Source organism: Vicugna pacos, chromosome 2, assembly GCF_048564905.1.
Source record: "Vicugna pacos chromosome 2, VicPac4, whole genome shotgun sequence".
Taxonomy (NCBI): Eukaryota; Metazoa; Chordata; class Mammalia; order Artiodactyla; family Camelidae; genus Vicugna; species Vicugna pacos.
The window spans coordinates 18,869,835-19,014,013 of NC_132988.1; the positions used below are offsets into that span (position 1 = coordinate 18,869,835).

The 144,179-nt window shown below is 38.9% G+C and overlaps 1 protein-coding gene and 2 long non-coding RNA genes across 3 annotated transcripts; 2 read left to right on the forward strand and 1 right to left on the reverse strand.

Annotated features, from left to right (window-relative positions):
* Positions 1 to 3,994: 3,994 nt before the first annotated feature.
* On the reverse strand, positions 3,995 to 89,842 carry HHIP (hedgehog interacting protein). The gene is made up of 13 exons (XM_006209918.3): positions 88,911 to 89,842; positions 83,011 to 83,203; positions 76,932 to 77,088; positions 75,871 to 76,072; positions 34,400 to 34,551; positions 33,844 to 34,017; positions 33,125 to 33,268; positions 29,004 to 29,125; positions 26,300 to 26,423; positions 24,959 to 25,089; positions 21,765 to 21,846; positions 6,751 to 6,899; positions 3,995 to 4,271 (listed from the first exon to the last, which is right to left on the reverse strand). The coding sequence occupies exons 1-13, from the start codon at positions 89,187 to 89,189 to the stop codon at positions 4,078 to 4,080; spliced, it is 2,103 nt and encodes a 700-aa protein (XP_006209980.1). The 5' UTR covers positions 89,190 to 89,842; the 3' UTR covers positions 3,995 to 4,077.
* On the forward strand, positions 33,653 to 39,545 carry LOC140701155 (uncharacterized). Its single transcript, XR_012080062.1, has 3 exons — positions 33,653 to 33,743; positions 33,876 to 33,995; positions 39,424 to 39,545. It is a non-coding gene; the product is annotated as an uncharacterized lncRNA (long non-coding RNA).
* A 65-nt stretch (positions 89,843 to 89,907) lies between the features above and the next one.
* Positions 89,908 to 93,377, forward strand: LOC107034126 (uncharacterized). The gene is made up of 4 exons (XR_012078197.1): positions 89,908 to 90,140; positions 90,382 to 90,471; positions 92,055 to 92,251; positions 93,099 to 93,377. It is a non-coding gene; the product is annotated as an uncharacterized lncRNA (long non-coding RNA).
* Positions 93,378 to 144,179: the final 50,802 nt, after the last annotated feature.

The following is a 144,179-nucleotide window of genomic DNA, read 5'->3' on the forward strand; positions in this document are numbered from 1 at the left end:
CCTACTGTTAGTTCGTGCTCTTGACTAAGGGTCTTTCCTGGATCCAAGATGGAACCCCAGCTGGGCTGGAACTCCCAGGCTGGTAGTCATTTATGCTTTTTGTTAGTTCTCTCAGTGATTATAATAGGTCAGTCTAGTATGTTCCTCTTTGTCTACTGTTCTTTATGACATACAGACCGAGCCAATGGGATAAAAGAGAGGGTATTTTTCAGGAAAATAAAAAATCATAACCAGCAAAATCAATAGCGACCTACTGGAGGACATGTTCATTATGAGTATACTGAGGACAGGTCTGTTTAGTCAAAACCAGTAGAAACAAAGGAGAAGACAGAGGTTAAAAGGAAGAGGGATATATGGGGGTGGGGAAAGAGGAGAGGGAGGGACAAAGAGAGGAAGATAGATGTCATGGATAACGTTCTACAGAGACATTCAGAAACTTTGATTTCTCTATCAGCCAACTGCAAATGGGTATGATAGACCTTGTTTTATTTCTTAAAAATTTAGGCGTGGTTTCTCTTCTATATTTCAAAGCTTAAAATATTAGACTAATAAAAGTTCAAATGAACGTGTGCTTTGAAAGACACTAGAGGTAGCATCTAACCGTAGGTTCTATACTTAGTATGGTTTGGTTTATGATTTAGATAAAAACAATATTTTTAAAAGGTTAAAAATTGTTAGCACATTATTGTGTAATTACATTCAAAGAAAGAAAGAAAGAAGATGTGCTGGCCTGAAGTCTATAAATGGAAGAGAGACTGGTTTTCTCTTTAGGTTGTATGTATATGTTGTATGTGTAGGATTCTTGGCTCTCTCTTTATCAGGCGGTCCACTAATCTGAGAAAACTTTGGAGTAGTCTTTGTGATAAAATAAAAGAGCATTTTACAAGAGCCACACTGAAGCAAAATTCCAAGACGAAAAAGTATGGATGGAAGCACTGTTTATCATCACTCAAGTTTCTTAAAACTTCCCTTCTTTCTGCTTTAATGATGTGCCAATTCAGCTGTCTCCTCATTACCTTAAATAACTGGCAAGAAAACGAAGTTCTGTTAACCAGAACAAGAATTTGGCAGAATCAGTGGCAGAAAGGTTTTCCCCCTGGCTTTTTATGACTACCATGACAGCATTTCACATTAAATTGACCCCCAAAGATAAAGCTCTAGGATGGACAAAGGGATGCTGATCTACATTTTCCTTTGCCTTGGTTTGATCTTTATCTCACACACCAGCATCCCTAGAAGGACATTTCTCTTCCAGTTTGATTGTATACTTTTCACAGCAACTAGAAGTTGCCACTGGTGTGATGAAACAGTACTTTTTCCTTAGCTCATACTTTTTAACTGATTCCTGCTTGCCTCTCCTCATGAATTATTTAAGATAATTCTTCAGTCCCATGTTTTAAAAAATCTACTTGAAAGAAAAGTCAAAGGAGTTTTGGAAATGATCATTGAGTTAAAAATATCGAGCAAATTAACTAGCCACCTCTATTTACTTCTCTGCTAAGAACAGAAAGAAATGACTCCAGTGCCTTGCTTTGCTGGGGTTTAATATCCACAGAACTTGCCATCTCCTTTTTAGAAGATTTTGATCTTTTAGTCTAATGACTCACGACAGAAAAGGCAATGATAACTGGGGTACCTCTGCTTTTCTAAGTCATCTGAAACTCTTTCACTTGGGAAAGGGCCGTATAAAGCAATCTGGGTCTCATTGATTGAATATAGATATTTTTCAGCAGGAGAACTACTGGCAACAGAACACCTTTTCTTTTGGAAATCTTCTTTAGGGAGCTATGGAAAGATTAAAGATGTAAGAAGAAATGCTGGCTTTTTCAGATTTTGCTGACTCTCTAGCAGGGTCCTTATTGTTTTCAATGAAACTATGAAACGGGGGGATGTGTAATAAAACTGCACAATTTGACAGACTTAGACAGCTGGCTCCCTCACAAGAAGTTCACATTTTGTTAATGTCGCCCACGTTGAATAAGAGACGATTCGATGGTTAAGGTCCATTTACAAAAATGGTTGTCAGGACATTTTTTTTTTTTAATTGTAAAACTTTCTGTGATGGAATTCAGTCAAAGGGCTATGAAGAGAAAGCAAAGGGGACAAAAGACGGCTATTAACCTACAGATGCAGGCTACCGCAGGGTTCACTGCAAGATCTGTCACGCTGTTGGGCCAATGAAGTGTGAGTGTGACTAGAAAGGACCACCCCTTTTCTGGGGTAAGAGGGCAATTTGGTCTCCATGCTCATTTAATCCTGAGACGTCTTTGAATAGACTGTCCATTGAATCTAAATTGTGCAAAATTATGCATGCACTTTTTAATGCGGGCTATTGTTCCCTCAGCACTGCACCAAGATTTGTCCACCCATTTCTATTTGGCATGAGGTCACTTGAAACTTAGTAATCATATATGGAAGACAAGCGCAGTGGACTTAACCAACCTTTCTATATCGTGGTTTCTCACTGTGCTTTAATTGCAAATCTCTCACTTTGAAACATGAGAAAAATACTGGTTACAAGATTTGCTTTGATTTTTTTTTTTTAATTGAGGCTCCTATTCCTAAAGGTAAGGAGCAGGTTTGGGAAGTGGGGCTGTGCTGCAATGATCTGTCCTACTCTACAATTTAGATTCTGGAGGAACAGATGTTTAGAGAAGGACCACCTAGAGTGAGTGTGCACGTGTCACGAGGAGATCCTTTTCCAGTAGAGCAAAGGGGCCTGATATTTTTGTTATAATCCAAACGTGGCAGGCTGGCCTCAAAAAACCAGGAAGAAAAGTATCTACCAGACTTTTTTTTGCAGTTTTAAGTTAGAACATGGCATTTCTTTAAAAACCTGAACAGAACATTGACAGAACATTTATTCATACATGAACCAAAGAGGATTTTCCTTGCGTTCTGAAGGAACATATACATTAAAAGTCATATTTGGCAAGAATGATCATATTCAAAATGTGCACAAGTGACAGCTTACAGAGCCAAGATCCGTTAAAAATGAGTGAACTCTTCTCCAGTGAGGTTTGATTCAGTGTGAAATCTGCAACATTCTAATCACATATACTCTTGACAGTCTTGCTATGGTGAAAAGCACTTTACAAATGTTTAATGCTGGAATTTTATAAGGATTGGCTGTTTTCTTGCTTTTTCATCCGTCGTTAATGATTACATGTTGGCACAGGGACACATTGCTAGATTAGAGCCACAGCACATTAAAGGCTGTTTGCTTTCTCACGCCCCTTCTTTCCAATTAAGTTGGTGACAAATGTAACCTTAGTATTTTACAGGACAGGGCATAGGTGTTTCATCTAGGTGACGTCTATATTATAAAAATAAAATACAAAATATAAATATGTAACACAAACCCAGTGCCTCTTGTTAAATACACTATACAATAAAAGCAGACCTTTTAGGAGGGCTGATTTTAGAATATGCTGTTCTGATTTAATTATAAAACACTTGAAAACAATCTTGAAATTAAGCTGGGGGAACCAGATTTCTCCACCAATAGAAAAGTAAGTGCGTAACATTCTGCAATTGGATATAATAACAAAAATGAAGATTACAATTTTATATCGTTGCCCACTCAGAAGTTCCTCAGGGAGTTCTGAAACATTCTCTTATATCATAGTCCTTTAATATAAAAATATGGCCTTTTTTAAATTAAATCCATCAGATTGCACAGTAATGTTTTAAAACTCCGTCGAAGTTGACTTTAGTGATTACAGACAGAAAATTCCTGGGAAGTCATGTAATCTCTTCTAGTGACATAAAAATTCCGTTATCAATTTACAATGGAATTTCCGGATAAATTACTCCACACAGGGCAATATATATTTTTAAAACCCATCTGTTATGCAACCACACGCCTAGGGGTTGTGAGTGTGTGTGTGTACGTGCATATGTGAACAAACGTGCCAATATACACACACGGGATCTGCACATTTCTGGAAATGACTTTTAAATTAATCAAAGAAAATGAAATCACAGGAGTGTGTAGCAGGATAACAGTCGTTCTTTTTAATGACAGGATAAAAAATAAATGCCCATTGGAAAGGAATATTCAAACAGCCCCAGAAACTATACAATGTAACTTGTTAGATCCAGCAAATAAGATGTCATGTCAATGATCTGATCAAGAATACCTGCCCTGGTCACTCTGCGGAGGTTTCTGTCCACTTGTTCACACTGAGGGCCAAGATATCCTTTTTTACAGAGGCACTTGTTGGGTCTAACACAGACACCGCCATGGCGACACGCTGGCTCACATTTCGCTAGGGAAAAAAGAGCAATAAAATCACACTCCATTCTGGAAGTCAGAAACAGCACTGAGTATGAGGTCAATAAATATCTGACGAGGAAGGGAAGGGGCGGGAGGGGAGGGAGCCGGTCCCAAAATGATCCAAAAGATAATAAATGCGAAGAAATAAGGCTCTCACGCCTTCAGTCATTGGGAAGCCAGAACTCAGAAGCTAATGGGAGACGTTTGTAGACAAATGGATCATCCAGAGAAGCAGAGATCAGGAAGGAATGTCAATCGCTCGTAGAACTGACTCTGCTTAAAATGAGGATTTTAGTTCCTTCAAAGCTCTGCTCCGTTAGGGTATCTCCAACAGAGGGCCTTCCAAGTATCTCTATGTTCCCATTCCCTTCCCCCAGGATCTCCCAGTGGGAAGGGCGTGGCCAGAGAGGAAGGCCCAGTGCCTGGAGTATCACCAAGGCAATGTTAAGAAATGGTCAGTTTCCGATTTTGGTTCGAGGGAGGATCCACCACGTGGATTCCCTTGGCTTCCTCCCCTTCCCTGCTCCCAGGTGGTGCACGAAATATGCCTCATCTCTGATTACACCTTGAAGCCCCTTCTTGGGGTCAGTGCGGTTGGCCCATGAAAGATGTTCAAAGCCATCCTTTTCAGGGAACAGGATGTCTTCCTAACAGAATGTTTACCATTATAATATAGGTAGAGAATGTAAAGATTTACTGCTAAAAGGAGATGGAGACATTAAATTCAGTATATAACTTAATTGTCCCTAAATGGATCTGAGATGTGCAGCCACTGTAGACAGAATCAAATTCCTTGAATATATGTCTTTATACTTTTAGGGCACAGGGTTATTTTAACCTTTTCCAGTGCATTCATCAAAATTCAGGGGTCCATGGCAGACATACGGGAAAGAAAGAACAAGGAGAAAATAGACTAATACAGTCTTTTAAATTCATGGGTGATGAGTAAAAGTTTTTGCTTGGGTCAAAAATACTACAAATATGTTACTTTCATAAAATGGTTCTGGTTTATCTTATATGTTCAAATTATTTAAATTGACTTAGTGGAAAGATTAAAGCACCTTATTGAAAGAAAAGTGCATATTAATTGAAAGAATGTCTATTTTCATTTATATCATGTTATTAATAACTATTATGGTATGTATCATACCACCTATATTGAAAATTATTTGTTTACCTTCAGCTTAACATACTGCTATTAGAAGGCACTGAATAATATTTACTATCTGATGACTTGAGGTGACTTAAGAGGTTAGCCAAAATGTAAGTAAGGACTAAAACAGCAGAGATACTAACCACATAAGGGAAGCAGAGGGAAGATACATTATCAGGGATTAGAATATTGTTGCATTTGAACACTGATTCTCATTTTTTGGCCAGCGAATGAAAAGGAAGACAGAATGGTCATAGAATGTAAGCATTTGTTTTAAATATTGTAATTACTTAATTCCTGTTGAGTTTTCATTAGGATAGTTCTTTCTGAGATACATAACCATAGTATCAATCAATCACGTAAAATATTAGTGCTGAAGCAATTTAAGCTTAAAATGTATACTGCATATGTGACTTGAAATGTTGTGTCCTTTTTAAAGACAACATATAAAGTAAACAAGTGATGGTTATAATATTTTTGAAACAAATACATGTTTCGAATAAAGATGGCCTTTATGAATTAAGGATAACATTAAATATTAACTTGGGACTTTTAATTTTCATTAGCTTTAATATTTGAAGTAGTAGAGATCAAAATCTTTTGTAAGTAATATGTGCATGCTGGTTGTTGAAAATGTACTTGCAGCAGAACACCTCTTGAACTCCAGGTATAAATTCATCTAATTTTCTCACTTCACACCAAGTAGAATTTAAACATGATTGCATGTGATTGCGGAAGTCTCAAATTAAAGGAATAAACCTCCTTTGCTCTCTCTGAGCAGCTGCACACTTAGTTGATGATTCACAAGGGAGTGGCAAAAAGAATTAAAAAATCTCATAATATGCCTCTAGATAAGTGCATTTTCCCCGTTTATATAAAAACACCCATTGAAAACCCCTGTTTTCAGTGCGCTGCAGCAAGAGAGCAAGCAGTAAATTCAGTGAGGGCATTTATGGAGTGTCCGGAAAATGCTGGCATCTAGAAAGGGACTTTGCAAACACCAGGTCATTGGCTGGTGTGAAATCTCAAACTCAGGACTGAGAGCCCACAGCGATGATCTAAGTTGTGCTGCTTTCATTTTCTACTTTGGGAATGAACTCAATCATGTTTACAATGAACTTATATAAGTGAATTGTTTACATTAGGAAAATGGCAAAGACTTCATGTACAAGTTCAGAAATCGATTAAGCATTACTATGATTGGAAATGCCAATTTTGAACGCTAGATAATTTTAAAGGAAATAACTGATGTTAAATCCCTGCATTCCCGGGGGTTGTCCCTTGCCCACGCCTTCCCGGGGACAACAGCGGCACTGACCGATTCTACAGAAGTCGCCTTCCCATCCGGGGCTGCAGCAGCACCTGCCGGTGGGGGTGCAGTGGCCGTTCCGACACAGCCGGGGGCACTCCGACGTCAGGGTCTGGGCGGGCTGCACCGTGGCTCTGCACTCCTCAGGCATCAGAGGTCTGTGTTAAAACACAACCGTTGAAAGAGCATTTTGGTTGGGATGAAGTGTAGTGATTTGGTAGCTTACGCAGCGTGCCTCTTGCTTTCTAAAGAGACCTTCCTTTGAAGCGACTCAGACAGGAAGGTTGAGAACTTTCTAAGAATAGAAAACACACACTGCCTGTGAGGAAACAAACCAACCAGTTTTGAACCAAAGGGAACATTTTAAACATTGTAAGAAACTTTATCATGATCAAAATTCGTTGACTAATAAGGTAACTAGGTTACACTGATATTTTGGTAGCTAAGAATTTTTGCAATTACAATTTTAAAAACAAAGATGAACAGGTATTTTAAAACTCCTTTTTTCCCCCTCCCAGAACTCCAAATATTTTTAGGACCAGTATCTGAGATAGGTTTCACAAGTCATTGGCATATTTGGCAATATCACAGTTGAAGGCAGCCACCAAAATGAGCACTTGTAGACTAAAAAGCTTAGGAATCTTCTTTTGTTTCACTCTTACATTTCTTTTGAGATGCTTTGCCTAGAATGATTGTTCTTGAAAGGACAAGGATAATATATGTATGTGTTTACAACTGATTCAAAGTTTAAACTCTTTATGCAAAGAATGAGATATATAAAGATTTTACATACGTATATGTATTTACGTATTTTTATAATTTGATTTTGTCCCACTATAAAGAAAAAGAATGCTAATAGTAGCAAACAAAAACATCTCACCTCTCATGTAAAAAGTCATAGACTTTGTTTTAATTGCTCTACGGCTGTCATTATTTAGAGAGGGACCGAGATGCCTTCAGAAGAACATTTTCACAGTTCTTACTGTTTTTGAATGAGATGCTATCTTTCAAGCTGGTTCAGGCTGAAATCATGCTCACAACTGCTCATTACCTAATCTTTGGGAAAAAATGTCGTGGTACTTGTCTACGAGTCACTGAGACCTGTGCCACAGTTGTGGTGAGAAAGCTCTTTCCAGCGAAAGAATGTAGACTGACAGCTTCCTCACCAGTCACATCACCACCATTAGGATAGTCAAAGCAGCTGGAGTCCTTAAACACCCTCTCAAAGAAGATGATAATTATAGGTCAAAACCACCGCAAGAGGTAAGTGATACAGCTTTCCGAGAGAAGCAAATAATTAAGCCTTGAGAATCAGATTTCTTGAGACAGGTTCTCTTGTTATGCCCCTAAGGCAAGATGAACAGTGATAATTTGGAGCCTGACCTCAGGTTGTTTCTACAATGGCTCAAAACCATATTAAAATATATATAATGACTTCTTTAGCGCCTCTCTCCAATAAAATCCCACTCTACATTGAAGGTGTTGCGTTTTGCAACTAACCTGACAATTCAGAAAACTCCCTTAAATCTCTTTGACCTCTCTTTAAATTTAGAAATGGTCGATTCATGTGAAAGGTACTTAAGGCATTCCACATGTTCCTTCAGAACACATTACCAGATATTTTCCATGTGCTCCCAATGGAGTCCTTCTGGGAGTAAGGAAAGAGTGTGATAGGTGGAGAAAATGTTAAATGGTCATGCCAAGGAAAGTGAGGGCATCATCTGTGCTTGCTTATTGTTGAACAGCCCATGTCTGCTCTATTTCTTTCTCGTTTTGTTTGTGAGATGATGGTCGCATTTTTGACCATCAGAAGAGCAGTTTTCAGGAGTCATAAACTTCTTCTGATTCCCAAGCCACCATCATTTACTGAGTGATATTCAGTGAACAGGTATTGTTCCAGTTTTACTGGTGACTGAAATTCTGTTTTTCCAGTTCTATTTGTTACTCACTCATTCATTCTTTTTCTGACTCATTCAAAAGAAGGGACCCAGAGGTAGAATGTGTCAGGAATGTTACATGTTCTATGTGATGCAAAATATGCAGGCACATAGCTCATGTGACGATATGGTTTAAGCCTGAGTAGATGAAGCTAAAGAGAAGACAACGTGGAGATCAATAATGAAAAAGAATACGAAAAGGAATATATATATATATATGTATAACTGAATCACTATGCTGTACACCAGAAATTAACACAACACTGTAAGTCAACTGTAGTTCAATAATAAAAAAAAATTATACCCACAAAGCTATATAGCTGCTCAAAAAAAGAAAAAAGAAGAATGCAGGTGACTTTGATTAAACAACAGCCAGAAGATGCTGTCTGTCTGAGACAAAGGGTAGGGACACTGACGCAAGTGCACTGGGAAAACATAAGGGGATGTGATGCCTATGGATTTATTACTGAAACGCACTTCTTCAGGGCAGGGTATCTGATCCTTGTTTCCTAGCTGATCCTCCAATTAAATACTTTGACTATTTTTCACCAAACATTCAAATATGTGGACACTGAGATTGTGGAGGGAGTTCTAAGTTGTTTTTTACCTGAGACTGAGCAAATGCTTATCTATCTGTGGTTGGGATTACTTCATCCTTGGGCTTACTTAGCTTATCTAAGACTGTGTGGTTGTCATTTATAAACATGATGGTTCCCTTACATTTTTATTTAATTAGCTAGGAAAATGATCTTTATTTCTCCTTTATGAAGTTGATAACTAATATTCCTCACTTAGCATGTTAAATAAATCCCCCCTCCTTTTAGACTGTTATTCTATTGGGGAATCCTTTAATATGAAAAGTTACATAAAACATAGCTCATCACTTACAGGACTTCACCTCTCTGAAGGAACGAGTTGTCCTATTTCCCCTTCCCCATTGACATGAAAGCTTCCTGGGGGCACAAACTACATATTCAACCCTCTTCAAGTCTAGTCATTTACTCTGCAAGGGACTGTGCTCTTCGTGGGGATAAGACAGAAACAAAACAGGGTTCTGATCCTCATGGAGACCACCATGGGGGAAGACAGACAGGCAAACACAAAAGTATTTAGTATTAATTTGGGATTGAGGGATGTTGTAGAAAGATAATATTTAAGCTACTGAAGTATCTTATCTCCTTCAACTACTTATAATCATAGGAGCTAGGAAAATACCATATAAGCATTTGATAAACGTTTATCAAACTAAATTAAATGTATATAGTAGAAATTTTTTCAAATACATTTTCTGGACTATAAACTCCATGAAGACAAATATTTCCCTCTCTTCTCTCGTGTCTTTTCTGGACCTAGAAGACTATACAGCACATGGAAGATGCTTCTTAAAAATCTGTTGAATGAGTAAATGAGATTAATGGGATTTTAAAAGGATGTTTGTTTCTTTAAAATGCTATTGAGTGACAATATTCAGGATATGTGGACTATTTAGGGGAGGGATAACATTAAACTCAAATCCCTGTACTTCTATATCATAAGCATAAAACTAAAAACACTCACTGTATTTCTCTCTATTGTCTAAGTTAACTCAAATGTTACAAAATTCTTCTAAGGCATGATTAAACTCATTTTAAATAAAGCATTTTTACACTAATTATAATCATAATAAATAAACAACAGGCTAAGAAGTAAGCATGACATAAAGAGAGATGATTGTTTTCTCCTCCAGCTGGGAATTAAGTCAGCATATGAAAATTTATTTTTCTAGTAATATATTTGGGAAAGTCTGACAAAGGTTTTTGGTGATGCCAACCATCCGTCTCCTCTCCACCCACTCTTTGTTCTAGTGACATTTCTTCCTTCCATTGAAAAGAATGGGGTTCCTTTACATGGAATGAGGAGAAGGAAAGGGAATAAAACACGTTCATTTGAAATTTACTATTATTGTCACCTTGAAACAGACCATCTTGTGTATTCATAATTTCCACATCTATACACCTAGACCTGCACAAAAATCTGGAGTATATACCTATGATAGATTAACTCATTTTTCATTCTTATTTTTACTGGACTAGGAAATTGGGTGTTTTAATGCAGGCCTAATAAGAATTGCTTAGTCTTGTTCTTCTTTGAAACAATTACTTTCTAAACTTTTGGATCCTTAGCTCTACTGAATGAAGTCTGAGGTAGCTTTCAAACTAGAAAATTTACCCAAAAGGATACGTAGGTTTGAAATACACAATATATGGTGCCCATTTTTTGACAGTTATCCCCAAAGTTCTCAAACTTAATGTAGATCAGAAGAACACATTTCCCAGTCCTTTACACATGACAAATAATGAAACACTAAAGGGCTAGAGCAGAAAATTGTCCGACATTTTTTAACGTATAAAGCATTGTTTTCAGAAATGTAAGACATCTTCTCAGAAACGTACTTTGGCTGGTTTTGTGTTGTAGCGTAAAGCTTCAGATACTTTCTTGAAATAAAGGAGGAAGTTGAAAAGCCTGAGTAATTTATAACACACATCATATGTGATGACTTTGTGAACAGCTAAGGCCAACTGTGAATGTCTCCCGGGCAGTGGGATGAAGGATGGTTTTAATTTTATGATTTTAATTTAATAAATGAATGAACCAATCAATTATAAGAAGTCTTCTGTGCATTTGTATAGAAACACAGGGGTAAATTCTGTCTTGGCAGCCCTGCTCTTCGGAGTGAGTGATGCAGAAATCTATCTACTGTGTCTTTTACAAAAAGTAAAGGGACTCATTCTGAAATTTTTGTTAGGGGTCTGGATTTTTAATTTGTGTTACTATAAAACAAGGCACATAGCTCATGAGTCATACTCATTTATAAAATCCTAACTCATTGGAAGTTTCAGAAGGTGTAATAATTCCATAGCTTCTCTCAGTCAATCTGCTTGAGGTGATGAAGGAGGTGCTGTTAGAACTGTCTTATTCTTTTATCCATATTCACTTTGGGGCGCATGGAAAAGTGTTCCCTTGTGACTGTAACCTTGGCAAAACTGTTTTTCTCCCGTGCTTTTTCCCATTCTCGTGAGGCAGGAAAAAACTGCTAAGTCTAAATCCTCAGTACTCAGTGTGGTCCCAGAGCAGTAGCCCCAGTGTCACCTGGGAGTTTGTTAGAAATGCAGACTCTCAAGGACCCCAGCTCTTAGACCTACAGAATCAGAATCTGCACTTCAGCCAGCCTGTCAGGTGATTCACATGCATATTCCAGCCTGAGGGGCACTTTCCTAAATCAGGACCATTCCCGGCCAGTAGCGATTAACGGGGCCATGAAATGAGTATGGTCAGGGCTTCCGAAATCTTATGACTGGATGGAATTTCGCCTCTGCACAAGGAGGCAGTTTTTGTATGCCACCATAGATTCTGTGGTTTAATGGATTTCCTCACTCTGTAAGCATTCTGATATACAGCAATAACCCATAACCACTCATTGTTCCTAAAACCATTACTCAGCACTTTTACCTAAAAAAAGTAAGGAAGCAGAAAATTTTTCATGATGGGATAGATTTTACTGTTTTCCATTTACATAGCTTGAGGCATAGGAATGAGCACTTGTGTGTTAGTGCTGTGTCTTATTTATTTATTGCATAGGCACATGTGATGTTTTATTCAGGGGTAGGAAGCTGTTGGCTGGCTTTAAGTTGTGGCATTATTCTACCGACTTTTTTTTTTTAATTGAAGTATAGTTGATTTACAATGTTGTGATGTTATGTTAGTTTCTGGCATGCAGCATAGGGATTAAGTTATACATATATATTCTTTTTTTACATCTTTTTCTATTATAGGTTATTACAAGATAGTGAATGTAGTTCCCTGTGCTATACAGTAGGTCCTTGTTGTTTATCTGTTTTATATAGAGTAGCTTGTATCTGTTAATCCCAAACTCCTAATTTATCCCTCCCCTCTCCTCACCGTGTCATCTCTTAAATATTTATTTTAGTGCATTTCTTGAAGGTCAACATACAAACTAATTTTTTTTTTAAGTCTAGATGATTTTCTTTCATCTGGATGTTCACTAAATTCTTCTCTCATGTTGACATTTCTCTTTGCAGTGTCAGTTTACCCATGAGAGGTAGAATTTTGGGTTTTGTTGGACTTAGCATGTCCTGTGACTACACATAACCATTTTGTAGCAGTTCATAAAACAACAATACATCATAGAAGTTCAGTTTGGTTGTGAGGAATCTCATACATTCCTGATGCAATCGTATTCCAAGTAGGAGAACAGAGAAAATAGAATGTGTTTCTGTGTAACCAGGCAATATTGGTCTCATTGAGACTTCATGGCTGTGCAGATGGTAATACATCTTTCCTAAGAATATTTTTCAAGTGTTTTTTTGAGATATACCAAAACACTGAATGTTTTAGGAGCCACCTGCTTTCATTCATTCTTAAAGAATGCCTTCCTTGACCTTATATCATGTGTAGGCTGCTTAGAAAAATCTTTTTATATATGTCTCGAGCAACCTTGATATTAGGGTAAAGGGAAAAGAAACTGAAATTCAATAATCACTCTGAACTTATGAACATTAAGTATCATATTAAATATATTTTAAATTTGTACTGTATATTTCTAGAATTCAAATTTGGAATGGGAAAACCAGTGTTCTGTCTTATTTCTCAAACTACTGCATGTCTCTGTTTTGAAATGAGCTGAACAAGGGGGGCTCGGCCTTGGCTCTCTTCTCCATGTCCAAGATGCCTTCATTTTGAGATCTCTGACTTCAATGCTGAGTACGTGCTAGTGTTGGCTGGCTTTAATACAGCAGTTTGGGATCGAGTGGGTGCTAAACTCAAAGAGGACAGAGGTAGCAGCAATTTGGTGGAGCCGTGGGTTTGGGCTGCAACTTTCACAACTACTTGCTCAATTTTGTTCTGGGGTTAAACATACGACCACAATGAAAGCAAATAATGAAGCCCCTTAAACACTTTCCAATAATTTCATATTCAACTTCATCCTCATGAGACAGGGCTGGTCTTCTTTTTCCCAAATTCAGATGATCAGAATGTGGACGAGGGGATTAAATAGCATTCACACAGCTAATTACAGATCATCTGGAACTCTTTCCTAGCACAGCTTCCTACTCAACTGGCCCTCTTCAGGAAAGAGGGAGCCAGGCACCTGTATTTCAGGCCCTATTCATCTTCCTATCCAAACACCACCACCTCGATACACAAGTATCTAAAAGGGTGTGTGGATTGCCGTCATTCAACCTTATCAGCTCAACTCAATGTATATGTTTCCCAGGGAAAACTAAGGAATGGAAAGTTATGCATTTCCTTAAAAGGAAGACCTAGGAGAAATGACTAATGAAACTAGATAATAAGGTCATCTGCTTTTACGGAAAAAAAAGACAAAGTACAATTTTATTAAATTGCCTTACGTGTTTCTTGTATTATGTTTTCCAGGACCTAAATTCAGAAACTGGTCTACTATAATTGTTAGTGGTAAATGTAGAAAAATAGGCATTTCCACTTTAATTCAGTGGACTTGTTCCTGAAAAATCTTATAGTCTACAAAATCACGTACTGAAAATAATAAGGCTTATGGGAAAAATTAAGTTGGGGCAGACCCCTTGAAGATCTACGCAACTTTGAAACTAAAGCACTAAGAGAAACAAAACTTGGTACCTCAGGAGGGGGCAACCCAGGAGCAGGTCAGCCGTAGCTCAGGGGAGATTAGAAACACACAAAACCAACATGGCGATGGAAGTGAAGCTTTGAACTCAGGAGGAAGGGAACCCCGTGGAGAGCCAAGCAAGGCTGACGGAGTGCCTCCTGGGGGAGGGGAACCCAGTGTAGGCACTTACTTATCACTTTAACACTCAGCTAAGAAGGTTCCTTCTGCCTGTGCAATGACAGGACTCAGAACACGTCCCTTTTCTTGTCATTCTGACTCTACTTGCTTGAAAAGCTATAGAATTTCCAAGCTCTGCAGTCATCATTCTCTTTTATAGGTGGGCTAATCAGTGTGAAAGGCAATCACATCATAGCAGAACAGACCAGACCAGGAAGCCAAATCATGGTGAGTTCTACCCACCTGAGTACCCAGAACCTCTGGGCCGTTTATTTGGCAATTTATAATACACAATGTTCTGGCATAATTTTGTGGTCCCAGAGGGACAACATTTATCTTAGATAATATTAAATAATATTACATTTTTGACAATCTGTGCAATCTCCAGATTTAAGGTACAAATAAACTGGAAGAAGGGGCTTAATTCTTATTTATAGTCTCCTTCCATAGCACATAATACAGGATCTTGAACACAGTAGACAAGCAAAAGATACCTGTAGGCTGATTAAATCCCATGATTAATCCTGGAGTATAATTGTACTTATTCCGATGTGGTACAAAATTAAAACCTGAAAAATTAGGGTATAATAAAAAGCTAATGGCATTGTTTCCTAATATGAAGAAGGAGCTGTATTCTGTTCATAAATTTATATCCAAAATCAATTTTTTAAATTAAAAACTTAATTCATAAGCCATAATTGATAAAAATGTTAGACATTAAATAAGAAATGTTTGTAATTGGGAAAATAGGTATTTTAAATAACACCTTGATTACAACATGATTCAAAAGACTTAAAGCCTATTTTCCTTTTAGAAGTAGTCTAAAAAACAAATCTTTTTCCCACTTAAAAAACTGCAGATCCGCTAGTGTTTCAATTTTACATCATGTAAAGGCAGACATTTTAAATATCACTAAATGCTTTTAAATGGAGGTAAAAATTTGCAATGAGTTCTTGTCCTTAAAAATAGCACAAAAATGTCAGTTTAAATTCTCTTTGAAGACTATTAGGATGACAAATTCCCAAATTTTGATGTTAATACTTTTTGATTCATTTGTCTATGTTGACAAAAATGAATCTTTAAGCAACAAATTTTTTAACTCAACTAAAATGAATTAGTAAAAAAATAATGCTAGTGAAATTTTTTTCTTTAAAAAGAGCATCTTCCTCTAGAAAACATCATTTTACAAATTCATGTAGCTGTTTTATGCAAGACTAAATCTGCCGTTATCTCAAGTACTGCAATATCTGATGATACATTATGTCATAATAAAAGCATAAGATATTCAGAAGGTCTAGATTTGTAGATACTACTATATATAAAGTAGATTAATAATAAGGTCTGCTGTACAGCACAGGGAAATATATTCAATGCCTTGTAATGGCCTATAATGAAAAAGAATATGAAAAGAAATGTATATATAACTGAATCACTATGCTGTACCCCAGAAATTGACACAACACTGTAAATTGACTATAGTTCAATTAAAAAAAAATAGAAGTTGCAATAATATCAGATTTCTACCACTGTCCCAGGCAGGGAAGAAACATGGGTATTAAAAAGAAACGCTTTTAAGAGTTTTTGACTCTTAACAAATGAGTCCCTTTCTGAAGAATATATTTTTAATTATTCGTAATCTCCATATTAGGTATTTTTAACAAATGCCACTTATAAGTGGCAATTCAATCATGTTTTCATAGCAATTCGTACAATTACTCTAGAAACTGATTTTCCAATATTCAAAATGGATAGTTTAAGAAAGACTACAATCAGTATAAAGCAGAAAATTCCCTTGAATGCTGTGGTCCCATGTCACATCTTCAGAAAATAAGATATAACTATAGGAAGCCTTAGAGTATAAGCTTTTAAAATAACATGGTCATTTAGATAAATCTTTTTTATAAATTATGATATAATATTTTCTATATGTTTTTAAGTAAGTGATGGCTCTACATAGCCTTGTGTGGAATACCTGAGTATGTTTAAGTGTGTTTGTGTACCTATGGACGCATACACAAATCTTGGGAAAGCATGAATAAAACTCCAGTTACACTTAAGCCACTACCGTATATTACGTATAGGTGCTCATCTATTCATTAGAAATGTTCACTTTGATCTTGTCCCGTTCTCTTATAATAGATCTTTAAAATTTCAGAAGTTGGGGGAGGGTATAGCTTAGTGGAAGAGTGAGTGGTTAGCATGCACAAGGTCCTGGGTTCACTCCCCAGTACCTCCCAAAACTTAAAAAATAAATAACATAAAAAAAAATTTCAGAAACTATCTGACAGCTTAAGAAGTATTGTGCACCACAACCTAAGATGTTGCACACTGAGAATAAAACATAAGCTGGTGAGATAAGCGTATACCATTTTTAGTTATTGGACGTGTAGGAAAATAAAGAGCAAAAATGTGGAACATGCTTCCCTGTCTTTTAGACTTCAAATCCACCATGCTGAATGGATTTTTATAGGGCATATACTTGTTCATGACCTCTAGTGTTAAGAAATTCTGTCATGTTTGAAAACTAGTCCCTCGTTGAGCCTATGTCCCTGTTAATAGCTGAAAGGTCAATGGAGCTGCTAAACAGTTTGTATTACTGTCAGGGTGGCCATGAAAACACCGCCTGCAGCAAGAGGACTTGGCAGCTGGGTCAACAGGCACTGGGGGGATTTATCAACCCAGGGAGGCCACTTGCATAAAACTTTGACTGATGAATTGGGACCAGACTGGCTTATTGGGCTAAACCCTCTCCATTATGCATGGCTTTCTTTAGGATGGCAGAGCTGCCTGCCGGCTCCCTGAGACATATGTGAAGGATAAACAGAACCGATTTCCTCTCACGAAGTGATTTTTGTGAGAAAAAAGAAAAAGCCCTCTTCAGCGTCCAGTATAAGGTGTAGGATGAAGATATTAAGAAAAAAATAAACAAAGAGCAGTAAGTGGGGCCATCGAGGGGAGGAGCGGGGAGGAGGCAGGAGGCACAGTTCCTGATATGGTCACACGGGAGTCAGCGACATGACATTTCTATAAAATGACCTCTGAAGCTGGGAATCTGCATTGTTAATTTATAGACCTCTTCGGGGAATGGGCTGTGTGACTTGGGTGGGGAACAGATAAGCAACAGTTAAAATACATAAGACTAGGTGCACGGTAATTCAATCAACATATTTAAGAATAATTTTGTTCTACAAGTTCCTGGAGAAATAATCCTGGAAACATTTCCAAATCAAAAAAGATCATTTAGTTTAAGTCCATCTGAAACAAAACGTCAAAGGATTTTTGTCAATCGTGTGAAAAAAAATTGTGTTCTCACAAAAATAAAGCTGGGAAAGTTCATAACTCTGTCAGGATTCTTTAATTTCCATCCTCCAGGAGCATCTGTTTGATTCTGAAAAGATTTATCAAAGAGCAAGCATCCAAGGGGGGAGGGTATAGCTCAGTGGTTAGAGTGCTTGCTTAGCATGCCTGAGGTCCTGGGTTCAATCCCCAGCACCTCCACTTAAATAAATAAATACTCCCCCCAATTAAATAAATAAATAAAATATTTAAAAAAGAGCAAGCATCCAAGACATGACTTGGGCATTTGAAAACTAGGTATTCAGAGCTATTTAAAATTCCAGGGACACCCTGGCCCCAGTTTTGGAACTAAGACCCCACCTCAAAAGTTAAGCAATCGCCTGAAAATAACTCTTGAATTCACAGGATGAACACCAATGATACTAAAGAGTTGAATATGCTTTAAATATATGATTTAATTATCTTCACAGCGCTCTGCAGAAATGAGGCGGGGGCAGAATGCTCACCTGCCCTTTATTGACAGGCAAAGGGGCCCCGTATGGTGACATACATTAATGCGATGTCCCACACTAAGGAAGATCCAGGGGCAAGACCATTTGATCCCCTGTCCTGCCAGGATAGACTTGCTCCTCGTCTTGACTAGCCTCAGATGCGCTATTAAGTGAAACTAAAATTACCGCCCAGCTCCTGTGCTCAGTGGACTGAAATCTGCTGGCTGAGGGAGCGTCCCAGACCAGGGCAGGCAGCACCCAGTACTCAAGACTTCACGGGACACGATGAGTTGGCCCAGCAAGCTGGGGGGTTGACGGGTACTGACTTCACCCCAACTCCACTCTGCCATCAGATGCAGCCGTTCCACCTCTGATGACATTTCTGAAGTGTGGTCACGGTTCTAACATGGAGGCAGAACCCATCCCTCCTCTGCTTGTTCCTTCAGTGACTCCTGAGTTCTAGCTGAGCCTTAGAGAAAGCTCGCTGTATTCTCACTGAATTGTCATCTCTTTCATTATAAAGAATGGTCTTTGTGTTTTTATAACAAGTTATCTTGCTATCCTTTTCCGAGAAGGCCCACTGTAAATGATTGTAAACTTATGTATGTGACTTGGGTGGGGAACAGATAAGCAACAGTTACATAAAACCTTAGACCAAACTGGCCTTACAGACTGAGGTGGTAATTCTGGAACCTTGTCCAGTCTTGAAAATGACTCAAGAATATTTGCATATGGTTTCTAAACTCTTTCTTTATCTTTCTTGTGTGTGTATGTGTGTGTGTGTGTGTGTGTGTGTGTGTGTGTGTGTGTGTAGGGAAAAAGAAAAATATAAATCCTATGTTTGATCATAAGAATGTAACTTCCATGACACATAATACAGGATATAAAAAATTTATAATTGGTAGTTATTCTCTTCCAGAGCCTTGAGTCAATTGATGTTTGAAGTTTATTCTGAAAACATTATTCTAACAAGTCTGGAACTCTTCCACAAGAATTCAGTTAATCTAAAATTTTAACTGGAGTTAGATTTTTGATGTAGCAAGAAATGTCCAGGTATTGGTTTTTCAGTTGATGCAGCTCTTTCTTCAAATTCTCCCTGAAACGTTTTAGAAAAACAGTTTTCCTCTGAAGCACACATCCTGAACACTGCTAGGCTTGTAATTAGCTCGTATTTCCAAAATAATCCCGTTGACATGCACGAAAGTGTCTGCTTATACAGAACTTCAGCTCATCGAGAGAGAGCCACTAGAATAACAAACGTCGGCGTCCAAATCGAAACAGCATGAGGCTCCCAACAAATGTTTATGAAAACACATGTTTTCTTACAGTCAGTTTAATTTTGAAATGTATGCCTATGCCTGTGTACAAGGACGGTGTCTTTGGGACCCTGTTACACCCCCCACCTTCTGAAAACCAAACACACATCTTAACCCCGGCCCCACACATGACACGACTCACCAGAAACAGGCACCATAATGAGAAGTTGGGCCTTTCAGGTATGTCACTCGGAGACCACCCTATGAGTGGAGGCCCCTAGATCACAAAGCCAAGGTCCCTCATGGCAACCCCGGTAATTAGACACTAATAATGGATTGAAGGTGTAAAATTCACCTCAACTCACCACCAACAGACTAAACAATCCAGATGAAGAGAGAAACATTTTTTTTGTGAAGGTCAGGGAGAATTAGTAACACTCCCAGAAAGCTTGCAAAAGCGTAGTAACTTTGACAAACATAATGGAATAACAATGACTATTTTGAAGAGAATGGCGTTAGATCTGAGTGAAGTCCCTAGACCTCATTATGAATCATTAGAATGCTGCTATTTTATGAATTAACATTAGCTTGATGTTTGTTCTTAATATTGCCAACTTCGACAATCATCTAAGTTTCTGATTTTTTTTTTTTCATTCATTACTTTAGTTCTCACGGGACACTGGTTTCAAACTCAAAGAGGGCAAAAACCCTTACAATGTATAGATGGGTACTTCCCTTGCTGTGAAAGAAGACGTGTACTGTTAAATAGAGGAGGACGCCTACACCTATCACTGTGTGACAGATGGGGCTATGTGATACTCTATCACAGAGAGACCATTTAGTGTTGATTATTCCTCTTTCTGTTCTGCAGTACCAATGTCAGCCTATATTTTTCATAGGAAAGATAGTGTTTTATGGGATGGAAAAAGGACAAGAATCTCCGTGTGTTAGTGATTTTTTTTCAGAAAAACATACACAATTTATAACCTACAAGTGGAATTAAATGAAGGCTTTCAGTAAATTTTTCAGATTGTTGAAATTTATTCTCCTAAAAGGGGACTTTGAATTTGCAAACAGGTTCATGAAGCTAAGTTAGCCTGGAAAGAATCAGAAATTCCCAGCACGGCAGAGCTAGAGTCTGACCACCACTGGTGTTCACCGGTAGTTGTATCTGTGAGGATACTGAGATCCTGTGATAGCTGTTTCTAAACTTATGACTAATCTCTATTTGCCAGTATATACTTTTAGCAGCTTCTCATAGTTTCGATTTTATCCACAAAATTAACAGCTGACTAATAATGAGTCCAGATCATTCGAAAGGTGTGTGTGTGTTGAAGCTGGGTGGCTGGAGAAGAGCAGGGGAGGGAAAATTATATTCTTTACAGGATTAAAACAGTCCCATCTTCCTTTTGCTGAAATAAACAACAAAATACTTCCATAGTTTTCATTTGTTTGTCACGGAGGCTGTGAGCTTCCAGATAGCCGTGAAACGAGGCTCCAGTGCTAAACTGTTAACTTAGCCCAATGACCTAACAAAAATCACACAAGCAGCTGGAACGTCTGCCAGTATGTTCCTAGTTTTCCCGAAAGGAAAGGAGGGTTTAATCGCTTCCAACATGAGAGCGGAAGCCACTGCCTCATATATCAGGGTCCTCCTCTGACGTTTTCCTGAGGACCCTGAGGCCACAAAAATAACGCTGCTCCCTGTTGATAACGAGAATGACACGATCATGACCCCAGTCAGGCTTTAAAGTTCAGGATATTCAGGTCTGGCCTCAGAGGCTAGAACTGAGGATCCTTGCAGGACAGCACTCAGCAGATGGACACAGCAGAAATGTTTATCTGTTAATTGCTAATTGCAACTCTATCACTAATTTTTTTTTTTTTAGGTTTCTGTTGGTACTTGTAATTAGATTCAAGTACCACATCCTAATTCTATGTATGCGACAGTCAGATGAAAAGAAAAATGTGTTTTATCTCTTTATATTTTTAAACAGAAGTATTTATTTATTTATTGTGGAAGGAAGAGGTAATTAGGTAATTTATTTATTTTTTACAGAGGTACGGAGGATTGAACCCAGGACCTTGTGCATGTGAAGCACACACTCTACCACTGAGCTATCCCCTCCCCTCTATCACTAATTTGAATGCACTAAAATAACTTGGAGAAGAGTATTCTTTGATATAAAGGAACAGTAAAAAAAAAAAAGAAACTCACCTTTTGGGATCCACAATTTTGTAGAGTTTTCCATTGTGAGTCTGGGTCATACTTTTGCTACTAGATAGGACGTAAACTTCACCTATGAAGAGAGAAGTAGAGTGAGTTAATCTGCCATATTACAGGGCCTTACTTTCTATTGCCTAGTAGACATTTTATATATATATATAAAACATACGTGTAAATGTACGTGTATGTCTATATATGCTATATTCATACATCCTCAGGAAGATCACTTGCCTGAAGATGGTGGGAGTTTCACAAGTCCATCCTCACAGCGCATCCAGATGCTGGTCATTTCTCCCCACATCCTCCTACTACTCCAGAGCAAGCAGATATTAATCTCTCACCTGGATTACGGCCACAGCCTCCTGACGGAGCTCCCTGCTTCTGCTCTTACTCGCCTCTGTTTACTCTCAACATACCAGCCACAGAGATTCCTTAAAAGGCAAGTTAGCTCATAGAAACTGGATCACATTCCTGTTTCAATGCCCTCTGATGCCTTCTTACCTCTCTCTGAGCAAAGGTAAGTCCTGACCATAGGCCTTTACCTATGGTGTCCATCCTAACCGTTCTGACCCCATCTGCAATGTTTTGCCCCCCTCGGTCACCTCTTTCTGACCTCGCTGGCTTCTTGACTTTGAACCTAGAGGGAGGTTCCTGCCCCAGGCTCCTGTGTGTCAGTGGACTGCCACTAGCTGCATTTTTTTCCCTCTTTCAAGTCTGTGCTGAAATATCATTTTTCCTGACCATACTATTTAAAAGTGCATTTTCCCCAATTCCAAGCAACCTCTGCCTCTCTTTACAACTTGGTTTTCCTCCTAAGCACTTTAGTACGAACTAACATACAACATATTTTTTAAAAAAATATTTGTATTGTCCTCCTTTAGGATAGAAATTTCATGACCACTGTTTAAATTTTTTTTAGTCTTATTTGCTACCGCAGCCTCAACTCCTAGAACAGAGCTATGCACAGAACAGGTGCTCAATAAATATCGGTAGAATGAGTGTGCAATGGTGAGTTTTATTGTGATTTATTCTACCCAAGATTGAAAAGTTTTGTTGCCAAGTTGTCACTATTAATTGATCATTTGATACCAGAGGGCGTTGGGCACTCCTCTTTAATTGTTAAATTTTTGAACAAAATATATTAAAATAAATATCTGGAGAGAGAGACAGAGAGACCCTGGTACTCAGTCTCAACCCCACGCCTCTAGATCTTGGTGTTACGCTGTGTTCCCCATGATGAACCACCACAGACAGAGCACGCTCTCAGGAGAGAACCGCTCTTGTTTATTACCATTACTTCCACATAATTCACTGTATAGAACGGATCACATGAATAGGGAATTAGAAGCTGTATTTGTGATTATATGTTTACAAGGCTTTAAAACTTATATTTGGTTCTCATCCATGAAACAGTCCTTGAGTTAGTCTATATTTCTCTATTCCACTCTATTGCTGTGTATTAAGCAAACCCTACTGCTTTCTTACTTCTGGAAAGGATGTCATGGAATTTACATTAAAAATACAGATACAACCAAAAAAATAAAAATGAAGTTAAAAAGCGAAGGAATGTAAGCAAAAAATTCATATTTATTTCATCAAGTATTTTATGTAGTTCACTGCATTTAACCCTTATAGCAAACCCATCCTCATTTTATAATTAAAAATACACCCCCATATGCATAGAAAAAAAGATTCTCAATGCCTTTTATTTTAAAAAAATGCAAAATCTAACTCATTTTCTTATATGGCTCTTAATTAAAGCCAAAGAGTTTCACATTAAAGAGTAATTCAGTGGAGGTATATTTATTTTAAATTATGAAGTATACATGATGCTGTTGCTTTTGGATAGTAAGAATTGTGTATGCTTTATTTCTTGGTTCTCCTCCCAACATTGTATTAAGTGTGGGTTGACGTTTGGTTATTTTAACCAGTCAGGGTGATGCTAACAGGATGAATGATGGCAAAAATCTGTAGTAAGTTCTGGGGAAATCAAAATGTTTCAGTCAGAACATCTAAATACTCATCTCTAACTCTGCTACAATTTGATCTTAACATATATTTTAAAATCAGAGTTTGCTAATGACATTTAAATTACATTATAGAGGATTGACGTGAGAAAGGGCATCTTTCTGGTTCCTCTGAATAGCGTAGGAGAATTTCAAGGGAAAATTAATTGCAAGGTGCTTTCAGTTCTAGAACAAGGAAGAGACAGGTTGGACTTCTCTGAATCATTATATTCCTGTGGCTGTTAAATCTGTGTTTTGTGTTTCAGGAACCTTGTCTGAGACCCTTGGTAACCTAAGTGAATGTCATAGGGCATTTCCAACAAATTCTCTGTTTGATATCGGAAGCCAAATCTGCAGGTTTAGAGAAAATATTCTGATTTAGGTGGGAAATACAGCTATACAGCTATTCTCCCTTAATATCTAGAAATTTATCTCCGAGGCTAAAGGAGCATGATAACCATAGTTTGTTTGGATATTGTTCTTTAAAAGAAGTCATTTCATAAGCCACATTTATCTCTGAAATTTAAAATTGGTAGCATTTCCACTCTTTGGTGGATAACATTCCAACATCAACTTCTTTTTGCTTGTTAAGCTGCAGAGATTTTGATAATATACCAACAAATAAATTGTATGTTATCCTGTAAGATCATCAATGAGAAGATAATTTCCATTCTCTTGGAAAGCAGACCTACACACTCAGATTATCTTGCACAAATTTCATGCCCTAATGGGCAGAAAAAAAAATTAGAAAATAAAGGATAAAGTGAGATTCAAATTGTAACAAATTTTTAATTTATTCCAAGAGACACAGATAAGTGCAAAGGTTTTCAGGTGGAGAATATCAACATATGACCCAGCTGCATCAAAATATCCAGACATTTAAAATTTTCTCTCTCTTCAGGACTCAAAAATTCTCTTTTGTTCCTGCCTCTCATTTTCCCGCTTTGTTACTTTCATATTTCTGGAGTGGAGATAAGATTTTAAGACTCCCCAGAGAAAGTTCATTGGAAGAGAATACTGAACTAAACCATCTCGAATCTCCCCAGTAGGTCACTTTCGCTGTAGGTGACATTTCCAGCAAATGGAGGATGAGAGTGTTATATTTATTCCTCAGAGCAGAACAAAGCCTCTTGGGCAAGTTTTGAAAATGGAACTTAACAGAAAGAGTTTGTACAGTACCTAATTCGTCTTCTCCAAATCCCAGGATGTGACCTGAAAAGTAACCTCGACAGGAACCACCGTTGCCAAGACAGAGTGGTTTTTCTTGCCACTGCTTGCTCACAGGACTTTGCTGGAGAGTTAAGAAATTCCTATAACAAAAACATACCATATACCTACGATGAAAACATGCTTTTGCCTGAAAAAACACAATGAAGTGTTTGAAATAAAACTCATCATAAATAACTGTTGTGTCACAGACCTGGCTTCCAAAGGGAAAATTAATACAGCCCAGAATGTGGGTGACTACTCTGAAATCCTCATGTGAGGAGAAAGTACTTAAAGACAGTATTTGTTTGGAGAGGGGTACTAAAAAGTATCTGAGCATGAAAAAAAAAACCCCACCTTCATCCAGAGAATGATAGAATGATACTTCCCCTCCAGGACTAGACTCGGTGCTGGGAGAGAGGGACAGAGGGAAGACCATGGGGTCAGTACACTTTTCTAGCTCCTTTTAGTGACCAAGTATATTAGTTCTGCCATATGCCTGAATGCCAGTGATCTGGGAAACAAGATTCCTTTTTTGTTGCTGTTACAATTTTTTTTTAAACAAAATGAATGTATGTATGTATGTATGTATGTATGTATGTATGTATGTATTTATTTTAATGGAGGTACTAGGGATTGGACCCAGGACCCCGTGGGTGCTAAGCATGCACTCTGCTATTCCCACCCCTTGAAACAAGATTCTTATTTTGGGGTTCATCACAGAGTTTCTTATTATCCACACTGTGACCTCCAAACTTCAGGCTAAAATTTAATCGTGTAGTATTCCTATCAGTGGAGACAAATTACAGTCTGGTGCCTAAAGTCCTGAAACTTTAGCAAAAACAAAACTTCTTAGCCTTCCAGATAATTTTTAAAATCTTTATACAACTCATGTAAAACAATAGTTTTCAAATTGCTTGTGATCGTTGTAAATTTATGTTAAAGATGAAGGGAAGAGTTTAATTAATATGAAATGTTCATCTCAAGATTTTTTTGCTCTCAAAAGTCATTTTATGGATTTGATCAAGTTTGCTTAAGAAGCATCTTTTACCAGTGCCTGACATACAGCGGGTACTCAATAAATATGTTTACAACGAAGGTCTGAATAAATGAATGAATGAAAAAGACCAAAAAAAAAAGTATCTTTTAGGAAGCTCTTTAATTATACTATCATACTTAGTGGAACTAAAAATAAATAATAACGTTTGTGTGTGTCCCAGACCTGACCTCCAAAGGGAGACAATCATTTGAATATCTTATGGCAGTTTGTCCAGGCATCAATGGATATGCCGTTCGTGGTATCAGGAAACGTACCCATTTCGGTCTCCAAACACGTAGCTGCCATACAGCCTTTCAGACTGGCAGCCTCGGTAAACAAATCCGCCCACCAAAGGACCATTACTGAACGGCTTGAATTCTAAAAGTGATGGCTCACTTTCTGGAAATAAATAAACATAACATTAGATCAAATGAAACACATTTTTCATAAATGAAAAGCAATGTTAGGCCACACAACAATTATTACAGTAATTTACTTTAACTCAGAAATGTGTTCCTTGCTCCATAAGATGGATCCTTGTTACAAATATTTAGTGAAAATAATTACTCCTTTTGCTTAAATATAACATTTAAAGGGCCTTCCATGTATAGTGGAATGAAATAGGACTGCACTGTCAATTCTTGTTATTATAACTGCCAAGACATACCAAATTTTCAATGAAATTAGAATCGGGATATTTTTGGAAATCATGGTTATTTACTTTAGAATTAAAATATACAAAAATAATACTTAATTTTACTAATATTTAATTTTTTGTAGAAATGCATCTGCATATACCTAGCAAACTGAGCCAGACCTCTTGTCAAGCTATATAAAACTGTTTAAATGTTCACACCACAATGAAAATAAAGGTATGGTAAATAAAAGATTTTCAAAGTGACATTTGTTCCATACTTTAAAACACTGTCACTTAGTCAAGTAATATCTTCACTTACAATGTTTTAAAAGTTTTGTTTATCAAGTCTTGTGGTTAACAGAATCTATTCCAGTAGAGCCATGTAACTCAGTCTTTCCATGCATGTCACTATGGACTTGAATACAAATATGCCAATTGCAATGGAAAAGATATAAAGCCAGCTGCAAATTAACCTGAAAATTACTTACTACATACTTGAATAAGTTGCTATCAACAGGAAGTATTTTAGGCAAAAGCTCTTGTGGACAGACAGTCATTTTAAAGTCCTTCCCCCTCCCCATGTGATTACGGTGAATATGATATTATAAAAAGTAGAAAAGATAAGTTTTAAACAACCAGTATACTGAGAGGCAGCATAATTGAATGAGTAAGATCATGAACTCTGGAGTCAGGCTGCCTGGGTTCAAATCCAGGTCCTGTCACTCTATGTTGTGGGACAGTTAACTTTTCTGTGTCTCAGTTTCCTCATCTGTACAATGTGGGCAATAACCGTGCCTATCACATAGGGTTTTCCTGTAAATGAAATGAGTGAAATTTATAAAGTGCTTACTACAGGGGCTGGCATGTAGTAAGCGCTGTGGATGTGGTTATTTGGTTTTGGGATTTTTTTCAGCTTTACTGAGGTATAATTAACAAATAAAATTGTAAGATATTTAAAGTGTACATCATGGCAATTTGATATACATATACATTGTAAAAGGATTCTGTGGCTATATTTTTAATACATAAATGTAGGGCTGGCAATATTGTAACCAGTTTCAGCTGCACCCCAATTAATGTGATTGTAGAATTTAGTTTAATCTACAAATATAGCCAAAATTCCATCAAGCTAGTGACTCATTAGATTTTTTTTCTAACCACATTATTCTTTGCTTTGGCTTTTATAAGATGCACACACACATACATGAATACCTGAAAAAAAAATAGAGTAAAATAACTGAATACCACATGAACCAACACAGCTGCTTCATTCCTGGTACTAAATAAATATCTGTATTGAATGAATAAATAGAAGAAGCAATCAATTTAATAATCTTAATCTACAATGTTCCCTGAATCATCATATTTGATTTACTGTGTCCTCCAAAAAGAGTAAATACAAAAACACTAAAAAATATTAACTTTATATATATTTAAATTTTTTCTTGTATATATATTTTTATTGAAGTATAGTCAGTTGACAATGTTGTGTCAATTTCTGGTGTACAGCACAATGCTTCAGTCACACATGAATGTATATATATTCATTTTCACATTCTTCTTCACCATAAGTTACTACAAGACATTGAACACGGTTCCCTGTGCTATACAGTATGAACTTGTAATTTATCTATTTTATACATATTAGTTAGTATGTGCAGATTTCTAACTCCCAATTTGTCCCTTCCCACGTTGTTTCCCTCCGGGAGCCATAAGTGTGTTTTCTGTCTGTGAGTTAACTTTATATTTTAATATGTATGGCTAAATACTCTAGTAATCATGTTATTAAAAATAAGGTCTAAACATTCCATCTTCATGACTTGGGTAAATAACGTGTTTTTACAAGTCTATTACTTTGTTTTCTCTAAAATAAACACCTTTAAAAATTACTTTCTTATTTGAAACGCATGATTTTCCTAATTGCTGAGACTAGCACGTTGGGTATTGAGAAATTTCTTACCTTTAACACTTCTTTTTTCCTCTGTGTATAAGATGTTAAGACAAGTTCTCCCTTATATGTTAAATAAATAGAAGGTATTCATCTTGATTTTCAGATGAGCAAAATATAAACTGCTAACTTCTGAAGGTCCATTAAATTTTTTGGACCCACAGAGCACCATTCAATCCATGGGAAAGGTAATTACCCCAATGGAACCCCTAGGGCTTGTAAGAGTCACTGGACCTTTAAGAGGGGAGCAGTTGACTACCGCACCACTGTAAGGCTAGTGTTTTGAGGCCTTCCCAAATGCCCATTTTGCAGAAATCCCTTTCTCTTCAATTAATACACTAAAATAAAACAAAGACGGAACTAAAGCCAAATCAACAAATTATGCTCTACTTACCATAATCTTTCCCCTTTATTATCTGTAGGATTCTGGCTATTGATCTGTTCTTCCCATTGGAGTCTGAGCAAAGTATTGTTAAATTGATGTTTATATCAGTGGGATGTCGATCTACAGCACATCTGCAAGAAAAGAGGGGACACCCGTGAATTCCTCCCAGGGTATCTTTCAAGCTCAGACTAGAGATTCCTGACACAGGAACCCCCTGTGGGCTTGGCAAGGCTCCTATGGGCTATTTAGTTTGGATCCTGTAGAAACCGCCGAAGGAAACATCCTGATGTGTTTGTTTACTCTGCTGCAGTTTAATGATCTCTGGAGTATATTTCTTAATTTCTCTTGGTATCTCTCTCCATGATGAATGTGCACACTGACTTAAAACATTTGCTAGTCTGTTGTTAAGGAATACCCCATGTATAATAGTCTGGCAAGTGTAAGAATCAGTGGCATCATTGACTCACATCTGCAACACACACTGTAGGACATGTGGTCCCCAACTTATGATGATTCAGCACTAGGATGGTGTGAAAGAAACACATGCTGTAGGAACTGTATGTCCAGTTTTGAACTTTGATTTTCCCCCGGGCTAGCGACATGCGTGCAGTACATTGCTCTCTCATGATGCTGGGCAGCTCCCGGTCAGCAGTATGATCACAAGGGTAAACAACCAATACACTGACAACCATTCTGTATCCCTACAGCTATCCTGTTTTCCACTTTCAGTACAGTATTCAATAAATGACATGAGATAGTCAACATCGAATACGCTCTGTGTTAGAAGATTTTGCACCTCTCTAGGCTAATGTAAGTGCTCTGAGCACATTTACGGTGGGCTAGGCTAAGGTATGATGCTCGGTAGGTGAGGTGCATTAAGTGTATTTTTGACTTAAGGTATCTTCAGCTTATTCTGATTTCATTGGGACAGAACTCCATTGTAAGTCAAGGAAGATCTGTGTTAGTTATAGCATTAGTTTTATATTTCTTACATAGAATCACTACATTCTGAAGCTCAGGCTGCTCTAACAAAGGAAAGCATGCACTCCAATTCAAGGAATAAAATTAAGCTGGTCCCCACAACCACTGAGTTCTTCATGTGAACTCTGACTTCATGTTTACCTGTAATCTGGGGCCAGAATATGTCTGTGGCTTAAGCCACTGAATGTAAATTCCATGAGGAAGGGAACCACTTCCAACTTCTTTCTCACTGTATTATATAATATTAGAGGGGCTCAATATTTGTTGATTCTTTAAATCAGTGAGGGAGTAGGCATGGGGAGTTTGGGTTGGGCAAAGAATGAGGTTGAATATTTTTGTGTTCTCACAAATTTGGAAAAGTCTTGCATTGTTGTTTAGGTTTCTTAAGCTTGGCGTTATAGACATTTTGGGCCAGGTACTTCTTTCTTTTGGGCAGAAGGGGGCGCTGTTCTGAGCACTGTAGGATGTTGAGCAGCATCTCTGGCCTCCACCCTCTAGATGTGAGTAGCGTGATCTCCTTCCAATTTAGGAAAACCCAGAATGCTTCTAAGACATTGCTAAGTGTCCTCTGGGGGAAAATCATCATTGAGAATCACTGTTTCAGGCCAACAGAATACATGAATGACAAAAACAAAATCATTGGGACTATTAAATAAATTTAAAAATTAAAATCAAAATCTGAGAGTAGGTTATGGGGCTTAAGAGACATGTAAGTCATATGCAGCAATTATTTAAGCAAGAGCAACAATGAGAGAAATCCTTTTGGTGCTGGATGCTCCCATTCATATTAGGGAAACTATAAGCCTGATCTGTGAAAGGTGGGTTATTTGTTCTGTGGCCACAGTCCCTTTACTGTCTCATTAATTCAAAAATTCACAGAATACAGTGTCTGGCAGGGATCAAGACACAGACCGGCTGTGACTTAAGGCGGAACTAAGTCCATCCAAGGTGAGAAATTTTTTCTGTATTTCCCTTCTTTTGAAGATGGAGAAAGTATGACCAAAAAGGTTTGACCTGTTTCTAACAAGAAAGAGCAAATCTGAGAGAAAAGGCCAGGTCTCCTAGAGGTGGAGCTGCTGGAGGCCATGAGGTCTAGCTCTGGCTGAATACCAAATCCACTAAGAACCACTTGGCCCTCTTAACCTTTAATTTCTTCTATAAAAAAGAGCCCAGGCAGCAAAACTTCTCTGTATGATACTATGATGGTGGATCCATGTCATTACACGTGTCCAAACCCATAGGCCGTCCGACACCAAGAAGGAACCCTACTATAAACTATGGTCTTTGGGGGGTAATGACGTGTCAGTGTAGGGTCCACAATTGTAACAAATGTTTCACTCGGGGAGCCTAGGTATTGATAATGGGGAAGGCTATGCATGTGTGGGGACAAGGGGTACACAGTAAATCTCTGTACTTTCTGCTCAGTTTTGCTGTGAACTTCAAACTGATCTAAAAATTAAAGTCTTTGAAAAAAAGGAGGGGGGGTGACTGATGCCAGCTACCTTAGAATGCTGCTGAAAGATATCAGTAAATTGTCGTGCATGACACACTCGGTTAACTACTCTGCACCAAGGTGCTTAATACAAGCCAGCTTTGCTTTTAGCCAATAATGATTTTTGTTTCTTTTCTGCTTTATTAAATCCTCCTCTGCTTGAAATACTCTTGGAGGGAGGCAGGCTGTTCCGTCAGCTCTCCACCGCCCGAGGAGGTAAGACTCCACAGCTCAGGCATCTCACCACACGAAAGGGCTGTAAAGCACCTCACCCTGTGTTTTTACACTGAGGGCCCGGGACCCCCCGGGAAGGTGGCATGAAGGCTGCAGTGGGATTGTGGTGACTCAGGCTGCTCGACTTCAAAGTGCTGCTTTGTGGTGGTATCCGCGCGTTCTGAGCTATAGGAATGGAATGTGACAGTTTCCTCCACATCCTGAACCCACCTTAAGTATTCCCTGTCGCACAGATTTTAAGGTCTGCCGAGATGCCAAAAAGGAAATGAACTGTAGACTTGGACTTTGATGGAGGGGAGATGAAGGGCAGGAGGGATTATAAAAATAAAAAGTTTGAGAAATACTCACCTTGCACGTAGTGAACACGCAATAAACATTAAATAGCAATAATAACTTAACTAGTAAATGAATAAATGTGGCCAGTATGAATAACAGACCACAGATTGGATGAAATTTTCATCACAGAATTGCTGTACTATATACTTCCTAGCATTTTTCAAGTGTATACCAAATTTCTCACTCTACCTACTTCTTTTTGTTAACTTTTTAAAAATTGAAGTATAGTTGATTTACAATGTGGTGTTCATTTCTGGTGTACAAGGTAGTGATTCAGTTATACATATATGTTCTTTTTCAAATTCTTTTCCATTATAGGTTATTATAAAATATTGAATATAGTTCCCTGTGCTGTACAGTAGGTCACTGTCTATCGATTCTGTATATAGTGGTTTGTATCTGTTAATCCCAAACTCCCCACCCCACCCCTGCACATACTTCTCAGTGGTCCTTTCTTTGTGATTCATTGTGGTAAACAGTCAATTTGAATTCCTCTGGTATTCGTAATTTTTTTTCAAGAAAACAAGGTTAACATTTAGCTCAACTCCTTACAAATGACACTGAGAAATACATTAAGTGAAGCTATGATAATAAGAACTATAATTTATTCTACCAGGTATGTCAGACACTCTACTTGGTGCTTCACTTACAGATTTGTATTTAATCATTACAGCATCCTTGCCAGGTGGCTATTAATAGCCCCATTTCATGTATAAGAAAATTAACATTTAGAAGGATTGAAGGAGACAAATTCAAGGTTCATTATCTCTCAGAATTGTTTCGATTTGTCTTAATCATGACATTGGTCCAACAGTGTTTATCTAATAACAGCCCTCCAAAATGCTAAGGCGATTTTTGTCTCCATGAAATTGTCCTCTTCCCTGTCTGATCTGCCTTCTCAATCTGCTTCACACATTACTAGCAGACAGAGGGCAAAATACTGGGTGAGATAATGACCTGGTGTGTTTTAGAGACACAACCTTGGACACCACTCTCGGCTGCTGTGGGCTCAGAAACCCTCTCCCTCCCCCCACCCCACCCCTTTCCGAATCCCTGTTGGGAAGGAGAGAGGACAGGCTCGTCTCACCTGCCGGGGTCGTGGAGGCCGTGGGCAAACACTTCGGGGGGCTGGTTGGTGCTGTTGAAATGCGGGTTGCTCCTGGGGATGGAATAAGGCACGTGGCACACGTCTGCGTCCACGTCCAGCCGCAGCACAGAACCCGTGAAGTCACTGAGGAATCGGAGGACCACGTAAGTGCTTTCCGTTTCTGTTGTATTGCTCTACGGATGAAAGAACTCCCCCTCCCCACCATTCGAGACAAAATTACTGAAGTTCCAAATTCCATATCGTGGGAAATGAAACCGAGGGAAGTTGGTTTCAGACAAGGCTCAAGGGTGCCCAGAGGCTGCAGCATCAGTGGCGCCCTGTTTCTGCATCCGTCCTCTAAATTTTTTTGGCCAGTCCACGAGTTTAATGCCCCGCAAAAGCTCGGCTGGACGGTGCTGTCCGTCACACGCGGTGTTGAAGGCAGCGTGGCCGCGCGGGGCGGCCGAGCCGCAGCTGCTGACCAGACTAGGCAGCGGGAGCTCGTTATAGGACATCTCGGTACAGCGACTTTCAAAAATATTACATCAGCATGTTTACTGAATTCCCCTTCACCTTATAAATGCAGGCGCTGATAGTAAAAGTGAAATATTTAACCAAGGTGATACAACTCAAAGACAGTTCTCAGCTCACTGATTCTGACTCTTTTTCCTGGCACTTAAAACATTTTAACATCAAGGGGGACTTTTTTTTTTTTTTACCTTAACCCATCCATTTCTTCCATATCATCCAGTGTGATCATCCCATCACCAAGGATGATGTACAAAAAGCCGTCGGGACCGAAGAGCAGCTGGCCTCCCAGGTGTTTTCTGTGAAGCTCTGCAACTTCAAGAAACACTCTGGCTGTTCTCAGGTCAGCTTGATGGGGGTTTTTCCTACATGGTGAGGAGGGAGCAAACCATGATTGTTAAAGACATAAGGTGGATCCGCAGAAAGTAAGTAGCACACAAACAGGGACGCAAACACCTGGCCCATAAATAAGCAAACATATACTTAAAATGCAGCAAATGAAAATGACTGAGAAATCACATTATTTTCTAGGTTGCTTCTGAAGTGGCATTAGGTGGCAAGAGAATCGCAGGGCAGGTGCCAAAGCTACCATTGTCCACAATTTTCCTGAAAGATCCATATGGGGTTTTAAGCAAGATGGAGATGGCGGTTTAATTATTGCCACCTTACGGTTAATTATTTGTAACATCGAACAAAAAATTAGGAAGGGCAGATGAGAAAATAAGGCTAAACGACTTTCAGTGATACCTGGATACTGTGTATTCCACGACTCTCAGTATATGGTCATGAGGCCCCATAGCCCACCGTTCTTGGTTGGTGGTATAAGACACGTAGAGCTTTCCATTTTTCTTGTAATTGGGATGGAATGCAAGGCTCAGCAGTCCTCTTTCATCTCCTCCCTGCAGTCAAATGAAAAACACAAAGAATTGTGAAGTTAATTATGTTCTTTATTGTGTTTCAACTGGAACCCCCAAAAGAGTCTCTTTCTTTCTTCTGGATAATCTTTGCCCAAACTCTTTTCTTTTCTTCCTTGCCTACTGCACAAAAAGGATTATAAAACATTTCACTTTGCGGAACTCTTTAAGGGTTGGAAGGAGACAATTGCGTCGCACGGTTATCTATGCGTACACCACTTTTGTCGAGTGATTTGTGTATGCAATCTGGGGAAGCTCGGAAGACAAGTTTAAGTGCTGTGAAGAATTCTTTGCTGGGTTACTAGGTTGCTTGTAGTTCACAGAAGACAAATAAAAAGGTTCATAATCAGCAGTCACTTCTAATCCAAGTCTCCAAAACCTAAAACACAGTGTGGGCTGCCAACTCCCACTGTCTTGGCAATATGTTTAGAAAACAGTTAAATTGCTTGTGTAATATGTAAACCTTTGTTTTACCCTGGAGGCAGCTACATCAGTTGTCACAACCATGGTGGTCTGCTTGTCATAGCAAGGTAATAAGCAGCCTTGGCCCTATCTACATAGAAATGAGGTATTTTTACATGTCTCCCTTCCCTGGATAGAGTTTTTCTTTACAGAAAGAGGGAGAAATGAGAAGTGAGCTAAAAGCCAGGGCTGGGGTGGGGGTGGGAGAAATACTCGAAAGGAAAGGGGACACTTGGAAATAAAAGAAAAATCCCAAACAAATTTCTTTTGTTATTATATGAATGTCAAGAATTGTATACATTAGGCATGCCAAATGCTGTAACAATTAAAACATCATCATGTTTCTTAAATAGAAAGGCATTTTATCTTTATTTTCTGCTAATTCAGCTTGAGGAAACTCAATATGGTCTCGGCATTTGTTTTATCCCACAAGTAGTCTAGGAATTTCTATAATGAAATCAAAGTATCTAAAATTATCTAGATCAGAGACTTCAAGTTCATATGCTGGTAAGCCAGGGAGCCCTTTCTCTGTAGCCTGACGAGCTATGCACAGTGGAGAAAAATGTGACAGAAACTGAATGTTACAATTGTCACTAGGACATCACCTTCCACACGCTATTCCACTAAACATCACAACATCTCCTATGGTGAACAGCTGTCAGTCACTCCTCGGAAGAGTTAGAGGACAAAATAAATCTCTAATACTGTAACTTTTTTACAAGGTCATGCTCGATCATGGACGCACTCTCCGGCCTTTGTCCCCTGGAAGAGCATGTGTTACTAGCAAAGCACAGAACTGTTTGTAGTTTGTGTGCTACATGGATTTGTGAATTTACAGTTTTAGGCATAAAATCGGGCTTTTAATAAACATTGTTTTAATTCCTGGATTAGAGAAAAACTCCTTCAAGTGCATGCCATCCAAAGCAGAAACATTCAGACTTTAAGAGAGTATAAATAATAAAGTGGATGCAAAGATCCCAGAACTACCAAATGATTCTTCATACTAATCTAAAAAGTCAGCCTCTTCATTTGCAGTATCACCATATGCTTAATTTTAATTTTAGGCAAAGGAACAATCTCACTGAAGGGTAAGGCTCTCTGACTGTGATTTATGAATAAGCCTCTGTTTTTTGGATTGTCTTGCTACGACGATTTTAACATTGGCTCGACGTTGCTGTTTTTCTTCTATCTTCATTAAACAAATATCTCTTGCCTTTCTGATGAGACGTAGAAAGCAGGGATGTGTAAGTAAGATTCGGTCGTAGAAAAGCCCCTGCACGTCTAAACCTCCTTGATGGATGTATAAGGAGGCCCTGGGGGGTTCGGGTAGGGATTTAGTTCGTGATTAATTCTCCTTCCGCACATATTTCCCCCTAAATCTGTGAATGCAGGATAAGTACAGCACGCCCACTTCACAAAAGTTTGTGTTCCCTTATAAGAAGCTTTTGTTGAAAGTAGGTCTTTTGTAACTTTTAATCAAATCATCTGAAAGACAGTTTGAGCTGGAAAGCAACATGGTTTAAAACTGTGCTGGCTGGTTTTTCGGGAATTAGGAATGTAGGATTCATGCACAAGAGAAAGATGGACGGGCAAAGGGATTTAAACAAATCCCCAAGTGATGGAAGTTCACCTTAGAGATGTCCTTATTGTGTGAATGTATCGGGGGGGGGGGCAACACTGACTTCTAATAAAGTGCCAAATATAGAAAGAGAGTGAGACATTTGAATGACAAGAAAATAAATCAAGAAAGCCATTTAAAAAATGTCAATAATCCTGAATTTTTCAGGTTATAGGATTTACATTTGTTTAATCATTACATATGATTTCATGTTTTTAAAGTCAACTTCTAGGTGCAAAGTAGTGTTGTGGGGGGTTTAGACACATGACTAATTACTTTTAAGTCATTTCAGAGAAATACTCTCATAACTGTATTGTGGACAAAATTTAATGTATTATGTAAATATCCTAGAGTGTCTCTCGAAACTAGCTTTTAAAATTATCTAGGATAACACAACTCTTAAATGTTCAGAGACTGGGAAAGAGGCATGTATGACTGCTGTCAGGAGATTAAAATATTAGTAGGTTCACATAGCTTGAATTAGCCTTCAGAGTTACGCTGTCCATTCAAAGTATGTTACTGACAAATCACAAGCATGGAGAATACGTCGATTGGGTGTTTAAGCCTTAACTTTGGAGCAGGGTCAGAGGCCACACTGCCAGAAACACCACCAGACATCTGAGGCTTCCAGGTCCTCTATGGTTGCTTCAAGCATTGTCTTCATTGGCATCAGAGCCAGGGTGTTGGCCCCTGGAGGCAGGATGGAAGCCAGCAGCCCAGCTCTCCCAGGCTCAGCAAAAAACCCTTGTGTCGATGTTACTGACTTTCCCCTTCCTCCTTCCCCTCATTATGTGTAGCCTGATGGAATTAAAACCATGCAGCCTTCCAGAAATGTCAAATTATTGAACTGTTTCTGGTGAGCATCTGGGAAGAAGGAACCTCTAGTGATTAATTAGTTCAGCCAAGCTGGTTAAAAAGGGAGAAAAACACATTCATAGAATGGCAAAGGAAGCCCTGTGGTGCGGGGAGCCACGCCTTTCAAAACGACAGTGACTTCTAACAGCATAGTTTTGAAAACTGTTAACTCAGTGTCCAAAATATTTTATCCTTCCCCATGTGAAAAGCAGCAATGTGTCCAAACTATTCACATTATACTTTGTACTTCATTACTGATAAGAAACCCTTTGTGTATACCTTATGCTTCTAGGAGCACACATCACTACTGAACCAATTGGGCAACAAGTAATTTATAAGCGAGATGTCAGGGTTTCCTCTGTTTGGGTAATTTTTTTTTCCCCCAGCTCACTGATTGAACTCTCATCTGAGCATCTTCAGAGGCTACAATGAGCTTCTCCCTTTGTCCCTTCCCCTTGCTCAGTCCTCCCGGTACCACATCAACTTCTGGACAGACCCTCACCAAGCACCAATGACTCCTCAAAATCAGGTAGTCGAATGATTTGAAGATAATATCTCTATACACTTTGGAGCCTTGAGATTAACCCATGTTTCAGAATAAATCATAAAACCCTCCTTAGGGACTTTGAATAAGTAGTTCACTGCCATTCTAATTATCATTCAGCTCTCAGGAACAATTTCACACGGTCAGCAGAAAAGAGACAAAACCCCCAAACAAAGAGGATCAATGACTTTCGTGTAAGTCCTAGATCAGATCTAGTCCTATAGTTTTGAGGTAAACTCCTCCCCAGTGAGAACCGCAAAGTTCTAACCAACTGACTAAGGAAGACTCTTTGAAGGAAATTAAGCATCTGTTGAAAAAGACAGGTAGTCATAAAATGATTGTGACAGAAAGAATTCTTTTTCTTTTTTAAGAGAACTTGTGGGGCATGGTCTTTCATGATGGTATTTTAAAGAAAACATTAACTTCATACTTTCAATGTGGTTAAAGTTAATTTTTTCTGATTTCCAACTTCTTTAAAATTTGTTTTAACATTTTATATTTGACAATTGACTTGTGCATTTTAGGAAACAGGACTGGACAGCACTGAACTGGAAGCACTGTTTCTCATTTTTGCATAGTTTTCTTGGTGACCCTTTGGCAAGTGACTAGGTTCAAGTTCAGCAATGTACCCAACGGGCCTATGGCAATGAAACAGAAAGCCAGGGAGGGAATGTAAATTAAACAATACACTGCTGAGTTCAAGATATTCCTTGATACTGCCTTGCCAAAAATTTTTGTATTTAACATTTATTCGACAAATATTTATTGAATGCCTACTATGCATGAGGCCTTGTACTTGACACCAAGGATAAGATAATCAATAAAAATGAATTCCTGCCCTCCAGGAATTTATGCACGGAAGCAGATAACAAAGTGAGTTTTTAGTTGTTTCACCCCCCTCCCACTTTCTTATGATGCTGATTTGGGGTTTTGGGGAGGGGGAACTTAAACAGTGCTATGCTATTAGAAATACGCAGGGCCCAAAATACAAGTATTAAAGAGAATAAACACATGTTCTGGGTAACTTCCAACACAAAGGTTAATTAGTATATTATCACTGAGCTTTCTCTACTGTAAAACATGATGGGAAAAAGAAAAAAAGCTTGATTTTATAACAGATAAATTACATGAAAATTAGGCAGAGTTTCTGCCAACACAAGACCACCTTCTAACTTAACTGACATACACGCCCCAGGCACACAGGTGTGAAGGCCTCCAGCAGAACTGTTGTTCTCTTAATAATGAAAGAGCTTCTAAGGATTAACATAAGAACAGAAGGGGGGTATTTTTAATTCTCTATAAAGTCTATACTTTTATTATAAGGCAGGTCATGACATTTTCTTTGTTAATTGTGATCCAAATGTCTATGTTTTGCTAGCACGTGTCAGGAGAGGAACAAGAGGACTTGGAGACCAATGTGGACCACTCGTCATGCAAACCTGTGCTTCTGAGACCAGAACCTTTCGCTGTTCAGACACAAGAAATAAATTTGTTTGAGAATTGTTAATTCAAATACAATATCAGGTGTCTTCGTTTTCTATTGCTGCTGTAAAAAAAAATCACCACAAACAGAGTGGCTTGAAACAACACAAATCTATTATCTTAAAATCTATAGGTTAGACTACAGCATGGGTCTCACCTGGCTGAAATAAATGTGTCTGCAGAGCTGGGCTGCTTTCTGGAGGCTCTAGGGCATAATCCACTTCCTTTCCCTTTTCAGTTTCTAGAAGCCATGTGGCATCCTTGGTTGGTGCCCTCCACCCTCCATCTTCAAAGCTGGTTATGGTAGGCTGAATCCTCATAATCTCATCGCTCTGAACTTCTCTGCTCCCTCTTCCACTTTTAAGACTGTGTGATGACACTGAACTCACCTAGATAATCCAGTGTAATTTGAATTTCCCTTTGCCAGGTAAAGTAACATAATCACAGGTTCTGGAGATTAGGCTGAGGACATCTTGTGGGAAAGAGCATTACTCTTTTTTGGTCTACTACATGTCTACTTTAATCTGTGTTTTAAAAGGATCCAAAGCACTGATGCCTTGAACCATCTTGGCCATGCCTTACTGTGAGTGCCCTGAAAGAGGAGACTGGTGAAGTTCACCCACAAATTCATAAAGAGATACTTAGGGAAAGCTCTCCCACAGCAAGCACTCTCTCTTAGCTGTCCGTGTTGCAAGATCAACCAACACCCTTCGGAGTGAAGTGAAAGCACTTTTCAGAACTGAAGAGAAGGTGGAGACCATTAGATAACACGTGGGCATATATGAATTCAGTCAAGAGCAAAACTGTGTTAATCCCAGGATGCAAAGAAGGAAAAATTTCAACATGGGCAAACTGTTTCTACTAACTGGAGGATTTTAATATCGCTAAAACTGTTATTTTGCTTAGTTCATAAGTTTCAAAACACACTGTATAGTATTAATCTCTTCACAACTCCTGGAAAAGACAGGAAGCAGTGCTTTTCAATAGTTCCAAAAGTCTAATTTGGTCTCAGAAGAAGAGTCAATCCCCCTAGGACCCTGAGTTAGCTTATGGGAGGGGCTGCATGGGGAGTGCTATAATGAAAAATAGACTTGGTCTGTGTCCCTGGTTTTTGGCACAGAGCTCCTAAAACCACTGGAACTTCCTGAATGACAGGAGTGTCTTTTGTCCTTGCTAATGGTCAACCTCACCTGAGTTTATGGTAAAGAAGTGATTCTTGATGGACCCCCAGATAACTTCAGGAAGGGGGCTGATGCCAGCGGAACCAACAAAGGTAATTGAAGGATGAGTGCTTTCAGTCCCACCCTCCAACCTCCAGGGAGGAGAGAGGGACTGGAGGTTGAGTTCAATCACCAATGGCTATGATGGAATCAATCATACCTACCTAATGAAGCCTCCATGAAACCTTAAATGATGGCGTTTGGAGAGCTTCCAGGTTGGCCAACACACTGAGGTGCTGGAGGGTGGGATGTCCAGAGAGGGCATGGAAGCTCCACGTCCCCCAGCCCCATGCCTTTCCCTATGTGTCTCTTCCGCCCTCTGACTGCTCCTGAGCTGGAGCTTTCATAATAAACCAGTAATGGTAAGTAAAGCAGCTTCCTGAGTTCTGTGAGCCGTTCTATGAGTGACTAAGTCTGCGGGGGAGCTGATAAGAACCCCTGAATTTGTAGTCATTTGGGCAGAAATGTGCGAAGCCAGTGCTTGGAACAGAGATAGTCTTGTGGGACTGAGCTCTTAATCCATGGGGTCAAGGTTAACTCCAGGGAGTTAGTGTCAGAATGGAACTGAATTTTTGAACACCCGCTTGGTGTTGGAGAATTGGTTGCTGTGAGAAAAAACAAAACAAAACAAAACAAAAAAAAAACCAACCCTGTCATCTGGTATCAGAAGACATTCCAGAAAAAATCTGAGAGGTTCTTTAGCTCATCCTCCTCTCTAGGGAGAAGGTCATGGTCAACTCTATCGAAGAAGTTGAAGTTATACATGGAATAATTTGGTACTCACACAAATTTTACTTTGGAAATCAACATTTTAATAAAATATCTTGTGCCATTTTATTACTCACTCTTTCGGCTTCCCTTCACTGTACTCTGAGCATGAAAGCAGCCACAATACACTGAGACCCTATCACATATGGTACTAATTCTCCCCGTTTCTTTAAAATTTCCTCTATTTTTCCAGATTTGGTTTTTTGTTTAGAGAAGTCTTTAACTTCCTTCAACTACTCTCTTGGTTTCCTGATGACTGAATGCTCTTCCAGGCACTGTCTTGTCCTTTCAAGGCCTTACTTCTGCCTAATAGTACTTCCCACTGCTCCTGTTCTCGAAGAAAGTATTTACAGCCTTCATGTGCTGGCAGGAGCCATGCCTACCCCGAGCACACTCCCCCAACAGAGAGGTCTGTCCTTCGAATGAAGTTGGAGAGACGCTAGAAGATACTCTGCAATTCAGAGTTTTTAGGATGTGTCTCATGGGGAATATGATTTCTGCCGTGGGCCAATTGGTCCATGTCAAATCTACGTTTAGGATTGCACATTTTATTTTCTGAAGGTATAGCAAATGCAAAAACAGACTAGAAAAGTACACATGAGAGGATGAAAGATAATCTAGATGCAGACCAGCTATCTCCAAGTCACAGTACCTTCTTCAACAATTCTCCTCCTCACTCTTTTCAAACATAAACAAAATAAATCAGTCACACTGGATTTAAGCTCCAACCAACACAGAGGGAAGATACTAGAGGTGATTCTTTTCTAGAATTTACAGCTTCCCAGCTGCTTCTCATTCCATATACTAATGTTCTTTTGACATCTCCTGCCTTCAGGGAAAAAAGTACACACGTATTCAGTTATGTATGTAAAAACTGTTACGATCGCACTATTTTATGTGTGGGTGTACACGATTTATTTTACACAAATTTTATGTTTGTCAAATGGAATCAACTTCCAGATTTCTGTTTTTCCCTAAGCATTTACCAATTTGAACTGTGACCTCTAATCCAGTGTGGCACATTACATGGTGGATTGGCTTGTCCCTTTTACACTGTCCATGCAGCAGTTAGCTGCAGTGGAACCTTTACACGTGCTGCCCAAGGAATCCCATATGCTCTCAGGGACTGGCCTGAGCACTAGGGACTATCTGACTCAGTGTGTGTCAAGAGTTAATAATACCTGTGACATCCCAAAGTTCAGCTCTCCAAAACATCTACTCTAATAGAAAAGATGCTTCAAATTAAACTTAAAAATATTAAAACCAAAATGCATGAAACATCTATTTGAAATAATAATAAAATAGTAAAGCTACAAAAAGTGTAAATTCCTCTTAGAAACAAAATTCTAAGAATTCTTTTCTATTTCTTACTTTTGTATCTATAAGAAATGATAGATGTTCACTAAACTTACTGTGGTCATCATTGCATGATGCTGTAACTTTAAACTTATACATGCTGTATGTCAATTACATCTCAATAAAACCAGAAGAAAAAACACCCCCAAATCCTAGCACTCAACACTTTTTTGAAGAAGGAAATGTACAGGGGTGTTGGCAACACTTAGAGAAAGCAAACCTCTTATGCTGTATGTTTAGGGTACGTGAAAATAAATGAACAATAGTTTGACAAAAAACCAAGAGTATTCATGGAGTTAAAAATGAATAAAAATAATAATTAAAAAAGACTATGACTATACTAAACTCTTCTGTTACAAGCTACAGGTTTAATACTTGTTGGACCTTAGATTTTAAAAAGTATCTATTTCCTGTATAACACAGGATATTCGCTTTCTTGTAATAACCTATAGTGGAAAATAATCTGAAAAAAATTATATGTATATATATATATATATCTTGCTGTATACCTGAAACTAACACACTATTATAAATCATCTATACTTCAACTAAAGAAAGAATGAAAGGAGACAGAAAAGAAAGAAAGAAAGAAAACAAAAGAAAGAAAGAAAACACATTTCTAGACTGAACTGTAAATGAGTGAAGTATTGGCCAGCTACATTGTTAGGCACAGCAAAATGTATGTAATTTACGTAATATGTAAATTAGGAACTAAACCAATTCTCCTCTAGACTATGAGCTTCTTCTTTTTTTTTTAAATAGCATTATTCTTTTTTGTTGTATTATTTATTTTACTTTGGTGGAGGGGGATAATTAAGGTTTGTTTATTTTTAGGAAGTACTAGGGATTGAACCCAGGATCTCATGCATGCTAAGGATGAGCTCTACTACTTGAGCTATACCCTCCCCAACTGTGAGCTTTTTAAGGGCAGGGACCTTATCTTGGCATTTCTAGTGTCTTAGAAAGTATCTCGTCTATGCCAGTGGAAGCCTTATCATAAAAGGTAACATGTATTGAGCTCTTACTTTGTATCAGAGACCATGCTAAGTAATTTGCAAGCATTATATTGTTTAAACTGTATACCTCTATAAAGCTTAATACTATTTTATTATTATCTTTATTTTCTGCATTAGAGACACAGAGGCATCGAGGATTTGAGTAACCTGCCCAAAATGTACAACCGGAAGTCACAAAAGATCATCTGATTGGAGGAAAAATAACGTCAACAATAATGTTCCACTGCCGCCCTCCAAATAGTTCTGAAAGACATGAACAAACACAAAACTGATTGTATTCCCTCATCAGCACCCATTGTTCATGGACTGAGGCAGTACTGAAACAGTCCTGCTTAAGTTTACAAAGCTCTGCAGGAGAATAAAATGAAGCTTATACATCAGTTATTTTAACACAAAGGTTAATTTAGGCTTTAGGGCCATTGATAAACCGACTATCTGAAAAATAAAAATCCTGGCTTGTGTACATTTCCGCGGTGTAAATACTCTCACCATGGCCGATTTCAAACTGGCAACTTAATATCTCTGACTTCAGTGTGAGAAGGAGGAGCCCAGTTAGCGCTGGCAAACCCGGGACCACCACTGTGGAGCACTTCCACTCTCCTTCACATCTCTTTTATCACACCTCCCTCCCGCAGTGTGGCGCTCTTATCTTTTCTCGCTTGCTTTACAATTCTATCAGACCTGTTCCTTTCAATGTAAAGCACCCAAATCTTTTGGTGAATTAGGCAGGGGTTCAAATAATTAAATAAATCATTAATTAAAGAGAGGAAAGAGGTTTTGTTTTTTTTTTTAAACTGGATTTTAGATGAAACAATACATGAAAACTAGTATACCACCAAAAAACAGAGTAGCACACTCAACAATCCTTTCGAGGCGTTTACCTGGTTATTTAAAGCGATAGAGAGAGGCAAATGAAAACTCCTCGATAATATTTTTTCTCCCTCTAATAAAGCCCCTCAGATAATCAAAGAAGACAACGAATGTAAAACCACTTTGTAAATTCCAACGTGCCATGTGAATAGAAGACATAGCTACTACAATGGACAGAGAGGCAAGAGCCAGCCTCAAATCTATCTGATCCATAAAATAGTAAGATTTGGGAAGGGAATGTGATTTTTGAAGTAGAGAATGTGTAGCCCTACATTTGAATCAGATGAGGAATGCATTTAAATTAAGTAGAGGAAGTATTATCTTGCCTGCTACCATCCGAAGAACTTTTGGACTTCAGACAATTGCAGGCATGGAAAGGCACATTTATACTTATATTTAGCACCAGGCTTACCACATAGTTTTGATAAAGATCTGTCTATATCTTTTCAGCAGATTTAGATGGTATGTGTTACCAGTGGCTCCTTAATGAATGATTTCCAAGACGGGGTAATCTGAATTTTTATTCCAGGATTGAAACATACATACTTGGCCACTGCAGAAATCTTTTTCTTTTTTAGTTAAAAAATATATGTATTTAGTGCTCATAGGCTCTAAAGTTAAAGTAATTTCTTTAGTAAACAAATAAAAGGAATGGGAGAAACAAATTCACCCAACATTTCTGTGATCTCCAATAATACTGATGACAAATCACAATATTTCCTCCCCACAAAAAACAAACTTTATATGAAAACACACTTCCAAGATTTGTGATAGAAAAATACGCATCTTTGATATTGCCAAACAGCTGTGAAAATTACCTCAGAGCAATATGGACTGATATAACAGATACTTATATAAATTTTAAAAAGACACAGAGTTTAGAGTCAAATTTGAATATCCAGTTATGAACTAAGCAAAAATATAAGATTATCCAGAACGTGTGAGAGTATATACATTCATTAAAAAAATATACATATCCCCAAAGATTTGACGACACTGCAGAACAAAGGAAATATTTGTTTATGTTTAGGGGATTTCAGTTTTCCATTCTCTCACTCTCTCAAGGATTTTCTTAGGATCATTCTTAAAGTATAAATATTTTTTAAAAAATTGTTAGATTGACAAATATTGGGCAAACCTTGTTAGGAAGTAACTGATTCCTTTGGAAGAAAGACGATTTAGAAAGTACCTTAACGCCTTCAAATTCCCAGAATGTATTTTACTTAATGGGTAAGAAGTGTCCCTCATTTGACTCACAGTTTGGAAATCTCTTTCTTAGAATGACTTGGTCTATAATAAAGAAAAATAATTTTTCATAGTTTATTGATAAAGGTCTAACAAAGTTAGGGACTATTAACTTTTATAAGAATAAAAGTAAATTTTTAAATAAAATTATTAGAAATATTAAATTTTCATACTGAAACGAAAGAAAATGGCCTCATAAGATTTCATTTACCATCTTTAAAGCTAAAATCTTTGAGGCACTAAGTCTGACACTTTATTTAAAACATTAAGCCCAGGAATATAAAGAATGCTTCCCTGATATTTTCATCTGGCTTCTACCTTTGTAGTTTGAAAAATCTTTTTTCTCCTGCTGGAAAATGGAAGATTCAAGGTCCTTTCAATGACAGAAAAAAAATCACAATATTAAGGATTAATGCTTAACTCTAGCTAAGGGTAAAAAATTGTCTTAAATGAATTTGACCTGTTACTTTTATAAAGTTTGTTTTTTATGATGTGTGGCTAATATGGTGGTCATGCAGCTAAAAGCATTATCTTCACATCATTACATAGAAATATAACACTAGGATACTTGAGTATTTTAGTCATGTTTCACTGCTCTTTGTCATTATATATTTCCTATTGTTACTCTAAAGAAGAACTCAAACTGACTTATATGAGAACAAACATTAAACAATTAAGTAAGATTATTGCCTTGAAGAGAAACCTTGAAAAAAATCCCAACTGTTTAGACCACCAAGGAACACTAATAAATTTAAGAAAATATGAGGTTTCCTCTCTGTGACTTCTCTTGAAAAGTTATGCAATAGATTGCTGCAACTTCAAGGTCATGTAAAAACTACGGTACTTTTGAAATTATTTTCTGAGTGCAGTTTGTATGTGCAGGATTTAGATGTCAATTAAACTTTGCCATCGACCAAGATCACAAAACCAAATCTTTGAATCTCTGATATTTTCATGAATCACTACTTCACAAAATGATCAGATGCAGAATGCTAGCAACACAGCAACACTAAAAAATGTTCAATCTAAATTTTCGTTTTTACATTAACAAATCATTCTTATTCCAAAATGTCATTAGTTACAAATCAACACTGAGAAAACAAATGTTTGCTATGCCTCAGATATCCAAAGTAAGCAACTCTTTTTGAAATTTGATATAGTACATATTTATACTACTTCTGACTAAAAGCAATTAATATATATTTCTGGGAAGTGCATCTTTAAATTAAACTATGTGACAGTTTAAAATATAAATTTCTTCAGTTTCATATTTTCTGTAATCAGGAAAGTATGATATTATTGCATTGAGATAGAATAAGTGTGGGAACTATATATTATAGATATCTGAAAAAACCTGAAGTCCAGATTAAAGATGTGAAAGTAATTATAAAATAGGATTTATCAAAAAACACTAAAGGGAGGGCTTGGATTTCTTAATTTCAAAAAAAAAAATCTGAGAGCACATAACTTGCTTCAAATACATGAAGATTAGTTCTAAGGACAGTGTCTGTCTGTTCACCTTTTCCATAGAAGTTTCACCAGTAGGACAGTTTTCAGTGCAAAGGAAGCTCTGTTCCCTATAATTCTTAATATAGTGGAAAGCATACTTTACGTATTTCTGGATAATATAATTTTGGACCAAAAGGCAGAATTTGAGGAAACTTCTGACATTCAAATTGCCTAAGATTGTATTCTTAGTTAACTTTGGGAAGAGCCAAACAAGAACAGAGTTTTCTAATACGATTATAATTCAACATTTGTAGCAATGTGGACAAAACTGATGGAACGTTCATCGTCCCATTTTAATTCACAAAATCTCCAGGTAGAGATAAGTTCCTAGTTGTAAATCATAGGGCAAATGAGGTGTTTATAAAGGTTCCACTTTCTCGACCGCCAGTACCCACTCTCATCATCTATAACGTCGTCAGCATCTATCCTCCCTCACTGCACAGCTCCCGCCCTCAGATTCCAGCATCCACTCCATCTTCAAGGGGTAAATATGGCAGGCCAGCTGCTCCCGTGTCATGATGCATCACATTACTATTCATTCGTGTCAAGAGGATGGGCCCAGGGATTTAGACTGCCTAGATTTGCAACCTGGCTCCTCCACTTGCTAGCTTCTTGACATGAGAAAGTTACTTAGCTTCTCTTGTCCCATTTGAACCACCTTCAAAATAGGGACATTTCCTGTCTCATAAGTTGTTGGGAGGTAGTGAACAGAGTGCAGAGTGGGCGCCGATGCACGACTGATGCTCAACAAAAGTTGGCCAGTTGCTCTATATCATGGCTGGGCTACCATGGTCTAGTTGGGGAAAGGAACTTTGGACAAGTAAGCCTCCAAACAAATACATAATTGCATTTTGGGAAAGCATATTGGGAAAATCTAATTTAGACCAGGGGGTCAGGGAAAGCCTCTCTGAAGATGGACATTCAAGCTGAGACTTCGGGGGCCAGACAATGAGAAGACAGAAAAATCCAAGGAAAGAAAGAGCAGCATCTCCCAGAGAGACACTTTATTAATATCGGGTATGATTCTTTGGGAGAAGAGAAATGCAACGGAAGAGTATAAAGGTGCACCCACTCTCCCATTCTTGCCCTGATTGTGGAAAGTTTTGGAGATCTGAGGGCACAGGTTCAGCACAGTGAAATAAATGTGGGTTTTTAATTGAGAGCTGGATTTGAATCCTCGCTTTATGACTTATAGGCTGTTTGACCTTGGGGAAGTAATTTAGCACACTTGAACTTCAGGGTTTTTTTTTTTTTTTCTTTTTCCTATTGTAAATGAATTATAACTTCTACTTTGCAACATTTCTTTTTTAGTGAAAAATGCACAAAATAAAAATTTTTATTTACTTTTAGTTGCTCACTAATCAGCCCTTGTCTTCCTCATGGTGGGGGGCAGAGGGATGGACCAGCAGTTCACGTAGGCAGTAGGCAACGAGGGTGCCATCCATCAGCGAGAGGAAGGATTGAGACTTTAGGGTTCTATCCAGGGACGAATAAGCATTTATTCATTCATCAATTATCCTAACAGAGCTATAACCTCAGACCAAACGCCACTTTTGAAATATACCAGGCCAGCTCTAAAAGAAATGACAACTCAATTATCCTTTCTAAACACTCATAATTTTTTCATTTTGATAGGAAAATCTATTTTTTCTGTTTTGATGGTTTTAAGTGGAAAACAGTTGTCGCATAAAGTGTCTGATTTGTTTCTCATTTGATGGCATGTGTGACAAAGTGACTTCCAGGGTGAAGGCTCTGGAAGGGGCATTGCTGATGGCATTTGGTTTTCTCATGTGTGGCATCTGCAGTAAAGCTGTACACCAGAAACTAATACAACGTTGTAAATCAACTATACTTCAATAAAAATAAATAAAATTGTTCTTTGATTTGTAGACTAATCCAAGCAGTAGTTTAGACAAAAATACAAGGTCATTACGTCCCATTATGAGTTTTAAGAAATTGTGTGCTTTGCTATTATGCTGTTTTTCATGACAAATGTGTAAAAGAGAACTGATGATAATTTAGTCGTCCTAGAATTACTTCCTAGGATTAATGTCACTAGAAAACATCAGGTAAAGCATTAAGGGATAACACTAGACAATTTGTTTTTCTTCATAACTACTGGTCTAGAGCTTCAGAGCAAAAACACTAATAAAAGTCAGTCATCATTATGATGTCACTCTCATAATTTCCTCAGAAATAAACCAGCAAGTACAAAAAATATTTATAATGTACGACATCATCTATGTGCCTTTCCATTGCTTAAACTTTGGGTTATATTTAGTGAGGTTTCCTGTTTGTCATAAAGAACACCTTCTGGGTGAAATAAAATACATTAATAAAAGCCCCCTGAAGTCAAACTATCTTTGTGAATCGCACGTGTGCCGGCGAAGCTTAAACACTATGGACCGAGACGACTCTATGACCTAATCCAACAACTTGTAAAAAGATTTTTTTCATTTGTGTGACCCAAGCTCTTTGGAAAGTACTGATCTGTCCCTGAAATGGTTTAAGTAGCTAAAAGCAGCTCCCAAATGACATCCCCCTAATGGTGTGGCATGGGCCCTAGAAGGCATTTATAACACACCAAACTTGTTGGAGAAATGAGTGCCCTGATGATATTTATAGTTAAAGTTTTTTGGTGCTCTTACTTTAAACCCATAAAATGTCTACAGCCTTTTCCCACATCCAGTCTCCAAGTAATGATGACTTATGCAGAATAGGAGACAGGAAACTTGAGAAGTGTTGTCTGTATGAGAAACAATTCTCAGTTCTTCTATTCTTGCATATAACTTCTTAGATGATGCCCTTCCTCATTCATCCCATTCTGCAACTGTTTCATCTGGTGGAGTTAATTAATGTCTACAAGTTGACATATCTCTCTGACATTTAACATGCTCCCCAAGACATGTGTCTTTTGGACTACGAAATGGACTTGGGAAAATAAAAGAACAAAAGAGCCTCAGGTTTCTTCAAATACATTAGAAGGGCCTAACGCTCCTCTGTAAGTTCTAATATTTAGACTCCCCATTTGTTTTGGCAGAAAAATCAAACTCCCCATTCATCTAAGATAGAGAGAGCCTTATCTCATTCACAGGTGAGCCTTTTCCCCAAGACTTGCATGAATAATGCATTTTCACCTGTTGGCTGCTTGGGACTTCAAAAAACAAAAACATAAAAGACTCTCCAATTCTAAAGAAGGACATTTTGTCAACTGACATCAAACTGGGGCTCTTCCAGCATGCCACACTTAACTTCCTTTACAATCACAAAGCTCCAGGCCAAGTCGGGCTTGGCGTCTCTTTCTGCTTAACTAGCTGTTTCAAGGTTGACCCATACTTGGGAACAGAGGCTGACGGGAGCAGAAACATGATCTGAGTCTAGCTTTGTGTTAGTTTATTATGGAATGCTCACTGAAGACAGGATTGTTGGAGATCAGTGCTGATTCTGGAGCAAAAGGTCTTCAAATATTCACAGGTTGGTTTTTGGATGGTTATTTCACAATTACTAGAGTCAGACAGACGGGAATTTGAATCCTAGTTCTGTCAGTTACTAGATATACATTGTAAGAAGACTACTTAACTTTTCTGAACATGAGTTTTCTTATCTATAAAATAGGAATATTAATACCCAAATTATAAGAATATTAATAGTCATACCCAGAATTAAGGGTGGGGGGTGTATCTTAAAAAGTCTCTGAAATACAGTAAAACTTCAAAACAGTGTATCTGCTTCCCTCTCCAGTTAAAAGGTATATGCAAATGAAGTGAAAGGTATCAAAGTTAACTTTGATAATGCTGAAACGGCCTAGAGGTCAATAGCAGAAAGATTCCGAAAACTTATTAGGCACCTGAAGCACCTGAAGTGCTAACTAGACCAAATGACTTTCATGGCTTCGTGGTGGGGGGATACGATGTGATGGATTGTTCCAAGAACGAAAACACAGAAGCACCAGTTTAATCTGGGGCGACCCCACATAGAAAGAAAGAATTGGTTGGCTTCCCCTTTACCATATAAGGCTCACTGATTCTTGAGCATCTCTAATACATTTTCTTGATTCCTACTTGTAGGAGATTAAAATACCCGCCAAGAGGTTGGAAGAAATTAAGCATTAAGTTTATACTAGTTTATAGTCAATGCATTAATGTCTACTCTAAACCATAGTACGTAGAAGACTGGTTGGAGAAGAGGTGGATTTGCCAGATACTACATTTAGTCCCTTGATTTGTTTGAGCAGCACCATCTGTGGGGTCATACTTTAAGTGAGTGGCAGCCCTTCCCCTCTACCACCAAAGCACCCTACTTTACATGCAAGCAATGTTTACTGCCATGTGGCTTTCCTGGGCAGGACACATGGATATTATTAGGATATCGAAGCAGTCATTGCATGGATGGCTGATGCCTAGACAGACAGACATAAGCAGGATTACCCACTACATCATTCAGTTGTAACCAATGAATGATAAGAGGACTGGCTGACTATCACAATACACGGAGTGACAAAGCTGTGGTCTATTACCAAAGAATAGACCACCCTTGCCCTGAAGGCTTGATCATTTATTTCAAGCCAATCTGTCATGGAGCCTAAGAGATAAAGAGTGATGCCTTGAACAGGAACGATTTGGAAAGAAATCCAGGCTCAACATCTTTCTTTTCAGTGTTTCGGCTTTCATACGTATTCTGAGAAACCTTTTGTCCCTGTGACTGTTGAAGCCAGACTAAGGTCTTGTTGGGAAGATCCGACAATCACACAGGCTCTTTGCTGAGTGCTGTGGCCTTAGAGGGAGCCAGCAAACAGCTCAAATTCTCGTTCCTTTGTCCCTCTCTTTCCATGCAGTCACTCACATCTTTAATAACCTTTTAATAGTCTATACTAAGTCTATATCTTAAAGTGTAAGTTGTTATTAAAACTTTATTTCTAAGCACAATTTAATATGGATAAGGAAACAGCAAAAGCCCTCCTGATAATTCCTTTCAGGATCATTTCCTAATTTCCTTTTGTTTTCAACATTTTAAAAACATCTTTAATCCTCCATTTCTTCCCCCATCTGAACTCCAATAGCATATTTAATCCCAAGATACACTACTCTTTTGAAAGGTAATGACTTAATATACTCAGGATCACAAGATAACGAAATACTGTATTTTAACCAGCCCCTTTCCTTGAATCACTCTTATGCCGTTTCTACTGATTTTTCTTTTTTGACTTTGCAACATTTCCCCCAAAGACTGCTTCTGACTAATTTCCTGGCTCTGCAGAAATTCCTTTTCTTTCAGCCTGGTGTCATAATAATACTTCTCAGAGCCTCCAGGGAGGATCCTGAACTTAATTATATTATGGCCACTGTAATTTGGTGGGCCAGCCACACTTACTTCCTTAACCAATTCATATGCTACTGAGGGCTAAACCAAGAGTAACCTCTCTTTATGCTTCAGCAACAAGCTGTTCCAAGAAAGCCGTTGTTTATAGTATTGAGAAACTGTTCCTCCAAGCCACATCCCAGTGTAATGTTCAGTTGGCAAAAAGAAGGTTGTATGTTGTTCAGCAGGGCAATCGGCCTCATTCGACCACCCAAGAGGGCAGCAAAAATAAGTCACCTAGTAAAGGTGGTCTTTTATACAAAGGTCAAACAGAGCTTTACTGGAAACTTTGGGTGGACTGGAAAGTCCTGGCTTAATATAGTGAGCTGCATAATTTACCACGTGCTCAAATTTTACTGTATAAGTAAAGCTTATTGTAAGATCAATGCATGCTTAATTATGCTTTAAAAAAAAAACCAACACTGATTAAAAATGAGTAAAAATAAAACAAGATGGTTTGTGCAAGATCTCCTTTCCTAATTCTGGACACAACTCTTCTTCTCCCCTTTTCTTTTTCCTCCTTCTTCTTTTACTGGCCTTTGTCTTTCGTGACAGCTACCTGCTTTCCTTGATGACTGAAAAGAGACGATACTATGGAAGTGGGAGACAGAAAGGAGGCTCAGTCATCTGTTACTTTTATCAGGCACACATTACAAGTTCCCTGAAATTCTTTCAATTCTTCAAACAGGTTTTGTTCTTAGTCATTTTGTTGTCATCCTCAAGGTCGTTTTCATGTCTATTTTATGATAAACAGTTAATAATCAAACCTGGTATAATTAAGGAAATTTTATAATTTTAAAGGCAAAAAAACTTCAGGCGACCTCGGTCCTAGTTTGCCAGACATAGTTCTGGCCTGTGCTCTAATATAACTTTTCCTTTCACTCCCAAAGGTATCCCAATTTGGAGGATAAATTAAGCAGCCACTCTTAATTTAATACCTACTTTAACAATTAAGCATGGGCAGAGGATGAAAATGTTTTAAATATACTTTTTGATGAAAATATCAGTCTTGTACAGCCAATGGTGTCAAAGTCTGGCATGTGGGAAGATGGCATCAGGATGGTTCCTGTCCCTCAGGAGCTTTTGCTCTACGTGGAGGGGCAATGTCAGTGTAAGGGGGTTCGTGCTACAGTGCAGGATGTAACTCATGAAGAGTGTTCCTGGGCTATTCTGTGTAGTGCACAGGTGCAGTAATATGCAGGCAGACCGCGGAGCTATCGTGGGTTCAGTTCCAGACCACTGCAATTAAGTGAACATCACAATAAAGCAAATTACATGAGTTTTGGGGTTTCCTAGTGCATATAAAAGTTATGTTTACACTATCCTGTAGTCTATTAAGTGTGCAATAGCATTCTAAAAAAACAACGTATATACCTTAGCTTAAAAATGTATTATTGCTAAAAATTTCTAACCATCATCTGAGCCTTCAGCAAGCTGTAGTAACATCAAAGATCACAGATCACTGTAACAAACCTAATACTATGAAAAAGCTTGAAATACTGCAAGAATTACCCAAATGTGACAGAGAAACAAGATGTGAGGAAATGCTGTTGGAAAAACGGCACCGAGAGGCTTGTTCTGCGTGGGGTTGCTACAAACCTTCAATTTGTAAAAAATCTGCCAAATGCAATAAAATGAGGTCTGCCTATAAGGGCAGTGCTGCACCATTAAAGGCAGAAAGTAGCAGAATATCCAGAGAGTCAAAACGACAGATTGGGAGTTGAGATATGTGTACAAGTCCTAGGTGTGTCAGGGACTAACGGAAACCCTACCTAAGTCATTGTGGTATAAAGTTACAAAAACACAATCAAAAGCACCTAGGACACTTCCTCCTCGCTGGTTCCAAATAGGGACTCTCAAAAATTGTTCTGTGTAATGATATCCTAAAAAATTCAAAGCTCTGGCAATATCAACCACAAATAAACTAGGATTCGAGATAAGGCTGAAGTGTGCATTTAGAGAGTGCTAACTTTTTCAAGATATCCCTAATTTTGTTAAAATACCATTCGTAAATGATAGTCTAATGTCTTCAAAGATTTGCATCGATATAATTTCTAAGAGAGGAGTGCACTGAGATTAACTAATTGACCACTTAAATCCAGGGTCAATCAACTTTATTTCTAATGGGTCAGACTGTAAATATTTAAGACTTTGAGGGCCGTAGAGTCTCTCTGTGGCAAGGAGTCAAGTCCACTGTTGTAGCACAAAGGTAGCCACAGATAATCTGTAAAGAAACGGTGTGGCTATGTTCCCATAAAACTTTATTTTTAAAAACAGGCAGTGGGCCAGATTCAGTCTGCAGTTTGCCAACCCTTAATCTAAGTCATCACCACATAGCATGTCTTAAGTATACTTTACTCTGGCCCACAAGCTATATGAGATCCACATACATAGAAGCAGTTGGTATAATATATTACATGCTTCAAAGTCAACTACTTAACTATAATCTTAAATTCAATTTCCAAGAACCAACCATTGTAACCACAGTGATCTTTTGTTAATTCTTTAATTAGCTCCACAGTTTTTAAACCATGAATCAACTTTTATACTCAGAAATTCTCATAAATATATCACTCATTATTCTTTATTTCTACTATTAAAAGGGGGGATAAATAAAGTAGCACTTGTTCTGGTCATTTATATTCTGGGAGGATTGAGATTAGGAAGATATTTTATCTCTGTTCCATCTGATCCAAGTTTCTTCATTTTAAAGAGAGAATGAGGAACATAGGATTGCATTATCAATAGTATAAGCAAATGAGTAAGATTTCAAAACTCTTGAACAAGACCATAAAATCCTACAGTCTGACAAAAGAGCTTGATTCTGGAAGTTACTACTTTAATGTGGGCCAGATTACAAAACCAGAGATTTCTTTTCAGTGCTTAAACTCTCTCAGGTTCTGCCTTTCTTTTTCTCTCTCTGCCTAAAACAATTGTTTCTTCTCTGAACCCAAAGATTCTCAAACTTTCTCACCACCAAGATCTGTACCTGAGAAAGAAGCTGCAATTTGTTCCCGCTAAACTAAACAGACGGGTAAGGAGAAGGAGCGATTTTTCTCAGGGATATCTGAATTCTAACAGAGGTCAAGATTGTCCAAATTTGATGGATAATCTTTAAAAATATGTTTCACACATCCTTGCTTTTTTAAATATAAATTTATCTTTTTCTCAACGTCTTAGTGTTCGCCTTTGAAAACAAGATCTCCTCTGTATTTTATTTTCACACCGGGAGATTTTTTTCCCAAAAAGAATTCTAATCATCAATAACATTGATGCTGCTGTTCCGTGTCTCTCCTTCTGAAATTCCACTTGATTGAAATTATCCTTGAGAAGAGATAATACTTTTATAATACTTTTTAATAATACTTTTATAATTATTTTATACTTTGATATTGGGGATGTTTTGAAAGAAACAAATCTAACCCATGGTGAACAGTAGGTGACAAGTAGTGCCATGCAGACCTGTGCTTTGTGTTCATGGAAAAGCACTACTTTTCCTTTGATGGAGAGCGCCTGAACAAGAGGCAGGTACTGTTACCCAGACATGAATCCATTGGTTGTGCTGTCTGGCCTTCAGGGAATGTGCTGGTATGAAGTTGTTTCTGCCCCACAAATCTGCTCCTTTCCAACTCCCACTATCAGTTTCCACTTCTCAATAAATTGGCCTCTGCTGTGCCCTCCTGTCCTCCGTCTTTCTAATCCACTGCTCACTGTCACTCAGAAACTTGAACCTTCTGGGAACACCAACAGCGAAATATCAGACTTGTTAAATAATGAAGATTAATTTGATACAATATAATTCAATGTCAGTATGGCTCTGTGCGGCTAACCAACCCCACACCAATTATTTTGTCTCTCCAGGCTCTAGTTTCCTGACTGAGGAATGGAGGAGCTAGGTTGAATGATTCCAAGGGTTCCTCCAACTTCGAAAACTTTGATGATTTTATGACTCAAGCACGTGGCACTTGGTAACAATTTTCTTAGAAGCTCAGAAGTCATTTTTGCTTAATTTTGCATTCCCAGCTCTGTCCCTAAAAGTTGATGTTGAACTCACTTGCCAGACAAATGAGACGCGAAAGCGCAGTGCTGTGATCTAAGAGGTCCACAGCCTCTCCTAGGAAATTGTGAAATCCAAAAAGCTTTCAAAAGCAAAAGCTTTTTAATAAGTTCTGTGCAAAACTTATTGCCAGCAAAACTAGACCTGAACTGCTGGGAAGAAGTTTACAGTCTTTATCCTGCTCAGTTGGAATAGTCAGATGTTCTTCTGCAGATAGATTAATATATTTACTACCAGGTGCATCCCAGACCCCATCAAGGTTGTCAGATAAAACGTAAGATGTGAACCTTCTTGACTAAGTATAAATCTGAAAATCCCTGAATTCTGAAACTTACCTGGTCTCAAGGTTTCATATAAAGGATGGTAAGGGAGAGTGAACCTGACAGATTTCCCAGGATGACCTGAAATCTACAATATTTCAAACTTTGTGTCTAAGAATAAATAGCGCTTGGCATGATTTACATGTTTTTCATGTACTTGCATGTACATTCTTTGAAAACTGGTAATTTTCACCATGTACCTTTTAAATCATTAGTTAATCAACATATTCAGTTACTAAGTAGTTCCCCATTCCCTGTTATGGATAAATAGAAAGTTTATGCATTTTAGCATTTTTCAGATCAATCCTGGGAACAGTGAGACAGCCTCATACGAAATAAACGAACAAGTAAATGAGGAGATGTTTGCACCTGCTTAGAAAGTAACTGGGATGCAAATCCAAAGGCCCTTTTTCCTCCTTCTTACTCTCTTTCTAATACTGTAAATCTGTATCTGAATGTTTGCAATCAATTCATTGTAATCCATCAACATATTAAGACAGAATTTCTGGACTTTGCCCAGTTCCTCAGGCTCAAATAGAAGAAGTCCACTAAACATTCCCTGAATGAATGAACCCATCAGTGAATGGATGACACCCTGATAGCCACCTCCCCCATGTGGAGCAGAGCTGCATTATTTTTGCAGATCCATAAAATACAGAAAAAGTAGTCAGTAAGTTCCCACATAGAGACCTTCAGAAAACAAATTATCCCTCTGAGCTGAGTTCCATAGCTCTGTCGCCTTTTGGATCAAACAGAAAGTAGCTTTACTAACATCTTTGGTTAACAGTCCTCTGGCCGATCCCACCTGAACCTTCCATGGGTGAAAAGCCAGTTTCAAAGAAAAATACCTTCCCATCATTTGACATAATCACGTGGCAGAATGAAAAGTCTGACAAGAGGTCAGGGTGGGGAAATAAAGCAGAAGGGTCAAGTTATGGCAACTTTCTACATGAGCAAATTAATCGCTGCTTTCAGAAAGAATGGATATGACAGACAATGGTCTAACAAACGCTAAGGAAAACAAGTTCATTTCTTCAGTGAGGGATAGTGAGCTCATAGGCATGTTTTTGGGCAGAGAGAACAAAAGAGAAAGTCTGTCATATACTTACGTAATACTATTCCTTTTTAAAACTCAGACATATAAGACATAAACTAGTTTTTGTTTTCACTCGAAAGAAATTAACTTTTAATTTTTGAATGCTTACTGCAGGTAGTGAGCATTCATTTGAAGAACATGTTTAAATGTGACAAAGGTTTTCAATAAGAAAACAAATAATTAATTTAAAGATTTTTCCTAATGTTAGAGATGAAAGTATACACATTCTTGGGTAGAGTCGGGATTTGTGCTTCTCAAACTTTCTCTTGTTTTCATTTAAGTGAATAAACAAGAACAGATTTTAATGTGCTTATTAAAAACCCAGCAAAGGCATACTAACAGACTTATGAGGATATTCAAAATCTAAAAAATGGCAATATTACTCTTTAAGTAGTCTACAGCACATTAATCATACCATTATGACTAAAGACTAATTAAAACCTGTCACACTTGTTTACGAAAGTTAATTAAATTGCACAAAATGAGCTCAACATCACTGGAAAGCAAAGGGAAGCTTTAGAGCCATAGGGTGAAAATATCCTAAAATTTTATGTTACAAAACAAAAATATAAAACATTATAGCAAATGTTTCATATTCCCTATTTAAGCATTTTGCAGACAGACCCCTACACGCTTCTGGGATTTTTGCAGGCTTGGATGCAAACTCTCCAGTGACTCATGAATAAATATGATTAATGGATAGAACTTAGTAGAAATTTTACAAAAGCCTTTCAAAAGCAGGGCAGGACTGTGGGTTGTGCAGATGTGTTTCTTACAGGGCCTCAGCTACCAGTTTTGGAGACGGATAATTTTCTGCAATTTAAAAGCTAGGAAGTCAGTCTTTGGGGCCCCATTGTTTCTGCTGATTTTGCAATGCTTCCTGATGTGTATTTTATGAGTACATCAAATCTAGGTATCTTGGGCTACACGTCTTAAAAAGAAAGGTAGACCTAAGCAAGAAACCAGTACTATGTGAACATTCAGAGAACACCACCTCATTAGGTATACTGGACCCGCAGAAAGCTTTCGTTGGGTTGCTTTACAACCCTTGAAAGTCCTTGAAATATGACTCAGAGGAAAGCCTAGTAATAAGCAGCACAGGGAGGAAGCAAGACAAGACCGAGTACTGCGAGCCTGCTCTGCTTTAATAAGCAGCCTCGTTTGCCCAGTGAGCCGCGGGCGCTGGTGCCGGGACTGCCCAGCGCTCACTCCCACCTCCGCCGGGAACAGCGCTCCGATCTCCCTTTGGGGCCTTACCCCTTCCTCACTCGGAGTTTAGCGCTTTGGATCATGCTGCTCTCCTCCCGCGGCTCCAGACACCAAGGGCAGGTGACCCAGGCAGCACACCGCGGGCCCGCGGCAGCCCTCGGGGGAGAGTAGCCCTCGTTCTCCTGGGCTTGCTAACCCGGGAGGGCGGAAGCCCGGAAAGGCCATCATCGGTGCCGCAGGAGGAAAGCCTGCCCAAGAACCGAGCCAGCGCAGGCGAGAGCAGAGCCAGGGGCTGTTTTTTCTTTTGTGATTAAGCCCGTTTGAATTGCGTTTCTGTTTTCCCTAGGATCTTCTCCCTTTGCGTTCATCTTTCAATTCTTTCTAGATCCATTTCTTAAGCTGCCTTGTCCTCCAGACGAGAAGCTCTCAGATCCCCTGCAAGGAGAAGCAGCCCGGAGAAGGCAGCTGGGACCCGAGGGCCTAACCCCTCGCTGGGCGCCGGCCATAACCATCCTCGCTGTCCTCTGCAGAAAGAAACTCAGAATCCCTGCGTATATGAGACCCATTATGGGGACTGTCTCTCGCCTCAGTTTACATGTCTAGCCCCATCCTGATCTTTTATCCAGAGATAAACTATATTTAATCCAGAACTATATTTTATTCAGAGATAAACTATATTTAAGACATCCATGATGCTTCCCGCATGAAAGGCTCTTCCGTCTTTTCTGCCCATACCATTTAAGAGTTATTCCCAGGGGGTGGGAATAGCTCAGTGGTAGAGCTTACCATATGTAAGTACCTGGGTTCAATCCCTAATGTCTCCATTAAAAGAAAAAAATAAGTTATTCCCTATGTGAGGCACCACCATCCTCAGATGGTTGGAGTTCCCTGTTCTTTCCCCTGGGATCTTGGCTTAGACTCGGCTTAGACTTTGGGAATAGTGTGTACCAGGTCATTTATTCTGTCTCCTCTCCCTTGTTAACCAGAGTGTCTCATGTCTCTGTTGCTTTTCCTCCCACCAACCATTTGCTTCGGTCACAGCACTCTGATCTTCCTCTGGGGAACTACCTGCCACACTCCAGGTCCTGTGTTTTGGGTCAGGTTCCAGAAATGGCTCCAGAGATGGGCCCTGCTCAGTACCTAACACACAGGAACGTCTCCTAGTCCATGTTCAGTGATAATAGCAAGACTCCAGGCAAGGAAAAGTAGAACATGCTGTAATGATTAAAATGTCAAGATACTTCCTGGTAGAATTTTTGAGAAAACAAAACCAAAACCAAACACACACACAAACCAAAAAACCCTCAGCCATATTTCAGTAGGAGCACACAGAATGACAACCAAGTCCTTTTGGTAGGATTAAAACAAGCAAACAGCCTAAGATAGTTTGAATATTCGTATCTTCATGGGTCATTTATTGTATTCTAGGCATTGCTTCCCAATTCGTGTCACAATTATAAGTTTGATGGCCATTTTCTCAAGTAAACTCTACTTAGGGTGATCAAGGAATCCAACTTACATCTTGCTGTACCATTTCTACAGCTCCCACATCCAGAGAGAAACAGCTGGGGCGGGGCGGGAGGAAGAGGACCTTTTGTGCTACAGTTTTGGAAGCACATGCCTATGTATTCCTAATGTTATTGCCACCAATTTAATATTTTCTCCATCATTTAAAGATTGCTCCTTGTCTGTTGATAACTTCTTTACCATTGAGTTTTTCTCCTGGGTGGCATTTAAACTATATTTAAAACTTACATCTTGTTTATATACACTCTTGAGCCAGGGCCTTTGGTTTATAGGAAAGAATTTGCTGACCTCTCCTCCTCCCCACTAGAAAATGACTGAAGTTACACTAACTGCTTCTAGGACTGCATATTGTTGAACTCCTCAAAGGGCTGATACCACATGCAAAGCTTAGACCGCTTGGCTTTGCTTATGTTACAATCTGATGTATAAATCAGAGAGATTATAGAAATATTCTACATTTAGTCTGTGCATTTACATACCTAAACAATGTCTGATTAAAAATTAGGTGTGTAATTTGGGGGGAAAAGCTTAAATTTAGCAATATTTCATTCAGCAACACAGTGTTCTATTATATATGGGTATGCGTATATATGCACACCATATATATACATACATATATATACACATATATATACGGACACCCATAGTTACATGTATATATGATACACTTATAAACAATAAAACTGAGCAGTGAACTACTTTTCTTTATGAAAGAATTAAAAATACTGGACCTTCCGATGTCATCCAAAACTAATGGGACAAGAAGAAAAAATTAGACATTCATGGAATTAAAACATAGACATCTGGGTCTACCTAACTTACGCCCTGATCTTTACCAGGAAATGAATGATCACTTTGTATTTTATCTCCTGTAAAAGAGCATTATTTCCCCATGTTTTAGTATAAGATAGCCAAATAAGGGTATTTTTTTAATGCAAACCTGAATCTGAATTTGTACTGGTGAGGATTTTGATGTAATTATTCCCCAAAAGCACAATAAAAGATTTTTCATAACGGAGACAACACAAAAATTGACAAGACCTGTTTTCAATAACTAAATATTTTTGTGAAAAAAAATAAATGTATTCTGATTCAAGATCTTCATTTATCTTTAATGGCGCTTACAAATTTTCAAGTGCCACAATAAATTCAAATGAGCAAAATTACAGGGATTAAATTTTCTACAGTGTTTCCCAAATGTCACCCAAGGCAGTCATCATTTAACTATGAATCCGTTTTGAACTCATTTATATTTCAACTCATCCAATGTTTGGCAGTTAAAAGTAAACTGTACAAACAGCAAGCACACTGGCAGGCTTCACTGGGAAGCTGAGCGACAAACGTGTGATTAACACTATCTTATGGGCACAGGAGAGGTCTCCATTTTAATAGGATATCCAACAACATGACTAAATGCCTCCCAAAAATTTAGAATTAGAAATGCAAAGGTTAGATAAAGTTAAAGGTCATTCCCCTCCAGGCAAGAGGGGGCCAACTCCCTACCAAGTTCTAGCAGACTTGCTTCCCTAGGGCACATCATAAAAGTAATTTACTGACAACTCACCTTACCAGGGGTCATTTGGGGCCTCAAGTCTTCTGGAATTCACTTTTAAGAAGCATGATTAAGTGGGGACGACCACTGGCTCTAAAGTATTTATGCTGAGAACAAATGCCTGTCAGAATTAAATCCTTTGTGTGTGGTGGTTTCAGACTTAAAAAAGATGTGTGCCCTGATGAAAAGCACATATATTCTGTTCACCAAATTCAATCTTAGAATGAGTATTGGTTAATTGATTTATTAGATTCAAAAAAGAATACTCCAGAAAGCCAAATAGACAACATAGCCTAATAAAGTGGAGAATGCATTTACCAAGTTAGTTAAACCCTTTTCAATCTTTTCGAGTCCAGTGTTGTCTCACACTGAAGGAAAAGCATTTTCAAGTTATTTCCAGGAAAAATGAAGATGCTAATTTAAAGAAAGCCAAGAAAGTTGACTTACTTTAAAATTTTTCCAAGAAAAGCTATTTCCTGATTAAAACAAATCTCTTGCTTTTTGTGTTTTTGGTAATTCTGACATGAAATACTGGGTTTTACATTAGATAAAGATGCATTTTCCACATTAAAAAAATTACGAAAGGTTAAAATATGTGTGCATCGGACAAAATTAAAACAGATCATCTGACACTGCATGTGGGATACAGCTCTGATCTCTATGCTGCGTGGAAACGAGGCTGGTACTTTGAATTGCACAGCACACATCTCAGTAAGGGGATGAGGCATACGATTTCAAGGAACACCCACAATGAAAAGGATTCTTTCCAAACAGAGAATTGTTTTGGAATACGTCAGGTTAATTGGCACCATGGGACTGCTCTCAAGGAAACAGCACTGAAATCCTTACATGTGCAACTAAAATTATCAAGCGTGCATTACCCTCTTTGCCTTTTCAATTTTTCACGTCTAGTTTACTCTATCCACGACCAAATTAACTTTCGTAGATTCACAGGCAGGTAGAAAAGGAGATGGTTGTTTTGTTTCGTTTTGTTTTCCCCACCAGCATAGTTTACAGCCCCAAAAGACTGATTAGTTAAGGAGGTTCCATTGTCGAAACAAAGAAGAAACTCACTGAGGATATCTGGGAATATTCTATTTTAGTGAGTGAGTTATGGGTACTGTAGATGGAAGGTCATTATTTTGTCATTTAAATAGCTAGAAATTCCCTACAGCATTTGCATAGCCTCCTTCTTAGAGGGCCATAGTTTTGTATTCTGCCATTATTTTAATCCTGTCTGATTTAAGGATACCTGGATTTCGGTTTCTTATATACTAAACCCAAGTATAATTATCATTTTAAAAATAATCACCTGATCCCCTTCCTCTACTGATGTGTGAATTTCCCAAAGAGGAATGTGTGTGTGAATACACAACCAGTCTTAGTGGTGGTTACTATTTTCATGAATTATCATTCATGATTGGTATGGAGTGAGCCCTCTTTTTTATATTACCACAATTGCTATTTTTCTGTAACTTACAACCTTTCACTGGAGCCAATTAAATGTTCTATGTTGCTAATGTCCAGAGTTTCAAAATTTGCAACTTTAAAACTACAGGAAAGAAGGTATATATTTGGTAAACACCATGTGTAAAAATGCTTACATTTAATGGAGTAAATTTCTAAATACTCCTCCAAGTACTGACATGCTGAAGATTGGAAATGAAAGGAACCTCAGGTATTACTGATCCTCTGATTTTTACAGAGGAAAAATTGAGGCTCAAGTCAATGATTGGTCCAGGGGCACAAAGCACTTTCATAGCAGAGGTGGCACCGGAAGTCAGGATTCTTCCCCATGTCCCTGCTTCCACCCCTGTCCCGCCTAGCCCGCTATCTCTACATGGCAGCTACTGATCTTGTTTAAAAAGTTCAAGTCAAATCATGTCGCTCTTGTGTTCAGAATCCTCCAGTGATTCCCCATTTCATTCACCGTAAAAGCCAAAGACCTTAGGAGGACATGTAAGACCCTACATTATCTGATGCACACCTTCTACCCCCACCATCACCACACAGATGCTCAACTCTGCAATCTTATCTCCCAGGGTGACGCTCCTCTTCCTTCACTCAGCTCCGTACTGGTGTCTTCCCTAGCACACCAAGAACTGCCCACTTCAAGGTCATGATCTACTTTTACCTTCAAACTCAGGTTTGAAAATTTACCACCCTGTTATTCCTACACATTAAAGACATTATATTTCCATTAACTGAAATGTGAAGTCTCACTTTATGCTGAGTTAGGCAGCTTTTAAAAGTTTCACTGGAGTAACAGTGACCACACAGAAAGGCGAGGGCACCTGACAATGTGGCAGGGTGCCCAGTGGGCTCTGCATTGGGAGACACTGCCTGTGTTTCTGTATCGGTACGAAGGGGAGAAAAAACAAAAACAGAGTAAAGCAAAGTAAGCCCTACACCCTCTGAGCCCGAGCAAGTAGGGAGTTGCCATGCTGGGGTCACACTGATCGCTTCTCTTTACCATAATTTTCTTGGAAAGCGTTGGAGACTTGCACTGCTGTTTCACAGAATTTTAGAGATAGAAAAGACCTAAGGTATCATTTAGCCTAGTCCTCTGCTGTCAAAGATGAGGATGCAGAGATCCCAGAAGATTAAGCAGACTGCTCCAAATCACACAACCACGGGCAAACTCAGTGGATGAGTGCGGCCGCCACCCGGAGCTTAGTTCTCACACATAACCAACTAAGGTGGGACATTACAAGAAAGAGACACATGTGAGAACCAAGGCGTTGACAACTGATGCTGTTGCCAGAAATTTTAATAGTTATTTACAAGGGAAGAGGCTCACCTAGTTAGTGGTGCCTGTCAGACTTTTTTTGTTTGTTTTTCTTTCTTTGTTTCATTTGTTTACTTTTATGCAGAAGTTTTATATGTACTGACATTTAATCAAAGCCTAAATCTTAAGACACATACACACACACACATACATAGACACATGTGCACATGCACACACAGAGCCTTCTTTGGACAAGGAGATATTGTCTTTAGGTTGCAATTAAGGAACTTATGCAATTAACGAACTATGCCAACTATTGGGTAAATCTTTTTGGAGCTAGCTACATTACTGCAAGTCACAAAATCCTAACTAAGATCAGCCCCAGGGTGGTGTGTGTGGAAAACCTTGGCATAAATACATTATTAATGTCACAGGGTCAATCTGATCTTCCAAACCCCTGGAGATTTAAACAGAAGCTTTAATGGTGGTACAGAGCAAAACCACAGACTGGGTAAGAGGCAGAATGAGCTATGCGGCTTTTTCAACCTCAGGTCACAAGCTTGAGTCCAGTCTAGGCTGGTAATTGATAACTTATGACAGATGTTTGGTGACCTGTGTGTGGCGGGAGTCAGTTCAAGTTTTGTTTCACTTTTCCTGAACAGGTGTGTTCACATCCATCCACAAAGATATTTGCACTGTGGGAGTCTGATCACCAAATCTTTCATAGAAAGGCCAAGACTTTAATGGGAATTAAATTCGGTTATCTTTTTATCCCCTTAAGGGTTAGCACTTTCCGAATTTTTTCCCAACCTCAAGCATCTTCCATTCACACTGTGCACACAGTCTTTTTCTCTTTCTTTCTTTTCTTTTTTTTTTTTAAGGAATTCTTCAGAACAGTTTCAAACTACAGGCTAAGGGTTCTTAGAACAGATGTGTTTTCCCTAGTGAGAAATAGCCTGAGGACAAATGTCATTTTATTTAAGTTTGTGATCCATTTGGATCAAAGGTGCTTTAGGATAAGAGGCTGTTTCAGAAACAGCTTATTAGAAATAAAAAAAGAGAAGTAGAGAATTTAGTTACTCTTAAAGAGAAAGCCAGAATATTCAATATTTGAATATTTGGAAGGAACATTCATCTTTAAGATCTTTAAGATCTTTTGTCATAATGTTTTATTTTAATATAATAGCTTCCGTTTATTGGGTTCAGTTTTACAATCAGATTAAATAACTTCAATCACTAGCAATGATGGAATTAGTGTAGATCAAATTCATTGATGCTCCTTTTCTGTCCTTGTCCCACTACATAAATGTATGATGGAGTAATCAGCACATATTTTATCTTAAACAAATAATTATTTTTTAACAGATTTGCTGTAATTTGAAGTGTAGGCCTGTGAAACTGCACAACATTTTAAAATGAACGAATAAATGAATTTAAAATAAATTGAATATGGCAGGCCCAGATAGAGTAAAACGGAAATTCACTAGAAGAAGCATTCAAATTTTACCTCCTTTTAGATAGTAATTCCTGAAAGCCACTATGACTGTGTGTATTGTCACCTAGTATCACAAAGTCAAGCTGGGTTAGAAAACGACATGAGGAGAAAAAGATTTTCTCAAGGTTTTCCCATTATAATACGTTATAGAATGGTCTCAATAAACAGCATCTCCAAAGATGATTTTAATTTCTAGGCAGTGACTCATTTTTTCAAAATGTCCTCAGTTCTGGCCACTTTGATATTATGATAGTTCAACATAACTGCACACTTTCAGACTTAAAAAACAAAACTAAATGTCAATTGTTGAAAACCATGAATGAATACCATTAAGATGTATTATAGTAATTGATAATGTTTATTGTACATAAATATTATATATTGTATAAATAACTCTCTCTATATTTAGTTTATAAATATAAAAATGAAAGAAGACTGTTAAAAGCAAAATGCTGCATCAGCAAACTCCCCAAATTGGTCTTAGATAGGAAGACACAAATCAAACAAACATGCTTACAGATTTAGGAAGTTTTCTGTAAAGTATTGAGTTAATGTGATAGGAAAAGGGTCTACTGCAGCCCGGGGTCTGAGAGGGAGGAAGCTGAGGTCATTCCATTTATATACTCTTGCACCTGATCTCCTGCACATTTCGTGAGAAATTAACTGATGTCTGTTGTGTTGTTTAATTTTGAAACCTTCCTTCAAACTTCTCCCTTCCCTGATTTCCTAGGACAGTTTTACTGACCTGTCTTTAAACAAAAATATTTTGTTGAGTAGAACACTCTTTGTATTATGACCTTACATGTTAATTTTACAGCAACTTTGCTCAATTGCTCCCCACCCAAATCCTGAGATTCTAAATCTGTGCTTTGAGCAATAGTGGCTAGTGGGCAAAAATATATGCCTTCTTAGTTTTCAGTCTCAGTGTATTTCCTTTGCAAATCCTACAATTTATTAACTCTATGGCAGAGTGACACAAACCATGGTCCAAAATAAACACACAAAAAGACCTACATTACTATAATATCCAGGTTGAGAAAAACTACTCTGAAAGCAAGGAAATGCTGATGAAAGCTTGCTGCTGTACTCTTGGGTCAGCTGCTTTGTGCTTAATCATGGTGAGGCATGTGCTCTGAGACACTCCAGAACTGGGGATTTTTGCATCATGAGGTAGGTAGCAACGCCCCACACCTAATGCCAAAAGGTGATGATGTAAAAATGAAGATGTTTTCTTCCTCTGGTTATATATTTAAATAAAAACAGATTCTAGGTTTCACATTTTGAATGGAAGAAAATCCACATACATACATCAGTATAACTTTGTTTCCAATGGACTGCCATATAATTTTGGTGCAAACTCGAACACTATCATAGAATCTCCATAAATTATCATCCAATCTCATATTAAGGGGGGTTGTTAAATACCAGGGAGTGTAGCTAAGTGGCCACTGGAGCTGGTGAGTCATTTCATGTCAGTATGACAGATGATGGTAACAGCGAATGCTTACAAAGTACTTTGGATTCATGTGAGATTGTGCCTGTAAATGGTAGGTGCAACCTTTTATTATCTCCAGTCTACAGATGAAGACCCCTAGCCTAGAGGTTAAATAACTCGCCCAGGGTCAGAGAACCCGCACATGGTGTCGACACAGTGACTAGAAGCCAAGTCTCTCTGCCTGACGCTAGATCTAAGCCCTCAGCCTCCTCACCGTCCTACCGGACAGGATGAGCAGCACCTGAGCATGCCTACATCCCGTCACCAGTCTCTGCTTCTTGAACATTCATGCTCCCAGCCTCTCCTCCTGTGCAGTGCTGCCAGTCAGAAGCACAGAGCGGCAGAGCCCCGTGGTGGAGGGCAGGGCGTCCGACAACTGCCTAGGAGATCCAGCTCTGGTACTGGCTAACGGTGTTCTCTTGGGCAGTTCCCTTAACTTCTGGGCCTCAGTCTTCTCATCTGTGAAATGGGATATTCACACCTGCCTCACTGGGTGACTGGAAGGATTACAGAGGTACTTTAGTTAATGGCTTAAGAAAGCAAATGCTTAAATAATGGTGGTTATAATTAGTAAGAAAGCAGATTAGAGCATCCTTGCTAACATCATGGCTGCCTTGAAGACTATATATAGTACTGGGAAAGAAAAGCTATTGAATGTCTCTAAAAGGGAGTGCTGTGCTACTTTGTATAATACAGAGATAGTTTTCTGACACCTGGGATTTCCTTTTCACTAGATAATAGAGCCACTGGAGAGCCGCGCCAACTCATGTTACCAACAACTCTCCCCTTTTCCCTTTCTAGTCAGAAACCGCGAGGTGGTGGCTGTCGGGTCCAGACAGATGCGATTTAAAGGTGGTAGAGACCTTCTGTAGGGTCCAGATTTCTCGGTTTTTCGCTTGTTTTAAATGATTACCATAGGGCTTCTGAGATTTATAGACTCTATTTCCTTTGCCCTTCAAGTCTTAGATAAATATAAAGACATTCACATAAAAACTTTCCTCACCTCAGCTGTGACTTATGGGACCTAAAACATAGGAGAAAGCCGGTCTTTACTCAACCAGAGGGACCTTACATTCTCCATGTCTGCTTCAGTCAAAAAACGATGCATGCTAGAGAGTGACTTATAGATTAAACTGGCTCATACTACAGAGATATAGCATACCTCTGTCCATTTATATTTATTAAAATGTTTTATCAATAGTATTGCAAATGCCAAAATAAAGAAGTAAGAGCAGCAGAAATGAAATTAATTTAACCAAACAGAAAATTACACCAAGATTATTTCCCATGACCTAGGGACTTTTTGCTTCACACACAAAAAATGATTTCCCTGTGGACAGTCACAGTAGATTTAAAATGAGATTAGACTTATTTAAAAATTGAAAAGAACATTTTTACACAGTACAGGGCATTTTGATGTAGTGTCAGCAACACTCAATAAAATAAAGACAGTTGGATTTAATACCATATCATTACTACCTTGATATAAAAAATAACTGCAGTAAAATTTTTTACTTGGGGATCTACATGTTAATGGTTTGGAACCAGAATTTTAAACTACCCAAAAAAGAAGGCATGTAGAAGTTTTTATTTGGGGGAAAACTATTCCATTAACTTTCTACCACTTTTAGAATGAATTTAGCTAACAGCTATTTCCACCACTACAGAAATTCTCTTTTAGATATTTAATAACTTGTAATGCAGTAATTTGATAGGTCAAAAACTTTCAAATATAGTAGTCACTATCTGCAAATCCCAAACTCCCAACTTATTCCTCCACCCTCCAATATCCTCCCCCAGGCATCCACAAGTTTGTTTTCTATGTCTGTGAGTCTGTTCGGAATTTGCAGATACTAACAACTGTATATAAAGCAGATAAACAACAAGGCCCTACTGTACAGCACAGGGAACTATATCCAATATCTTGTAATAACCTATAATGAAAAAGAGTATGAAAAGTTATACATATATAACTGAATCACAATGCTGTATACCAGAAATTAATATAACATTGTAAACCGACCATACTTCAATAAAAATATATTAAAAAAAAACCTAAAAAAGTCATGTATACAAAACATTCCAGAATGGTGATTCTTCTATTGTAATGTTTAGTAACTATATTAAATAAATGTTGCTGCTTTCTTTCAACTGAACACACCTCCTTTCAACCCAAAGGATGCTTAAATCAAAGGATGCTTAAAAGCAGAGTTCTAACAATTTTATGAGAAAGCATTTGATATGCAACACAATCATCACCATATGTGTGTGTGTGCTGTTTCCAAGACCACTTTTGCAAAGCACATGGCTTCTCATTTATGCTCTGACTCATTTCACTTAAACAAAAATACACTAACACTTCACGGGCTGCCTGCCATACGACCGCCAGTTAAAGACAGAGGGAAACGCAAAAGGTAAGGTCTCTGACAAACTTCAGAAAACGGGGACGTCAACCCCAGTGGGCTGCTGAGCACTTACATTTCACCAAACTTTCGCTGCTTATAATTATGCATGTGATTTACAAGCCTGTGAAATCAGAGGCTGCCCGGTCAGGTCCTGCCCCGGCGCACCCTGCATCCTCCTCCACATGCTTCTGTGGCTCCTGGGTGCCGGGGCCACAGTCTCTCAAGAGCCCCATGTCAATGGGCTCACTCACCCGGACAATCAGCAGCTTCCAGCCTTATGTCCTCTCCTCCCCTGGTAAAAGGACTGCTTCGAAAAGCATCCTTTGAAATGAGGATGCAAGGAGATAGAGAGGGACGGGGTGCAGGCACACTTGTTCCAATGACAGACAAATCTTTAGCTCTGTCTGCTGCGTGCTGCTGTGGGTGTAAGCCCCTCGGTCCTCCAATCCCCCACAAGGACAGTGTGTGTTCCCCGGGGAGGGGAGGACCCTGGAGATGACAGGTGCAGGCTTGTCCTGACTGCTGCACACATGCAAAGCTAAGGCTGACTTTCAGATCCTCGGTGGCCAGGGGAAGTTTGGTAAAATTACAGTAGAGTAACTTCCAGTGTCCTTGTCATTTTTTTAACAAGTGTTTTTAGATTTAATAGCAAAAACTACATATTTTAGGAACAGGAATGAGAACAGTTTTGCCAACTAGCTGAATATCCGATTCCCAAAGGGAACAAAAATGGAGAAAAAAAAAACAAACCACACAGGGTTAAGCAATTGTCCAATTAGAAATAACTGTTGAGATTTTTAAATGTCATTTTTCAAAACTTTATATCAAGACTCTTACACCGCTGCCAGAGTTAACTCATCTTGCTCAAAGCAGACAAGGAACATGTGTAGGTCAAGTAAATGACACAATGTACAGGGCAGTGACAACTGGTGTCCAGCTGTTTGCTCCCAGTGGTCATCTCAATAGTAGAATTGGGGCGGAGACTGGGCAGAGAAAATGTGTCTCATTCCTTGTTCAGGTGACCCAGGGGTTTGGTTATGCACTGAAATCACCTGAAAAACATACCAATGCCTGGGTCCCAACTCCAGATACTCTGATTTAATTTGGACAGTGGGATTTTTAAAGGCTCCCAAGCAATTCTACTGTGCAGCCATCCTGGAAAACCACTGGTCTATCATTCCCAGGGGCCTCACATAAATGAGGCTGGTTCTAGGACTTGCCAGAAGTGCTGACTCTAAATTCAGGTATAAGCTCAATTTAAAAATTCCGAATCACCTTGGAAATGTTCCTCTTTGAGATAAAACAACATCAACCACAAACAAGGTTCATGCCCCTCACCCCCCCCACCACACATACACAATGAAGATTTTAAAGTCTGCTCACCAGTTGGACACTTGAGCCATTTTTCATAGTGTCAGTACTACTGGCCAGCTTGCTCAATGAACTAACAAGTGGTCAGCTTGTTCAGTGTCACCAACGATCTAGCAAACCACTACCTAGTTTCAAAACATATTTCTGACTCACTCTTGGCAATTTCACAAAGCTCCATCTTCGAGGATTTGAGCTGTTGGGAATGGAATCACCTTTTCCTAAATGAAATGGCCATTTAAATTCATACGGCACAGAAGTTACTCCATTAATCCAACTCCACGGTTCATTTCCGATAGCAAAAAGAAGTTAATTCCTTACTGGTGCTTTGCATTTTCACTTGTAATTTTCCTAAGTGAAACAATACACACACAGGGTACTGAAATCTCCTACAATACAGGCAGGAGAATCTGGGTGTTTAAAAAAAGACACTATATTTTTAGCTTCAGTCAGGATCCATTTGGGGAGGGGTTGTCCAACTTCCCTATATGATTGGCTCTTTGCTGGAGATATAAGAATCAGGGCTGGTAGAGGTTTAAGGAGATTCACCAAGTCCAGCTCTTTGCCACAAAAGGGTCAGTCCTTTACCAGGTGACAGAAATCACTGTCAATTCTTAATTGACAGTAAGCAGAAAAGGAATTCCAGATTCCCTTATAACCAGCACTAGCTTTCAGAAACTCTCACAATCAAAGAATTCTTCTTTATGTCTGATTAAATATACTCATACTGATCATTCATTAATATCATGGTGGGATCACCACTGTAGTTTGTACTATATTCATTTCAAACATATGAAGGTTGGGTTTAGTATACGTTAATTCCATGCTTTGAGTACTGCAGTCAATACTTTGGTCTATTAAAATAGCTTTATCCCTTTCCTCTTAGAATTTTAAAACTGAAAGAATAGAGAAGTGATATGCATAATAATTTATGAAAATTCCTATTTGCATTATCCATGCAAAATGATCACCGATGAACACAGAACACCACCGTGAACACACTAACATTTCAAATATCAAGAAGCCCAAAAAATTACTATGAAATAGCTGTGATGATGTCTTCACTTCAGAAGTCTCAAAGGGGCATACCACAGAAATCAATGGTAAAATCAGCTCATGAGTGGGTTGGTATCTGCCTCATCAAACCAACGGTAGCCACTTCTAACACTGCCAATCCATGACTTGTGACAGGAGTTCCTCAGAGACTGGGCTAAAGGCCAGTTGCTGTGTTACCTATTTGAGGTGGTGAGGATGTGATCCTGTTACCCACCATAAGGTACACACTCAAAAATCCATGTGATAGATTCCTATCTTATTCACATCACTAGTGTCAAATTCTAAGGGAATCCAAAACACGCACTTTAAAATACATCATTTTAGGTAACTCTACATACGTAGAGTTTGTATTCTACATATGTGGGAGAATGGAGTTGGAAGTTTATTTTAAGCTCCAGAAGCCCTGCAGTTCTGCTAGGAAAGGAAGGTCAAAAGAGGTTCGGCAGAATCACAGCACTGCCGTCATTTGGTCTGTTACAGGCTTACCGCACAATGAAATGCCTCAACCTCAGAGAAGATAAATTTTCATTCAATAATCCCAGTGAATGGGCATAAATGAAAAAAAAAAACCAGAGGGATTCTGAAATTACTCTAATCAGAAGAGAGGCATTCTTTAGGCAGTTAAATTGAAGTAGAAACAAGAGCAACGGTTTTTACTTCACACAACAAAATCTTGGAGTATTCTGAGCCCATTTCTTTCACCTACATTTTATCATATATATATTTTAGCACCAACGTTTTAAGTAAAATAGTATTTGAAAACTCTGTATTATTCTTTCAAATGCTCAGAGATCTAGTATATTTCGGAGTAAACTGGCATTGCAGATCATGGTATATATCCTTCAACTTAATGATGCTCTTTCTGTTAGTGAATTTTGAAGAAATCATCCACGATCAGGCTAAATAATATATATAAGAATGATAAATAACATTACATACAATGATAAAAAGAGAAAATACTATGGTCAGCCTAAATATCTCACAATAAGGAAGTGGAATACTCAAAAGAGATGGAAAAAAGCTAAGTTTTTGAGAAAAGCTTCCCAATCTGCTAGCATACGCATGACATATTGGGAGGTGAAAAGAGAAAGCTAAAAAGATATATCTAAGGTTTGATTTCAATTTTATCTTAAAGCTTCTTCGGAAAAAAGCTACAGGAAAACACATTCTGTATTTCCACGTTTATTAGTATGGACCTTTATGACCTTTGTAGTCAGGAAAAATTTATTGAATTTTAATATAAAAACTGGAAGAAAGTGTATTGAAATGTTAAGTCATCTTCTTTAATTGATGGGATTATAGGTGATGATTTTTAAATACTTTCCCAATGTTTCCTTCCACAGAGAGCATGTTTAACTTTCATGGAAAGAAAACCACACTTCCAGCGGGTGACGCGCTTGCTGCTGCATCTTTACCCTTTGCTCCTGAGGTACCACTGGCAGCTAGTTATCCGAACCCATGTCAGAATGTATTTATTGAACTCTGATGTGCAAAACACTAACGCTTCCCTGTAAGAGACTTTCAATTATTTGCTGTGAACTGTAATGAAAAATTTGATTGGGAGAAAGTGGAAACTACTGATTTAAACAGCTTTCCCAAATGATCTGTGTCTTGATGCCGAAGTCCTTTTCCTCAAAGGCCCACAAGTACCACAAGGTACTTCTCTTACTACGCAGTACATCTGGGTGATGCTGTCACCATGTGACCTTGAGGTTGGGTGGCCCCAACAACAGGCATTCTCTGTACTCTAATTTAAAGTCATCGTAATTATTTTACAGGGTAGGTACTGAACAGATGGGCATCAGGAGTATATTCATATTTTTTTCTGATTTGTTTCTTCTGGTTCTGATGTTCTCACCTTTGAGTAGAACTCCACAAAGCCAGGAAGAGCTTATCTCTATATGAATAGAAGAGTAGAAATGCTCCTTTGATTTTGTTTCTAGTTTAGAAATGAAAACGATGACCAGTTCTTTCCAAATCATACCATTAATCTGCTTCATTCTAAAACTGTCATGAACTGTCAAATGTCTTAGCTTCAGAACACCAGTTTGTCTTACAGCTTAGTAATGCTAAATACTGTACCATGTTACTCTATTGCAAAACAAAAGACAACGATTTTATTGATATCCCTACTAGATTATTTAACATAAGAATTCAAATTGGAGAAGTGGGAAAGAAGGCAATAAATGTGCTTGTATATTATAAAAGTGGCTAGTTATAGATAAAAATATTTGACTTACCTGTAAAAATATTGTTGAAGGAAGTAGTAGCGTTTTTAATGACACAGACTCAAACAGATGCAGTAAAAGAATGATTGGCAATTGCCAAAATAATCAAAAGACCTCTTTGTTTCTGCTAGCAAATGTTGATACACGATTCTAAGTATTATGCCTGTTAGACAATATTTAAACAAATACTTTATAAAAGCAAGACTTATTTTTAAATATGTAAATTACATGGGAAAACCATGTCAAAATAGCAATCTGATTGCATGGCTTAATAGCCACCAAAAACCATTAAAAATGTAATGTCACCACCCTGATTTAGTTGTCATAATTATTGTTCCCTTATGTTGTCTCCTTATTTGCTCCTATATTCTTTTTTTTATTACAAACAAGTACCTTTAGTGAGGATAACACTAAAATAAAATTAACATAGCCAGAGCAAAGATAAATAAAATTTAAAAAGCCAACCTTTATTCCACTTTGAACAAGTTTGTGAATGTCCAAATAAGGCTCCTTGAAAATTTCTCCTTCGGGGGTAAGGATCTTCACGTAACCTTCTTTTTCCAGAATGAAGAGACGGTGTGAGCCATCCCCGCTATGCAGGGCGCTGACAGGCTGGCGCAGCCCACTCACAACCTCCTGAATACAGAAGCAGTTGTGTTTGTGCTTTCTAAACAAATTAAAGAAAACCAGTAAGCGTTTCTTGAGATGATGGAGGTAAGGGATGCACTCAGCATCCTCTTCAAAATACATTTCCTCTAGGAATCAATGGTTTTGAGGGTCAGGATGGGCTGCTAACCCAAGGACACAATGATTCTTTTCAATGGGGTGAAAAAAAAGCCTTCTATCAGAAAGTAAAGGAGGGACTCAAAACACATAAGTAACAGGGTGGGCGTACAGTTCAGTGGTAGAGCGCATGCCTAGCATGCACAAGGTCCTGGGTTCAATCTCCAGTACCTCCATTAAGGAAATAATTAAGTAAACCTAATTACCTCCCCCTGCAAAAAAATAAATAAAATAAATGAACAACAACAAGAAAACGAAAACACACAGGTATTTTAAAATTTCACAAGCTCACGATCTCATCTTTCAGTGACTATTAATTAATATTAGCTTTACTCACATTAATTACTGTGATTTAATTAAACCTTACAGAAGGGCCCTCAGAGAGAAAGTGCTAAGATCTATTTCTAAAACTCTGATTTGCTAACGATCATTGTGCTGAATATTCCCACAGCAGCATGAGCTGACAACAGTCATAAAATTCAAGTTTAAAATGACAGTCATAAAATTCCCATGAATCTCAGAGAAGCCAAGCTCATAATAGAAGATTGGTAGTCTCAGCATTGAAAGCATTTAAGGGAATATGATTTTAGAGACGCAAACTACCAAAAAAAAAAAAAAAAAGCATCTGGCGGCTATGGCTGCTGGATGTGAGCACAGCCAGTTGACTCAGCGTCAAAACCACAAGCCTTCTCAGTTTTGGTTTGTTTTTTTTTTAAGATTAAAGAACATTTATCTTTATGAACCTGCTGATCTCTTCCACTTTGTCGTATTCTTCCATCTGGTCCAAGGAGTTAGATGCTGGTCCTCTGACTTGTTTTCTTGGAAAATCTGGAAAGCACAAGCCACCGTCTTTTCTTGCATAGTAAAAGCAAAATTCATCAGCAGTAGTTTGAAGGAAACCTTTAAAAAAAAAAATGTAAGAAGACTCATTAGAAATATTTAGTGTCATAGTAAAAACACTGGATTTGAAAGACAAAATAAAGGGTAAGAAATTTTTAGGAACTATATGAATATTCTAGGAAAATATATAGACAAAAATAAAAGAACAATTTTTTTTAGCTTGGGATTTCTATTCCTTTTTTAACCAAAATTTAAGAATTGTAGTAAAAGTGAAATGATTTTGTGTTGCAGATCTTAAAAGGCTCCTATGAAATAGACCTGATAGGAATCCAGCATTAATCTCGTTATTGCATTGATTCTATTTTCAAGTTTCCCCAGTTACCGTACTTTGCACTTTCCAGCTTATCTGATGACAATTTAGCAATTTTTCCCTACAGTTACTAGTAACTTCCTAAGAAGAACAAATCACCATCAAGAAAGAGACAGACCATCAGGAGCCAGTCTGGGTCACTTTAAAATTCTTATTGTACTGTCACTCACATATGATTAAATAATGAATCTGATGAACAGCACCAGGTCATTACATGGTGTAGCAAATGACTGACGCCTTGCAATAAGCAAGCAAGGAACTGATGCTAACAACAGAGCCTCCATTTTCAAAAACATAAGTGCCTTTTTCTTGCACCTCACTTATAGGAGAGAGTGTCTATTTTGTAATATAAAAATCTTTAAAATAGCCTTTCAATTTTCTCAAGCAGAAGAGCTGACATACTACCCCTCACTGAAAAAAAATTAAACTTAGCTAAAATGAAAATGTGGAGCAGACTTAAACTTCAAGGGATCTGAAAGAAAGACCTTTTTTTTTTCCGTTTCTTACAATTAAGAATTTTATCAAATAAAAAGTTTAATAACAAAAGAGACTCATTACAAAAAAGCCTTTTGACATTACTTTTACAGTTTGAGTTAACAGGTGTTTTTTTGGGGGGAGGTATGTTAAATTAATAAGATTCACTTCCCTATTCTGATAATGATTTTGCTATTAAAATATGATGATGCTATCAGAGTTGACTTTTTATGATGTCCCAAATTCCTACTTCTGGTCTCATACCTTTAGTTATGCTGAACGTTTTGATTTTTACCTAACAAATCAGATTATTACTCCTAATCAGTTCTGCAATAAAAGCATCTAGTAACTGAAAGTTTAGAAGTTGTAGAACATCCAAGTTTGCAAGGATTGGCAAGAACAAGAATTTGAGGACAACCAAGGGAGGCTTAACAACAGAACATGAAAACACTATAAAGTTTATTTTCTGTGAGCTTGACCTAGATCCCCTCAAACCTAAAACCAATCTTAGAATCTGAGAGTCCAAAATGGTTAAAACATAATATACATTTTGACCTAACTTTTGGGTTAAATGTGTCACCCCTAAATTTCTGAGACAGACTCCTCTTCAAGCCCAATATCCGACTAAGCTATTGGGAAATGTTCTGTCTTTGGGAAGCAGGCAAGTAAGAGCCAATGTCCTTGGGAGTGTGTGTGCGTGTGTGTTTTAAGGGAGCAGAACAAGGAGGCATGGCAGCTGGGAAGGGTGCTCCCTCGGAGGGGCAAGGCAGCTGGAAGGAGGTTATCTTTCTTAGAAAAAATTCAGGGATTAGAAATTGGGGAGAGGAAAGAAGGCTGCAACGGCATTTACTCATCTTCAGCAATTCGCTGTTGGCAAAAGATAACTTTTCTCCTCCATTCTTCAATGGCTAAGCATCAGATGAAAATTGCCCAGCAGTGTTAAATAATTTTGTTTGAGGTAAAAAGAAGAGAAGGAAAACTGAGTTGCTGAATTGAACTTTTCACAGTTTGGGGCTAGATGTTTTATGTATACATATATATAAATATACATATATTTACCATCAGGCAGGAAGCTCTCCATACCAATACAATGTGTGCAGGAAGACTGTCATACTATGGATATATTTATAACTGCATGTGTGAAGGAGAAATTTTGTTTTCATGTGATGTTTGCCTGCAGGGGTCACAGAAAAATTTCAAAGTGCAACCCAGAAGACATTTCAAGTCTGCTTTTCAAAAAAATAATCTGTTTTCCAGCATTACAGTCTGCAAACTAATACCATCTTACAGGGAAATGAATGAACAATGCCAGTGGCTGATTCTATTTTATAAGGAATTATTAGCTGGGGACAAACATGAGGAAATGGGAAATCATTTTCAAATGGAACATCTGAAGATGAATGAGCGCAGATTCATAAACTCTGTCGCTCCAGAGGTACTGTGCTCTCTTAGCAAATTAAACAAAACCACATCAGAATGTTAACAATGATTTACTGCAAGCTTTTTACAGTATCTAGACAAATGGCACAATCTAAGTGGGAAGGAAGGAGCCAACTCAGAAGAACTTTACATAAAAATATGGGCATTTTTCTGATAATCAGGATATTTGAATCTAAATGTCTAATACTTTTATTAGTACTTTATCTTAAATGATCGAATTTTATAGACAGTGATAAGTAAGATATATTTTTCTGTGAAGAGCTAAAAGAGATATGGTTTCAGGACACTGGGCTAACATTTATCGTCAAGAAAGATATAATTTACCAAATGGTACCCTTCTGTTTGGAAGGAAACACTGAAGGGCATTTTACTGAAGGTGACTGTTGAGCTCACCCTGAATCATCTTAATACGATCAAGTCTACTATGGATGGAAGTACACTGATGATTCCAGTGGCTGTAATTTTTTTTATAGCTCCTGATAATTTATCAAATATTTTGAAACTGTAATAACTCTTCTCCAAGATCATGAACCCAGTCCTGCTATACCACAAAGCACCCTATAAACTACTGACATGTAAACAAATATTCTCTCTGTGGAGTTTGCTAAGTTCTAGCTTTTCTCTGAGCACGTATGCTAGAGGAAAGTTATTTTTCCTCATTATATATGCTGTTCATGACGATAAGGCAAAAAAAAAATGAAAACTACACAAAATCCCATCATCTGTAAGGCCTGCACTCGAGAGCATTTTCTAGCAGAGGGGGTGGCCTGGGGGCTATTCCTGGGGGGTTTCACCCATTCGCTCTGGCTTGCTTTCTTGGGGACTAATGAGACACGTGGGTAAGATAGCGGACTGGGGTTGGGAGTGGCTGTGGACTCGAGAAACTCGGTGGAATCTAATCCTTGACCGTGGCCTCTTTAGCAACAGGATTAAACCAACCGAACTAATTGTGTACAGACATGTCGCACTACAGTAACCTACAGCTGAGAGAGGACAGACCAAGAGTGATAAAAATCATTATAACGAATGGAAAAAAAAAAAGCAAGGCCCAGCAATGTCCTTTCATATGCCATTTGCACAGAGCTTACTGGGCCATCCTGCAGTCAGCAGGAGAGCATCTCCGCTGTTCACTGCAATTCAGGCCCAAGATGAGACCCCCTGAGAAAGGAGCTCCTATGGATTTTTAGTGTAATTTTGGTACTTTTAGAAGTTTTAAGAATTTATCTCCCTAAGTAAATGCACCACTGGGAATATGATGATTAATAAAACTCTAGTGTATCTTCTCTGTAGTGATTTTTAACATCTTTTTTTTTTTTCCATTTTTGTGGAAGTAAGCAGACCATGAATCTTTCTGAATTGAAGCCCCTAGAAAGTAGCTACCTTTCAGGTATATGTGTATCCCAACGTGAGTGACACTTTCTTAAAGCCATGAGGGTGATGCAAACAAATAGATCATTTACGTACTTAATTCTTTATGTATTGGGCAATGGGGAAGAAATGAAAATGTTTCTGGAATTATCTTTCTTTCAACCCCTTTCAGCATTTGCCTTCTCTTAGCAAACTACAACCCTTTAGCTCCCTTCCTCTTCATGTTTTTGATTTGCAGAAAGATGAGGCTAATAATGAGAATAGTAAAAATGATATATATATATATATATGTATATATATATATATATATATATATGAATCACAAAGTAGCTGTTTTTCACAATTTTGAACTTTAGAGAAAAACCAACCATGTCACTAAATAGACGTAAGAAGGTGAAACTGTAGCAAATGTGCTTTTTGAGCAATTTCTGAAAAATGAGTGTTCTAGAATTCTAAAGAGACTTCTGAGCTGGGCCGAGGGGAAGATGATCGCCTCTTATCCATCATATTTTAGGAAACAGTAACCTACGGGCCAAGGACCGGTCTGGCTAACAAACTGATCCACGTCAGTAACACGAAGAGCGTGTTATTACAGCTCACATTGGGGACAAGTATTTAGAGCGATTATTAGCGAGTGATGGATGCCAAGGAAGCCCCTCTGCTCCGTGCTACAGCCGGCTGGCCTGGCCCTGGAAAGCACCCTCGCTGCTCCATCCACTGCTGGAGTGGAGATTTCATCTGGTTATCTTTCAAGGCAGCCTGGGTGGCCACCAAAAGCACTTGACATCTTGATGAACTTCAGCAGTTTTACATATATACAAACCCTGGAGAAAAATAAATTTGTCATTCGTCACCACATCTGTTGATCTGGGGAGCGAGGTGCTCGCGGTTCTGGCTCCTGAGCTGTTTGCTGTGCTTTTCAGTAGATATTGCCTTTTTTTGTTGTTGGTTTTGGAAGCTAAAATAACATCAAATAGAGGAAGACTCCCATAGGTGAGTACCCAGATCCAGCCTAGTGATATTTATCTCAAGTCGATAAAGGCAGATAAAGATGCTGAGTGTCAATATCACTTCGAATTTATAGTGGTAAAGGCATACCTTCCAGACTGGAAATTTGCAGCAGATCTTTCTGGGACCTAATCTGTTATCGCTTCTCGGCAGGCCATCTAGGCAACCGTGACCTATTCTACTTTGCTTTGGGGAATGTGATAAAGAGGAAGAAACAGCTGGTTTAAGGAAAGCCTTAGAAACAAGGCTGTAGTTTATAAAGACAATAATAATATTTTCACATTGAATGGGTTTAGATACATGTTATGGTACACCAAACGAAGCCAGCAACCCTAGTCAAAATGTTTTCTTAGGCTATTAAGAAAGCTCTATTAAAAAAAAAAAATACAGGAATCTACACTTTTCTGGGTCAGAGAAAAAAGTAAAATGTGCATAGCAGTTAAAAAAAATTCTTCAAGTGCATCCTACATTCTTAAAGCTTGCCTTTTACTTCAGTGCCATTGAGTTTTATAAACTGCTAGCTTCAGTAAATTTGTTTGTGTGTGACTCTGTCTAACTAAACAGAATCTGTTTTGTTAAATTCTTTTCTATCTCTGTGTTCATTCTTCCAATGAAAGAAACAACCACCGAGGTTTATAAACTTCTGATGGTAGAATTAATCAATGACCAAGAACTTATATGTTTATTAGGGTCCAAAATATGATAGTGACCAGGCATATTTGGGACACCATAGCCTAAGAACTTCATCTTGCCCATGACTTTCTCATTGTACAACTTTGTTTAAGGCATTCAGCTTCTCCTGAGGTTCAGTTTTCTTCATCTGTCAAATGGAAGATTCCACCTTGAGGAGCAAATCAATCATTATATGTGAAAATACTTTGTAAGATGTTATTTTTGGGGGGATTTTGAATTATATTTTATTTTAGGAAATAGCTTAAAAGTTAGTGGACAATCTGTACTTATGTCTCAGCTGGGAAGAAGGGGAGGCTGTCTTGATATTGACACTGATGGATAAAGAAGAAATCAGAAAGAAATTTGTACTGATAACCCAGCGTGTGTAAAGATTACCACCCATATTATTGGTTTAACAAGAAATGTAAGCCATTTCAGCAAAACAATGCACTGTTTGTGGGCTCAAATGATAATAATCCTTTTGGCAGCAGTAAAAAGTTGTAAGTTTGAAAAGGGTAATTTTGAGGCAAGAATAGGTATTTTGAATGGCGAGATAAATTTTACACTCTTGTAAGCCAGCATTTAGAAACAGGTATCTTGGAGGGATATTCTGCAGTAGTTAATTTAATTTATGCATTTTTTTTTTTTACCTGGAATATGGCCTCGGCAAGTATAAAAGAATTCTTTGCAATAGTCTTTGCAGAGCAGGGGAAGTGCCAGGTCTCTTTCCAAGGCTTCTCTGTCAGGTGAGTGGAACAGGCTCTGAGAATATGGAGAGCAAAGTGCACATCTGATTTCCTCCAGTAACTTCCCGCATTCTGTGTTGTTGGCAACAGAAAATATCTAAAAGCCAAAAAATCAGAAACAAGCTTCTTAGTTAGTTTTTTTGTTGTTGTTGTTGTTTTTTGGTCATCATGGAAGGAGAAAAGTGCAATTTAGCTAATGCAGTTGTCTGCAAAGAATCACCATGTCACAGTACAGAGTGCTTTGTAAGGACATACGCGCGGTCTCGTGGGTTGGGATGGGAGAGTAAAGGGTAGGGGTACAAACCTGCTTCCTACTCCTGTAAGTCAGTCTCTTTATCTGTCTTTCAGGTGTGAAAAATTATATGATAATTCTACTTAGACCCTTTAACCCTTTATCACTTTACTCTGCCTCAAAGCGTGTACCCACTGGTATTGAACTTTAAAACTCCAAATACCTTTATCCAACTGTATGCAAAGCAGAACTTTTTAAGACACGGTTTATCTGTGCCTTGGGTAAAAATCTATTTCACTCCTGAAATTCTTAAAGCCATTCTCAAAGATGTTACTTGAATTACAGTGTCCTAATTTTAATTAATTTTTAATCTACAGATTGCATAGGGAAGGTTTTCTACAGTGGGGGAACAATCTCCTTTTCATGTTCTACAAAAATAAGAACTGAAGCTGAGTCAAACAGGTTTAAGACCAACTTTTATTATTCATTATACTTAGCCAGGGAAAATTTTCTAACTAGCTCCTCAGTTATGTTATCTGCATGAATAAACACAAGCGTCTAATGAAAGTGCTTTTGTATTGCATTCAGTGAGTTTTAATGAAAAAAGGGCACATTTTTATCCTTGTTTATACAGTAGTATGTCTTTCATATCAATAAGATCAATTTGGGAGTTACTGATCCATTGAGATTACTCATTTATAGATAAATCAGGTCTCAATGTCTAGTACTAACTTCAAAAAACTGACTTCAGGACCTCCTCTAATAAACAGAGAAGACAATAATAGTACAATATTTGAGACATGAAATGTAGTGTTGTCTAAATCAAGCACTGAGTTTTCATATTAAAAAACACCATGATGAGATTAAATTTTATATGTTTTCCTCAATTTATATAACTATGTTTATACTTAATTATTTCTTTAGAACTACAAGCTGAAATGAACATTTTTAAACTCTAGATCATTGCTTAAAGCAGATATTTCATTCGCAAGTTGAGGTTTTAATTTGAGTAGACTGAGTAAATCATATGGCTTCCAGTTTTGAGGATAAAGATATTCTGCGGGGATCACAAAATTTGGATCTGAAAGAGTAAAACAACTAAAAAAATTCACTGAAGTCAAGGCACACTGAAATTTGGGCATACAGTACTTAAAAGTCCAATAGGAATTACCCTATTTTGGAAAAAAATATGTGTGTGTGTATGTGTGTGTATATATAAAATATATGATGAGTTGTAACTATGATATTCAGAAAAGTTATTATTAATCACAATTATGTCTGCATTTTGATGTTTATCAATTTATTTGAATAAAAATTGCATAAATGGTTAAAGTTTTCTAAAAGGAAACATACACCAGACACTTAGAATTTGCATTCCAAGAATGTTTTAAATATCTTTTATTGTCCACACTCTGGCAGACTTCACCAGATTCTATTTGATATGAATACCGTTCAACTGTGTTCTGTTTGTTTATCATGCGGCAGTCCACTGAGAACAAAACAACTCCAGGATTCTGAAGCCACCTCTTCCGCTGGCTGAAAAACTGGAATGTAATTACCTTTGGTTTTATGGAGAATATGCCTGCTTCCATCTTTTACAGCTGCGACAAAATAAATGATCCTCTCCCAGCTGCTATCCAGGAAGAGCTTGATTTTAGTGCCTAAAGAATTTTGTCTTCTACAATTTTGGGAATGTGCCCTGGCCACAAGATCTCTCATCAAAAGTTTCAGAAAGAGGATTCAATAAATTATCTGAAATCAAGTATAATATTTTTCTTTGTAAAGTTTCATGCTGTTCCCGCCCAGCAGGATGGTAACATTTTGCTCCGTGTGAGGTCTGCAGTGTAAATACCTATTTGAAGATAGAGCCATCATTCTGGCTTTGGTTTCAATGAACCAATAGTCTTACTGAAGTCAATTAAACTGACTGAGCCCAAGCTGCAACGCTGTGCTGTCTTAGACAGATGAGGACTGGTGTGTGGGGGGTTTTTCCCTCTTTTCTGCCTCTGTGTCTGTGTCTCTACAGGTCCTTAACGTTATGTCTGACAATGTCATCAATCTTAAAAAGAAATTTAAGCTAATTTCCTGTTTCGATTTTTAAAAGCCATGTATGAAACTGTCAAATTAGAGTGGCTTAAACTAAATATACTTTGGAAATCATGTAAAACTTCGAAACATTACTACAGCATGCGTAGCAATGATTGTGGATGTTGCTGACTAATTTATAACATCTGGCAGGTCATCCTTTAATCTTTAGCCACATGAAAGTAAGGTCCATAGAAGAAAGGTAAGATTAAACCCTGGAATACCCAGCGAAGCATGGCCTACAACTATAGTTTATCAGCAAATAGTAAAATGGGTGACAGAGACCTTCTGTATTTCTCTTTCTTTATCAAGTCACTAAACAAAGAGGATAAAAAGGCACCCACATGGGTTTGAAGAGGGGACAAAAGGAGAAAATACATGGCAGTATATTAAGATGACGCCTCAAGATCCCTTGGTACACAAAAAGTTATTTCTAAAAATCATATGCCTACAAGGTTGTTCAGCTGTTGGGTGGAACACATGCGTCCCTGGACTATAGGGCTGGATTATGTCATTAAAGAGTTCAGTTTCAATTTTAGGCTAATATGTAAATAGATCATTGTACTAAGGCAGCTGTTAAAGGGACCCCAGGATGAGTTATTTGTTTAGTTGGATGTGTTCAACAATAGCCTTTGTCCCGGAAAGAGCCAGAGCAAACAAATGATTGTAAAAGGGCACACTTGAAAACAATTACTTTTCACCCATTCCTTGACAGCTTTGGCTGTGAAACCACCCAAGGTAGAGAGAGCTTCTATGCCTCTGTGGCTCCAAGTTAAGTTTTAGAAATGGGGGTATTTCAGTGGGTTGCAGATTCAATTTGGCTAATGGGAATTAGATCCTTTTAGCATCTTGTATTTAGGGGCTGCAAAAGTCTTGCTGAGACAGTGCAACTTCCTAAATTTTTGGCAAGACTTATTTGTAACAGTAGTGAACCATCTCATTATTGTGCATAAAACTATTCAATTATACAAAGAAATTAAAATATAAAAGAATAATACCATGGCTAAAGAATTCAATTACATTCAAAGGTTCATTACATTAAAGAAAATGGGTTAGGATGGAAACTGGATTTAATTGCACGGCTAAGCATAATCAATATTCTTACCTAGTTTTCTACTATCTATTTGTTTATGAAGTTTCTTCCCTTAGGAAAAAGCTATTCCTGTAGTTTCTTGAAAACTTGCATAAATCTTTCTGGGGGCAAAATTTTTTTTTTCATAAACAAAAAAAGCCCTTTCAATAGCCATCATCTCTCCTGTACATTACTAAATAAGACCTTAACATATATTATAAACCAGGAAGGCTTAGGGGAAAAAAGGGAAGCACTGAAGTTTATTATAAAATAACATGTTCTAAAAACTATTAAAACTTGAGAACTAACATAGGTCAAGAATGCATATGCAGAACTATCTCAAATCTCTGATTTGAACAATTTGAGTATTGTTGGTTTATAAACCACATGTGATGGAACCAGTAGGGTCTAGTGTACCAAATTTAATTCACATTTTCCAAATGAGTAGGGGTTTGTTGGAGATTGGAAGCACGTAAAACGGAAAGGAATGTGGATAGCTAACGTGGCAGAATGCTTCCTAAAGAATGATTTCTTTAAAAAGCATTTTTTTATGTAACTTCTCTTAAGGATCAGAATTCCCCTCAGTCCTGGTGCCCCACCCCACCCTCCAGCTCCCCACTATCTTTAGTTAAGAAAAAGTTTTCATTCCTTATGTGCCTGAAGAGCTCAGTGTGGCAGGGGTCTGCGGATCATCGGAATATTCACAGTGCATATTGCACTCAGGGAGGCTTAATGGCAAATATTTCTAAACCTTTCTCTGAACTCCCTGGTTCTGTCCGGCTCCTGGCAAGAACCCTGGAGCTGATGTGAATGGAGCGATTTTGTACGTTAATTCAGTTACAACACAGGAGCTTCATGACAATGTTTTGAATAAAATGCTGGAATATCTGTTCCCTGAATCTCAGACTACTGCTGCATATGGTAAGAATAAAGAGAGAGTTACAGCTGAAAACCTGCAGCAAGACAGTTCTCACTCATCTGGGAATAGAAGGAGTTGGACAAATGCTCCCTCAAAAGGCATGAACATTTGGACAGAGCTGGGGACTGAAAGAGAATGATGTTCTCTAGTTTCACCCATTAGTGAACCAACTAACAAACACAATGGTGTTGTTGTTATTCTTTTGCCATAAGCAACAGGACTCTGTGTGTGGGCAGCAGTTTAGTGGGGAGGAGGATAAGTCGACCCCTTTTTGTCCTATTGATTTTTTCCTATTTGCATGACTTGAGCAAATTAAATGATGCAATATGGCTTTTTGTTACAAAACAAAGTGAGAGATACCACCCAGACACATATGTTGATTCGTAGGAGCTGTTTACATGAGAATAGAGTGAAATCTACCGTGAACTGAGCATAAAAATTAGATTCAGCCTGGGTATTTTTTTTTAATGCCTGGGTCAGGAAGACTGAAGCACAAGTTTTCCAAAAGTCTCTCAGACCTTGACAACTGCAGGGTTGTAACAGAGGAATTCTTAATTAAACCTAAAATGGGGAAAGGGAGGGGGAGCAAAGACACCTGATTGTTTATTTCACCCGCAGGGATTATTAATGACGTGATTCCTTGGAGTACAGTAGAGAGCACACATTACTGCATCCCAGGCCAAGAAAGATGTTGCAAACTCAAATATAAGCACGTCTTTACATTCGACCAACACTGTTTTCATATTTGCTTAAACTTATTAACACCGGGGAAAATGTAAATGCCATTACCCCTAAAACAAGTTTTTTTGGAGAAGATTTTCCTAGACAACTACCACTGAAAGACAGAATGTATAATGTTACAAAACATGACAAACAGACGGAGAATCGCCCCGGTTTTATGTGATAAATACGCCCCCAGCAAAATCTTTCGCCCACTTTTGGGTTCTTAACTGGAGTACCACGAGTTCCTTGTCTCTGTTTAACTATTGTAATGCAAGACACCCCCCTCTGACGGGGCTGGGGATCATAAACCAACCATGCTTCAACATCCTTTAAGATTCACTCCTCTCCCTAACCGAGCACGTGGAGAAAACTGCACAAATCTTTTTACCCTAGAAAAATAAACCGGAAACCACAGCCACCTTAATTAGCAGTTTCACCGCAGCCAATGCCCGATTTGATCCAAAACACACTGTTAATCGCGATTCTTTTAAAATATTTACCCAGCCCAGAATGCAGGTACCACAGAAGCTTCTCTTTTCTGAGACAGGCAGTTTTGCACAGCATCCCAACCGCGGACTCTTGGGGGCGGGAGAGGTATCTGCGCACCCCAGAGGAACACACAAACGCATCACGCCAACGCTTTACAAAAGTTATCAAAAAGAACTGCCAAAACAAGTGTCGCCCCTCTTCCAACCACCAGTATTGCCGGAGCCACTGGGAACTCCACCCGCCAGTATGCCAGTCTCGCAGCTGTGAGGCGGGTGCGTGCCTACCTTGTTATCCAGGCGCCCCAGCCCCGGGCTGTCACTCCGCAGGCAGCAGGACAGCCGAGGGTAGAAGCCACCGCACAGCATCTCTCCCCCACTCAGCAGCTCCAGCTGGGACATCATCCGCCTATCTCTCCTCTTCAGGCGCTTCGGGGGGGTCCCATTCAGGCACCTTCTCCTCCTCGCTCCGCTCCCTTCGCTTCTTTCCCCAAACTTAGCATCCCCCTCAAAGAAGCCCAGAGCCACGGCCAGCAGCAGCAGCTTAAAGGAGAGCATCTTCAGCATCGTCTGCCCCGCGCGGCAGGGGCTGGGCGCGGGAGGACGGAGGGGAACGCCACTGCCCAGCAGGGGCACTAGGGCGCAGCTCCAGGAGGAGGCTGCGGGGCGGCAGGACACTCGAGAGGCAGAGAGAGGTGGCGGGTGCGAAAAGATGCAGAGCGATGCAACCTTGCGAAAAATAAGACGAAGCGACGGGCCCGATGCCTTAGGGGAGCCCGAGGAGCGAGATAAAGTTGTGCAGTTGACACCGTTTGCAGTGGTGCCAGTGTCAGTTGGGTGGGGGGCTTTCTGCTGCGGCTGGGAAGTGGGAGGAGGAGGAGAAGTTGGAAGAGGAGGAGGAAGAAGAGGAGGAGAAGACGGCCACAGAGGTTCACTTGTCCGTGTAACGGGAGTTGTTTAGGTGAGACAGTAGCAGGAACAGAAACGGCGGCGGCGGCGGGGCAGGCGGAGGCAGGGCCAGCGCTGGGCTCTAGATGATGCTGAGGTCTCCTCTGCCGGCGGCTGCAGCTTCTCACACAGCCTCTCATGTTTCGTTCCCTCTTTTCTTCTTCTTTTTAACTAGCGCGCGGGGAGGTGCTGCCACCGCGCGCCCCTTGACGTCACCGCTTCTCGCGCGCCCCCGCCCGGCGTGGGGGAGGGGAGGGGCGGCCCCGGCGCGAGCGCGTCCCCCGGCCCCGGCGGCCTCCGGGGTGCGGCGGGGAGGGGCCGTGGGCCGCGGCGGCGGGCGGAGGGGGAGGGTCCGGCGGAGCCCTCGGAGCCAGCCTCGAGGGCGCGGAACTCGGCGCGCCCGCCTCGCCGCGCCGCGCCGCCCGGGTGGGGGCGTCATGGCCCTGGTCGCCCGTCGGTCCGCCTGGGAGTGGGGCGCGGCCCGGAGGCTCCCGCCGGCTCCTCTCTGCTCCAGTGGCCCCTCCGCGCGACCCCGGGCGTTAGGCGGCCGAGCTGAGGCTCCGAGAGCAAGTGAGTAAGAGAGGACTGCGGGAGGTGAGAAGGGAGGGGACCCTTCCAGGGCCTCCCCTACCCCGGCTTCGGCCCGCCCCTCGCCCGGGAGGGAGGATGAACCCAGTGGGCTGGAGTTGGCGGGAGGGAGCTTTCCGGCCGCTTTTCCTCCCGTGGCCCACACGGACCCCCTTGTCCCCTGGTGATTGCCAATGTGAAGCTCTAGCCGGTAAAAATCTTCCTGGGGGGTCTGTTTTTTGAGGCGGAGCGGGACAGCCCAGAAGCTGCAAGCCGCTGAGTATGCTGAGATGATTGGAAGACTGCGGAGAAGACGTACCCATCCGTGCCTCAGGTCTGCGCGCGCCTGAAGCGGCACGTGTGCGTGGGGCGGGGTGTCCGGGCCGAGTCAGTCCCCGGGAGGGACTGCCCCCGCCCAGGTCCTGGGCCAGGTGGCCCCGAACGCCCCTTTCGAGGGCCCTACCTGTGCCCTGGAACTCAGCCGGTCCGGCTGGCGCCTCCCCCGGAACTCAGGGAAGCAGGTTCCCCTGCCCCAGGTGGAGTAGCAGGGAGGGAGCTGGCCTGGGAATATGGTTCGTTTTAAATGGAAACAAACAAACAAAAAAATCCTGAGGAGACTTAAGAGGCGTCAACTCTGGAGGAAGGATTAGTAGTAGGTTTGCGGGCGTCAAGAAGCGGGAGGTGCTTCGCATCCCGTGTATCTAAATAAATTAACTCGCCCCCCCCCCGCCCGCTAGACCAAGTCTGCGTAAAGAGTTTCTAAAGAAATTAGTGCGTTATCAAGTGTGGTGGCTTGACGTTGACTGGATCCCCTCAAGTTGGTATCAGGAGGAGTCTCCACGGAGTTGCATCACCAAATGTGCTTTCTGCCCACTTGAATATTTAACAGGGGAGCTGACTTTCTGGTAGATGGGTTTTGAGGACAAGATAAGGCAGTTTTCTCATTTTGGCAGCGGAAGAACGTTCACCATATTTGGATTTGCTCCACTTCTCTGGACACAGATTTCTCCAAGCTAATGTGAAAGCTGGTGACGGTGGAGGTGGATAGCTGATTAAACTAATTATTTTTAAAGTAGTCGACTGGCTTTCACTTCCTGGGCCCGGATTTACTAGTGGAGCTAGGTTTTTTTCCCAAAAGAGGTGACAGATTGGAATAACTGAAAAGAATCTGCTGGGATGTTTCGTCCAGTCCTGAGCTCAGTGTAGGGTCCCGATGACGTACTTAACGTTTCTTCCAGGGCCTCTTGTATACACAAGACTTCTGTATGCTTGTGATTGCAAATGCCACTTCTGATCCCACAGACTGCTTTATCTGACATTCTTCCTGCTTTGAAGACTTTTAATGTAAAATAAATCATAGAGCTATAAAGACTTTAAGACTTTAAACTCTCCTTTAATAAACAAATCTGGAAGGGAATCCCATCAAGATTAAATCACTTGCACAATCTCATCTAATTAGGTGGTTTAAAAACCAGAGACCCAATCTAGCTTTCCACTGTCCAAGGCTATATTCCTAAATACCAGTTTTAGGTTGTTTTTCCAAAATAAAAATCCTTTAAAAATTATATTTCAATGGTTTATGCTCCCTCTCCAAGTGATGAGTTCATCTTTGTAGTTTTGGAACAGGAACAGGCCTTCCTCATGGTTTGTACTTAAAGACTAAGAACACTTAAAAGTAAGTTAATTTTGGTTTTAAAAAAATATGCAGATGTTATGACCTGTGAGCCTAAGTAGATGTAGAGAGTTTATAAAAGATTACTGAAATGATACAAACTTGTTCTTTCTGCGTTAGTTGTGATAGTCAACTGGGTCACTGATGAATTGGCTGCATTTAGTTTCAGTGCCACTGATGTAATTTCCAGATAGTCACTAAGCAGTGTTATACTAGTGAACTAACTTCTGATTCGTTTTTTGCAGAGCGAATTGCAAAGCTCATCTACAGCCAGATTGACAGCATAGTTTTTTAGGAATCATGAATCAACTTTGGGCTACTTCCTAAAATTAAGCCATGAAAGCCCTCTTGGAGTTTACACAGCCATCTGCAGCACTTGAATGTGAAAAATGATCTTCTTCCATCAGAGAGATCGCCCTCTTCAGCTAAATCATCAGAAGTGGTGAGAAGAAGAGACCCTACCTGACCAAACTCATGCAGACAAATTAAACCCAGCTTTATTTTTTTAAGCAAGGGATGGAGTTGTATGGGAGTGGCCAGATCACTGCACTGATTGGTCCCCCTAGCACTCCACCTCCATGCAGGTTGTACCCATGCAAGGCACTGGCTGAGGCAGCAAATGGGAGCTGAAATCCTGCTCATGATCCACTCACCAAACCCAGTTGATTGGTGCATGGCCGTGTCTGCCCAGACGATGTGGCTTCTTTTTCTAATTTGCACCAATGCACCCTGGTTGGGCTAGTGACAAGTCTGACCATCCCACTCCCATATCACAGTCCTACCTGGATTATGTTCTCTACCTCCGATGGATTCAAGATTTTTATGAACAAATGAGGTTTCTTGCAAAAGATGAAATAACTGACCCAAATTGAAATTGATTTCATAGGTAAAGTTCAGAATATGATCATAGATAGGAATTATGTATATGTGTGTTTACATATGTATGTATACACAGTTATGTCTATGTATCAGAAGTTAGCATGACTTAAATTTGGTAAGTTTTATTTTAAACTACTTTGGGTATGGGAATCAGTTTTATATATGGATTTCTGGACTTCACAGGAGTATGTACTATTTAATTCCATTTCAACAAATACATATTAAGTGCCAGGCACTGTGCTAATGTATACAGTAATGAAAAATAATACAAACACCCAGCCTGTAGGTAGTTACTAATCTAGTAAGGAAGACAAATGATAAGGTCACAGATAAACTTGTGATTATAAATTACAGTAAAGGCTATGAAAAGAAATCCTAAGATGGAAAATAACAAGGCACATTTATTTCAGATTAGGTGACTGGAAACAGCCTCCCTGTGAAAATGACATGTCAGCTGGGACCTGAGGGTGAGTTCGAAGGAGTTTATGAAATGCTGCCTCTCTGCCATTTAAAGTTCAGAAAAAGAAAGGAAATAATGCCATCTGCAGCAACATGGATGGATCTAGAGATTATCATACTAAGCAAAGTAAGTCAGGTAGAGAAAGACAAATACATGGTATCACTTATGGAATCTAAAAACATGGTACAAATGAACTTATTTACAAAACAGAAATAGACTCAGACATAGAAAGCAAACTTACAGTTACCAAATGGGAAGGGGGTTGGGGGAGGGATAAATTAGGAATTTGGGATTAACAGATACACACTACTATATATGAAGTACATAAACAACAAGGTCCCACTATATAACACAGGGAACTATAGTTATTATCTTGTAATAACCTATAATGGAAACGAATCTGGAAAAGAATGTATCGATGTATAACTGAACCACTTTGCTGTATACCTGAAACATTATAAATCAACCATCTTTCAATTAAAAAAGATAAAGTCCAGAAGCATTTGAGTTCAAAGTAGAATACGATACATTTAAGGGAAAGCACAGAATAAAGTAGGTAACTAAGAAAGGAGAGGCTCTGGCCAAATTCATAGTGTAGTTTATAGACTGGGTAACTAATGAAGTTATGTTCATGTACGTGTCATTTTCTTTTGCGAGTACTTTGTCTTTGATGATCTTTGCTTCTTTCTTTAAATCCTGCTTTTCACTCAGCTTTTAGGAATTTTAGTTCGAATGGCCCTTCAGCCATGGCTTCTCATCTAACCGGCACATATTTTCTTGGTTTGTTTTCATTTTTGCATTGATCATAACTGTCTGAGGTTTTTTCCATACGTGGGAATTCTATGTGATTGGAAGCTCTGTGCAGGCAGGAATTACATTTCCTTCCTCCTGGTCACCCCAGCACAGTCCCGATCAGCCTCATCATACGGTGCCAGCCTCTCGATGAATGCGGCTGACTGTCTAACCTCATTTCACTTAATGCTTTTTAAAGGTTTACATGGAGGGAATACTTGCATTATAAAAAATTTTAATTGTTAAACAGAAGGGAAAACACAACTTAAAGTGCACCTTCACCAAGGAATTTCAGGAGACCTTGTTACTAAAGAGGATGATTACCCCCAGGAAGGGCAGCCAAGAAAGCCAGAGACTAAATACACAGCCTTTAAAAACTAAACACTGGTTATCGTTCAAGTACGCTGATGACAGTGGTAGGGTTGCTGGTAGGGGTTTTTTCTAGAGTTATTCAGTCTTTCGTTTAAAAGTTGATACCTGCTGTGTGCCAGATCCCGCTCTGGGTACTGGGGACACAGCAGTGAATGAAACTTCTTTCACGGAGCATGAAACTTCTTTCCACTGGGGCAGACAGACAACAAGTAGCCACAGAATGTGCCAGAGGGTGAGTGCTACAGAGAGAAGGGGCGCGGGGAACGAGTGCGGTGCTGGAGAGAAATAGTCATTTTATATCCCTTCATATCTGCAAGTTCCACGTCTGGGGATTCAACCAGCTGCCAACGAAAATTTTTTTTTAATTCCATTCAGTTACAAAAAGCAAAACTGAAATTTGCCATGTGCTGGCAACTATTTACATAGCATTTACATTGTATTCACAACTATTTATATAGCACTTACATTCTATTGAGTATTTTAAATAATCTAGGGATGATTTGAAGTGTCCTGGAGGATGTGCATGGGTTATATGCAAATACTATGCCATTTTGTATAAGGGACTTGAGCACCTGTGGATTGTGGCGTCCGGGGGTCCTGGAATCAATTCCTTGTGGATCCCAGGGGTGATTGTACATTGTCAGGAAACTGTCTCCAGAGACTGGGGCGTAGATATGTGGGCAGAGAGTTGAAGCAGTGAGCTACATGCCCGCGTATGTCTGTAAGCACAGGGAACAGCAAGTCAAAGGCCATAAAGCAAGCATGCTTGGTATGTTTCAGGATTAGCAAAGAGACCAGTGCAGCTGGAGTAGAGTGGGTGACAGAGGAAATGACAAGAAGTGAGGGCAGAGAAGTAGCCAGGGGCCTGGATTGCATAGGATTTAAAAACTATGTTATGGACCTTGGTTTTTTCCTCTGAATGAAATGGTTAAGACTCAGGGGTCTTGTCAAAAATAAAGAAGTGCTATTTATTACTGTATTATTAAACATAACAGCTATTTCCTGTTCCCACAGAGCAAATTAAACGTAAGGACTTAGTTAAATGGGTGTTGAGAAACTGAAAACAGTTCGAAAAGATCATTGAAGTAAAAGTGACTGCAGTAGGCAGCTCCCATCCCTGGGGATCGAGGAACACGGGAAGTTGGGGTTACCAAAGCCTAGAAGCTGACTCAGGAGCCCTCGGGATTGTTGCCCAGCTGTTGCAGATGCCCCCGTGATGGTGACATGGAGTTGACTGTGGGTGTGCTGGGAGAAAACTGGACACGAACTGACTGCCACTGACAGGATGGGTTAATTTCCTAGGGCTGCCATGGCAAAGTACCAGGAACTAGGTGACTGAAAGCAACCAAAGAGCATTCTCTCATAGATCTGGCGGCTGGAAGTTGGAAATCCAAGAGTGGGCAGTGTTGGTTCCTTAGGGAGAATCCGTTCTGGGCTCTCAGTCCTGGGAGCCTCAGGCGTTCCTTTCCTTGGTTTGTAGCTGGTGTCCTCCCTGTCGCTTCACATCATCTTCCCTCCATGCATGTCTGTCTCTGTGTCTGTATTTCCCCTTTTTATGAGGACACCAGTCATGTTGGATTAATGTCTATGTCATCTTAGCTCACTCGTTTGCCAGCACCTAATTCTCAGTTAAGGCCACATTCACAGGTACTGGGGGTTAGGACTTCAACATCTTTTGAGAGGGACAGAGTTTAATCCATAATACGAGATAAGGGGGCACTGCTGGGGTGATGCAGACAGGAACGGTGAGGAAGGAGGAAGGAGTAGGACCTTTTTCATCACTTTGCCTTCCAGCCTCCCTCTTCTGCGCTGTCTTAGGTCGGATGGCCAGTAAGCAGAGCTCAAGACAGGGATCCCTGGGCAGGTGCTTTACTGAAGGAAAAGGAGAGTGCTGGAAGCAGGATAGGGCAGGAGAGCAAAGCTGAGTAAGGATGAGGCTAAGGATGTAAGCTGGAGACTGGCTTCAGTCTGATCTCCCAAGGGATCTCTTGAGCACGAAGTGCACCACCGAGTTGGTCCCATCCTGGCGCAGAGGGAGGTGGAGGGGACTGATTTTTTTTCACCTACGTATCAGTGGGTTACTGTTTGCAGGTTGCCCTCAGGGAGACAGGTCCTGTTCTGCCAAGAACAGTGCTCTGGAGAAGAGGCAGCTGTGAACTCTGATAGCCTGTATTTTTCAAGGAATTTGTCCATTTCACCTGTTGACGTAAAGTTGTTCATAATATTGATGTGTTAATCCTTTTATTCTATAGACTCTATAGAAATGTCACCTTGCTCATTCCTAATATTGACAGTTTGTGTCTTCTGTCTTATTTTATGATCAGTGTGGCTGGAGGTTTATCAATTTTTTGGGTTTCATCAAAGAACCAGTTCTTGGTTTCATTAATTTTTTTTCTATTTTTCTGTTTTTTGGGTTTTTTTTTTTTTTTAGTTTATTTCCCCTCTGATTTTTATTGTTAACTCTCTTCTGTTTACTTCGGGTTTAATTTGCTCTGATTTAGTTACTTTCTTAAGATGGAACCTGAGGTCATTAATTTGGGACCTCTCTGTTTTTCTAACGTAGGCATTTAGCAATATGCATTTTCCTCGTGGTACGGCGTTTAGCCACATCCCACAAAATTTGCAGTGTTGTGCTCTCAGCTTCATTCAGTTCAAAATGCTGTTTCCCCTTTGAGTTCTTCTTGACCAGTAGTGTCTCAGGACTTGGGGATTTTGTTGTTGTTGAAGCCTTTCTGTTGTCGATTCTAATTCAATTCCATTGTAGTCAGAGAGCTTAATCTGTACGAATTGATTCTTTTAAAAATTTGGGGAACTTTTATGGATAGGAAAATGGTCTATATTGGTAAACATTCTGTCCACAATGGTGAAGATTGTACACTTTGCTGCTGTTGGGTGAGACGTTCTGTTAATGTCAAGTAGGTTGATTTGTTAGATAGTGTTGTTTGGTCTTCTCTCTTTATCTATTTTCTGCCACTTGTTCTATCAGCTATTGAGAGAGGAATAAATATTGACAGCTCTGAATGTATTATGGATTTTCCTGTTTCTTGTAGTGCTGTCAGTCTTTTAAAATATGTTTTGAAGCTCTGATAATTGAGTGCATAAGCATTTAGGACTGTTATGTCGTCCTCATGAATTACCTCCTTTTGTCATTCTGAAATGTCTTTCTTTATCCTTGATAATCTTTGCTCCAAAATCTACTTGTTATTAATATAACCACTCTTTCTTTCACTTGATTAGTGTAAACAGATTTCCTCTCATCCTTTTACTTTTGATTTATTTCCGTCTTCATATTTAAAGTGCACTTATTGTAGACAGCATATAATTGTATTTTGTTTATTTCTGTCAATGTGACCTATGACTTTTAATTGAGCTGTTTAGCCCCTTTACATTTGATGTAATTACCAATCCAGCTGGGTTTAAAATCCAACTCTGTACTATTTGCTTTTTATGTGTCCCATCTATTTTTTTTGGTTATCTTTTAATTCTTTAGCTCTTCTTTTGGATTATTTTAATTTATTCCAATTTCTCTGTTATTGGCTTATTAGCTATAATTTTTTATTAATGCTTACTTTAGAGTTTGAATTATTTTTAACTTATAGTGTGCCTTCAGTTAATATAGCACTTCATATATAGTATAAAAACCTTAACAGTATACTTTTATTTTCCCCTCCCAGCCTTTGTACATATGCTCCCCATATGTTAAAACCTCAGTATGTATTGTTACTTTTTTCTTTAGACAGGTACTTATTTTTTAGATTTTAAATAAGAATAAACATCTCTTATATCTACCACATAATTAACATTTTGGTGCTCCCCATTCCTTAGTGTAGATCTAGATTTTTATTGGTATGATTTTCCTCTGAAGCACATGTGTTAACAGTTCTTGGTAGCCTTGTAGTAATAGTGTGAGTGTGACTGAGTCAGACAGAGTCTTTATTTTACCTTTGTTTTTGAAAGACAGTTTTGCTGGGTATAGAATTTTAGGTTTACAGGGTTGTTGTTACCGTTTCTTCCCCCAATACTTTACAGATGTTGCTCTGCTATCAACTCTATTTTTCCAAGGAGAACTTGCTCTCACTTTTATTTTGTTCTTTGTATGTATGCACATTTTTCTCTGGTTGCTTGTTACATTTTCCCTTTATCAGTGGGTGTAAGCTTTTTAATTCTGTTACGCCTTTCTATAGTTTTATGTTTCCTGTGCTTGGGGTGTGTTGAGATTTCTGGATGTGTGGGTTTATAGATTTCGTCAAATGTGGAAAATTTGGAGCCCTGATGTCTTTAATATATCCTCTCTCCCTCTCCTTTGGGGAGTCTAATTATATACATCTGTTAGGCAACTTGAAAATGTCCCACAACTTTAAATTTTTATTCTGTCTGTATTTCATTTTCATTTCTATATTGTCACGTTCACTAATCTTTAATTCTGCAATGTCTAATCTGCTATCATTTTAGCTCAGGTATTTTCTGTTTCAAGTATTGCATTTTTCATCTTGAAAAGTTTGATTCTTTTAAAAATCAGGTCTGTACTTTACCTGCTCAGTCTTTTCTCTACATACTTGAACATATGAAATTTCATTACAATAACTGTCTCAATGTTCTTGTCCAGCATTTCTGTCATCTGTGCTAATTCTGGGACTGTGTTTATTCACGGTTTTTTCTCCTTATCATGGCTTATATCATCCTACTTCTTTGTCAGCTTGATAATTTTTTGTTAAATTCCAAACCTGATTTTTACCTTGTTAGATGCTTAATATTACATTCTCATAAGTATTCTTGAGCTTTGCTCTGAAGTTTGGTTAAATGGCTTGGTGACAGTTTAATCTTTCCAAGCCTGCTCTTAACGCTTGTTAGGTAAAACCAGAACCACCTTTAATCTAAGGCTAATTTCTTCCACTACTGGGGTAATATCATTGTAAATGCTCTACCTGATTTTCCTTGAATTATGATGTTTTTTCCTCTGGCTCTGTGGAACATGAACTATTCTTGGACCTGCCTCAGCTCTGAATATCTGCTCTTTTCAAGCGGTTCTTTCCCTTCAGGTAATTTCTCCACAGGCACATGCTACTAAATATGAAAACTGGAGTGGGTATCCCCTGTGGATCTCTGTAGCTCCTTCTCTGTACAGCTGTCTTCTCTCCAGTCCTCTGCTTTTTGAACTCCAGCTCTTGGCCTGTCTAGACTCCACGTGTCTCTCCTCAGTGCAGGGTTAGTGCCTGGTTTTGTTTGGATTCCCCGTCCCTGCACCGCAGCCTGGAAACTCTGTCTGGGCAGTAAGCTGGGACAGTCATGGGGCTCACCTTGTTTGTTTTCCCTCTCTCAGGGACCAGTGGCCTCTGCCTACTTGGTTGATACATAGTGCCTGAAAACCTTGTCCAGGTTTTTAGCCCTCAAGGTCATAATAATAGAAGAGGAACTGTCTAGTTGTTTCAGGAAGGATGGTAAACCCAGTCCCTCTTACTCCATTTTGGCTAGAAGCAGAATTCTTTTCTTTTTCTTTCTTTTTTTTTTTTTTTTTGGTGACATTTTTGATAACCAATTCAATTTCTTTAAAATTTTAGGCTGTAACAGTCAACAAGCTCATTTCACTTCAGTTGCGTCTTGTCAGCTCGTGGTCATGTTCTGCCTCCTTAGACCTATGGCTTAGTCTATACCCTGACCAGGTAGTTGGCAGGAGTTTATTTCGGGTGTTTTTCCATTTTGCCCTTTGTGACAAGAAGTGACCCTTATTCAGTACATTTGCATTTCCCTTCTTGTATCAAGCCCTCTCAGCTCTGTCCACCGCTTTCTGCTTCTCGAGCCGGACGCTGGCTTTCTTCCTTCCTCTGCCACCGCTCTGGGGGAACCCCGACTCTCCGAATGTACTTCTCCTTGTGCTCCAACAGCAACAGTTACTTCTGTTTATGCTAGACAGTGTGTTCGATTTATTTAGAAAACACACAAAAAACCCTTCTTCTACTTTTTTTTTTTTTTTTTGCCTAGAGGGTAACACCTGGCTGCTGTGTGTTCTGAATACAAGGATGGGGAATTAGCAGCAGGCTTTGACCACATGCTTCTGTTTCCAGCCCTCTGAGGTTCGCTGCTGCCCATCACACCTGGCGTCCTGACGCTGTAACCCCATCCCCCTCTGAGAGGCCGAAGGGCTCCCTCCTTGGCTGCAGGCCCCACACTCCATGTTTATTCTGGGCTGTGTCTTTTTCTCATCTACCTTCTTGAACTCCACTCCTCCACTAGCTTCCTGCCTTCTAGAACTGTGTTGAAATAGTTCATCCATCGATAAGCTCCTTCCTGTTCTTCACTGCTCTGTGTTTTCCCCTCCCCTTTAAACTGATATATTCTTCTTTTAATAGGATCCCAGGAATGAGAGGAAATGTATATACAAGCATACGGTTCAGTTCGTATTCTTGACCTGGCACCCACTGCTATTTAGTTACTAAAACTAAGTTTTATTATTTCTGTAAGTTACATTTAGTTCTTTAATTCACACTGTTGACCAATTCCCTTCTCTGAAACTGTGTCTTTCCTGGTTTCAGTAACTCCAGTCTCAACTGATTTTTCTCTTACTTATCTGGATGTTGCTCCTCGGGCTTCACTTCCTCTCTACATCTCGTTACGTATTTTTATACCCCAGATTCGGATCCTTGACCTTCTTCTTGGCTTAATTAATACCTATAGGACATTTGGTAGATGTAGATCCACTGGCTGTTTCAAACTCAGCACACCCTAAACCCAACTTGCCACCTTCACTCCCAGATCTGCTCCTCCACCACCTGTACCTCCTGTCTTGATGAACAGAGCTTCTGGACCTCTAACCACCAAGACAGAAGTTTAGAAGCCACCCCTACTCCCCTTTCAGATATAATTGGCCATAATGTCTTGCCTGTGCTGTCTCCTAAGTATTGCTCACATGTATTCACTTCTTCCCATTCTCTCAACTACTGCTTCTTTTATTTCTATTACTTTTAATTTTTATTACAGAAAAACTTAAACATAGTAAAATGTGCCTGCACTCAGTGAAAACAATTATCAACATTTGGCTAATTTTGTTTATATCATGTCCACCCCTCCTTATTTTGCCACTCCATTATTTTAAAACACGTGCCAGATGTTATATCATTTCATCAGTAAAAAACTTCAGTGTGTATTTCTAGAAGAAAAAGATATTCAAATACATAGGCACAAAATCTTTATCGTCATAAAATAACAATTCCTTTAAAATATATTCATATATCCAGTAAGTGTGTATGTTTCCTTGGTTGTCTCATATTTTTGTTATTGTTGTTGTTGTTTTTACAGTAGATTGATTCAAATCTGAAAAGAAGCAGGAACCACACAGTGTATTTGGTTGATCTGATTTAACTGAGTCTCCTTTGGTATAGGGGTTCCTCCTCCCTTTTTGTTTTCCCTTCTCTTTTATTTGTTGAAGATGTCAGGTCGTTGGTCCTGTAGAATCTCCCTCATTGTGAATTTTTCTGACTGCACCCTCCTGGTGTCATGAGAGATATTTCTCTGTTTCTGTTATTTTCTGTAAACTCATATTTAAATCTAGAAGTTTCATTAGAATTTCTGTAAGAATGATCCGTAGGTGGATTCCATTTCATTATATCAGCGGACATACAATGTACAATTGTTTCAATTTTTGTAATGGTAAGATTTTCAGTGGCTTAGTGTGTTATTGTACTGATCCATCCATTAAAAAAAAACCTGTAACCTCTCACCGAGTGGTTTTATTTTAACTTTTTTTTATTGAGTTACAGTCATTTTACAATGTTGTATCAAATTCCAGTGTAGAGCACAATTTTTCAGTTATACATGAACGTACAAATATTCATTGTCACATTTTTTCGCTGTGAGCTACCCCAGGATCTTGTATATATTACCCTGTGCTATACAGTATAATCTTGTTTATCTATTCTACATTTTGAAATCCAAGTCTATCCCTTCCCACCCCCTGCCCCCTTCTCACGAAGTGGTTGATGATCACTGCCTAAGGCTGATATTTATTAGGGGCCTGTATTTCTTACCAGTTTTACTGCAACAATTTCTTCAGGTTGCCATGCCTGTAATTTTTCCCCCAACTCGACCACAGTATGCGCACTGCCACTGAATGGATTTTTGTACACCACAAATCATTTCATACGATTTCCCTGCATAAAATTCTTCGGTGGACTCTTAGTGAATTTAGTATAATCCAAATTCTGCAGCAGAGATACACAAGCGCCTTTATCATCTGGTCCCTGCTTACCTGGCCGTTATTTGCTTTAGATTGATAAATGCTTGAAACTTTCTAAAATAGGATTCTTCTCAAGGTAGAAAAGTTACAAAATGCTGGTTTAACACTTCTGGGAAATGAAGGATGAGCTAATACCCTGCTGATACACAGGCAGATGGCAGAAATTATTTTTGTAGTAATAACATCTAAGCCCTTAAGAATGAGAGCATCTTAACATTTCACTATATATGTAAATCAAATCATTATGGCGTGTACCTTAAACTTATATGGTGCTGTATGTCAATTTTATCTCAATAAAACTGGGGAAAATATTTATAAATAAAGAAAAGAAAAAAACTCCAGGTCTTTGACCACGTCAGCAATGACAGTGTAGCATTTCAAGGTCATGCCCAAGAGTGTTGACTCTAAGGCAGGAAATCCAAGGAAGAGATACAGGACAAGGGGGCAAAGATTTTTGGAAGAAAGCAAAGTTATATTTTTTTCCAGCTTTATTGAGGTAAAATTAACAAAAGTTCTATATGTAGTAAGGAGTACAATGTGGTAGTTTGGTATATGTGTACACTGAAATGATAACAACAATCAAGTTAATTAACACATTCATCACCTCACAGTTAACTTTTTTGACCTATTTTTTTTTTGGTGGGGGGGATGGTGTGTGGTGAGCAAAGCTATATTTTAAAATATATTGATTATAAATTTGCTCCCCAAAAGTATATTGTTTGCCCAGGTTGTGTTGCCATTTCAAGCTGCCTTCCCATGGAGTTTTCTCTTAAAGTTATTAGGCAGATGTAAATAACTATTGTTTAATTCATTAACTTATATGAAGTCAAGCTGTAATTTAAGAACTAATTTGAATTCTATTCTATTTATATTTAATTTGTTTATAATTCGTTATAATTATTTTGCTAGATATAATTAATTATAAAACAACTTTTAAAGACTGTGTCTTAATTATACCTTATTGCTTCTACTTTACACTTTATATTTACTTATGCAGTTCAACTGAGTAAAATTTTATTCCCTAAATGCAGCAGTGTCAATTAGCACGTGGCATTTACATGAGTTTCCTTATGGACATTTGGCCTTTACTAAATATCTGCAATTGGTCCTTAATCGTGTCTGAGTCATAAATGAAATGACGGAATCATGTCTGAATCAGAGGGCTTCTATCTGCATCAGTCACTGTGCCAGCCACATTTGCTGGGGTTATGGCCTGCCGCTATCACCAGCCTCTTTTGTGCAGCCAGCTCTGCATCTCATGTGTGTCCTTGAGTCTCCAAGACTCTGTTGATGCACCGTTGAACATCCCTGACATCTGTTTGCTCTCTGCACAATGATTGGAGTTGGTGTCAGTGAGAGGGACTGAACTGGGATGGAGATCCCTTGGGTGTCTGCAGCAGGAGTCACTCATGGAGATGTCTCATGATGGCTGGGAGTTGTGTCTCATGAAATTGAGTCTTGTCAATTCAAATTTATTTAAAAAAATAGCCTTATTTTATGGTAGTGACTTAAACTGTTATTTTTATAGTCCATGCTAGGTTTTTTTCTTTAGGATATGTCAGTTTCTTATAATACCTGAATCAACTGCAGTGTTGTAATTTGCTAATACATTTTCCATCGATGGAGTTGGAAGGGTGAGCTAATGGGACCAGAGGGTGTGCAGAAATGATCCTTAATTATAAAATAATGGAAAACAGTCTACATCATGAAATTACCTCATAAACAGAACGATCACAACGGAGATGGTTCAGCAATTAACGATTTCATTAAGTAAATTAACTCATTTGTATCTCAACCCTCCATAAATGATGTGAGAAAGTATAAGACCTTAACTATGTAAACAGTTAATAAAATATGGAAGACATTATAAATTCAGAGAATTGAAAGCCCGCACAGCTATAGGATTAATTACTTTTGTGTTCATTAGGTGTTTTGGAAACTAAGCATTAATTTTCTGGCTTTGCTTCATATCAGGACCACCCTGTAAGAAAGTTTAATTCCTCAGTGAGTACCTATTTATCATTTAGCTAAATGTTTGGCAACTAAGCCACCAAAGTAACATATGCAAATGAATGTTTACCAATGAGTGAATGAAAATATGCTCTATTTCTGAATGTGCTTAATTCAAGAGTAATGTAAAAATACGAAGACATTTGTTCAAAATAGGCTACCTCAATTAAGATGCAGAATTAATCTTCAAAGATACTAAGCTATGTACAATTTTGGCAGTTTGACAGTCTGCAAATATTACTTGGAAAATGTGAGAAATAAGTACAATATGAGTCTAGTTAGATAAAATCACAATATCTGATGATTTAAAGTTTTTCAAATAAGCATTTAACATTATTTATCTTATAAATAATTGTCCTGGAGAAAATGTTACATTCCTGAAACCTTTATCGTGTGGTATAAAATGTGAACGTGCAGTAGTCTTATGATTATTTGGTCTGGAAAGGGACAGATATTTGTGAAAGAATATTCTGACAGATTAAAACAAAAACTTAGCATTTAAATTTTAGGACCAAAGAAATCATTACATCTAAAGCAACAATATATCTGATTTGATGGAATGTGATATAGTTAAAAAATTGTTTGTGTGGTGTGGCTTGAGACCACAAATTCTGGCTTATTCAAAAGTCCATGAATTCCATGTATTATTATTTTCAAAATGGGTGGTTTACTTGTAAAGAAATTCTTCAGTTCTTTATTAGAAATACATCTAAATTTTATGTCTTACCCAAGGGCATGAAATTCTGCAAACATTTTCATTTATTAATAGTTGTAAACACCTGGGCATTTATAGACGTTTCAGATATTTTTACATGTATAAATTTAGAATAAATGTTGGATAGAAGAGAAAGGTTTCTGACTTTAAAATCTATTTGTATTTCATAAGACCATAGGTTCCACAAGACTCCATCTTTTGCTGTTTTGGTTTGTTTGCTTTAAATAAAATATGGTTTTTCTATTTAAAATATCTGAAAAATATACTCTCAAATATCAACTAGTTCTTGAAATATATTTGGATAATTATGAGTATAAATTAACCCAAATGTCAGGATTCCATATCCTTTAAAACAGATGGGTTTTTTTTCCTTTTTGGTAGAGAGATTGGAGAATTGTGGGTTTATTTTTGGGAGCCTGAATCCAAAGCATATTGAGCCAGACTTTATTTTCCCTTGAAAAAGAATCCTGTTATAATCACCACACATGCATTTTTTATTGCTTTTAAAGAACGACTTAACGTGATTAATAAGAAAAAATAGTGTTATTTTCTTCCTGAAAATGTGAGGGGCTCTGCTTGTGAGACCAACCCAAAGGCCAACACTACACATGATGGTAGTCCTAAAGGAAAGTCTTCACTCACAGCTAGGAAAAGAAACTTTCAGACATGTATTGATCTTGTGAAATAGGAATATTGATTTAATATCTCCCTGGGCGGGTAAATGAGATCATACTTCTGAAATTCAGTGTTACATCCTCTGAGTTTGTAATTCAGCCTTATCTCATTTCTTCTGAAACTAGAATTTTCCTCTTTCTTCATCTCTGCTGGAACAGAGTGGATTTCTCCATTCCTTTTGAACTCTTCTGTTCAGATAGATGAATGGCTATTTTTATATTTTGTACAGATTCTTCTAAGAACTTTCTCACTTTGATTGCCTGTGTGACGTTTCCCTCTAGTCTTTGAATCCATTTGATCAATTATTTTTGTGGGACAGAAGTTTCTTCTGTGCACAAGAAAGCACTATATTTGAGCCCTTACTTTATGCCATGTGCAGCAATAAGTGTTTTGCATCTGTCATCCCACATCATCATTGTAGCAACCCTACAATGAAACAAATACATTTTACGTACAAGAAACAAAAACTCAGTGAGGTGAAGAAAATTTCCCAAGACCGCTTAGCTAGTCCATCACACGGCTCTGGTACAAAGCCAGACGCATCCAAAGACCAAGCTCCATCAGTTCACTGTGGTGCTTTCAGAAGAGCTGGGCTGTGATGGTTGTTTATCCTAAACACAAATGTCTCAGTACTGTGCTCGTCTTCTCATTGACATGCTGAGACCATGTCTTTTCTCTTTGTGCACTACTAAGTGTTCTCGGCATCTGCTGTTTCTTTAAAGTCTGAAGTTCGGTGCAGAGGTAACTTGTTGGTCCTTGTGAACAGACCACACAACCTGTCTCTTCAAATTGTTCCCATGTCCACTGACCCCTTCCTTCTTGCCACCTCCTTCACCTCCTCCTGCAATAACTCCCTGTGCTTGTCCTCACCTCCGGTTTGACCTTCCTCTCTTTGAATACATCCTTTCTATTAATTGCATATGCTTTGTAACAATATCATTACAAACTTAGCAGCTTAAAACAAAGCGCATTTATTATCTCATAGTTTCTATGAATCAGGAATCTAGGCTTACCAAAATTAAAAGCAAATTCTTAACACTGTAGACAGTCTCAATAAAGTGATTATTGTACTGCTCATTCTGTTATAAATTTCTTCAATATTTTAAGAATGCTTTGGGAAGTTTTCTTTCTTTCTTTCTTTCTTTCTTTTTTAATTATTCTTATTTGAGGGATGAAGAGACATGAATCCACGAGATTTCTTCCTTCTTATACCTACAAAGCAATGATGTAGTAATGATAAACCTTTAAACTGGAACTGAAGGAGAGTCATATTTTAGATCCCCTAATGAAGATACAGAGAAGAGTGAACCTAAAGATACTGTTTTTCGTGTCTATTGTGAAGCTGCAGCAGTTTCCTGTTCCCTGAAGCCTTGCTGTTCAGTGGGCTCCCGTGTTCAAGTGTGTAGCATCACGTGCCTGGCAGGATCCCTACGACTCCAAGGGCAGGATGCCCCGTAAGGCAGAGAGGGAGACTGAGGGTGTGGGAAGTAGGTTACAAACTCCTAGAATATTAACCTGCTTTCCCTTCCGAAACAGGTCTGAACTTAGTAAATGGACAGCTTCTTCAGGGCCAAGTGGGGACATGATCTATTTCTGTGTTGGCCTGGAGAACAAGACAGGGCCCTTCTCATAGGCTCCTACCACCAGGCAGCTACTGTCATTGTGAGTGTTAACTCCTGCAGAGGAGCACAAGGTTCCCAGCAGGTGACTTGAGTAAATCTTTTGGCCCCTTTTCTCTTAGTGCCTAGGAATTTTTTCTAAAATCAATGATGTGGGGGAGGGTATAGCTCAGTAGAGTGCAGTGCTTAACATGCATGAGGTCCTGGGTTCAATGCCCAGTACCTCCATTAAAAACAATAGTAGTAGTAATAATAATAATAATAATAAATAAACCAAATTGCCTCCCTCCCCCACCAAAAAAAAAAATCAATAATGCTATGAATTAAGAAAACAAAAACAAAACATCAGAACCTTGAGCACTCCAACCAAGCCAAAGGAATGATTCCTTGGAATTCTATCTTCTTAACTTTTATGAAGGCTTTCTTAAGAAAATGGTACCACAGTGGATATATTTCCTTCATTCATTTGCATACAGATCTTGACATCTAGATAACCATCTATGAATAGAAATCTAGTGAAGAGAGATAAGCTTGAAATTTGCACATAATGAACGATGCTAATACTTTCTTAACTGACGCCATCCCACGCTGGCTGTGTATCTGGAGGTCGATGTCCACGTGCAGGATGAAGATAAAATGGAGGTGAGCTACCCTAAAAACACACGATCAAGTAAAGCTCCGCATCTGCTGTCTAGTCAAGAACCACATGGGAAAATACATGTTTTACTTTTGCTTTGCTCCTAAATTAGTATCCACTGGCCAAATCAGGTTTTCATGTCTTGTGTCCTACTGATAACACATCCTACACTGGAGGGCAAAATACTGAATCATATATTTAGAGAAATAATGCTCACTGATTCCCTAATAATAGTTCCTTCTGGAGCTGGGAGAAAACTATGAAACCCAGGAGAATCTAACTTTTAACTTTCATTCATCAATATATGACTATTAAATCAGATTTTGTATTGTTATCTGAACCAGCAGAGTCAATTTCAAGAGGAATAAAGAGGAAAGTCTTCAAGGCAGTGAAAAAGTTGGGTTTGTCATCACATTACAAGCATGTAGAATAATTTTTAGTGGATACCCATTGGAAGAGAACCTTAAAAAAACAAAAACAAAAAAAAGACTTGCTCATGTTCCAAGCTGGAAGTAACATTGCTCTGAATGAGAGAAGTAAGTGGATGGATAAAATCTTTCTGACTATTTTCTCAAATGCTTTGTGTTATGAGAACCTGCTGCATGCTTTTTCTCTAAATGAGGTCCTCCTCAATTTAAACCCATGGGCATTTTAAGGGAAATTTAATAAACAAATGCTTTCTTGCCAAAAAGAATTCTGGGCTATGCAAACAGTGAAGAGAACCATGACACAATATGCTGAGTGCCTGCTGGGTCAAGTTTAATTCCATCCCCTGGATAGCTTGTCCACGCACAGAACGCCTTGGAAGTCAATGAGAGGAAATTAATGCACCACCCAGAGCAGAGAAAATTGAAATATGCTGAATTAATGTTTTGAATCATAGGTCATTCAAAGAAAATTCTCTCAATAGGGTGCCAACCAGAGTCTGGTTTTAGAATTTTTATAGAAACCTTATTTTTTTTCCTCTGAAAGGAAATTTTGGTTTTTCTCAGAAAGAATCATAGTACTACCTTGCACCCCCAGTATACAATGTGAATAAGCTTGTCTCGGAAACAATTCTTAATTTTTTTTGATTATGAAAGAAAGACATTCTCAATGTAAAAAAAAAATGTGGACAATAGAAAAAGACACAACAGAAACAAAAATCATGATAATCTCACTGTATCTTAACACCCCAAGATAAAAATGGGTAACTTTTTGGGTATTTTTTTAAAAACTGTATTGCTTTGAAGCCAAGAAGATTGGAGTATATTTTATCTGAATGATGGGTATGTATAACTTTTAAATAGCAAAATGAATTTTCTAAACAGTCACCTCCAAACCAGTAAAAACAAGCTGGCAAATAATCACCTTGGAAAACTAGACACTTCCTCTACGGACACTTCCTTCACTTTTTTGGAATTACCCTCAGAACCAGTTTATGAGCCACAAGAAAAACAATCATCTTGTAACTGTATAACGTAAACCCTTCTTTCAGAATAGGTCATTTTCCTCTATTTTTTGGTTTGCTTTATATTTTATTTTTCAGGTAGTCTTCATCAGGAGAAGCAAAGCAGAGCTTCTTACAGCCCAGCTATAGGAAACAAATGTCTTTGAGTGAACTCTTCTGATTTTTATTAGTGTATTTAAGGTAGGTTCAACCTCACACATTTCTCCAAATGTGAGGTGACATCTCGCATAATCACTCCAAAATGTCGTATTCATCATTGGCTTCAAACTATGCAAAAATGTCTGTTCCTGTCACATTTGTTAAAGAGCAGCTCAGCAGTTACAACACTGACACATTTAAAATTTAGTTTCCAGTGTTGTACTGATGGAGGCAAACATTTCTCTTCTTTTCTCCTTTAAAGATTCATCATTTCAAGCACAGAAGTTGTAAGACTCCTTGAATAGACTGAGGGCACAGGGAACTGCACTGGATGTCTTAGTTAAAACTATGAATTTCATATAGCTGTGGCTGTGAAGTAAAGACTTGATGTGTGCAGGTGAATTATAGAAGGTCACTATAGTCACACTATGTGCTAAGTGACCAATGGATATGGTGGTTGGGTAATGGGGAGTTTTCAACCCCAAGGTCATCGTCTGGTGGAGGAGACAGGACTGAGAGACACAAAAGAGACCTAAGAGCACTTTGGAAATAAGAGTCATGAGTTTATTCAGCGTTCAACACTTCTGGCTAGCGCCATCTTGAAATTTGCTTTCATGGGTGTCTGGAGGGTCATGATACTCTAATTCTTTTCTTACTTCTCTTATTACATCCGCATAGATTTCATTCTATGGATCAAGAATTCTCTACTGATTTTCCTGAGGAGTGTTGACTGATTAGTTATGTCCCTGCCTCATGAAAAGCAGTGTTCCACGTTGGCCCTCTTCTGTCTTCAGCTGGGTGTGGCAGTGCAAAGAGCAATGACTTTAAAGAGCAGAAGACTGAAGATTGATAGTCCTACATTGTTACTTGCTAACCTATCTGACTGTGAGAAAATCACTGCCTTCCCCAATAATAGAATCACCTCAACCACTCCACAGTTATTAATGGAAAGAGATTTTCACTTTGAAAATGGTAGATCAAACTGGCTAAGACTTACCTTCACTTGATGCCACCACTTTTACCACTATGAATGACTCGGGCATAGATGTGAACACATGACTCCTCTGTTCTCTGTAATTCCACTGAAAGAGGAACACCAAATTTGGATGAGATGTTGAAGATTGGGGTTGGGGAAGGGTTAAAGTTAAAAAAAGGGGGAAACAAACAAACTCAGAGAAGAACATGAAGTGAGATGGTAAGGCTTATGAAATGTTCACTCTCTCGGTCTGATTGGCTCTGTCCCATTCAAGCTCCTGACCAGCCACTTTGTGATGGGCACACTCTACACCGGTTATCAGGAGTCTCTGTCTTCCTTGAAGGATAAGATCAAGACAGTGAGACCCAAAGGATAAAAATTCCTATTCCTGTGTGCCAAAAGCCAGAGCTCTGGGTTATTGTCTGGGGACCTGCTTCTTTCTCAGTTACTTAACTCTGGCAATGCCCACACGCATCAAGGGAGACCATGCCAGCGCATAGCCTCATCTGGCCTTCAGTATAAGTATCTAATTCCCAGTATCTTGACTCTGTCTAAACACTCCGTGATACCTTGTAAGAGCAAAAATATCAGGGGGGCTGCCTCATTACTACAACTATGAGAAAATGACATTTGAACTTACTGAGCTGTTGGACCCTCATCTGTAAATGAGAGCTAACAAGACCAGTTTTTTCAGATTGATTGTCAGGATTAAATGAGATGACATAAGCAAAAACTTTGTGTATTGATGTATCATACAAACTTAAATCTCTATTATCCCTTCAATAAATTCTTTCCTTATTACACATTGGTGAACCTAACCAAGGTTTTTTTCTTTTGTTTTTTTTTCTTTATGTCAATGTCTTGTCTTTGGAGCTGGTTGGCCAATTTCTTGAAGACAGGAAGCTATTTTATACCCCCTACCATGTAGCACACATGATAAACACTCGGTACATAGATGTGCACTGATTTTCTCTGTTGAACCTTACCATTGCTGTGAAGAAAGGATCTGCACTTTTCATTTATTTAACTCTGCTGTCGCATCTGGAGAAATGTTAATCAGCTGCAGCTTTTTCCTCCCTTGGCTGTATGACTCAATCCTGTGTTGTCATACTTCCCAATTAGTAGCCATTCCACATGACTCAAAGGGAAAGATGGAAATGAGTCTCACCCAAGACAACATAAAAGCAAAGATAATACAATAAATTAAGACTTCTGGTAAAACTACAAAGAAAAAGTGGGGATTCCAAGCAACATAGATGTTCAGTTTTTTACAGTTTATTCCAAATACTCCCTCAACTCCATAACTTTTTTTTTTCCCTGCCAGAGGCTATCTTCTGAATGAAGGGGTGGAGGTGCCAGGATGGTCTTGGTGAGAAATGGCTGTGAGGCCCGCTATGATAATGTCACTACTATGTGTGTGTCTTCTGGACCATCCTTTGGAAATTATGCTGCTATTAGCCAGGAATCTTCTAGTAATGCAAGAATGTCATGCGCAAAGTAGGTCATCTTGTTTAAATTAGTAACACCCTGGCAAGACGAAATTATTGCCAAGCAAGAGTATTTCTGGTTAATTTGCACTTAACTCATTCAAAGGATGAAGATCCTTGAACTTCTTAGTCAAACGAACCAAAAATCATCTATCAATTTTAAATTCGGAAAGGATACTAACACTCATGTGGTCTACCAAGGCTAAGTCTTCTTTGTTTTCTGTAATGTGCAAGGAGAAAATTCAGTCTTGCAGTCAGAAGTCACACTCTGAGGAAGCCATTTTATTTAATTATGTTTAATTTTGCTCGTTTGAACTTTTGAATATTTTATCCACAAAATGCCAACAACTACTGCTTTCCCTTTGCTACTTTCTAATAATAATGGCTTTTTAAATAAAAGTTTTAGCATGCTTTGGTGCTTTCCTCTTTTGTGTTGTCATTTTTCCCACCATGATCATGCTTCTTATACTGTTTTGCAATCTGGTTCTTTTTGTCTTCCCTTCTACTAATGAAGGAGACTGACCATGTCTGATTCTTTTTATACACTCAGTGACTGTTTATAACCCCTATCTCTTTTTCCCTGAAACTTTCTTTACAAGCCAGAGGAAAGAGAAATAGTGCCAGCCTCCTTCAATGCCAGAACTTGAGGCAGGAGGTTCAGGATGTGATCAAGACCCAGCTCTGATACAGACAGAGGATAGCTAAGAATCTGGAAAAAGGAGCTATAGAAATCCTTACTCAGCAATTGAAAGCAGTCATCCTTCCATCCCATGATGAGGCACTCCGAGAGCTCATTGGGAAAGTGTTCAAAGGACCACAGAGTCCTACAGGTTTGGGGTGACGATGGAGGAACAGAAGACTTCTGAATAATTGTACAGCTCACAGAGGCCCTAATCCCTCAGAAGTCAACACCATCACATACCCACGGAAGTGCACGGCCATCCTCCTCAAGTTAGCCATGTTTGACTGGACCACAGTTGATTGGAAGAGACGGATGAGGGGAGGGGAAGGGAAGGAAGAGGAATATACCTAACTCACACTGGATCAGTTCAATTTTCTATCACAGGAGCGTGTTAATCTCTGCAGTGGCTGGAAGTGAGACGATGTAAACGAGGGCACTCAGGGGCAGCCATCTTTTGCATACGGAGAAGTAGTGACAGCAAGTAGGCGTGGAGGGAAGAATAACAAGTCTGTGAAAAGAGAGGAGAAACTGAGAAATCAAACACTTTCTTGGCTTCTGAAAGCTTTCCAATTACTAGTTTCAGTCCTTGAAGAGGCCCCATTACCATTGGCCTCCATAATAAATGTCTGTCTCATTTCAATAAGTTGTCTCTTTTGGATTGCACTATCTTGTGTTGGTATCTTGACGGAAAAAGGAGGAGCATTCAAGGCCTGTGCAGCTACCTTTGCAGAGCTGAAGGTGCCTGATCCTTCCTTGTAGTTCTTGTTTTCTTTTGCTCCTTTATTCTGCATTCCTTTAGCATTCGTATCGTCAATTCAGAGCACGCCATTTTTACACTTACTGTTTCTATAACTGTTGCCAAAGTATGTTCTATCGCAGTAGTGTTTTCTAGAGCACTGCATGTCTAGTACCTAATTCAAGTTCTTAGAGTGTTTTCCAAGCTTATTAACTACTCCAGGAGGCTGAAATCTACGGCTGTTACCATGAGGGCTCCTGTTACCCTTAGGAAGCTCAGGCTTGTGAATGGTGAAGCAGAGATAAGTTTGGACTCTTGTCCCAAACCTGCTCCTTTCCTCAGAAAGGCCAGAAGTTGGGGACAGTCCTTGGCAGGACTGAATTTCAAGTTTGTCTGTGAGTTGAACAAGAAGAAGTAAATAAATGATTTCTTTTCTATAAAGGTAAGTGCAAATAATCAGATCCTAAGAATTAGTGTTGGGATGGCTTATTTAAGATGTTTTTCTTTTAATGATCTGGAAGAAAAATAAATGAATGATGAAATCTCCAAATTTGCACATGACACAAATTCTTTTAGAGAAGAAGTGGCAAGCTGGAACATTGTAAAATTCAGGAAGTTGTAGCATGGTAATACATTTGGGGAAAATAATCTTTCACAATTCTGAGGCTCTGAGCTCTCAGTTACAGTTCAGGAGAGAGAGCTACAGATGTTTTGTCCTGTATGGAATCTGGCACTCTTCTAAATCAGGGTTCAAATTTGGTGATGTTTTTTAATGTTAGTAGCTAATTGTCCATTTTTACTCTATGCCAGACAGTGTGCTAAATACTTTCAATATATAATCCCATTTATTTTACAAAACCCAGTGAATCAAGTGCAACTATCCCCATTTTATTCAGAAAGATAATTAACTTGTGTGAATTCCTACAGCTTGTATGTGTCAAGAGACAGGAAGAGTTAAGGCTAAGTGAACAAATCTACATTCATCTTATTCATCATTCAGTAAATTTGAGTGCCCATCATATAGTGGACATTGTCTAGGTGTTTGCAGATGAACAAAACAAAATAGAAAAGATCCTTGTCTTTGTGTAGCTTCGATTTTAAAGAGAAGAAACAGAAAACCAACAATACATAATAAAAATAGGAAATCATATGGTATACTGGAAGGTGATAAGTGCTATGGAAAAAGGAAAAAACATACACATGGCAGGTAAAGAGGAACAAGAGCATGAGGGTAGTGGGAATGTGAGTGGTGAATCTTAAATTGGATGGTCAGAATAGGTCTCAACAAGAAAGTAACATTTGCTCAAAGATTTACCGAAGTAGTTTACGTGGGGGTTACCCAGGGAGATGTTTGGGGGAACAGCAATTCGGGGATAAGTGAAAACAGTGCCAAGACTCTAAAGCAAGAACGTGCCTTGTGTGTCATTACTAGATAGTTTTGTTTTATACTGAGCTGTAATCTGATTTACTTTAACTTTAGTGATATTCCCCAGCCTGGTCCTCTGAGACTATATCCAATCTAAGTCCAATCATAGTCACAGGGTATAGTAGAATAATCACTTTACTTGTACAGTACATCATACTTCAGTTAATGAAGACCCAGTTTCAATGAGTGTTTCTTGAAATGTCCCATCACACAATCAGCTTATAACAAGGCAGCTAGAAAAAGCACAAGATAAGGAATCAAGAGACCTGAAATCAAAGGGGTCAGCCACAATCTTATCTAGTGATCTAAGATAACTCCAAAACTAATGTACACTGAATATCAACTAGGTGCCAGGTACTATTCTAAGCTCTCTGGATACAGGGAGGAATAAACAAAGATCCCAGCTCTTAAAGAGCTTACATTCTAATGGGAGAGAGACAGGCAGTAATGAGTAAGCCTGATAAATTATATACTTTGAAGGCAGTAGAGCCTGGAACAGAAGGAATAACAGAGAAGGATAAAGGGTGATGTAGAGTGCTGAAAGGGTGGGTGATTTGAGTGGCAGTCTGAAATAGTAGGGCTCTGGGTAGGCTTCATTAAGATGATGACCTTTGAGTGATAATGTGAAGGAGGTGAGGGAGTCAGTCCTGTGGATATGTGTGAGAAGAGTGCACCAGGGGAAGGGACCACTCAGTGCAAAGGCCCTAAGGTGGGAGTGTTTCTGGTCCATTAAAGTTTTCTTATGTTGCTTTTGTATAAGTATATATGTCTTTTCCATTCTTTTACTTTTAACTCATCTGTATCATTATATTTAAAGGGCATTTTTTGTAGCTGGCTTACAAAATTGGATTTTATTTTGTTATCTAATCTGACAATCTCTGCATTGCATTTTAATTGGAGTTTTAAATATTTTAAATATTTTAAGATTATTTATTTATATTTAATATAATTATCAGTATAGCTGAATTTAAATCAGCCATCATTTTATTTGCTCTCCTCATCTCTCTCTTTTTTTTTTCATTTCCTGAAATCTTTTGGATTGAGTATTTTAAAATGTACTGTTTTATAATTACTATTATCTTATTTTCACTGCCTTTTAACTTTATTACTATTGCTAGAGTTTACCATATGGATCTTTATCTTATCACAGTTTACATTCAAATTATATCACTGTATGTACAATATAAAACCTTTTCAATATTTTACTTCTGCATGTGTTATAAACTGCAGAATACATTTGTATTATTTTTGTTTTAAACCATCAGTTTTCTTTTAAGTAATTTTAAAATGAGTGTATTGTATTGTACTGTATTTCCCTATATTTTTATTGTTTTTGGTATTTTTTCATTCCTCTGTGTAGATGCAGGTTTATATCAGGTATCTCATCAGATACCTCTCTCTCTCTCTCTTTTTTGCCTGAAGAATATTCTCTAACATTCTTTATAGTGTATTTCTGCTGATGTTAAATTCCCTCAGCTTTTGGTTATCTGAGAAAATTTATTACATCTTTAGTTTTGAAGGCTGTTTTGGTAGATTGAATAACCTAAATTGATAATATTTCCCTCCAGCACTTAAAAGATATTGTTTCATTATTTTCTGTCTGGCATAGTTTCAGACAAGAAGTCTATGTAATTTTTTTAAGTGAAAGCAAGCTTATTTAGAGAGATATGTCATCTTTATTTTTGTTCCTCTAAGCATAATTTTTTTCTTTTGTTGCTTATAAAGTTTTGAATTATCACTGGATGTTAGAAATTTTGTTGTGATATTTCTTCATATGCTTTCATTTATGTTGATTCTACCTGAGTTTTGTTGAGTCTCTTGGATCTTTAAGCTTATAGTTGTCATTAAAATTTGAAAACTTTTGCCATTATTTCTTCAAGTATTTCAATTACATATATATGATACTGCTTGCTATTATCCACCAGTCTCTGAGGCTGTCTTTTTTTCAGTCTCTTTTGCCTTTTGTGACTTATTATGGATAGTTTCTAATGATAAGTCTTCAGGATCACTAATGTTTTCTTCTATTGTATCTAAAATGCTGTTGACTAAATTTAGTGGAAACTATTTTTTCACATATATTTTACATCTTCAAAATTTCTGTTTGGTTTTATTTTATATTTTTCATGTATCTCATCATTATGTTTATTTTTTGTTTAAGACTTTGGGCAAAGTCAGCATAGTTACAAAATCCATTTTAAAATCTTTGTTAATTCCACCAAATAGTCCTTTCTGGGTCTATTTCTGTTGTGTGATATTTTTCTTATTATTATGGGTCACATTTTCTTGCATCTTCATCTATCTAATAATTGTGAGTTTTACTTTGTTGAGTTCTGGATTTTGTTATCTTACTTCAAAGACTCTTGGATTATGTTATGTGTTGTGGTTAAGTTACCTCCAGATCAGACTGACCTCTCTGAGGCTTTTTAATAAAGTTTTTAAAGCAGAAATCTAGAGTAGCCTTTACTCTAGGAAAAATTTAGCCCTACTGCTGTATTGTGATTCGTCTATAGTCTGTGCTTAGTAAGGTTTCTCCATTCTAACTGGAGGGAACTTGAACAATTCCAAACCATGTGCAAATTCTGGGAATTGTTTGGCTTACAATTCTCAAGTACTTTGTTCTTTACCTAGAACTTGTTTTTGCCTGACCTTGTGGAGTTTCACTCTCCACATGCACATATTTAGAGCTAGAAATTATTCATCTTAGAGGTAGAAGTTTGTATTATTTGACCAATGTCTCCCTCTACCCCAGCCCCTGGTGTCCACCATTCTACTCTCAGTTTCTGAATTTGATGTTTTTAGATTCCACATGTAAGTGACAACATACAGTATTTGCCTTTCTCCATCTGACTTATTTTATTTAGCTTAATGCCCTCAGGTTCCATCCACGTTGTCACAAAAGGCAGGATTTCCTTCTTTTTTATGACTGAATGATACTCTATTTTACCAAGTTAAGGAAGTTCTCTTCTATTGTTAGTTTTGTAACATTAAAGGAAAACACAAAACAATAAGTGGTGTGGAAATGTATAAAGCTTGGTAAGCACCTTGACCCTTACTACTTTGTTCAGGATGGAAGGTGGAGGACAGTGGGAAGAGTTTGTCAAGAACCAAAAGCACCAAGAAGCTGTCCTGATCTTTTAATTAAACGTCATACCATTAGCTCCCCCTATGTCTTTCAATAGTCTGTAAAAGTAAGATTTTTTTTAGCATAATTATGCAAAGTATCAAACAAAAGCTTAAGTATATACCCAGCTCCTGTATTTGATAATTCTAAATGTTTCTCTGTGTTGAAAATCATATTGTTGACTTTATAATTTAGAGCATTTTAGCAAGTGTGCCTCCAAATCTTGCCTTTTGTCATACTGAGCAAAATTCAAATAATGGGGCCATAATTATTATTATAAAAACAGTATCTCAAAATTAAGAATTATACGTGTTTTAGGAATGACAATAAACTAGTATAAGAAGTGTATTTAGAGGGAAGGTGAAACCTAGGCCTCAGTAAGGCTCTCACCTGAAAAGTAATTGCTGTCAAATGTTGACAAGTCAATCCAATGAAAACCATTCATCTATAAAGATCATTTACACAAAATTTTCAAATTCAATTTAAAAATATTCCAGAAGGGCCTTGGTAGCTCAGTCAGACTAGATCCAGGCAGACAGAAGATTTTTTTAGAAAGATTTTGTGGTCAAAATAATGAACGTTCTGAAAAATAGCTTTATTTTTGAAAACATTCAAAACAGACAGAGCCAAGAATTTTCTGAATTTTCACAGGCTTTATTTTTCAGCTCTATGGGTAGAAAAGGAAGGCTATAAGATCATAATAAAAAAAAAAGTCACAGGCAGGTTAACTTTAAGATTTCAGGCACAGTAAAATGCAGTTGTGTCATTTTCATGCTGCAGTCCAGTTTTCTGGTTTGAGTATTTGGTGTCTGTGAACCTTTGACAGGATAACGTTTTTGCTTCCACCTGCTCACATGAAATGTTTACTCAACTGCCACTTCTCCATAGGAGGTTTTTTTTTTTTTTTTCTTGTGAGAAATTATTTTCGAAAGTGCTTCAAGGAATACTTCTTTATTTCAGACAACTTAATGGTGACTTTACACCTGTAAGATGTGGCTTCTTATGGTGTATGTGCATTTCCTTTTATAAAAGAGTAGACTAAAGAGATTAGGAGACTCTAAAACAAAGCTTGGAGTGATTCTAACTGTGCTGTCTTCAAGTATGGCCATCTGCTCTCACCTTCAAACATTTGATTTTGGGGCAAGGACATCATTGGGAGTGGAGAGACTTTGCAAATTAAAAATAGATTTTTAAGATAATCGGAAAGTGGAAAATAGATAAGTAAGACCATCTCTCCCTCTTAGGGGTGGGAACCAGAATTCAGCCACAAATGAAGAACAAAGCACTGATGACCAGGAGATAGGATTTCCTCATATATCACTCGGGAATGTATTCGGTATGCAGAAACTTGAAACACATGTTAGGGCCATTCCTTTCTTTTCCACCTCAAACTTCCAGCCTGTGCCAGCACCCTGCCCCCAAATTTCCACTTCCTTCCCCCCACCACCAGAGGGTAGAGGGGTGTGAAGGGGGAAGTGCGGGCAGTGAGACACAGTGGGATGATGGGGGCTCTGGATGTCCCAACCCCAGGACTCTGATACCAGCTTAGCTCTGAGCTCACTCTGGAATAAAGTTTAAGCCAGTTCTCTTCTCTAAGCCTCATTTTCACCACTTGTCAGGTGAGAGAGAACTAGATGCTCTCATGGTTTCTTTCAGTTCAGGAGTTTGATGACTACGTCCGACTCTCTCACTCACCAGTTAATTCTGGCCACTGTTAGGGTTTGGCCCGTGTTCTTTTCCACCTAAATTATTCCCCTTTACACACTCTGTCAGGCCTTGACGTCACCAGCAGCTCTTCCTGAGTAAATCATTCCTTCGTGGGTGCTAGTAGGCAGCAGAGACACCATCAGTGACAAGAGAGACGTTCTGAACTGAGAACTGTTGGGAGGGACTTTAAAAAGCTTCCCTAAGGATTGTCAGAGGAAGGGGCTTCACACTACCAGGCTTCATTCCCTCCCTTTTCTCTGTTAACTGGATGATTTAGGGAAGATTCCTGACCCTTTCAGTCTTAGTTTTCAGTCTTGGTCAAGTAGAACAAGGATAAATGAACTCTTTGCATAAATCCAGCTGAGATCATATTTGGTGCACTTAACCTATAAAGAAAAGTATTGCTATACACGTACAGGTAACATTTTTGGATGTGTGTTTGTAAATGAAGCCGCGTTGAGGGAGTATTCAAAAGAGCTTTTTGGGCCAACTGTTTTGAAAAGACGTCTGCAGATGGATTAAAATAGGGCTTCATCCTTTGGGTCACTGCTTGAGAGGCTCCTCCAGGTTGCCCCTGGCTGCTCTTTCCCCAGACTGTTACTTGTAAGCTTTCTACACACTTTTCCTATCTCAGCATCAACGTCATCTCCCAAGAGAATCCTTGAATCACTGTCTCAAGACCCTCTTCCCTCACAAGCCTCTCTCCATCCCATCCTCCTCATTTAGTACAGTTCCTGGACCCAAACACCTCTGAAAACTAAAAGAATATTCCTCTTAATTTGAGTGCAAACTAATGAGTACTGTAATCTTTATTCAATTTACCGTGAACATTTATATATTTGATTATGGTCACATGAATGTGTTTGACTATGGGGTACTGACTCAGACCCTGTTCGTTTAACACGTAACACTGTACTACTTTCCAAGTTAAAAAAATCCTTAATTTTGAAATATTTGTAGTCCCAATGGTTTTGGATTAAAGATTGTCCTGTCCTACCTGATTTTCTCCTGTCTACTATTTAGCTGAGTTCTTTAGTGTATTTATTTTCTTGTTTCCCCAACTAGAATGATAGCAGGGACCTGTGCCTCTTGTTCACTCTCTATCCAGAAACCAGAGCAGTAACTGGGTACTTAAATATTTAAGTAAGTGAGTGATTTCTTTCACATGTAAAGTACCTAGTGTTCTTTATATAGATTTGGCTGAGCGAGGTGATGTCAGAGAAAGCTTGTTGAAAGAACTGATGTCAAATCTGACTTCAGTAATTACCTAAACAAAGGAGAGAAGTTCATTGTGGCTGATGGACAGACTTTAAGCCGGGGTCGGTGAGGGATGAGACCAGAGCGCAACTGAAGGGTTTTTAAATTATGTGTTAAGGGATTAGGATTTTATCCTGCTGGCAAAAGGGGAGTGATGATGGGATAAAGCTATCAACTCATTTAATCCTGCCAACAACCTGGAAAGCAGTACTGTTATTCCATTTTACACATAAGACGTTTGAGAGTCAGGGAAGTTTTGGGACTTGCCCAGCGTGGCATGTTTAATTTGTGGCAGAGCTGTGTCTAATCCAGATTGTGTGGCTCTAGCCTTCACACTTCCTTTTAGAAAAATGGTGAAACATATATAAGAAGTGGAAGACCTTGATGATGAGAAGTCACCACTACCAGCATGAAATAACCGCCCTCAAGTGTCCTGGTGGCTGGAACACTAGGATGACGGGATCATGGGCTCGCTTTCTGGGCTAATCAGGTTTGATGGGTGCCACAGACGGACTTGGCTTTTACTTCTGTCAGCAGTTTCTAATGAGTACACATGTGCTAGCTGTGGAAGGGACGGCCGGGCAAGGTCGAGCAGATGAACGTAGGTCAAGTATCGCTGCATTAGTTGCAAATCCAAACCACCATGAGATGTCACCTCACACCTGTCAGAAGGGCTATTATCAAAAAGAACACAAATGTTGGTGAGGATGTGAAGAAAAGGGAGCCCTCCAACACTGTTGGTGGGAATGTAAATTGGTGTGGCCACTGTAGAAAACAGTATGGAATTTTTCTCAAAAAACTAAAAACAGAATTACCATATGACCCAGCATTTCCACTCCTGGGTATGTATCTGAAAAAAACAAAAACACTGATTCGAAAAGATACATATACCCCAATGTTCTTAGCAGCATTATTTACAATTGCCAAGATTTGGAAGCAACTCAAATGTCTATCAACAGATGATAGATAAAGAAGATGTGGTATATATATGCACAATGGAATATTACTCAGCCATAGAAAAGAATGAAATTTTGCCATTTGCAGCAACATGAATGGACCTGGAGGCCTATGCTAAGTAAAATAAGTCAGACAGAGAAACGCAAATCCTGTATATCACTTATATGTGGAATCTAAAAAATACAACAGATTAGTAAATATAACAAAAAAGCAGACTCACAGATATAGAGAACAAACTAGTCGTTGCCAGTGGGAAGAGGAGAGGGGGGAGGGGCAATATAGGCGCAGGGGATTAAGAGGTACAAACCATCAGGTATAAAATAAGCTGTAAGGATTTACCGTACAACACAGGGAATATAGCCAGTATTTTATAATAACTATAAATGGAGTATAACCTTTGAACATTGTGAATCACTATATTGTCCACCTGTAACTTCTATAATATTGTACAGCAGCTATGCTTCATTTTTTTTTTAAAGTATCATTGCATTAGAAAGACCAGCACAGGAGCCCAGCCCACTTGTGTTAGCCAAAGGGATAGAGGGCAGCGCGTATTAACTGCCGTGCTCAGACGTAATGAAAGTTATGGGACCCTCGTTGGCCACTTCTGGAGGCGACATGAAACTATGAAACTGTTAGAAGAGTTTAAAAGTCATATCCAGATCCCTGTATTCCTTCTTCTTATCAGAATCTACTGGCTTTAGTTTCTGCCTTTCAAGCTTTACAAGTCCATCCTGAAGACCACATGGTTACTTCTGTGTTATTTCAAAATGCCAAATGGCTAAGGCATATACATTTCTCATAGTTTCTGAGATCTGTTGTTGCTCGCAACCTACATTTTTCAATCGTCCTCTATGAGTAGCATATTTCATGGACCACTAGCTCCAACAAAGGCCCAGCCTTGAACTTTGTAAGTGATTGGGTTGGTAGAGTCACTGCCTTCTGGGGAAAAAAAAAAAGAAAGAAAGGAAGGAAGGAAAGAAGGAAGGAAGGAAGGGAGGGAGGGAGAAAGAGAAAGAAAGAAAGAAAGAAAGAAAGAAAGAAAGAAAGAAAGAAAGAAAGAAAGAAAGAAAGAAAGAAAGAAAGAAAGAAAGAAAGAAAGAAAGAAAGAAAGAAAGAAAGGAAGGAAGGAAGGAAGGAAGGAAGGAAGGAAGGAAGGAAGGAAAGAAAAGAAAAGAAAGAAAGAAAGAAAGAAAGAAAGAAAGAAAGAAAGAAAGAAAGAAAGGAAGGAAGGAAGGAAGAAAGGAAGAAAAAGAAAGGAAGGAAGGAAGAAAAGAAAGAGAGAGAGAGAAAGAGAGAAAGGGAGGGAGGAAGGAAGGAAGGAAGAGAAAGAAAGAATGGAAGGAAGGAAGGAAGGAAGGAAGAAAGAAAGAAAGAAAGAAAGAAAGAAAGAAAGAAAGAAAGAAAGAAAGAAAGAAAGAAAAGAAAGGAAAGAAAGAGAGAAAGAAAGAAAGAAAGAAAGAAAGAAAGAAAGAAAGAAAGAAAGAAAGAAAGAAAGAAAGAAGGAAGGAAAGAAAGAAAGGAAGGAAGGAAGGAAGGAAGGAAGGAAAGAAAAGAAAGAAAGAAAGAAAGAAAGAAAGAAAGAAAGGAAGGAAGAAAGGAAGAAAAAGAAAGGAAGGAAGAAAAGAAAGAGAGAGAGAGAAAGAGAGAAAGGGAGGGAGGAAGGAAGGAAGGAAGAGAAAGAAAGAATGGAAGGAAGGAAGGAAGGAAGGAAGGAAGAAAGAAAGAAAGAAAGAAAAGAAAGGAAAGAAAGAAAGAAAGAAAGAAAGAAAGAAAGAAAGAAAGAAAGAAAGAAAGAAAAAAGAAAAGAAAAGAAAAGAAAAGAAAAGAAAAGAAAAGAAAAGAAAAGAAAAGAAAAGAAAAGAAAAGAAAGGAAAGAAAGAAAGTCCCCATAAATCGCTATGGCTCATCTCTATAATGTTTTCTGAGACACGCGGTATGCCTGTAAGTTTTCTTTCTCTCTTTTTGCTCACCCTGGGAGCCCTTCCCTCAGGGAAAAAAGAAAGGACATGTTTTGACTTGTGTTAGAGGTCCTTATAAAGACCTAGAAAGGAAATATCTGCCAGTTAGGTACCAGGACTGTGGTGTGGTGTAGTAGTCAAGGAAATCAGAGGACCTGGGTCTGATTACCAATTCTGTCACTCTCTGGCTGTGATCTCTAGGAAGGGCATCTAATCTCTCTGAGCCTCAGTTTTCCTACCTATAAAATGAGATAATAATATCCACCTCCTAGGGATGTTGTGAGCATTAAGTGAGATTATACACATGAAATGTGCTTTAAAAATGTACAAATGTCTACTACTAATATTAATAATACTGATGGTAATAGGAAAACTCAAGGACCTTTAAAAATCAGGGTAAATTCATATTTGTTTGGATTTTACCTGTGGAAATTGATTGAATGGTTTCTCAGGAACCAGAGAGGAGTCTCATCTGTGCAGTTTTATGAAAGTTGCTTCATAAGGAGTTTGGTTGAATTAATGAGGAATGTGAGCAAAAGCTAAAAGTTTCTTAGAAAAAAAAAAACCCCAGAGCAATACCATGGTTAACATTCAGCATGTCAAGTAACATGTTTGATATATTTTAGTGATGTATTTGAGACAGTTTTGCAACCGTCAGGCTGTTGGTGTGCTGTAGTGCAAGAGGTTGTGACACTCCGTGACAGGCCACAGGAATCCACAGATGATCTGAATTCAGCACGTGGACCTTACAGAGTTAAGGACCACATTCAAAATGAATGAATTAAATTAAATTAAATTAAATTAAATTAAATTAAATTAAATTAAATTTTTAAGTAAAGGAGCACGTTCAATTATCCTGGGGATCAATAGTCCAAGGTTTTGTAGCAAATGCAGGTAGAGGACTAGCAAAAAAAAAAAAAAAAAAAAAAGAATACTGGCAGCTATGGGGCCTTAAATCCTTAAATTCTAAATGATCATTACAAGAGCTTGAACAATAATAAAAGTTTGTCAGTAAGAGAGGCTTCTTGGCAGGGCCGCTAGTAACAGGTTTTGAATTCAGTAAAATCTATACTCATACTTCTGCTTTGATATTTTCTTGTCTGAGACCTTCATCAGGTTACTTAGTCTGAACCTATTTAGAAATCTGTAACATGGAGACAGTAGCGGTACCCTCGTAACATTACTGACTTCCCTAAATAAGGCGGTGGATATAAGCTTAGACCAGTGCTTGAAGTAAGCACTCAGTAAATGATTACTATATTTATAGATTATTTCAAAAATTAAAGAAAAAAAAAAAACCCTGGTCTTTCATTCTATTTCTGCAACATCCTTTCTCCAAAGAGGAGAATGAACCAACCAGGAGCAAAATCGAATGCTGTATAGTTTTGATTCCGTGTCCATTTCTTTTGTAATGAAAGAGTAAATAAAAGAAAAGGACTTAGATATGCAGCCTCTGAATTACTGGGCCCACTGCCTGGTGAGAGCTCAGGCAGGTGTTGGGTCTTACGAACCTGAGGTTTTGCCAAGTGCTTGTACTCAACATGAAATTAAAAAAAAAAAATAGCCTAGCATTGTACGCCATCCAGTAGCACTTGTGGTGTAGTGCTTTTTGGAAAGAGCTCCTAGGTGGGGAAAAGAAATATGAAAGCAATGGAGTTTTACCAAACCTGTGAGAGTGCAGAGGAAATCCTTTATTTGTTGAAGAAACGGTACTCTTACTTTTGTAGAAATGGGCCAGGGGCCAGAGGGAAAGAAGAGGAAACAAACCAGGGGAGAAATGCCGTGATAAGCAGCAGAGCCTGACGGGAACCACACACAGGAACCCGCTTGCCACCTGCAGCAAGAAGCAGGAGCAACAGCTGGAACTTTCTGGTCCCAATCCACCTACTTACTGCCTAGAGGGCCCAGCCAGAGACAACTGCTGTGTTGACTGAGCCGAGAGACGTCTCAGTGGGGCCTCTAAAAGGGGAGAAATCCAAAAGGACGCCAGGATGGGGGGTGTCAGTCTTAGAAGGACAGTAAAACACTTATGTTCAGAGGTACATCAACTATAGTTCTAAGCTCTGTTCCCTGGGGAGGCCTGGAGGAGAGACCACAGGCTTAGCTGCTGCGGGGAGTGGAACCTCCACCCCCTCCCTTGGCCCTGGATGCGGAGCATGGTTTATGGATGGGCAGCAGGAGAACACCTCTTTGTACTTCCTGGCTCTGCTCTGCGATGCCCCGTGGTCCAAAAGAGACACATGCTCCCTCTAGAGATGAATGGGTGTGAAACTGTGAAGGTAAATAGGACTCGCCTTCCCCCTCTCTATTTCAAATACTCAATTGAAAAACAATCTTATAAAGAGAGCTTTATTGTATAACAACACTGAAGAAAAAAAAAGTTGAGTGTCTCCAGGGATCAAGGATACACAGACATTCTTTGATGGGCCTGTAAGCAATGCTGTTACTAAGCACCTAGAGAATAAACAGCTTTTCTCTAAGTGCGGTTACTTGCAGGGATCAAAGCAGCAATGGCAGTGAAGTGGCGGATAAAAATGATACGACGTTTGGATCTTTAGGAGCTCTAGGCAGGTGAAAAATCATTACTGAAATGGGGAAAAAATGACAGAGTGATGTTGGGAATCTGGGTTTTGAAATGATGGGGGCTACCACCATTGGAACTGGTGATGTGGAAGCCGCCAGCTGCAAGCGAGGTGGCTGGGAAGCTGGGTGGGAGGATGGACAAAGGAGCTGGCAGGCAGGTGCGGAAGGTGTCAAGAAGCCGACCGTCTGCCTCCCCTGTCGTCGTCCTCCACAATCTAGACCCCATCTCCACCTTTAGAGACGCTACGTAGTGGGCTCTAGAGAGAGCGATGAGGAGACAAGGGAAGGATAAAATGAAGGTCAGAGGAAGGAGGGCTGGGAAGAGTCTTGGAAACCTTTGCAAACACAGAGGTGTATAAAGTTCAGGGAACCGCCATGTTCTTCCGCTCTCCACCCCGCTGCAAGCTTTGACGTTGCTGTTCCGTGTTGCAGTTGTGTTCTGCGTTTGAGAGAGAATGATTGACAACTGGATCGCACCCGAGCACCGCCCACAGCAGGGAGCACTGGCGGCCCTAGGTGCGTTTCCGGATCTTCCTACAGGGACCATTTTCTACCTCTTTTCTCTTCCCTTCCTCTTCCTCTTCTGACTCTCTCCGCTGTTTTCTGTTTCTGGCTCTGTCTCTCTCTCTTCCTTTTGTTGGTGTTGGTTTTCCCTTTAAGTTTACTTTTACCCACCACCCAGGGTGGCAGTTATTTATTTTCCAAACTGTTAGACGTAAGGGTGGAGAAGTGGGTACTCTGGCTTCTGGAGGACTGAGCAGCAACTCAGGGGCAGAGAACTTACCTGATCTAACCCCCAGGACTGCTCCCTCCTTAGCCTCCATGCAAGCAAAGGCATCATTTAACACGCAGTTGTGAGAAACACGAGGCCAAATACTAAATCCTTTGGCATACGCTGGCCTCCGGAACAACACAATTTTTCTTCACTTACCGTCATGACTGCTAAAGAAAGGGGTACAGAGCACTTGAATTGCAGGGCACCGGGGAAATAAAGACAGTGAAGCAAATATTAGTTCATACATGGTGATCCTCTCCTTTGTGTACACTTTGAACTAAAACAACAGCCTCTTAGCAGAGTGGTTGAAGTTAAAGTGTCCTGACACACATTAAAAAAAAAGAAGAAGAATATTTTAAACAGCAGTCTGCCCCTGTACTATACAAAGCCTCCCAAAGTTTCAGTAGGATGGAATTAATGTGCTCTTAAGGTGTCTGCTTCTTGCCCTGGTACAAAAGTAAGTAGAATATAATCAGTTATTCAGTGACATTGGAATTCTAAAGGTGATAAAAGAAAAGGAAATATTCTGGAGTCAGAGTGCCCAGTTTGACTACTGCCAGAGAGTTAATACATTAATGAGGAAATACTGGACCTAAATGGGCTAAATTCATTATTTTTTCTGCTGCTAGAATTTTGTTTGGATAACTGAAAAAGATGAAGTGGAAAAAGGAGACATTCATGTCTCATATGGAAGGAAAGGCCTGGTGGTGTCTGATATTGGAGAACAGATTTTTCTGGGACTATTCATTCTAGTGAAAATATTACCTTTGTGTCTCTGCCAAGGGGAGCGTTTTCATTTGTGATTCAGGATTATTTACCCTGTTGTGGTTGTTTCATTCTCCTTTAAAATTCTTCCCTTTTTCTTTACTACTTGTTTTGCTTTCAAACTGCAGCCTGATGTACATGGCTGAATAGTTTTCCAGAAGATGAAACTCAAATCTCAGTTGGCCTTCATCTTTGGAACCGTCGAAGTTATCCCAAGGTTACACACTACCCACCTCCCATTTGGAAAGAGATTTGTGCATTTCTAACTTGGAATTAGGCAGTGAGTTAATAAGATCTTTTTTGGAATAGAACCATAACCCAATGTCTTTTGTTGCACATCAAGCTGAGACATAAAAATGATGTCTAGTAACATGGACAGTTTGCTCCTGAGTCAACCAGTGGACCTGCCCCAGGGTCTGAAGGTCAGAGGCTGGACCCCTGGGTTCCCTGTGTAATGCTCAACTCCATGACACTTATGGAATCTCCATGGAGATTCCAGGAATGCACAGCTACTCTGGGGCTTTGTTTTGACATTGGCCTTCTCGTCCTCCAAAAGAACATCATCTCCAGGTGTTTTGAATGCACAGGAGAAAATTCAGGGCTCTAGAGAATTGTAGCCATTCAGAGTTACACAGGACACTGATGAAAATTTAATTTTATGCGATTCTGAAAGTGTTCACTCTGCCCAAGTGGGTTCCAACATCTTAAGGAATTCTCCTCTCTGCAGTGGTTGCAAAGCAGAATGATTTTCTAGAAACTTCTCTGATCCAAAATTATGTCCTCCAGGGAGCCCCCAAATTCCCAGAGCCTTAGTTCACCTGTGTATTAAAAAAACTAAGTATTTATTTGCTCACACCTATCTGTGTCTGGCTTTTGGCTCATAGTCCCGGGTCCTCGGTCTGATCCTGTTACTCCACCTGCTTTAGAATCTTAATTTGGAGGCAGTAGCGATTTGAAAAGCTGATATAAAGGTGATTTATACCTGAGAAGGAAAGTGTGTGTCATCAAAGTACCTTTTCCTGAAAATAATAAACCACTCACTTTTTATTCTTCCAGAAGGTAGCGTAGCTCAATGGATTGTTAGTTTCACTGTATTATTGACAAGGAATTCGAGATCTCACTCTTGCAGTCAAATCAAATCCTGCGTTTATGGGTCTACACTGCTTTATCTCCCTTGATAATAACCTGTAAATTTGCTCAATTAAGAGTCTTGATACACATCTGACACCTGAAGTGAGATCTGATGTATAAAGTGAGAAACTCTTGTTTCTTTGATTCACATTGAATGTCAAGACTATTAACTTCTCTTACATTTCTCTACCGTGTAGTTTTGAATTTCTGTGTGAAATAGCCATGATATTATGATTTATAAGAAATACGTATTTGATCATTCAATGACCAAAGTTTATTTCTCATATATATGTTTGGTCTTTGTCCACAGTTCCTGACTCATAGCTCTCCAAACCCCTGGAGTTTCCTAAGTGTTGAGAGTAGTAAAGGTGTCTTTTGTTACATTAATAAGGGGAGTTTCAGAAAGCTCCTAAGGATGGAGGCTGGTTGCCAGTAGATTAGTGAGATCATGTGATTAGAGTGTTGAGACTTTCCGTCCCACCCCCTGACATTGGTGAAGGGAGAGGGGCTGGAGGTTGGATCAATCACTAGTGGCCAGTGATTCAATTACTCATGCCTTTGTAATGAAGTCTCAATAAAAACCCAAAGGACAGGGTTGTGAGAGCTTCTGGGCTGGTGAGCTTTTGGAGATTTGGGGAGAGTGATACACCTCGAGAGATTAGACATTCCGCACCCTTTCCCCATACTTGCCCTGTTTATCTCTTCTATCTGGCTGTTCCTGAGTTATAACTCTTTTGCTAATAAACTGGTGGTCTAGTAAGTAAAAGTTTTCTCTGAGTTCTGTGAGCCACTCTAGCAAATTACTTGAACTCAAGGAGGGGATCTTGGGAACTTCCAACCTATAGCCAGTCATTCAGAGGCTCAGGTAGCAACCTGGGCTTGAGACTGGCACCAGAGGTAGGGACGGAGAGTGGTCCTGTAGGACTGAACCCTTAGCATGTGTGGATCTGCTGCTATCTCTGGGTAGATGGCGTCAGAATTGAGTTGAATTGTAGGACACTCAGCTAGTGTCCAAAGAACTGCTTGTCAGTGTGAGGAACACCCTTCCCTCAGGTTGGCATTGGTACCAGAACCTATTTAATAGCTTTTTATATTCCTAAAGAATACTTGAATAGTATAGGGGATTTGAAAAACTACGTAAAGTTTGGTTGTAGGAACAGAAATAATTCACGATCAGATTCGTGCACATGTATTTTGCTGGTGAGTTTGAAAACTCAGGGTCAACAGGAGGGCAAGTCCTATCTTTCTGAATTAGGGATATAAGTGTGATGGAACCACTTATGATGCCCAAGTGGTCTCTTTTTTAAAAAGGCATCTGTGAAGGAAGGATACGTGAGAAAGAAAAAATGTATGTATCGAAGTGGTATTTTCACTTTTATTAGAATCAGATACGGATTATACCTAGTGAATTACTTTGAGTTGATTGCTTGAAAAGAGATAATGTAGAAATTATGGCATTTAGCAATTATTTGTTTTTCTAAACCGATAGCAATTTAAATTTTCTCAGCATCTAAAGACTGAAGATAAAAGTCGCACAAACAGGATCATATTTTGAAGTAAAAAAAAGTCCCATATCTGACATCATCTTTGTATAAGAGTCTTCATCTTTCTGAGTCTCAACTTCTGTCTCTAGTAGAATAATAATATTTGCCTCCCATACAAGTTGTGAGCAATGAATGTAGTGTCATATACAAAGCAGGTGGTATACTGCCTGGCAGGCATTAGGATGTGAGAAAAGATAGCAATTGATTTTTACTATTTTTGTGGTCATTATTATTTAAATCTAGACAATCTGCTCAAGCATTCCACCCTAGCTACTTTTTCTAAGTGTTTTTTCTCATCTTCTGGGTTCTAAACTCATGGTTCTGTAACCCAACCTCCTAGGTTTCCCATGTGCAGCACTTCCACATAGGAAATCTCTTTGAAACTTCTTACTGGCTCTGCTTCAGTTATTTGGACCTCTGCTTTCCTGAAGGCTTTCTAGAGTGTAAGTTTCCGAGCGCCAGTTTTCCTAGGGGAGGCTCACAATGTGGATGACTCTTGGCTTTCCATATATTTGATAAGGACCAAGGAATTCAGGACTGTACAAGGTCAAAATTAGTTTAAAAAATAAATAAGAATTTAAAAATAAAAACTTGTTTTGGACATTTGTTGGCTGTCTACTTAATGTCCATTTTTTCCAACCCTCTTTCTTCCTGAAAGGTGTGAGAGGAGAATTCATCTGCAGGTATTTGGTGATTGTGTCTCAGAAGTATTTCTCAAAATTGGCCTCATCTGCTGGTATCCCTAGCTTAGTGCTCAAGGACTGTTCCAACAGGCTATTTGTCTCTTAATCACGGTCCTCTCCTGTCTCCAGTCCACCCCCCTGCTCTGTTTACTTGTGCATGTATCTAATGAGTAACACTTAAAGCCTTTGATGTGCCAAGCACTGGACTGAAGAAAAGTGGTAAATTAATCTGTGGAAGCACCCATATACTGGGAATTTATAAGGCTAACCTCCTTCCCCCTGAGTCTCCATCTGTGACTTGATGTGGATGAAGGCTTTGTTGCTGGAGGCACAGGGCAGGGATTTTATGTGTATAAGAACTCTGAGGAGGGTGGGGGGGCGATGGAATGTCATGGTGTTTGGATCCTACCTGTCCCCTGAAATAAATTTGAACACCTGTTGTTAAATGGAAAGCAGTTGAAGGAATTATTTTTGTAAAGTATGACTTTGTGCATTGTTTTAGAGCCCAGCAAACAAAGAGTTAGTTGTGAGAGCCCTTCTTAGTCCCTCTGTGTGGTACCCCACTGCATGGAGAGCTTTGCAGACCAGTGGCTCCTTTTCTGCATTGGTCAGCACTGTTGGTTTTATTTTTGAAGTATAATTGATTTATAATGTTGTGTTAGTCTCTGATGTACAGCATAGTGACTCAGTTACACACATATATATTCTTTTTCATATTCTTTTTCATTATAGGTTACTACAAGATTTTGAATATAGTTCCCTGTGCTGTACAGTAGGGCCTTGTTGTTTATCTGTTTTATATATATCTGCAAATCCCAAACTCCCATCTAACCCTTCTCCCACTTCTCACCCTGGTAACCATAGTTTGTTTAAATGTCTGTGAGTCTGTTTCTGTTTTGTAAATAGGTTTATTTGTGTCATTTTTTTAGATTCCACATATAAGTGATATCATGTGATATTTGCCTTTGTCTGACTTCACTTAATGTGATGATCTCTAGGTCCATCCATGTTGCTGCAAATGGCATTATTTCATTCGTTTTTATGGCTGAGTAGTATTCTATTTTATATGTGTATATATACCACAGACCAAATCCAAGCTTACCAGACCAATACAGAAAGGGTCTTCACAGTCTAACCCCTGCAATCTTCTGTGTGTCTTTTTCTGCTCTTTCCCCATTCAGCCTGTTCTTTAACCAGTTTCTTTCTCCATGTTCCTCAGATTGCTGCCTTACCCTCTCCCTCATTTCCTACTCCATATTTCCCCCACACCCATTTTGTTTCTGATTTATCTATTTTCATACAATCTTTCCTTTGATTATGGAAAGAATTTTGTCAGGGGAGGATGTAGCTCAAGTGGTAAAGCACATGCTTTGCATACCCAAGGTCCCAGATTCAATCCCCAGTCCCTCCTCTAAAATATATATATAAATAAGTAAACCTGACTACCCTCCCATCAAAAAAAGGGGGGGGTAGAAAGAGAATTTTGTCTCTTATCTTTGTCTCTAACCAGACTGTAATCTCTTTGGGAACAGGTCAGGAGCCATGACTTAGGTTCTAAATAAATGCTTGTTAAATCAATGAATAAACTCAGTGAGGCCCAAGAAACTTAGAATAGAAGGTCAAAATTCATCAAAAAAAAAAAAAAAAACCAAAACTGCACTGGATATTTATGGGTTATCTACATAGCATCCATTTTTTTCCTTCTCCTCTCTCTAATAAATGTCACATTTTTAGGGGGCAGGCACCTTGCGCCCACACAGAAGAGGTACTTCTGTGGTAGCAGACCTTATTCGTCTAATTGGAGTAAAAATGCAAGTATTTTGCTTTAAGCGTAAGGCAAAAACATCATCTCTGAATGTGTCTCCTCAAGTGTTGGCACCTAGATCATGAGAATGGACAGGCCAAGGGTGAAGCTATCTCTCTGTGGGTGGAGAGATGGAGAGATGGAGAGATGGAGAGAAGCAGGTCCCCAGCAACATCACTGAGGTGGAGTCCGCGTCCAACAGAAAAGCCTGCCCTGCTCTGGATCCCCTCACACCCCATAATCAGAGACTCCCTATCCTTTAAGCTAATTCGAGCTGGGTTTTTCTATCCTGCAACATAAATGATTCTAGCTAATACAGCACTTTATGAATCTTCCCCTCCTACAGTGCTCTTATTGTGGGAGAATAGGTTCTTGCCTCTTGCAGGAAAGAATTCAAGAGCAAGGCATGGTAAAGTGAAAGCAAGTTTATTTAGAGATACTTACCCCATAGACAGAGTGTGGTCTGTCTCACTCAGAAGGGAAAATGGCTTAGGAGATACACATCCGTAGGCAGAATGTGGGCTATCTCAAAGTGAGAGGGAGCAAGACCAAGAGGTGTGAGGGTATTTAGTTTAAAGTAAAAGCAGATACACACTCCATAGACAGAGTGCAGGCCATCTCAGAAGGCAAGAGGGAGAGAGTGACCACCAGGTGTGGAGCTGTTAGGTTTTATGGGCCTGGTAATTTCATATGCTAATGAGTGGGAGGATTATACCAGCTACTTTGGGGAAGGGACCAGGATTTTCCAGGGTACTGCCCCCCCCCCCCCGCGCCTACTTTTTGATCTTTTATGGTCAGCCTAGGAATTGTCTCGGCGCCGTGGGTGCGCCATGAGGCTCACGGTCTACTGGAAGTCGAATCTTCTGCCATCTCGGTTCTAACCAGTTTGTCCTGTCCTCAACTGCTGTGTCATTCCTTGGGTGGTTGTGCCCTGCCCCCTTTCCTCGCACTTCAGTCTGAGAATAGGAAACAGAGGGCCTGGATCACACAGGATATCTGTAACTTAGTGGAGACTAGAACCCGGGTCTCTGTACGCCTAGTCCAATCCTCTTTTTGTTAAATCGTACCTCACCCTATACGTTCACTGTCGCCTCTTTCACTTCTAATCAGAGCTGTGATCACTTAAAAAAATCTCCTAGCTGTTCATGGGTTTACTACTTAATAACACATTTGAGTATGTAGGTAAGATGACCAAACAATTATTTAAATGTATACAGATAAGCTTCTTGAAGATAGTTTATGCCGTATCATTTTCAAAGAAGGCGTTTGAATCTGAACCTTTTTTTTTTCTTAGAGCAGAGCTGTAACATTAGCATCTCTGGTCTTATTTTTTCCCCCAAATTACTGAGACTGGTTATAGGTAGTAAGTTCACAATTCTGGGTAAGAAATGTCTAGTTCTATAAAATCTAATGAGAACAAAGTGTTAACTATTATAGCAGTAATCCTGTGTTTAAGATGAAACACTTATCACTGAGAGTTTATAAAAAGGGCTGCAGGTAATTTGCAGTGTAGTCAACTTTAATTGAAATGTCGACAAGCATGCAAAGCCATGTTATTGAAGGACTGCAGAGGGGCTTAGGCATATATATATATATATACACAATAATAAATAATATTTAATATTAATATTATATACTTATAAAGTATAACATATACATTTATAATATGTCATTTATATATATATGTTTAGCTATAAAATATAACATAACCTTTTTACATTTTCTCTATGGTTGATGCATTCCACTTATATATTACAGCATTTAGCAATATAACTGCACACTGGCCAGTGATCCCCAGATGAAGTGTATAGGGCAAGTCATGCTTCCCCTGGTGAGCTCTGTTAAGTGTCTCACAGTCTAAATAAACTCTGCACAATGAGTTGGGAGCCAGTATGAGGCAAAGTTTATCATTTTGGGTTCCTTGTGAAGAATCAGTAAGAGCGTTCTGTTTACTTATGCAAAGAACTGCTTTTGATGGGTGCTGGTTCCTGAAGGCAGTGGTGGGGGGAACCCCGTTGCTTAATATTAAGAGACTGTGAATGTCCGTCTCGTACTGACACTTTCTTCCTGAGAATCTCTTCCTTCCTGCCCTTCACCTCTCCGTGAACAGCAGCTGCATACACATCCCTTACCCTGACACTTGGAAAACAGACAAGTAGCCTTTTCTTACTGCCATAAATGCCACTCAGTGAACCAGCCACTAGGTCATGCTCATGTGCAGTGCATTCTGTTTCCTCCCTCCTGGGCTCCAGCCTCACCTTCGTAATGACTGGAGCTGGAGCGTCCCTCGGGGACTCTGTTGTTCTACACTTAGGCTTTTGGCAGCTGATAAACATAAAGCCATTATTTTCCAAATAAGCGGGTTACCCACACATGAAATTTCCAAGTTGGAAAATTTTGTCAGCTAGGATCAAATTCAACTGATGAAATTAACTTCTTTACAAGAGAATATTTAACGATGGAAAATATCCTGATGTTTTTATAACTCGTATAGAATACAGTGTTTTAAGGAATGTTTTATAGCTCATATAGAGTACAATGCTTTTAAGAACATCTCCTCCCCCCGCATAATCCTTCTCTTTCACACGTTCTTAAGGAAAAATTAATGCTCTCTTCCCAGGCTCTATAGAGGGCACATTACAATAATCCCAAAGTCGACATCATGAGAGAGAGGATGGAGAAACTTGAAGATAAAGATTAGGAAACATTGCTAATATAAGGTCAGTCTCAGTAGAAAATAAACCAGCTCTAGAATTATTTTGTTAGTCATCGGGAATATAGGAGTAAACATATAATGAAACCCAGCAGATTTCACGTTTAAAAAGTAGGCAGCATCTTACTATTCCAAAATCATGACCTATTGCTATTGTCCTCAAGTGTTCAGAAAACCACACCCATGGTCCATATGCTCCACCTCTCAAAATGTACATGGGTTACATTTAGACAGAAGGACATGGGTCAGATTTATGGTTTATCCTGCTTACTACGACAGTCCGAGTGAAGGCTTCTGTTTTTAAAGCATGCTTGTCCTACATAAGTTCAGTCCAAAAAAAAGCTGAGCATGCCCACACCAAGCATTCCTTTCTGCCCTTAGAAATCAGTTCTGGGAGGGAGGGTATAGCTCAAGTGGTAGAGCACATGCTCAGCATGCACAAGGTCCTGGGCTCAATCCCCAGCACCTCCTCTAAAAATAAATAAATAAATAAACGTAGCTACCCCTACCCCCCCAAAACTAACTAAATAAAAATTACACTTCAAAAAAAAATTTTAAAAAAAAAAGGAAATCAATTCTGAAGTTACCTTTCAGTGCCCAGCATAGTGCCTGGAGCATAGGGGAGCTCAGTCAATGTTCGTTGGAGATATGTGTAGACAAGTCCACGTTGCTAGTTTCCACAGCCTAAAGATGCTGACCACTAAGAGCCTGTGTTCAGGCAGCAGACAGGCCCACCCTGGGGTCCCTGCTCTGCTCTTCCCTGTGGTACCAGTCCTGTTGGGGGGACTGAATGGGATAAGGTATTGAAAGAACTGAACGTACTGCCCAGCTCACGGGTAAGACATAGGACATATATTATGATTTTAATTTTGCACCTATGAGAAAGAATCCTGCTTTCTAAAGTTTATTTCCATAAGCCTCCCAATCCCCAAGAATGCTCTGTTTTCCTTTATTTTTAAGACGGTCAGCAAGCCATCAGTACTACACATAGGGTTCCAGGAACTGTCCACTTCTGTTTTGATGACATTCTCACCTTTAATATCTTTGGCATTTTATTGCTCCTTTTGTCCACAGAAAACTTTTGGGATCTTATATTCAGGGAACAGCATGCCGTGATTCTTAGAATACTTAATTTGTTTTAATTGATGGCTCAGACCCCATCACTTAGAAATATTATTTGGATATTTCTTCCCAAATGCAAGTCTTCCCATATGTCTAAGCTATAGCTCACCCAACAGTTGAAAGTTCTGTGATACCAACATTTAGTTAACCATTTCAGTTTCAAATTGCAAAGCTGCCTTCTGTCTGGAAACACTGAATGGCATTTTCCATGCTGGAGATTTTGAGATAATATTAACCATGACCAGCACCAATATTGGTTACAGGAAGAAACATTGTCAGGGTTTGTTTTTTGGTTTTTAAAATAAAATTGTATATGATAAGAACATTGACTCTCTGTGCCATATTTATGGCAAGGTTTTTTTTGGTTTGTTTGGCTTTAATTTTGTTTATATATTTTTGAAGTTCTGGTTTTTGTCTAGTTAACTCTAGTATTTTTTTTTCCCCTCTGTGATTTCTTTTGTTGCTATTAAACTTAGAATTTCTGAGTACTGAGTTCAGATGTAAATTCATCAGAAATGTATTCTTGATATTAATGGTTGCCTTTAAAAAATTTATCACATCAAATTTATTATTCCATCTACCATTTCTTTGGTGTATGTAGTAGCCAGGAATATGACTTAAAAAGAGGTAACAAATTTTCTTAGCACCATTTATTGAATAATTCTTCTCCACAAATTTGATTTGTAAAAACAAGCTTATCGTATGCTCAAATTAAAAATATATCCTGGTATCTGTTCACAGGTGGTCTCTTCATATAGATCTAGTTACTGATTCCTGCATTGAACTGGTGCTTTATTGTTTGCTTGCTTGTTGTTGTTTACTTTTATAGCTTATAAGATGTTTTATGTCTTAAAGTATAAGTTCTCCTCACCCATCAACAAACCCTGTCAGGTCCATCTTCAGAATATGGCCACTGACAGACCCCAAGTCCCACCACTTTGCTACTTCCACTGTGACTACCTTGGTTTCAGCCACCATCGTCTCTTGCTAGGATTATAACAATAACCTCGTTGGCAGGTAACACCAAACGGACCTTCTCTGACTCTGAGGAAGGACCAATGATGGACCCCCTTCCTGACTCCCCTCACGCTGCTGTAGTTTACTTCATAGCACATACCACCTGTTTGGTTATTTATTTTTTTCCTATTGCTAATAGGAAAAGAATGAAACTTTATAAAGACAGTTATTTTTTGTTTTTGTTTTTTTCCCCCGGCAGGGGCACGGGGAGGCAGGGGAGATAGTCCCAGTGTCTAGAGTAGTTCGTGGTCTATAGTAAATGACGAATTTTATTGAATAAGAGTGTTTGGGAATTTGAGTTACTCTTTGATAACATAAAGTGATCTGTCCTCTTCCCCCTCACCCTGGGTTTTTGCTCTTTTCAGGCTTTCTATTTCTTAAGACAAGTAACATTTTCCTGTAGAATTTATGTGTTCACCAAATACTACTGACAGTCTCCCTGTCCCAGGTACTGTTCTAGGTGCTGTGGAATCAGCAGTATATAGTAAGATTTAAATTTTTATTAACATAGTACTTTATACAATCTAAAACTTTAAAAAATTAAGTTAATTTCTTCTTATATGCCCCTAAATATTAAATGTGTTATTACATTTAATTTTTCTTCGATTAAATTTTTATAATTTAAACTTTTCTTAAAAAATGATAACCACAATAAGTCTAGTTATGATCTGTCATCCTACAAAGTATTAACATTATTATTGACCATATTCCCCATACTGTACATTTCATCTCTGTGACTCATTGATTTTGTAACTGAAAGTTTGTACCTCTTAATTTCTCTCACCTGTTTCACTCATCATGTTTTAATAATAGTTTAAGCATTCTATAACTTTATATCCAGTTAGACCCAACATTTATTCCGACAGTCCAACAGGGTGGCTGGAGTGTAGTGAGTGCAAGACAGAGAGGTACACATGTTGATTCAAATGTATTCATTTTATTATTCCAATATTCTGTAATGTATAGTTCTTGAAAACCTAAGATGTCAAAGGCTGAGAGGGGCATCCGAAATTCAGGATAAGGTGGAAACAGTAGGCAGGGGCCAGAACATGCACAGCTTCTTAGGACACAGGAAGGAGTCAAAGTTCTGTTCCAAGAGCAGTGGGGAGCTGTTGGGGAATTTTAAGGATGATCCGTGTTTTATGGTGGCTGGGTGAAGAGTTAATAAAAAGGAGTTAAGACAAAAGTTAGAGAGGTCAACTAGGAAGTTATAGAAACAGTCAGAGGTAGGAAGAACGATGGTTACTTGGGCTAAGGATGTGACAGTAGAAATGAGCAAACTGGATGCAAAAGAGACATTTTGAAAGTACAGTTGGTGAAACGTCCATTAGATTAAATATGGGTTATATAGGAAAGGAAATAATTAAAATAATTTCCAGTTGTTTTGCTTGAGTATCATATAAATGGTGAGGCCATTTAGGGAAATGGTGAGAGTGGGGAAAATAATGTTTTGGGAGGAAAGAAAAAGTGTGAGGTTTTAGCCACAGTTGTTTGAAGTATGTGTAATACATCTGAAGGATTTTACTACCCACTTCTCCCAATTTCTAAGATTAAAAAACCTTATATTTATAAACTCAGGCCATTATATCCAGTTCTTAGTTATGTAACCTAGGGCAATTTACTGAACCTCTCTTTAGCTATGGTTCTAATGTCTTTTGATCCTTCCTGTTTAAAAGAAAGCCAGCAAGATTTCAGCCTCCTTGTAGCTAACCTCCACTTTCTATCTAGACGTTTAATAGCGTGTTTTCCCTTTGTCCTTATATTTCAACCCTTTATTTGTACATGTCTCTGGGTGGGCCTTCTTTCATTCATTTTGTGTCAATCAACACAAGGCCTTGAAGGGTAGCAAAGCAGCTTCCACACGCACAGACTGTTCTTTTGCACATTACACCAATGGCATTCACGAAACCATACCTCCAGCAAATACTGCCATTGACTTCTCCCCATCTCTGTTCACCCAGGAAGCAATGTGCAGTCACCTGTCCCTCTTTATTGCTCCTTTATTTTCTGGCCTATACTGCCTCAAAACGAATACGAAAAATGTGATTGGGGGGATGTAGTACTCTGCTGGTCTCAGAAGACACCTTCTGCCCAGGAGAAGAGAAGTGGCCTCTTTTCTTACTAGTAATGGGCTCTGGGTCAGAGACACGATGTCCGTAGAAAGTTCTTCTCCCCTTCTTCTAGGTAAACAGGGCCTTTCTGCTTCAAGAGGTTACACATGGATAAGCTCTGATATTTTTTTCCAACTTAATTCCATTTATGAAAATTCACCCCTAACTCTAGCAATAGATAATTGCCTTTGCTTTCATTTTCAGTGGGTCTGTGGGAATTGAATGGGAGCTCGGGACAAATTGTTAGGAGCGGTTTCCTTGACACACCATTTTAAACAGCAGTCTCTTTGATTTTAATTTAGACGTCAGTGTTTCCGTATTGTCCAGTCTCAGAAAAACTTTTCTCAGAATTTACATGCCATTTTAGGTCTTACCATTTTTTTAGACTAAACATGTTTTCTGTATTTTTTTAGGCCTCAAACTGCAATTTACATTATCTGAATTGTTTGCCTGCTTAGATCACATTCTCTAGACAGTGCTCAACTCTTCTTTACTAGGCTGCAGATAAATAGGCTTATACACAAAATCTTCTATTTACAAAATCTCCCTTTGGGATAACAACATGCTTTTTACAATTCATAGATCTCTTCTAGCTCTGGGTGCCTAACTTTGAATATTCTTAATCACAAACATGAAGGTTCCCCTGAAGGAATACCTAATTTACAGTGATGTACACCAAGTATATTGTACATCATATATAATGGTATATATATATTACACAATAATTTTTATTTTTATTTGTTTTGTTGAAAAGACATTTGCCCTCATATGTCCATGAATTTGATGCCAGAGAAGTCTTTTATGCTATTAAGTTTCTACTATAATGTCTGTGAACCTTCCCATTGCTCATTTCACCTCTGAGTATATGAAAAGTAGGGGTGGTAATTGTTCTATTTCAACCAGTAGAATTCAAAGTAGGCAAATGTGGTGCACCCAAGTTTTTAGCCTTTACAAAAGAAGTCAAGGTTTTCTATTAGCAAAGGGTGATGAAATAAGGGAACATTGCAGCCCAGAGCAGAAGGTCAAAAGTGAAAGAGGAAGACCTAGAGGGGAGTTTCTCTCTTACTATGAGCACAGACTCCAGCTGGGCCCAGACTCAGCTGTCTTCCCCTATTACCACCATCCCGTCTGTCCCCATCTTATTAAAAATATGTGCATTGCTTGCTTTTCAGAAAGGGAGTTTACTTAGAAAGTATACATATAAGGCCAAGAAATTTCTTATCTCTTCAAAATTCTGTACCCAAAGTGCCTTCATTTATCCTTTTGATGCCTTTTAAAGCATATATATATATATAAACATATGTGTACATACACACACATATATAATTTATTTTTCAATGTAAATAAATGGTGTCTTTATGTCAGTTTCGACCTCCTTTCATTCATTCATTCTTTCCTGCAACAAACCCTCATCAATCATCTGTAAGTTCTAGATGTTTCCTTGACCCTGCAAACTTTGCAGTGATTGAGACATCATTACAGGACTTAAGGGCTTTCCATTTTTGAATTGAAGACAAACATGTAACAAACCAGTATAACGATCTATACAATACAATGTTAGAAGAAATATAACTGAACCATAGACATAGGTATTGGGTATCACGGGATACAAGGAAAGGTCAAGAATTGGGGCAGAAGGTGGTTTTGAAATGTTCCAGGAGAATCCAGACCCCAGAAGTGGTTTTTCACTACATCACAGTACTTTTATGGATGTGTGTGAGGGTTAAATTTTAGTGACTCCATACTTAGAAAAAATAGTCTGAACGCTTTACATACTGACTAGTGAAAAAGCAAGTAGTCTCAGCTCGTAAGACTCTAGATACAAACGCTGACAGATTTGTGCCTGCCCCCTCGGCATGTTTTTAGTGCTTCGGGGGAACACTCTAAATAGTTGAAATTCATTAAAAGCTGGGCTATGAATTTAATCCATATTTTTCTATAAATATTACAAAACACAAAAGCCAGTGTCTATTTGGAAGAAATAGGAAAGAAAGCATGTGACCATTTTGCACAGCTATGAAGATACGGATGCTCTGCGCTGCATAGAATGGGTTTCCCTTTGATAATTTAACATTTTGAGAAGCCCTGGGAAGTTGAAGAATGTTTTTCCGGATACTTTTTTATTAAGTCAAGAAAAAAACCCCAACTCTTTCAACTTTGTTAAAAACTTCCCCTGAAAATATACCCTTGAACAGCGATTACATTTTTGTCACCCTGGAAAATAGCATGATTTCCCTCCCTCTCCCCCAGGGCTTGCCGGTGTAGAAGCAGAAATGACTATGCCCACTGCCGTGGTGAGAAAATGCTCGCCCCCCCCCCCCGCCCCAGGACATAAGACAGGTCTCAGTTACTGCAACTGTCTCTCCCCCTCACTTAAGTATAGCTCAGGAGCTCATGCAAGCCAGAGTTGTTGCCAATGGGAAGCCCTGTGTTCCACAGAGAGCTTGTGGGACACCCAAGTAGGCCACCAGGGTGTTGGGAGAACCAGAAAAACAAAAGTCTGAGGCCTCTTCTCCCAACTCCACCCTCCAATTGCAGGGTTATCATAGCAGGGCCCCGAACGGGCCAGCGGCTGACGGGTTTGGGGTTTGGATGAGAGCAGACCAGGAGGGCAGGAAGCAACATTTAAGAAAATGGATCCAATTAAATGTCCGAAGCAAGTTCAAAACATTTCAAAAAGATCTGTTGAGGAAAAAAAAGAAAAAACGGCTGTTTTGCTTTCCATGAAAAATTCATGAAACAAAACCTAGGAATTTCTCACAGTGCACGCAGGGGCATGGGTGTTTCCTCTCCAGAGCCAGCAGAAGGAGAGACCAGTGATGTGGAATACTGTTTCTGTGAACAGGAATAGGGGAGATGCCTACACACTTAAGAGTGCTTTGTCGTCACAGCCTTCTTTTAAAACGTAGCAATTTCTGAGGCGAGGGCAGTTCTTGGAAGCTCAGTCTGAAAACTGAAGAGAGGATTTCAAGGGGCGGATTAAAATTTCCCCTTATCTTTGGAGCACAGCATCTGGCCCTCGCTGCTTGGGAAAAAATCACTTCAGTTTAATAAACACGTTTGGCTGCAGAACTCCCTTGAAGGAGTTCCCTGAGTCTTCCTGGGGTGTACACTGAGTTGTTGAGTTAGAGGAGTACCAGGAGCTGCACCCTTTTGTGATGGCCAAACTCTCCACCAGCATCCCCTGAGGGAGACTAAGCTGATCATTCCAAACACACGGGAAAGGGCTCGCAGGACGCTGTCCTTGTGGTTGTTGCATGGGGGCTAATGCTGGGTGCATAGTTGGGAGATCAGAAAGCGCACACAGAGTATGGTTCCAAAACCTCCAGACAGGCTCAAATCCCTTCACTCCTTGCCCAGGCTCCCTCTAAGTGTGAGTGAGCCCAGCCAGCCCACCAGAAGTCTGATAATCAAGACACCATCAGTAGGAACAAGACGTTATGAAAACACTTTCTGCTTTTCATGTTATGGTCTGATTCCTCTTATTCTTAAGTTGAGGGTCATTCTGCACTTTTTCCCATCTCTTTTGTGTTTCTCTGCCCAACCACTTTTCACCCATTCAACTTCCTGTTCCTCTCTTACATCCAGTTCTTTGTATGACTTGGCACCTCCAGCCTTCACATGTCCGGAATACTTTCTGAGCAAATATTTTATTGAACTTCCTAAAAATACACAGGTAGAATGAAAATATGGCCGTGTAAATAAGGGCAGTGGAGTGCTTATGTTTACTAGAAAACGTGCATAAATATGCTTTGTAGGTTTCTCTAATTGTGTCTCCACTGTGACTCTTTCCAGTGTCAAAAATGCCATGAGGACAGGAATTAACATGGCAATT

Bases quoted from the DNA above. Each gene is read 5' to 3' on its own strand.
- HHIP (XM_006209918.3), bottom strand. From the start codon at position 89,189: ATGCTGAAGATGCTCTCCTTTAAGCTGCTGCTGCTGGCCGTGGCTCTG. The intron at 21,847-24,958 runs GTACTGTACAAA...CTCTCTTCATAG, and splicing joins ATTTGGAGAAGACGAATTAG to GTGAAGTTTACGTCCTATCT. The intron at 4,272-6,750 runs GTCAGTGCCGCT...TTTTTTCCCTAG, and splicing joins AGGCGACTTCTGTAGAATCG to CGAAATGTGAGCCAGCGTGT.